The sequence below is a fragment of the Cryptomeria japonica genome, chromosome 4, assembly GCF_030272615.1.
Source record: "Cryptomeria japonica chromosome 4, Sugi_1.0, whole genome shotgun sequence".
Lineage (NCBI taxonomy): Eukaryota > Viridiplantae > Streptophyta > Pinopsida > Cupressales > Cupressaceae > Cryptomeria > Cryptomeria japonica.
In genome coordinates, this window is record NC_081408.1 from 616,254,627 (window position 1) to 616,398,805 (window position 144,179).

The window sequence follows — 144,179 nt, forward strand, 5'->3', positions numbered from 1 at the left end:
TGAATTAGGTCAAATTGATCAGAAGGGATAGAGATTGAGCAATTGAAAAAATCATTTAATCAGATGAACAAGAAGAGTAATTTAGGTCAAAATGATAGAAAATAAATAGGAAATGACCAAATTAGAGGACAAAAAAATGACATAGGATTGATGAATGGTAAAGACCAAATGCACAATAAGAAGACATGTTAAAAAGGGAAATCCCAGGCGTTGACGTTTTTAAGTATTTACATTTTGCCCCTCTTTGAGACAATGCGATTCAAAACGTTGATTCAAAGAAAATCAAGAAAAATCGCATTAAAAGATGCCCTAGACATAACAAGCAACAAGGGTGCCCTCTCAATTGATTGAAAAATTGGAACAAGAGGTCAATTTGTCAAAAAAAATGCCAAGATTCCAAAAACACAAACGGTATCGAAGTTCAAATGAGAAAAATACAAGTCCTGGAAGGCAAAAAAGACCATGACCAACATAAAGAGGAGAGAATGCACGTCCATCTAGGAAATTCAAAGGGTTATAAAAGGGCTTGGGTGGGGTAAAAATGGTCATTCTAACTCTCACTTTTGGAAAATTTGGAGCTCTGGAGCAAGGAAGACTAGGTGAGGATGGTGCAAGTTCCGAGAGAGAATCATTGTTGCGAGCATGTGCAAAGTTACATGCAACTGAAGGAGGAGGGTCTAGAGGTATGTACTCCTATGCCCACTTGTTAATTCATCATTTATGCACATAGTTCTAGGCTATTTTTTTTGTTTTTTTATGATGTTTGGGAGGTCTTGCAGAGTTGACTGTGCACGCCGCATAATTGTAGGTACTGCTACGTAGTTGAGGCATGAAACTGTGCAATTGACTGTTGTTATTGCACAAATTGGTCAAAATACTGTACAATTGGGTCAAAATACTGCATAGTTGACTGAGATTATTGCGCAGTTGTAAGGTATGCTACACATTTTATTGTATTTGAGCCAATTTTTCCTAATATGGACGCTCAGTCACTTGATATGGATGCTTGGTTAGGGTTGATAGCTAGGTTTTCTGCATTTAAATGCTTGTTTGCTTGATAGGACACAATTTAGCAATGATGTAACATTTGCATAATATTAGTGTACTCATAACTTGCAAATAATGCCTTGAGATGTAAACTTTGACACATTTTCCCCATTATATTAGGTTCAATTCCCTACATTACAGATTCTAGAGAGTAGGCCTGCGTCTATGTCATTGCACCACTAGCTGAGGAGATGTGAGAGGGAGTGTCTACTAGCCCTAGGATTACATTACATTACTTACATGCCCGATATAAGGGTGAATAAGGGACTCATCACTGTGTTAGCTGAGTAGTGGCATTCAAATACGTGTCCATTTCATTTTGTAGCATCCTAAAATTGTGACACTTGCAATTTTGACTACATTTGGGTCTTCACGATGGCGGCGCAACGTTGAACCTGAATGGAGACCCCGAAACCTATTTACGACACCAAAAACTGCATTTTTCTGCACCCTGGCCTGATCCCTCCTTGCACCCTGCTGTCCCGGGAGGTGGGACCATGGCGCCTAGTGCCCTGGTCCTTCAGGACTAGGGTGCCCAGCGCCCTGGTCCCCCAGGACCATGGCGCCCAACGCCCTGGTCCCTGGCCCTATTTTGGGCCCGATCTCTTTTGGGCATCGGGTCTTTAAGTTTGCAATTCGGGAAATAATGTTTCCTGGTTGGCCTAAGGTCGGGAAAATCAGTCTATCAACCCTAATTGACAAGTATATAAACTACATTTCCTCTTCCAAAAAAAGAGGAGGGAGGAAGACATATGTGTGCAAAAGGCGGAAGCGATATTCAAACATTCAAGCATTCAAGCATTCCCTCAAACAATTGAGCATACTAAGTCTCCATTCAAGGCTAGGTGTTGCATTAAAGACAAGGATTCAACCATTGAAGAGGAGATCACATACAACATACAACATACTACATACATTACACCTTCGCATGTAAGAATACAAACATTCTTACAACAAGGTATCAATACTTGTTTACATTACAAACATTTACATTTACAACATTCTCATTTCTTGGTTAATTCCAAAACCGGGGTTTGACCTAAAGGAAAACCCCTCATCCCTAACCCCCCAATCATCCTCTCTTTTCTGTGTGAAGGTTGCAGGTACGTGGCTGTAATTGAAGATATGGAATCCTTGTGCAGAGACGAACAGATCCACCTTCGTTTCACGGATTTTTCGGAGGACCGTGTGCACGCCGGGCGCCATCGTCCCATCAACTTTCGCTCAAATTTGTAGAACAGCACCGTCTCGACATTTTACTGCTAATTCCAGGTCCGCAGCTTCATCCCATATCCCTATCTCTGTTTATAAGCGAATCTTTCCTACTTTACATGCATTCCTAGTTCAATCTTTCTATCTACATTCTTTACAAAAGAGGGTATCCTTGATGTCACAACCCTTGAAACTCATTTAGAATCCAATCTTGCATTGTGTGGGATTGGATCTTGTGGGTTTCAACCCCTCTTTTGAATGTAAAGTCTCTCCTAAGTGAAAACCATCAACCCTAGTGACTCTCCCTTCTCTCTCCTTGGAGATTGGGGAGGGGAGAACAACTAGGGTTTGATTTTTCCGCTTTACATTTTGGTGAACCCGACGTGAACATCCTCATTCTGATTATTCATGGTTAGATCTCCAAATTTTGCTTCCTTAATTACATTTCCATGTTTGATCTTTTGCAAATTTTAGAGGTTAATTGCATAAAAACCCTAAAATTTTCTTTTTAAGTAATTAAACTTGTGAAATGTTTAATTGTTAATGCTTGTTTCAGATTTACCCTTCTATTGCAAATTGTCAATTCATATTTGTGCTTTAATTCTGAAAATTAAGTGGTTAAATGTCAAAACCCTAATTTTTAAGACCTTCTTGATTCAACCTTTGACTGATAATTTCACTAATCAAAACACCTCCAAATCGGCTATAACTTTGGATTCCGCAATAAAATCACAATATCTTTCATCCCTGAAAATTTGGAAAAAAATTGCGAGGACCATGTGCACCCCGAGCGCCCTCGTCCCCGACATTTTTTCCAAAATTTCGGGAGCTAGATCTTACTGTATTTTTCTGCTAAAATCCAGAATTTTGGCTGATTTTATCAATTTTAACACTTTCAAAATTAAAGTCAAAGTTGGTTGGATTGAGGCTTCTAATCATTCAAAAATTGTTGAAATTAAAATTCACATCAAAATTGTGTTTCTTACAGTCCTAAATTTGAAAAGTGTGTTGGTATTCATTCGAAATTTCAGTGCTTTATTCAAATTTTTGCAGTTTGTGACTTTTGAAATTAAGTGTTTAATTGCAACAATCTTGATTTCCATTTTCAAAATTGAATTTTGCGTGAAATTGAGTCAATTCTTAAAATTTCAAAACTTGCATTGCTTTTAGTATTCCCTCTAAAATCATAAAATTCAAAATTTCAGTTTCCCCCTCTTTTTCAAAATTCAAATTTTACATTTTTCAACAATCTTGGTAGGGTTCAATTTTGAGATTGCAACTTTAATTTGGCCTATCTACAGATCGCAAAATCACTCAATTTTTTCAGATTAGCTTTAAAATCATCATAACTTTCATCCCTGAAAATTTTGAAAAAAGTTGTGTGGACCGTGTGCACTCCGTTCGCCACGGTCCCTGACATTTTTTCTGAAATTTCGGGAGATTGTCCTGATTGCATTTAACAGCTTAAATCTAGGACATTGGCTGATTTTATTGAAATTTGCTACCTCTAAAATTCAAAATCTTCTCTCTTTCTTTAGTGCATGAGTTTTACAACAATAAGTCCTACTTACACTATTCCCGTTAGATGAAGCCTTAGAATTAAGTCTTTCCAAGGTGTAATTACCGAGGAGATGGAACCTAATTTGAATGGCCTTTTTAACGAGGACATGGGTAATTCCTCTAATCCTCTTAATGATGAAGAAGCTCTCCATGAGGTTTCTGTAGAACAACTTTCTAAATTGGATAACCAATTTGATGATTTTCGACAATGGATGTCTCAAGAATACCCCGATAGCGAAGCTCTTTCATTAATTGAGGGTCTAAAACGTATGGTTCAAAGTGATAAGAATGGAATTGATATTTTGCGTGGTATTGCACACATTGTGGATTCGAATGCGATACCTATGAAGAGTTGTGCCAAAACTTTAGGTTATACACAACCTCCTACTCAAGTTAATCATTCTATTCCTTTGACAACTCCTATTGCTAGTATACCTACTTTTACATCAAACATAATGACTACTTCAATACAAGACATTCCTCCTATGATCACTGGTCATGGGGGTAATCCTTCTTCAATCAACCCTCTTTCTTCATTCAATCCAACTTCTTCATTCATTCCTTCAATGAGTGTTCCTATTATATCTCCACAAATAAACATGACGCAAGGGGGCAATTCATTTAACCATTCCATTCCTCCTTGTAGTATTCCTCCTTTCCAATCATCTCCTATGACTAACTATCATAGTGTCCCGCCACCTTACTCTCAATCAATACCTTCTTTCAATAACATAATACCTCCATCACAATCTAACACGTCTAATATGACCTCTTCGACTGAAGCGACCATTAACAATCTTGCACAAACTGTCTCTTCTTTACAACAACAAATTGCCTCTATGAATCAATCTAAGTTTAGTGTGCCCACATTTGATGTTGCGAGCCCACTTTCTCTTGACATTGTTCAAGCTATCCCCCCTAAACATGTTGAAATTCCGCATTTGGAGCTTTATAATGGTAAGGGTGATCCTTTAACACATGTTAAGACCTTTCAAACAATATGTACTGATTTTGCTTATGACCAAAGGTTGCTTGCAAAACTGTTTACTAGAACATTAAGAGATAAAGCCCTACAATGGTATTGCTCCTTGCCTTCTTATTCTATTACTTCTTTCGAACAACTTGCAAATGCTTTTATTCAACAATTTCAAAACAATATAAGTCCTAAAGTTACTTTGATTGATTTAATGCATTGTAAACAAGGTGTTAAAGAAAAAGTGACTGATTTCATTGGTAGATATAAGCATTTGTATGCTCAAATTTCTTTTCCAGTACTTGACAATGATATTCAAAGAATCTTTATTTCTAATTTACAAAAAGATATTAGAGAAAAACTTTTGTTTTCTGAGTTTACTTCTTTCCAACAGTTGTGTGCAACTCTTCACAATTATCAACTGACTGTGAGTCAAATGGAACAAGCAAATCCTATGGCTCCGAGTGATAAGGGTGATAGTAGTCAACAACCATTTGGGAAGTTTAAACTGAGCAGAGAGTCCATTAAATTCAATGAAAACATCATCAACAACAATGTGAATGTGGCATCAGGTGTGCCTCCTATTTCTAAGTTTTTCAAGAAAGAAAGAAAGTTTACTCCTTTGAATGAATCATTGCATAGTATTATGAATAAGTTATTGGAACAAAATGTGCTTACTCTTCCTCCTATAAAGCAAATAGATCCTGCAAAGATTAAATCACCCTATTTTGATAACAAATCTTTTTGTCAATTTCATCGTCATCCTGGGCATGATACTGAAAAATGATTTGCTTTAAAAGGTAAAATTCAAGATTTGATTGATAATAATACTATCTTTGTTTCTGGTGTGAATGATAAAGGCAATACATCTGTAGCTCCTCCTAACCAAAATCTTCAGATTTTTACTGATCCATTACCTTCTCATACCTCTAATGCGATTGATACTAATGATTCCTCTATCTCACTTGATGATCTTGTGTCTATGACTCCGAATGTGATTAACTTTGTAGAGCAGCAGAAAATCCCTAAGGAACCTTCCATCACCTTTGATTCTAGTGAAACTATCAAGGCACCTGATGGTCCTTTATATATAGTTGCAAAAGTCAAGAATACACCTTGCCGTGGAGTGCTTATTGATCCTTCTTGTATGGTTAATATCATTACTAAAGAATTTCTTTTTACTTTGCAATTGAATCAAGTGATCTATGATGAAACAAATGTGGTTGTGAAACTATTTGATGCATTTTCTTCTCCTGCAATTGGTTCTATTACATTACCTATTGAGGTCCATAACAAATCCCTTGATGTGGACTTTGCTATTATTCCATCATCCGAACAATTTCGTGTGAAGCTAGGCTATCCTTGGCTATCTTCCATGAAAGCTATTGCTTCTCCTATTCACAAGTGTTTGAAATTTCCCCATAATGTTGATGTTGTTACTGTCAATCATAGTCTCTTTAAACCAGCTGAAAGAACTTCTAGCGTTCCTATTGATTATTTTTGGCCTAAACAATTCCAATCTCTTCCTCCGCGAAGTGATCATCTTTTCAAATCTTATCAAAAGTGGAAGAAAGATATGATCCTATCTCTAAGTGAACCTAGAACACCCAAACTTGACATTCCTATCGTTCTTGAGAAGGAAGTTCTTCCTTTGAAAGATAAAACTAATGTCTTTCCTCAAGAAGATTCCCAACCCATTCCTATGAATGTGACTATGCCTATATCTAATAAACTTCCTAAAAGTAGACCTATACCTCCTCGTCATAATGGACTTGGTCTCCTTCCTAAACTGAATATTCCTCCCTTATATGGAGCAGTTCCTCCTCCTTCCTCTTATGGAGAGAAGAGACCTTCCTCTTCTCCTATTGTTCAACCTAAGAGACCACAACCTAAACACCCAAGTGAAAAGGATGAGAACATTCCTCCTCCTCAATCCTCTCAACTTCCTACTAAGACTAGACGGAATCGTTCTGCACGTGAACGCCGACGAAAGCATCGTCTTAGAGCTCAGGCAGCTGCTTCTCAAACTTTGTAATCCCCAAAAACACCTTCAGCCAGTATTATTCCATTTTCTCCTCAGCCGACGATTGAGCCGAAATCTCCTAAACATAAGATGCATGATGGTCTTGATCCTGTGCGAGTTAAAGATCCTATTTTTATAAATCTTGATGATGATATAGATGAAAATGTTATTCATGATGAAAATGTTACTCTTGTTCATTCTGATAGTGAATTTGAATATGTTGATGTTGATAACCATTTATCTAACGAATTTTCTAAAGCACTTATCCTAGCTCCTAGACAAGAACAACGTGGCTCGGAACATGAACATAGCCCTTGTTTGGATCTTGTGATAGCTCCATCTGCTGTGTTGGATGTTCCTCCTCTAGCATGTTTCCTGCCTTCCCGAAATATTGATCAGCAAGATCGGGGGTAGATGACGTGCTAGACTAGTTCATTAGCATAGCAGACTCTCTCCTCCTCTCTTGATCTCTTTTGTTACTTCTTCTATGTGTTATTCTCATTCTTCTATTTGTTGTCCTTAGTGTTGTCTACTTGAGGACGATACAAAACATTGAGATCTCTTTTGGGCTCTCTCATGTTGACTCAAAAGACACATGTGTTTGCTTCTTCTAAGTGAGCTTCCTTGATTAGGGAATGAAGAACAATTATGCATACATACATATGATATACATGAATTATCATACAGCATACTGACCCCGAGGAAAGCGAAGTCACCTTGTGCTTTGTGTTTTGTTTCTATTATCCTTGGGCTTATCTCACACTTGGGGGCTAAATCCTTGTGATAACGTGCTCCTTTCTCATTTCTTATATGTATCACTACCTTAAAGCAATCACCGCCGGTAAGGCATGTGCGATCGCTTTAACGTAGGGGGCCATACATCCCGTTCATATCTTTTCAAGATACTTGGAAATTTCTTGACAAATTTAGCTTTGCCTTGAAAATTTTTGATATCTTTCTTGCATGACTCATAGTGAGGGAACCTTACTACTAACAGTCATGGTTCTCCCTCGTGATCTTCCCTTTTACTTTGTCAATCGAAGTCATAAGATCCTTAGTCCACTGGGGGCTTGGTGTATCTTGCCTCCTTGACGTGGTGAAAGTTTTTCAATGTTGTTTCCTTGTACTTTACCTGAAGTATGAGCGTACGCTTATACTCCTGCTAAAGTGGGGGCTAAATGTAGCGTCCTAAAATTGCGACACTTGCAATTTCGACTGCATTTGGGTCTTCACGATGGCGGCGCAACGTTGAACCTGAATGGAGACCCCGAAACCTGTTTACGACACCAAAAACTGCATTTTTCTGCACCCTGGCCTGATCCCTCCTTGCACCCTGCTGTCCCGGGAGGTGGGACCATGGCACTCAGCGCCCTGGTCCTTCAGGACCAGGGCGCCTGGTCCCTGGCCCTATTTTGGGCCCGGTCTCTTTTGGGCATTGGGTCTTTAAGTTTGCAATTCAGGAAATAATGTTTCCTGGTCAGCCTAAGGTCGGGAAAATCAGTCTATCAACCCTAATTGACAAGTATATAAACTACATTTCCTCTTCCAAAAAAAGAGGAGGGAGGAAGACATATGTGTGCAAAAGGTGGAAGCGATATTCAAACATTCAAACATTCAAGCATTCAAGCATTCATTCAAACAATTGAGCATACTAAGTCTCCATTCAAGGCTAGGTGTTGCATTCAAGACAAGGATTCAACCATTGAAGAGGAGATCACATACAACATACAACATACTACATATATTACACCTTCGCATGTAAGAATACAAACATTCTTACAACAAGGTATCAGTACTTGTTTACATTACAAACATTTACATTTACAACATTCTCATTTCTTGGTTAATTCCAAAACCGGGGTTTGACCTAAAGGCAAACCCCTCATCCCTAACCCCCCAATCGTCCTCTCTTTTCTGTGTGAAGGTTGCAGGTACGTGGCTGTAATTGAAGATCTGGAATCCTTGTGCAGAGACAAACAGATCCACCTTCGTTTCGTGGATTTTTCGGAGGACCGTGTGCACGTCGGGCGCCATCATCCCGTCAACTTTCGCTCAAATTTGCAGAACAGCACCGTCTCGACATTTTACTGCTAATTCCAGGTCCGCAGCTTCATCCCATATCCCTATCTCTGTTTATAAGCGAATCTTTCCTACTTTACATGCATTCCTAGTTCAATCTTTCTATCTACATTCTTTACAAAAGAGGGTATCCTTGATGTCACAACCCTTGAAACTCATTTAGAATCCAATCTTACATTGTGTGGGATTGGATCTTGTGGTTTCAACCCCTCTTTTGAATGTAAAGTCTCTCCTAAGTGAAAACCATCAACCCTAGTGACTCTCCCTTCTCTCTCCTTGGAGATTGGGGAGGGAAGAACAACTAGGGTTCGATTTTTCCGCTTTACACATTTGTTGACTAGAGAGTTGACGATCACACTAGAGGATATGTGGCGCATTTTGAGGATTCCAATTCATGGTGAGCTAGCTATATATGAGTCATCGATAGCGAGGGCAACTCTGAGCAAGATCTTTGAGTGTGATGCAGACGATTTAGGCATTGTGGATTATGATATTCTATGGGAGACGATGGTAGCACAACATTCCCAATTAGTGATCGTTTATTAGCATAGTCATTGCAAGATTAGTGTACTAGATAGATGAGGTCATGGGTTTGCTATTGGATGGGGTTGTGTGTTTGAGAACATGGTGATGTTGAACAACTGAAATACTAAGAGGGGGGTGAATCAGTATTCTCGGAATCTTTAAAACAATCTTATTATTACTTTTGTAGATTCTCTTCAATTAGAAAGGAATGAGTAATTAAATGAATAGCAAAATAGATATATCATCCACATCAACATGCACAAGAGAACACCGATTTTTTGCGTGGAAACTAGGGAAAAAGCATGGAGAGGGTTAACTCTCAATATAATATAACTAGTTATAGAATATTACAAGTGCTCACTGCACGGTTCATTGCCTGAGCTTCATTGCCAAAATGAAGGCTCACTACCAAGAGGGATTACTACCCAAAAGAGAACAAAAATAAAATGAACTACTAAAGTTGCGTCTTACATATGCATGAAATATAATTCCAGTTAAGCTGAGTAGACAAACTCCTCACATTTGATTCACTCTTCAACTATCCTCTTCAATCACATCTAATCACTATGTTGCACTTTTGCCTCTGTATCTCCTCTTTTCTATATATTTTCCATCAAAGGAATACATCACTTATATATATCGATTCATATCTCAAGTCGACCATGCATGCATTACAAAGAAATATACTTCATATGTTTCATTTACATTGGTCAACTAGGATATAATAAAAATTAATGTTATTCACAATGTTTAACCATGTCCCAAAAACCGCAAAATCAGAAACAATCAGTTAAAGAAATGCAGATGTCAAAACACATTGTCCTATTCCGAAGGAATAGAGCAACTGACAGACTAAATTACCGAACCATGTATCTAACCTTTTAGAGATCTAAAACACGCACAATATGGAATATAGGCACTTCTGATATACATGAGTATACTACCCAAACCACAAATCCATATTTGCAATTGCAAAGCTGTTGGAAGCAATAAACATTGAGACGGGGGATGAATCAATGTTCTGTAATTCACAAATTTATTAAACCGATTCTTAAACCACTAGATGCATAAGAATGAAAGTAAAGTGCAAAAACATAAACCAATCAACTACAAAACCATAACACCAGAATTTTTACACGGATACCCAAAAAGGGAAAAACCATGGTGGGATTTGAACCCACAATATTATTATACTTTGACCAGGAGTATGATAATATTACAAAAAGGGGAATGCACTTGCATTCAGGTACACCGCCTAGAGCTCACTACTCAAATACAAAAGAGGGCTGCAACCCTAGAGGACTCACTGTCCTACAAATGATTACAAATGATTACAAGCGTTTGAACTGAAGAATAACATCTACTAATGCCAAATAGAAGTTTCAGTTAAGCTCAATTAGTCTTCAACAACTGTTCTGTCTTCCTGCTCTGTTTGATGCTCTGTCACATACTAGAGCACATAACCTTCAATCACATTCACAAAAATTCGCTCATACAAACTTCTCACACTCACACCATCATCCAAAATGCTCAAATGAATCGGTCTAATATATCTACATCAACAAAACAAATCAATTTCCATGTCAGCTTCCAAAAGCCACATAGCATGCAACATGAAACGTGTAACCAACAAGTCAGCTCAATCCATCCACAAATCTATATACGGACCCAAACAAATTGATAACAAGCTTCACACATGTCGGCCCAATCTCCTTGAACTCAAAACCAATCACCAAAATCATCCCAAAGATTCCGGATCACACGTTATAACAAAATAGCTATGTTCTTCCTGTATTATCGGATAGCGGACCTTCAATCTTGCTCATGAATGAACACCGAATACTATAATTACAAAATAAGCTGCCTCGAACCTTGAATCATCTGCCTCTATTACCGCAACCAAAGTTATGCAATCAAAATCAATATCTATACAATGTACTCATACTCTGTTGGATACTGTATTCCACCTTCCAGACTTATGCCTAATGATAATACAATTTCAATAAATCAAATCTACGTATACTAGATATGATTTTTGAACTGCCATCAATGACAACTCCTAAACATCTCTCATTCATCAATCTCCACTGAAATAGTGTCTCTTGCCAACAAGAGCAACACAGAGCAAAGCACAATAGACAAAATCACCAAAATGCTAGAGCAACAATAGAACAAATTAACCTAAGTATGTTGACATCAATAACAATCGGTAGCCAACACAACATTCTCTTTCACCAGTGACAAAACTCTAATAGGTGATGCATGGTGACACTGAGCATCTCCCCTACTGCAGACATGAGAGATACCTCATTGGATGAACCATAGCCAGATAGAGGATCATAGAGGTACAATTTGTCAAAGCAGGTTTGAAAAATAGTTCATATAGCGACAGGTACAACATATTTTGCTTGATCTTCTAGAGAGGTTGGGGCATGGGGACTAGTTATTAGACCTCATGTTGCATATGCAAAGTTTGATCACCTACAACGTAGACAGTGGGGAGTAGCCCCAGATGTGATAGATGAAGGTACCATAGCAGAGTATGACAGATAGTTTGCAGAGCATGGGCCTATACCATTGATAGATCCAGAGATATCAATTTTGAGGGTAGCACCTTGACAAGGTCATAGGAGAGGGAAAGATGAGGCAGAGGCAGAGGCCGAGGAGGGAGTAGACGAGGATATGGAGGAGATGGATGAGGAGACCAATGAGGATGATGATGAAGATACATATAAGGATGATGATGATGAGGATAGAGGAGACCAAAGTGCCATTCCTATACTGATGGATCAAGCAGATGATGCACAAGCTCCGTAGGATGAGCCTATGTAGCATATAGCTATGGGTGAGGAGGTTGAGGATATCTCAAATGATGCTATGCTGAGGGCCATGGTGAGGACTCAGAGGGAGCATATTACAACACTACAGAGATAGGTAGCAAGTTTAGAGACAACCAAGACAACTTGGGATGTCGAGCGAGCATCTTTGATAGTAGAGGGACAAATTGACAATAGACATGGCTACCCTTATAGCCTCTCGATAGACAACAAATAAGACAACTTGGGAGGCAAAGCGATCATCTTTGATTGCAGAGAGGGATCAATTGAGAATGGACATGCCAGACCGAGATACAAAGAGGGCATCACTATTGGCAAAGAGGGACAAGTTTACAGTAGAGAGGGCTACACTTATAGCCTCTTGAGACACAACTTTGCCTAGGGCATAGAGAGAAGACGAGGCTATCCAAGGGTTCATTGGGAGTATCAAGGATGCCAACATACGAGAGATGTCGTAGACCCTAGCAGAGATAGGGAAGGAGGCCATATGTTGGAGGGACTTATATGAGGGCTATTGCAAATGTGAAGTTGATTGATCTTTTAGTATGGTTGTCATTGATGTCAATGCACTGATTTTGTTTTAGCGTTTGGTTTTGTTTTGGATGTTCTAACTTATTGCAGGATATATTGATGATGTGTTGGAACGCTGTTGGATATTGTCTCGGGAATATTCTTTTGTATTTTGGAGGTTTGGAAAGTGTTCTCTGAAATTTTGTGTTGTGTTGATGATGACTGTCTAGCAGAGTTTGTAGAGCTCCACATTGCTTTGTATCTTCAGTTCTCTTGTTGTGTTTTTGGATTTTTGTTTATCATGCATGGATCTTTGTTATTCTGGTTCTCCACGTGTTGTTGTGCTCTAGGACTATTCTTACCTGGTTTGGCTAACCTCAAATGCTCTATCTTCTTGGTCTAGTGATTGTGGCATTTGGTTAACATGTAGTTGCATTGTGGTGTGGTCCACTTTTCATTCCTTTCCACTGTGGAAATGCTTAGTGAAGACCTATTTTGAATTATGATTTATTATCTCCTTGGCCGATTTGAAAAATCTATCTTGGAGATCAGTATATATAAGAATGGTTATAATGAAACGTGATCTAGAAGGATCTTGAAGAAAGGAGTTGATTGTAAAAGGGAGATCTATCTTTGATGTGAAGTAGTTGATTAGTGTGGTTGTGTGTTGATGTTGTTTGGTATTGGTGGTAGTGAGCCTAAGGTTTCTTCTAGCATTGTAGCAAAGTGGCAGTTGTGTCTTTGTGGTGGATTCTTCTATTCTTCCTCAGGGCAGTGAGCCATCCTTTCTCTGATGGTTTTAGTTGGGCAGTAAGCCTCTCCGAGGTTTTTCCCTTCTTGGGTTTTCCACATCATATATGGTATTCTTTGTGTGTTCTTTCATGCTCATATATGTTGTTGGTTAAGTAATCTATGTTAATTTATATTGGATCTATTTCTATGAGAAAAGTAATATAATCTTTAATTAACAATTGATTCACCCCCCCTCTCTCAGTTATTCGAAACATTCAACAATTGGTATCAAAGCTTTAGTTCTTAGAAAGTGAGACTAACCACTCGAGGAGATTTGATGGCACATAAATTGACTATTCCAAGCTTTGAAAGATGCGACTATAGAATTTGGAAAGTGAAGATGCGAGGATCTGATTTCACAGAGTTGCAAGACCTAGAAAGCTATGGAGACTAACTAATCAACACCGGCAAATGGACCTACTACACCGGATGAGATTGAAGCCTATGAAGAAAATAAGCAAGCAAGGTATGCTATCTTTAGTGCTTTATCTAAAACTGAATTGGCGAATTTTGTTGCATTGGATATTGCTTATGAAGTTTGGGAAAGATTAAAAATTATTTATGAAGGAAATGAAAGAGTCAAGCTATCTAAGATGCAGACTGCGAAGGGCACTTATGAGAATTTGAGAATGGAAGAAGGTGAAGGAGTTGCAAGCTATTTTCAAAAGGTTGGCAGCGCTGTAAATGAGATCATATATCTTGGTGGTGTCTTGGATGAGAAGGATGTAATACAAAAGATTATGAGGACTTTACAAGAGAGTTACAGTGACAAGATTTCACGTATTGAGGAAACCTATGATCCAACAAAATTCACTAGAAAATAGTTATTTGGCACCTTGATTGTATTTGAGATGAAAAAGTTTGGCAGAGAGAAAACAAAATCAGAAACGACCTATAAAGCATCAAAAGTTGTAGATGAAGATTCTGATGATGAGAGTCTGGATGAGATGGAAGCAAACTTTGTGAGAAAGCTGAAGAGAGGGAACAAAAAGTATAAAGGTATGTTACCCCTTAAAATAGCAACAAGAGAGAACTAATTGAAGATCGTACATGAGGGCTTCTATTCAAAGTTGTTGTTATCGTCCTGATAGAAGATCACATATAGGAACATGGAGTACCTGGACATGAAGCAGATGAGACAAAGAATGTTTGGAGTGAAGAATCATGTTCCCTCAACCGTATCAGCTAATATCATGAAGAGTGGAATCTACCAAGCAGTTGGCTTTCCACCATCTATCCAATGCAGTGAGCTTGTTATTGAATGTTCCAAGCATTATGATCTGCAAACCATGATGATCATATCACCCAAGGGGACAATGCTTGCATACTTAGTTGAATAATCAATTGTGGAAGTGTTTGGAATTCCCAGGTGTGCGGATATGCAAGAGAAGACTAAGGATGAAGCCTTAGTAAAATTTGTGAAGAGAGTAGATGCATGTATGATAGTTGTCAACAATGAGTGGGTCATTGAGCCAATGCTCCTATTTTCGAACTTCAAAGATGAATATAGTGACTTGATATTTTTACTCAATCATGTGATGGGAGCACCTCAAGGGCCGCTATTTGAGAATTGGATGTACTATTTTATTGAAGAGATATCAAAGGGAACAATGATCACCTGGAGAAAATAATAAGTGATAACCTCGACTTCCAATTGAGGGGTTTGGAGAAAACGTAGACATTCAACATGACCTCCTACCTTGTATACGCACTAGCCAGATTTATTGTGTACAAAGGACTAATCTGCAAGGGCAAAGTCGAGAATGGGTTAGACAATATAGAGTTTATAAGTGCTATCCACAACTCCATATGCACAAGATTGAACATTATAGAAGGGTGAATGATGCTTTCACCATGTACATAACAAGACTTTTGCAAGGCAAGATCCACAAAAGATTGTTCAAGGAGGCAACAAAGTTTATTGAGAAGTATGGATCGTGGTATATATAGTTTCCTACCTTCACATACCTACAAATTTAGGGATTTTGATTCGAACAATACAAGCTTCCTAGGTATCTGACAGATAAGATGATTTTACTTGAGGTAGTGAGACAACTTTTAGAGAACGATTTTCTCTAATAGGAAAAGCGTAGAATGGGGATAACTCTACCAATTGCACTTGGGAAGAGAATGGAGGTATGCCACATTGCGGTCGCAACAAATTAAGTTTTTAAAGAATTGGAGTTCTATCATCATGGAACCTACAAGAGCAGGGATCGATTTGATCCATTTCAGAATATTGTGAAATTCAAGGGAGGAAGATTTACACAAAATCAACATCGAGGACTATTGGGATAATCTCATGGATGAAAATGTAGTTAGGAAAAGAATGCGGTCTCGTATGAAAGTGGACTTAATTAAGAAGTGCAATCTCTTCTCTATTCTAGATCAAGTTCAGGATGATGGTGTTCATGTCCATTTGCAATACATAAATGGAAAGGACAAGCCTATCTTGTTATCCAAATGGATGCAACTTGAGTTGGTGGATTTGCATGTGTTAATGAGAGAAGTGAATAATTAATCTAGGGAATGGGTGGACAAGTATACCAATGAGTTAAGGAAGTTGAAGGTCACCTTTACCTATGAGAAGATGAGAAATGAGGAGTCCTCCGTCAATAATGACAAAAGGACAATCAGTGATGTAAGACCACATGAGGATGAGGAGAGTCAAGGTCCTAAGAGAAGGAAAGGTATTCTTGGAGAATCACAAGTGAAAGGCAAGGAGACTTTTAGCCAAGAGTCAAGGCAAAAAAAACACAAGTATAACAATCCTTTATCCACCATGAGTTAGAACATGATATGACAGAAAATGACAAAGAGTCAAAATAGGGTTTTGATACGGAAATCCTACCAGAGAATAATCAGGAGTTACATGCTACAACTCAATCGGCACCACAAGATGATGATGAAGAATAGCCGGGATCTCCTACAATCCAATTGGAGGTCAACTTGGGTAACAATGTGGAGGATTTAACTAAGGACAAGGATACAAATGATGATGTCATTTTAGCCTTGAGATGACTTGATCAGGACATGAGCCTCGAGGACGAGATGGAAATTTCTACTATTCCCGATTGGTTGCTGCAAAGTATGGAGAAGAAAAATGATAGGGTACAACCCATAGAAGATATTGTTGATTTATTAGCCAAGACTAGCAAAGAAAAGGAACAAAAGAAGGCTAAGGTTTTCTCTAAGATTACTCGAGACAAGGCAGGTGTGCGTATTGCACAAGTGGTTGTCTTGATGGGTGATAAAACTAGATATGTTGTCACTCCTATGGATTATCACGTTACCACAATTGACCTTGGACAAAATACATAGAAGCAAAGAATGATACTGCCAAGGCAATTAATGCATGATTGAATGGGACTATTTAAAAGGAGATGCTTGAAAATGAGAATAGGAGAATCAAAGAATACATGGAAGGGATGGACTCCCAAAGGCGTGAGGATCCTACTTTTGTCTCCCCTATTGCTATTGATCACGGATTCCCCTTTGATTATGAGGTAGTGAGGAATACACATCAAGAGGTTAGAAAGTGGATTGAAGATATTTCAAAGCAAGTAGATGATTTCCTAACTCAGTTTGTCCAAGCATTTGACAAGACGCCAATGTTCGTATTCAGAATACAATATTTGGAAAGAGTTTAAGATGATTTCCAACCAATGCAGGAGAAGACAATTCCTCGCCTCAGAGTGTTGAAGCGAATATCGATACCTATGTTGATCCAAGAGGGACTTATGCATGCAGGTGATCTTTATGATTTCCAAGGATGGTATTGTTTTTGGCTATGTGGAAGTCCGCTTATGATCATGCAAGATAGGATTGCATAGAGATGGAAGGATCGACCCAAGAGATTCAATCCAAGATCCTTACATGTATAGATGAATTATTGGGAATGGATATTCGTGCTTCCAACAATTTACACTTAGAATAATTGAAAGAAAAGACGAAGTTTGTTTACTTCTATTAGTTAGAATCTTTGAAGAAGAGTCATATAGATGATTTGGTTTCTCTCGTGGTTCACATTCACAATTTACAAAAACTTATGCCGGATTGGGAAAGTGTCTTTAATGGTATCTCCGATGCCTTGAATGTGATTAATGTGCAACAAAAAGCCTTATCCAGTGTCACAATGAAGGAACTCAAATTAGTTTAGCGAGATTAGTGGAGTATGCAGCTAGAGAGAGGGATGCAGGGTAGAATCCTCTAGAAGATTCCTTGCTTGATGACTAGGTGCCATCCTATTGGACCTCCTTTTTTTTTCCACTTTTTGTTGCAAACCCTATTTAGGGTTATTTTAGGGTAGTGTTGGCAAGATCTTGGCCGTTGATTCTAAATGAATCTTGTCCATTCATTTCATTTGAGACTCTATATAAACCCATTTGCCTCTCATTTGTAAGAGAGATTTTTGAGAATTGTCGTCTATATGTTGTAAATTTGAATACAATCATTGAAGTTTAGTGGTTTTGTTTAGATTTTGTATGCATTTGTGGTTCTCATTGCCTCCAAATTTAGATTAGAAAATAGATTAGAATTTGCTTTCAAGTATTTAGATTGGATGAAAGATGTGTGAGATTTTGCCAAGATCAAGAGCTCAATGAAATATACAAAATAGAGACACAATATAGGACAAGAATAAATTGTATTCTCATCAATAGAAAAAGATCAATAATATCAAAAATTACATACAATGTAGATGAGCTTGCTTATATAGGCAAGGCTAGGGATATGTGAGCACACAAACATGACATGTGGCTAAATAAGAAACAAGGGTAGGTAGGAAATAGGTGTAGGTAGGTAGGAGAAATAATATAATAGTCCACATGAGGTGGATCACCCACTGAATGTGGAGTGTAACAACAAGATCAACACCATAAAAGGTGGAATTTATCCTACACACACTATCCCAATGTGGCACAAACACCCAAGTGTCTCATACCCAAACTACTATGAAATGCATTTCCTAAGTAAACTTAAGTAAGTGTAATAATATCCAAGATGAATAATTATTTACACCAACACCCCCCCTTAAGTGCAACTTAGGGGAATGCACTTAAGTCTACAATGCAACTAAGCAATGCAAGATGAGTCTCGGCTACTAGGCCATGTTAGGTACCCATGTATAAATGCAAATGCATGCAAACCAATGCAATGAAATCTCTCACAAAGTGGGGAAAGAGAGAAAAACCCAATGGGAAAAAACCCTCCCCCAAAAGAGAGATGAAAAACATTCAAGAGAACTCTCATAGAAGAATGTGAAGGACAAAACCCCATGTGAGGAAAAAGTCCCCCCCATACGAGAGTAGAAGAGAAGCTAGGAAGCCCCCCCTCAATGTGGAATCTACACCAATGATAGAAGCTTGATGTATGAAGAAATTGCTCCACGAATGTCGAACAACATTCCTCCCCTTGGGAAGAAACAAAACCAAAGGTGTATCCATGAAGTCTCCCCAATCATGAAGGGAAGATGTATGAAGAAAACTCATGATGAAATGAATCTCTGAAAACTGCTCAAGTGTCCCCATGTCGATGCTAAAAGATACCCCCTCCAAAGGTGGTAAACTGTGCCACACTGCTGAAAAAGGCACTCCAAGATCTAGTGGAGATGGATGTAGAACATGTCCCAAAGACTCACATGTCTCCTCAAAAAATAAAGAGACCTCCTCCAACTGCTGTACATAAGTATCCACAATCATGTCAACCTTGAAAGAATGATCATGTAGAGAATGAACAAGAGGGTCAGAGTGTGCCCTCACAACAATCGAAGAAGGATCACCTTCATCAAAGAGAAGATGAATGTCATCAATGATGTCTCCCAAATATGCAATGTAGGATTCCACAAACAAACCTGCAATATCTGTCAAGTAATCATCCCATGAATCTGAAGCTGGAAGACAATGAATATCCTACTGCACTGAATCACATGAAGGAAAAACTGTCGCACTATCTGCATCATCAGGTGCAATAGGTGATGTGATATCAATATGAGGAGATGAAATACAAGGCTCAAGAATGGGGTCACATGTGAGAATCCCCATGTTCAAGTGCCCAAAGTTCTCCTCAAAATCTGAACCATCACAAGAAGTGTGATCATCATGTGTAGAATCATCAAATGTGAAATCATCATCATCAACAAAATCTGAAAAGGAGTATAACCGAGATGCATGATCAACCACCCCAGTCACAATGATAGCTCTAGTCTTCAAGTCTAATGAAAACTGACTCAGGTGTGAACTCCACAACTCTCTTAGTTGCGCCATGTGTGATTTGATAGATAGAAAGGAGATTGTTTGTCAAGTGGGGTACACACAACACATCATTGAAGGAGTTATCCCCAATGTCAATAGATCCTTTCCCAATCACATCCATGTATGTATGATTGCCCATCAAAATCTGTGGCATGGTGCAAGGCTCAAATGTAGAGAACATAGACTGCGAAGATGCCATATGATGAGAAGCCCCTGAATCTAGAAGCCATCTCTCTGAATTATGACTAATAGTAGCACATAGAGCTTTTCCTTTTCTTGTTCCAAAAGAGTGAGTCTTCCCACTTGTAGAAGCCATGAATGCTTGCCCTTTTCCTTTTGAATGTGAGGAAGTGGAAGTTGATGAATCATCCTTCTTGTAGACTTTAGGCAAATCAATGTTATGCTTTTTGATGATATGTGTAAGCTCATCAATCTTCTTAGAATGGGAACGATGCTCCTCATGACCAATCTTTTTACAATAAGCACAAGTAGGTCTCTCCCTCTTTGGTGAATTATCTCTCTTGGAAGAGGATGAATCTCCTTGTTGTGGAGAAGATGGTGCTTTTTCTTTAGGCTTTGATTGCCATTTCTTCTTGTTTGAGTTGTCCTTTCCTTGATTTCCTTTGTTCCCTTGATTTGCCACTAATGCTTGACACTTAGAAGCCTTAAGAATGCCCATGCTTATCAACTTAGTTTGTTCCATCATCAACATTTCATTGAAAGCATCAAATGTAGGCATTGTGTAGCTTGAACCCATTGTCATCCTATGGGTTTGGAAACTAGAAACAAATGTTGCATATTCTTGTGGAAGCTTGCCTATCAAGTTGAATATCAATTGAGTATCCTTCTTATCAATGCCACAATCTTTGAGTTGTGCCCTCAACTCATTTGCCTTAGTGACATAATCTTGTATAGTATCAAAGTTCTTGGGATCTAACATGGTGAGATCACTATCAATTTGATATCCCCTAATCTCATCAACTTGACCATACAAGTCTTGAAACTTTTTCCAAGCATCCTTGATTAGAGTACACTTCTCAATATGAAAAATGAGATCCTTTGATACATACTTTCTTAAGGTACCAATTTCCATAATATTTTTAGTGAGCCGATCCAAGTGACCAACTGGATCAACCTTAGGATCAGTGGGAGCAACAATAGTTCCATCAATGTAATGAGTGAGTCCTTTTTCCATAAGTTTACTCCATGCATCAATTTTCCAAGTAGCATAATTATGAGGAGTTAACAGAGGAAACTTAGAAGAACCCATAGTAGCAAAAAGGAAGGAACACAAGAGCACAAAAGCACAAGAGACACCCCCCCAAATTCACTCAATCAAAGTACCCCCCCAAAAATGATGATTTTGGCACTTTATATGTAGTGCGTGTACAATAGGCCACTTGCAAACAATGGCAAGGTGGACTTCTGATTTTGTTTTACAACTGCCCCAATAGGCTGAGAACTACAAAGTAAAAGATCAAAAGATAGATCTATGCAATACAATTGCCAAATTGGCCAAATAAGACCATATGATGAAAGTACAATTTCTACCCACAATTGCTGCAAAATGATAGCATATTTTGAGAGTAGAAAAAAAAAACGCACTTTCAAAAAAAATGGCACCTGAAAAGGAGTTCGTATGAACCCGAACGGAGACCTGGAAGTTGCAGAAACGGGGATTAGACAGGTACAATCACCAAAAACTGAGAATTCTAAAAAATCAGAAAATCAAAATCAGAAAATAATTCCACCACGTGAAAGTACACGAAATTCTAGCCCATTTCAAAAAAAATTGCACCCAAAAAGGAGCAAAAATGAGCAAGTTATGGCCATTTGAAGTTGAACTACAAAATAAAAAAGCTCAATGAGAGGGGCCTGCAAAATTTTTGGAAAATGATGACGTCAGAAAACTGCGGGGTTAAATTTGATGGCCGTATGACCGTCGCAAAAACTTCGCCTCCCTGCTGACTGGACGTTCGTACTGTACGGACTGCTGACTGGGCAGGTGACTGTGCAAGTCTGTTGACAGGGCGTACGGATTTGACGTGGCACTGTGCAGTGTACGGTTTTGCCCGCGGGCTAGTGGCCGCCTGCCACGTGGCGGACGCGGTTTCTGCTTGGTTTAGGTGGTCGCCGGTGGAGGGAGCGGCCAGAGCCGAGGAAAGCCGGCGGCGGCGTGCAGAGACCGGCGGGTGGCAGGAACCTGCTCGGGCGGCGGCGGGCGAGCGGTTGCTGAGCGGCGGGGAGAACAGGGGCTGAGCGGCGGGGAGACCTGGGCGCCGGTGACGGAGGTTGCCGTGGAAATTGTCGCCGGGGAGTTCGCCACCGGGGAGGCACGGGAGATGGACGACCGGAGCACGGAACCGACGTGGAGGAGGGTACGGGCGTCGGGTTCCTGATTGCAGGGTATGATGCACGAGCCTGCAAACCCTACAAGACTTCGGAGATCACGGGGGTCACGGGGGGGGGGGGGGTTTGCGGACCCCCCTAAAACAATTTTTTGATGATTTTTTTTTTTTGAAAAATTTTCCGAAATATATTTTTTTTAATTTTTTTTGATTTTGATTTTTCGGAAAATATAATTTTTTTTCGAAATTCATACAATAATAGTAAAATTGGCGAAAATTTTTTTCTCACCAAAATAGGCCGACTTTATAACCAAAATTCATGGAAACGGCCACCTGAACGCAATGACGAGGTCGGATCTGGTCTAGGACGCCTCCAAAAGATGCTGCTCCTCAGATCTGCCTTTAGACGTCGCAATAATGCCTCTTCAAGACGAATCAATGAAGCCCCAATGGCTCTGATACCATGTGAGATTTTGCCAAAGATCAAGAGCTCAATGAAATGTACAAAATAGAGACACAATATAGGACAAGAATAAACTGTATCCTCATCAATAGAAAAAGATCAATAATATACAAAATTACATACAATGTATATGAGCTTGCTTATATAGGCAAGGCTAGGGATATGTGAGCACACTAACATGACATGTGGCTCAATAAGAAACAAGGGTAGGTAGGAAATAGGTGTGGGTAGGTAGGAGAAATAATATAATAGTCCACATGAGGTGGATCACCCACTGAATGTGGAGTGTAACAACAAGATCAACACCATAAAAGGTGGAATTTCTCCTACACACACTATCCCAATGTGGTACAAACACCCAAGTGTCTCATACCCAAACTACTATGAAATGCATTTCCTAAGTAAACTTAAATAAGTGTAATAATATCCAAGATGAATAATTATTTACACCAACAAGATGAAATACCCCCATTAGTTTTTTCCATTTCTAGACACAACACTAGCACCTATTAGCGTTAGCAATAAGCAAAGAATACCATCTCGACCACTTGTGCAGTGGGAGGATAAGATATAACATTGAAAGAGAACTACATTTTGGAGGTATGACCAACCACTTCCACTTTTTCGGTGGGGGATGCAAAAATAAATAACTAGAAACTTATTGTATCCACTTTTTCGGTGGGGGATGCAAAAATAAATAACTAGAAACTTATTGTAGCAAAAACTTGGTATAACCAGCCACTTCTACTTATTCAATGGGAAAAAGTTAGTTTCAAAAGTGAAATAAAGGAAGTTGTTTAGTACTACTAAATTAGTTGACACAATAAGCTAACTATGAAAAACTTAGAGATATTATTACAATATCATTGCTAATCGATAGAATGTCTAATCCAAACTCAATGCCAAATGAAATATAGTGAAATAGAGAATTTGGACAGTATTTACCAACTCTGATTCGTGAGAGCAATACTTTGACTTTTTTCAACAACTACCCAGAAAATCACTGTTATGTTCATATCTCTCTTGAATCACCTCCGAATGAGCCCATATTGGAAGCAAATGAAACACAAAGGTTGGAGGACCAGGTAAGGACATCAATTCACCCCGGAGATCAACCCAAATTGATGGAACATGCTCCAATATAGCCCCCAAAATGTGGTATGAACAACAAGCCACAAAAACCAGTTCAATCCTCTAACCAGGGTGAGTAAAAATGTGAAATCAGCAAGAGGGTTTCCACAACCAGAAACTAAGAATTTCTCTATTGAATCCAATGGCAACCTATGAATGAAGTTGATCCAATCAGCTAGGAGTTGTCTTTCAAACTCGAAACTGCAAGAAGCTAGGAAGACACGCAGTCCCGAAGCTAAGACTCTGAAAACATTTCAGCAATGCTTCATTATCTCAATATTCAACATGTCCAAAAGAGCCTCTCAAACTTACTTTAATAGATTTTCTCAAGAATCAACCCTCTTCTCCAAGCCATGTGGGATTAAAAGTTTTAATTTATTTTATTTCCCTTTTTCATGTGCACCAATAAATAAAAATTATTAATAATTCCCAACTTGGGTGTCCACATGAGAACATCTTTTAAAAACAACTTAAGCCAGTGAGCCTAGGTATGGGGGTCAAAAAGAAAATTGAAATTATAAAATCAATTTTGTTATTACCTTCCAGAAACAACCTCCAAGAAACCTAAATAAATCACCCCCCAAACTGAATTGCCAGAAATAGAAACCAAGTTGTTATGCCATGCATACTCGCCCCTCCATTTCATAATTAGAAATGTGGGTCCCCTCCTTTTTTTTTGTCTTGTTTTCCTTTTTCTTTCCCCTTTTGTGTTCTTTGATTTTTCTGTTCGAAGTTTTAGGTTCCTGAAGCCCCGAAGTTGGCCTTTGTTTTCTTTTCTTGCACTTCGGAACCTTGAAATCCCCAGACCTCGAAGTGCCCTTTGTTTTCTTCCTTTTTGGAACTTTGGGATCCCGAGATCCCAAAGAGTCCCATCTGGTTGTTTTCTTGACTTCGGAACTTCGGAACCCCAAAGTTCCAAAGTCCTTTTGTTGTTTAATCATTAGAGCTTCGAGATCCTAGAATCCCGAAATCTCGGGTTTGTTTTGTTTGCCTGCTGCTTCTTCGAAGTTCTGGAACTCCAAAGTCATTCGCCTAAGTGACTCTGGAACCTCAGGATCCCAAAACACCGATGCCTTTTGCGTCTCCGTTCATGCGATCATCAGGGTATAAATAGTCTTTCTTGGGGCTATTTTGCTCATTTGCGCGCTTTGGCTTTCTAGAGTCTTCTTTCTCTAACGATTCGATGATCTTCCACAACACGCTTTGCCTCATCTTCCTCCTCTGTCTTGGTATGATGTTCTTCATTGCCTTGTGTGTTTTCTTTAGTTTTTCCCTTTGTTGTATCTCCATAGTTGATTTTTCGTTCCTTTTTTGGCTTAGGGTTTTATGCTTTCCAATAAGTCGAGTAGTCAATAGTTAGTTAGTCTCTGTTTTTGGCTCCCTGCATCCTCGAGATCTCAAGTTCCCGAGGTCTCGATCCCTATTTGATGTTCTCTTTGGGAGCCCGGGTTCCCAAGTTATCAGAGAGTTGCCTTGGCTCTTAGCTTTCATCTCTCAAAACGATGGGTTTCCAAGATCCCAAAGGTATTACCTTGGGTGTTTTTGTTAACTCCCACACTTCAGAACCTTGAGATATCGAAGCGATCACCCTTGGTTCTATTGATCCCTTCACTTTGGGATCCTAAGACCCCAAAGTGCCTACCTTATCCGAGCCTTTGGGACCCCGAAATCTGAGGATCTCGAGGTGCATTCCTATTTCCACTTCGGAACCCTCAAAATCTCGGGATTCTGGAGTGGGTTCCTTATGAACTCTTCCCAACTTCACGACCCCAGGGTTTCGGGATCTCGAAATCTAGCTGCTAGTTGATAAAGGTGTTTATGTTGAACCCGAAAACCTCAGAACCTAGGGGTTTCAGAGTTCATTGTTTTGATGAAGATTCCTGAGGCATTGAATATGTATCGTCTTGTGCAGTTTGAAGAGTGCTTATGGAAACATCAACCACTCTAAGAAAGAAAACTGGAAGTGAGGTGAAGCTTGAAAAGAACCCCATGACAATAAAGTATCAGTATCAAGGCAAAACATTGGTCTCTAGATTTGAAAATGAAGTCCAATGGATCATTGACACAGAGATTGGGCATGTCGAATTGGAAGCCATTAGGAAAGAAGTGTTGTGACAAAACTTGAATGCTCCATACAAAGGAATACATAGGTCTGGGCTCGTCAGAGCCACAATTTTTCCTCAAGGATCCAAACACTTGAATTGATACTAGCAATAGCACAACACTACAACCCAAACACCAGAAAGTGCCTAGACACAAAAGGGAATGTGGTAGTGGATATTTCACCCGAAATCCTCACCATGACATTTGGTATTCTTGTGTATGATGAGGTACTCCAAACAAATAAGGAAGAAGTTGTTCAGATTTTCAATAAGAATGTGGTAGCTAACAGGAACCACATAAATGAGGTATGGCTTAATGATCCGAGAAAGTTAAGTTTGAAGGCTACAAATAACATTCTCGGGGTTGAAGTTAAGGATGCACCAATGGATTTAATTATCATGCGGAGCCAAGCCTTTGGGAAAGAAGACATCAAACACTACCACTTATAGATGTTTCATTTCATTGACACCATCGTTAAAGGGAAAAGATATTTTGATTGGGCAAATATTATATTAGATAACATCCATCAACAAATGTGCAATGTGATTAAAACTAAGAATTTTTTCATGTCTTCTTATGTGATTTGGGTGGTAGCTAGAAGTGACATCTACCTAAGTTTAAACACCACAGGCAGATTCGAAGGAGGACCCAAAGAACGAAAAGCATGGGAATATTATACTTAGTTACCCATCCAACAAGCTAATTATCACTCTAAAAAGATTAATAATGCCTTTATATATGCAAATATCCAGATTAACAAGTGATGAAAGGTACCGTCTCTCCCCAGAGGCTGTGAAGTTAATACAAGAATGGGGAACTTGGTTCATTCAGAACCAATGGTCCACTTACATCTGTTTGAGCGGATTTACAGGTAAACCTCTCCTTCCTCGCTATTGCAGTAATAGGATCATCATTCTTGAATATGCGAGACAGGTTGCTTGGACTCTAATACCTCATAACCCTGAAGCATAAGACAGGGGTCACATTTTCAATTGCTCTTGACACTAGTACATTTGGGGCTCATTTCCGACGGCCTATCGTCGGAATTTTGACTACTTTTCGTCGAACTGCCGACAAATGAAGCCATTGAAAACTCGTCGTCGGGCCTTCCGATGGTGCCTTCTAATGTCAGAATTTCGACGACATCCTGAACTCTTCCGATGGCGGCCATGATCGTTCATCCAGCCAAAGAATGTCATCGAAATTCAGACGCTTACGAGGAATTTGCATCGACGACGACTACGACGAGCATCTGACAATAAAGTGTCATCAAACATACAACATCCTCGTCAAATGTTTCTTCAATTAGCGTCGAAATTCTGACTCCTGCCAGGAACTATGCACCGACGAGGATGTTGTTGGTTCGACGGTTTGGCTGTCGGTGCAAAGTTGGGTTGATGTCGAAATTCTGACGATGATTTGTTTTAAAAAAAAAAGAATACACATGCCAATTACAATGGTGCTTGTTGGTTCTCTTTTAGCATGTGGGGTATGATTCAGGCCTTGACTTCGGTTTTGACACCTCGGGTATTGGAGGCTATTAAGCCTATTGGATGGGGTATTCAACCTGCCCATTCCCAAACAACTCACCTTATGTTGTTCTTGGTACAAGTTGATAAGCATTGAGGAGTTTCGGGACTCAAATGGGCAAACAATCTTAAATCTCTACAGAACTAGAAACTTAACCAATAATCTAATTAACGACTGGTTTTGATCAAAGTTCTCCAAATTATGATCGAGGATTGAAATACATTGCTTGAGAAAGTGACTCCCAAACCATTACCAATACCATGAAAGAAGATTGAATTAAAGCTTGGAAGAAGGTGAAGGTGGATGTTGAAGAGACTAAGTTGTTTTCATCCAAATTTTAATCAGTTTTAGTCTCACATGAGATCGTAAAGGTATTAGCAGCAAACAAAAAGGTTGATATCTAGTCATTCAGACACCATTCGTAAGACTTGCAAAAAATACAACATTTGCAGAATGATTAGAAATTTAGAACTAATCCCATGTAACATGAATGACAATAACTTCTTAGTTCTTACCTAATGATGAGTGTATTAGTGAAGCTCAAAACATTGGGAAAAAGTTATTATGCAGTTGGATCCAGAAATCCATCCTACAGTGTAATGTTACTTTCCATGGAAATGCAACACTACGAATCACTATGAAGTTAACATAGACAATAGAAGTGTATCATAGATAGAATGTTTATTTTGCATTAAAAATAATTTTAAACTGTAGGATAGGAATTTGGAAACTATCAAAGCAATATAAACATTAGCCTAGCTCAATCACGAAAACTAAATTGCAATGATAACAATCCTAAAACATTCAATAGAGATACTGAAAATAAGACATTTAAACTAAATGCAAACCATTACAAACGTGAATGTCTCCTCCAGAATTCTCCATTGTCCTTCTTTCTCCTTCAAATTGCTTTGTTTGTGGATCTCACCTACAAATGCAAAGGCATAGCAAGATTGACAAGATGAAATCGCAGCGTAAGGATACTAGAAGCGTGATTGATTGATCGGATAAACTCATCCAATTTATAGACAAATTGGAGAGAGGATAAGATTAGCATGAAATTGATATTAGAGGCAATTGATTTCAAAAATGACAAAATTGAGTTGAAGAAAGAAGGTTATGACACCTTCTATGTCATGAATTATGACATATTGCCAATGCAAAGGTTAGAGGACTAAAAGTCTATGACATCTTGCTATGCCAACGGTATGACGCATGAGAAATTCATGCTTCCACCGAAGCACAAAAATAGGGAGAGACTAGAGATGAATTGATTAGGTGGAAATTGAATTTAGCAAATTAGAAAATGAGGTGAATTAATTAATAATTTTTCATTCATTAATTAATTCACAAAAAGAGGGGGAATTAATTAGCCAATTAAATAAATATTTAATTGTGACAAGAAGACTTAGGATAAATAAATAAATTATTTAACCTAGAGGGAAAATGACAAACAAGATTAAATAAATAAATCATAAAACCCTAGAAGATGAATTAGAAATGCAAGGACGACAATTAGGTCTTGACAAAAGATAATTGATGTAGGTTCGATCATGATTCTGATTGACAAAGGACCAGTGCGGACAAATGATTGAGATTGATAAAGAGATCAAATTGATAGGTGCCAATTGACGAGGAACAATAACTAATTGATCCAAATTGACATGATTGAAAAAGGACAACGATTGATGACAAATCGATCGCAAAATTGACGAGATTGACAAGAGGACAAGGATTGATGACAAATCGATCGCAAAATGACAAGATTGAAAAGGACAACAATCGATGACAAATCGATCGCAAAATGACAAGATTGAAGAGGACAACGATCGATGAAAAATCGATCGCAAAATGACAAGATTGACAAGAGGACAAAAACCATAATTCTATCATCGATTAGGATTGACGATGTCCAAAATGAAATCAAATTGACGATGTCAAAATATGCCAAATGAGCATGCACATTGATGCGACAGGATAAGATCGACCAAAATCATGACTGAAGATTATTATCGACAGGACCTAATTCAAAAGCGATAAAAATGAGGAATGCAGAAGAAGGACTCGATGCTCGCAAATGATAAAGACCAAGTGTGCAACATAGAAGAAATGTTAATGCGACACAAGAACCCTAAAATAAGGCAATGCGCAAATGTTAAAGTATGACTCCACAAGCGTTGACCATTTTTAGACGTCTACATAAACATTAAACAAACTTAAAATAGTAAACATTGTATTAAAAATAATTGCCCACCTCGAGAGTGTTTTATTTTTCAAGAGTTGCTCAAGTCCAGCAATTTCAGACTCATTTCTTTGACTTTCCACTGGGTTGACTTCTCCCTCTTTATCAATCAAATTTGTTAGCACAACATTCTACAGACATATAACAAGTAATAAAACCAATTAAGAATGAACTGCAATGAAAAACAAACTCAAAAAATATAATTTCACTGCAAGTCATTCTAGTACTCCAACCAATAGTGTTGTAATTAACAGCTCATCTAATGTTGAAGTGTTGCAGTTGTATGGGATGTTACTCTAAAAGTTGAACATCATAGTTGATTGGATTACAAAATTGAATAAAACCTTCCAGTTGAATAAGATATTACTTCACACAAGCTCCAATATTAGAGTTTATTGCATTACAAAGTTGAATAAGACCCTCTAGCTTCCAAAAGTGCAGATAGTCAACTATACATGCTGTTGTCCAATTAAAGGATTCAATATTTTAAGTGAGTTGGGGAGCTATGCCAACACAATTTGCAAACCAACCTCAACAAATGAAATTTTGGCACCATGCAAATTTAGTCACATTATCAACCACTCTCCCATGGTGACATGATACCTAGCATACCCATGCAAACTCAAATAATTGCATAGCAACATGTGTATGCATTAGGGAGGACCATACATCCATGAAGTAATCATCCTGAAAGTACAACATGAGTCAACTCGTAAAGGATGAAGCATTTACATAAAGTATGAAATATACCTTTGACACATATAGTGCGCAAGACACGTGAATACACATAATATATCGATCAAACGTAAATCTTGGATCATAGAAATAAAAGTACATATAAATACATGAATATATTTAAGGCATGATTTGAATAAGGATCATACATGTGAATATATGTATCTTATAAAGCATGGGATGTTCATTGTAACACGTAGAGTGTCCATGAATTCACTTAAGCACACATGTTGTGCATGAAGCATGAAGAATACACTCGAAACATGAGGAATACAAATGAATACACATGAGTCATAAGGCACACAAATGAATACCTTGAAGCATGAAGCATACAATGAGCACTTAAAGCATGAAGCATACAAACGAATACACTTGAATTATGAAGCATACAATGAATACTTAAATCATGAAGCATACTCGTGAATATACTTAACGCATAAAGCATGAAGCATACATAAAGCATGAGGCATCCGAATGAATCCACTGAAGTCATAAAGCATACACTTGAATATATGTAGAGAATGAATTCTCTTAGTCATGAAACATATATATTGTTACACGCAAGGCAGGAGCATGAAGCATCCATGCAAGATGTAATGCCCCGCCAAGAACCCTAAAGGAAAACAACACAACTAGGCAACTAAAGGGTGAATTTTTTTTTTTTAAATTTCAATTCAACAAAATTGAAATAACAGAGATTTTTAATTCTCTATTCCTCCCCACTCTGAGACAACAGAGTTAAATAAAACACAACAGACAAATTTTTTTTTACAGAGAATATGTTGATTTTTAGCACTTTCAGATTAATATAAACTCAGAAAACAGATTTTAGTTTCTAACTAAATTGGTTAGATGCAAGATTTAGAGTTTTCTAGGTTTATATTAATCTGAAAGTGCTAAAAGTTAACATGGCATCAGAGCTCAAGATTCCATTAAGGTCCATAGTTGATCATTATCTAAATTACATATGCAAAGAACATAACAAGTATTTAGATCATAGTCATATAGATGACAACTGTGGATGATAAGTTCAAGACATTCCTGATTCCAATCAAAACATTATTTAGATATCATCATAATCTTTGATTTGCATAGTCATGAGGAGCTAATGATTGTTTGCCTTGGCATCATTGATATAAGTATACCGACTGAGGTGTAGGAATTTCATGCTCTCTTAATTATGGAGATGAACTCTTAATGAACAGATCGAGATCACTTTGACTTAATATTTTGGCCTATGGGTAATTTTACTAATAGGCGTTCTTGATGGAAAAGTAATAAATAAATAAATTAAAAAGCAAGCCGACATGACTAAAGTCATTGATCACCATGTAAATAAAGAACAACTTCACATTATCATTTCATAAAGTTAACATGGTATCAGAGTCAGGTCCAGGCTAGGAGCCCCAAGCACACGAGAGGTGTGGCTTAAGGGGGGGTGTTGGTGTTGGAAATAAGCCACACCCGGACCGACGATGGACTGGTCCAAGAGGGGCCAATAGCTCAATGGTAGAGGACTCTAGCAGCATATGGAAGGTCCTAGGTTCGAGTCCTAGCTGGTCCATGTCTCAACAAAATATATATAAAAATATCAATTTTTACCGAGATTAAAAAATCAATTTCCACACGGAATAAAAAATAATTTTCACAGAGATTAAAAAAAATCAATGCATCCCCACTCTACTCCATTTTTATTTACACATTTATCTTCCATAATCCAATATTTTCTTAACCCAATTTTTAATAAATTTCTACAACCAGGAAGAACACAAAAATTGCATAACACATAGAGAAACTTTTATGGGACAAAGGAGGGTAAATGTGGCCAAATTTTGCCAGCATGACCCCTTATAATTTCACAATGCCAAAACTAAATAATACAGGAAGAAGTGATAAACATGAGAACCCCTTATAATTTCACAATGCCAAAACTAAATAATACAGGAAGAAGTGATAAACATGAGAATTTCCACACAGAGATTGGAGATTCAAACAAACTAATTTATTTTTATTAAAAGAAAAAAAAAACCAGATAAGGCAACCCAACCTGTGACGCTTCCCTGGAAGATTCACGTGGAAGAGCTTAGTCCTACAATCGGTTTTTCCAAGCTAATCCCTCTTCCAACAATTCTCCGATAATTTCTTCTTCAACAAAATATTGCTTCCAAAATAATTTTTCTTCACCAAATCTGCCTCCTTCCCGTGACTCCCAAAAAGAAAAAAATGCATTCCCTTTTTAACCTAAAATTTTAATTTTTCCCCAAAAACCCTAATATTTAATTTTAGTAATAAAGCAATTTTATTTTCTTTTCTAATTCCTAACAAAGGGATAAATTAACATGCAATAAGCAAAAATCATTTTTCTTTTCTTTTCTTTTCTCATGCAAATTTATTAATTTCCAAAAAAAGAAATTAAAGACAGTAGCACCTGCTACCGTAAGGTAGCACTTACGGTTAGCAGGGGCAACCTAAAAAAAACTACGCCTTCTTTTTATTTGTCCACCAAAATTTTATAATTCGTTTTTTTTAATTTTATGATATATATTTAAAAAAAATTAATAATTATATATATATATATATTTTCTTGAGTTAATATGTTATTTTGGAAATAAAAGTTATTGCAAAATTAAATCTTCATTTGATTATATATTTTTAATGTAATATAATTATATGATATTATATTCGATGAATATACATTTATGTAATTTTATTATATTATTATATATATTTTAAATTTGGAAATTTAATTTAGATTATTGATATAAGCTAATCGGATTTATTTGTAAATCAATAATGAGCATATAATTAGGGGGTTAATTTTAATGTGGTTTTATTTAACCTTATTGGACAAATGACAACATTGATTTCCTTGTATTAATATAGTTGTATCTTCTTACTTTCTGGGAAATCTTTAATTGCAAGTTGTAGACACCTGAAAATGGTCAACGCTTGCGAAGTCATTTGCGCATTGCCTTATTTTAGGTTTTTGCGTCGCATTAACATTTCTCCTATGTCACGCACTTGATTTTTATCATTTGCGAGCATCGAGTCATTCTTCTACATTCTTCAATCATCTCGTCCTCGAATTTGGTCTTGTCGACAACATTATCCAGTCATGATTTTGATCGATTTTATCTTGTTGCATCAATGTGCGTGCTAATTTGTCATCATTTTGGACATTGTCAATCCTAATTAGGGTTTTGTCCTCTTTTCAATCTTGTCATCATGCGATCGATTTGTCATCGGTCATGGTCATTGTTCGATCTTGTCATTTTGCGATCGATTTGTCATCGATCGTGGTCATTATCAATCTTGTCGTCTTGCAATCCATTTTGTCATCAATTCTTGTCTTCTTGTCGATTTTGTCATTTTGCGATCATATTGTCATCAATCGTTATCTGTCTTAATTATGTTAATTTGGATCAATTTGTCATTGTTCCTCGTCGATTGGCGCATTCAATCAAATCATTTATCACATTGGTCATTTATCAATCCAAAATCAAATCGAATCGAGTCAATTATCTTTCAAGACCTAATTCATCTTCCAAGGTTTTATGATTTATTCATTTAATCTTGTTTGACATTTTCTTCCTTTAGGATTAATAAATTACTTATTTATCCTAAGTTTTCTCATTACAATTAAATATTCATTTAATTGGCTAATTATTCCTCTTTGTGAGTGAATTAATTAATAAATGACAAATTATTAATTAATTTACCTAATTTCATTATTTCCTAATTCCTAATTTCCACCTATTTTCTAAATTTCCTAATTCCTAATTTCCACCTATTTTCTAATTTGTCAAATTTAATTTCCACCTAATTAACTTGTCTTTAGTTCTCCCTATTTTTGTGCTTCATGCGTCATACTCTTGACATAGCAAGATGTCATAAGGTTCTAGTCATCTAAGTTTTGCATTGGCAATATGTCATAATTCATGACATAGAAGGTGTCATAACCTTCCTCTTTCCACTCAATTGTGTCATTTTCGAAATCAATTGCCAAAATATCAATGTCATGCTAATTTGATCTTTTTCTCCAATTTGTCTATAAATTGGATGATTTTCTTCAATCAAATCCCTTCGAATCCTTGATCCTTGAATCTTGATCCCTTAATTAATAATCCGAATTCATATCAAACTATCAAACTTACGCTTCTAGTACTCTTGAGCTTTTCATCAATCTTGCTTTCAATTGTATGTGCATTTGTAGGTGAGATCCACAAATCCATTGAAGAGGAAAGAAGAACAATGGAGCCGCATGGAAGGAGCATTCAATTCTGCATTTGGTTTGCATAATCTTTCATTTTGAATGCTTTGTTTTCATATCTCTATTGAGTGTGCTTAGAATTAGGTTCATTTCAATGAGTGTTCTTTTGATTAAGTTATCATGTCTTGTGTTTTGATCTACTTATCTTGTGATGATTCCTAATTTCTACGCTACACAAGTATTTTATGATTTTGGTTGTTTAAAGAAAAGATTGCCTGTATTAGGATCTTGTGTAAATGGTATTTGCAGTCAAGCTTAATTTCGTTGCAATTCTAGTTGAGTTGTCGTTATGTCGTATGTTGTTATACCCCCTTGGTCAAGTGTTGTTGTATAACCCTGTTGATATGAACCATTGTGTGTTTTATTTTATATGGTCAATCCTGGGTTAGTGATTGTGTATCTTTCATATGTGGTTTTTCAGGACTAGATATGGTTGTCAATTTCGCCATAGAGTTCTCGTAGAGAGACCTTTCTTGTTAGTGTCCTATGAGAGAGAGTGGCTTTCGAGCGGGGGTCACGCCTGAAGTGGATGGCAGGATAACCCCTTGAAAGTCAGTTAAGAAGTGATAACCTAATAAATGATTAGGGGGTGGGCAGATTAAATATTAATTAAGATAATATGCCTCGCACATGGTTGAGCGCTTGCATAGGCTTAGGATGTGGTGAGTTGGCCTGGAATGACAAACCTATCACCTTGTCTTCACGAAAGGATTGGTAGGGTCCGCATGAGGCTTAGATGGAGTCGGAGGTTCGGGAGAGGTTACCAGGATAACCCGGGATGTGGGCCAAGACCTATGGAGGTTTACCATGGTAACCACCTTAAGCCATGGGATGACACTCTCTCCTTAAAGTCACTAGTGATTGTGAGTTGAGTCACATGGATGTTTGTGGAGTCATGTAGTTCTGTCGTATTTGTCTTATTTTGCTTGCTTGAGGGTCCTCTACTATCTCCTAGCATGGTGGGGTGGTTCCATTTCAAGATCACATGGTCGATTGGTAGTGCCACTTCCCATCGGATGCTCTATATTGTATCTTAAGGCGAGGAAAGGCTTCACTGGTGTTTCTTGGTTCGTGGTTCATGTACCAGCTCATGTTCGTGATCATTGTTCAGTTGAGACTTTGTGGTTATTCTATCAAACATTTATGTAACCTTGGCATTGTAACTTTTGGAAGCCATGTATTTATGGATATTGTAATATTATATCGGTGGAATGTATGTTAATTCAGTTACTTTGGTCTTATGTATAAATGAAAAACGGATAAATAAATGCATTGCAATAATTTGATTATTTCATTATGGAATTTAGATGTATGTGTAGGTTTAATCTTAAGCATTTAATTTACCTAATTAAATGGGCAATTGGATTAACCATGGTGTTAATATAATCTGTGAATTAGTCTTCGTTGGTAACCCTTAGGAAACCATGTGTTAGACTTCCATTGTGTTATTAAATGTGCAATTGTTATAATTAATGCACTTAATCTTTAAAAAAAAAAAATTCACCCTTTAGATGCCTAGTTGGGTTGTTTTCCTTTAGGCTTCTTGGCGGGGCATTACATTTGGTATCAGAGCCCAAGTTTCAACACTGGGTACTCTCGGTTTGTAGTGAGCCTATTCAGTTTGACCTTTTTACTTAGGTCTTAATGTTTGTATTTCTCTTGTCTTATCCTTGTCCCTAGATCTGAACCGTTTTCTCTTTTGTGGTGCTAGGTCATAACTAGGAAAGCTAGGGGAGGTGGCCATACGGGTGGTCGCAATAGAGGCAGAGGTGGAGGACGGGGCCGTGGTTCTAACTGTCACAGTCCTTCACCACCACCCACTCATGTGAGTGTTGAGCCGGAACAATCAGTTCATCGGGATCTTCAGCATGCAGGAGAGCAGGTTCCCGAAAGGGAAGAGCCGAGATAGATGTTTTAGGAGGTTCTGGCCAGGTTAGGCCCCAGGCCTGAGGTTGATCAACCTATTCATGCTCAGGTTGAGGAGTCGCATTAGCAGGTTCCAGAGGAGAGAGAGAGTGAGAGATCACCCAGGAGGAGGGAGATTCCAGCTGACCAAGATCCACCTTCTTTGGGTCACATAAAGGACTCGATGAGGTCCAACCCTCCTTTCTTTGATGGTATGGGTATTGGTCTCCAGGCAGAGACCTGGCTTATCGATTTGGACTGGTGTTTCGCTATGTTCCCATACAGTAGTAACACCAAGACGAGATATGCCATTATGTGTCTCGATAGTTTTGTTTCGATCTGGTGGAGACTAGAGGACGAGAAGATCGGTGTATGCATTAACACCATAACATGGGAGCCATTTCTGGAGAGATTCAGGGCACGATTTCTCTCACCCTAGTGGAGGCAGACTCAAGCAGATGAGTTCTATGCCTTGCGTCAGTATGGTATGACAGTAGACCAGTATGAGCACAGGTTCTATGAGCTCAAATAGTATGTCGGTATTGGTAATGATGAGGCTATGCTTGTTCAACACTTCTTGAGAGGTTTGAATGACCGCATCAGTGGAGTGAGGGTGTTTGAGCCACCTTCAGTAGAGATAGTCAAGGCGAAATCCAGATTGGTTGAGCTGAACCTTAGCCGTACACTTGGTGGTCTGTCAGGTGTGCAGATAGGGAGTGCACCTTCTAGTGGGAATAGAGCTCGTGGGAATCAGTCCCAGCCAGCTACATCGTTTAGGACTCCTCAGGAACTCGCTAAGGGTGGACAACAGCAGCAACAACCATCAAAACCGAAACAGTTCCAGGGCCAGCAAGGTGGCAACTCTCAGTATAGGAAGAACCGAAACTGGCAGAGGGGCAAATAGGGCCCTTCAAGGCAGTCCTCGCAGAGTGCATCTCACGCCCCTAGCCAGGGAAGTTTCCAGTAGTCTAGTGGGCCGACAGGTAATAGAGGACCAGGTAGAGGAGCTTGCTTCTTTTGTGGGCAGTTTGGTCACATAGTCGCGCAGTGCCCTTAGCGTTTCCACCATACAGGTAATCAGAGGCCAGCAATGTCAGAGCCTACAGTGGGAGATGCAGGGAGATCCCATAGAGTGTTTACAGCGGTGGATGACCGCCAAGCTGATCATCAAGGTACAGTTATTGAGGTAGCAGGTATGTTGCATGGAATCCCTATCTTTGTACTTTTTGACTCTGGTGCTTCAGATTCTTTCATTTCTTCGTCTATTGTGGAGCCGTGCGGACTCGCGTCTGCTAAGCAAGCAGATAGGTAGCAAGTAGAGTTGGCTATAGGTGTCTGTGTTTCCATAGATGCCTTTATTCTCAGTTGTGAGTTGGACCTAGAAACCATAGTTACCTCAGTTGACCTTCGAGTCATTCCTTTGGGATCTTATGGAGTTGTGTTGGGGATGGATTGGCTTTCATCTCACAGTGCTCATGTAGACTGTCGCAAGAAGACAGTGGAGTGTTTAGATGACCTTGGCAGAGAAGTGGAGATTGTTGGAGTTCACATACTGATATCCCTACGTATGATCTCCGCTATGCAACTTAAGCGGTGCATGCGTAGAGGGTGTCAACTTTTTGTAGTTACTCTTGAGGATGTGGATGAGCCAAAGAGTCAAGAAATCACTCTTGATTGTCACCCTATTCTTCGAGAGTATGTTGATGTGTTTCCGTTGGATATTCTTGGTATGCCTCTGAAGTGAGACATAGACTTTCGCATTGATTTAGTTCTTGGTGCAGAACATATTTCGAGAGCTCCATATCGGATGACTACTCAAGAGTTGAGTGAATTGAAGTTGTAGATTGAGGAATTGTTGGCTAAGGGGTTCATTCGTCCTAATGTTTCCCTTTGGGGTGCACCTGTTATCTTCGTTAAGAAGAAAGATAGTTCTCTTCGGTTATGCATTGATTACTGACAGTTGAATAAGGTAACCATCCAGAATCGATATCCATTGCCTCGTATAGATGATCTTTTTGATCAGGTTAAGGGAGCCAAGGTGTTCTCTAAGATTGACCTGAAATCTGGATACCATTAGTTGCGCATTCAGGATGCAGACATTCATAAGACAACGTTTCGTACTTGTTATGGTCACTATGAGTTCACAGTGGTGCCATTTGGGTTTACGAACGCGCCTTCAGTTTTCATGAGCCTCATGAATGGGGTTTTTCGCACCTACCTTGATCGTTTCATCATTGTATTCTTGGATGCCATTCTGATTTTTTCTAGAACTATGGAAGAGCATGAGGGTCACTTATGTCAGGTATTGCAGTGTTTGAGGGAGAATCAACTTTATGCCAATTTGGCAAAGTGTGACTTCTTCCAGTCTGAGGTGAACTATCTTGGTCATGTGGTTTCGGGAGAAGGTATATCCGTGGATCCTTCAAAGATCCAAGCCATTGTTGATTGGCCAACGCCGACCAATGTTTCAGAAGTTAGGAGTTTTATGGGTTTGGCCGGATATTACTGTCGCTTTGTTCAGGGCTTTTCCCAGATAGGTCACCCGATTACTTCTCTTCGAAGGAAAGGGAAGAAGTTTGTTTGGTCAGAGCAGTGTGAGGCAGCTTTACGAACCTTGAAGGAACTCCTTGTCAGTGCTCTGATTTTGGCAGTTCCTGATCCATCTAGAGATTTTACGGTATGCATAGATGCCTCTTTGGAAGGTATAGGTGCAGTGCTTATGCAGGATGGATGTGTGGTTGCTTATGAGTTTCACAAACTCAAAAACCACGAGTTGAACTATCCAGTTCACGATTTAGAGTTGGCAGCTGTAGTTCATGCTTTGGTTAGATGGCGACATTTCCTATTAGGGCGTCGGTGTGAGCTACATAGTGATCATTGCAGTTTGCAGTATATATTCATGCAGCCGAACTTGAATGTTCGACAGCGTAGATGGATGGAATTCCTCTGCGAGTATGATTTTGAGGTTCGTTATATTCAGGGGAAAGAGAATGTAGTGGCAGATGCTTTGAGTTGTAGGCGGCATGAAGTTTCAGCATTGTCCCTTGGAGTAGACTTGAGAGAGAGGATTCTTGGAGTTCTTCCTCGGGATACTTAGTATTAGGATGTTAGAGCTGTGATAGAGTCCGGAAGGCCTTTAGAGGGTAGATTTTCTGGATATAACCTTGAGGCAGATGGACTTCTTCATCACCTTGGATGGATCTATGTACCACCTTTGGAGGGTCTTCACGTTTTGATCATGACTGAGGCCCATCGTGCACCTTATTCGACACATTCAGGTGTTAAGAAGATGCACACAAATCTTAGACAGATTTATCATTGGGCTGGTATGAAACGCAACATTATTGATTTTGTGTCGAAGTGTTTAGAGTGTCAGCAGGTGAAGGCAGAGCTTCAGCACCCAGCAGGGCTTTTACAGCTTAATTTGGTACCAGATTGGAAATGGGATATCATTTTCATGGATTTTATTGTTGGGTTGCTCGTCTCTTCGCGTCGTCACGATGCCATCATGGTCATAGTTGACAGATTGACAAAGGTTGCTCACTTTGTTCCTATTCGAGCTTCTTATACGACAGCAGTGGTGGCACGAGTCTTCTTGGAAGATGTAGTGAGATTGCATGGGATTCCGAGGAGGATCATCTCTGATAGAGATCCCATCTTTACCTCAGCATTGTGGACTCAGTTGAACTTTAGTTCAGCTTATCACCCAGAGACAGATGGTCAGACCGAGTGAGTGAATCAGGTTTTGGAGGACATGCTTCGCATGTATGTTATGGACCAGCAGTCGCGCTGGGAGGATTATATCTATCTGGTGGAGTTTGCTTATAACAATGGATATCATAGCTCCATAGGTATGTCCCCCTTTCAGGCATTGTATGGTCGTCCTTGCCACACTCCTTTGAGTTGAGATCGGCTAGAGGATAGGATGCTTATAGGACCGGATATTCTTCGAGAGATGGAGTACCAGGTAGAGCGGATTCGTGAGTATTTGGTAGCTGCACAAGATAGGCAGAAGAAGTATGCAGATGCTCATAGGGTAGATCGTCAGTTTTCTGTTGGCGACCATGTGTTTTTGAGAGTTTGTCCGCAGAAGAGTCTGATTCGTTATGGAAAGGGTTCTAAGTTGGTTCCTTGGTTTGTTGGCCCTTTTGAGATCCTTGAGAGGATAGGACTTGTTGCCTACCGTCTTGCCTTGCCACCGAGTCTATCTCGAATCCACGATGTCTTTCATGTTTTAGTTCTTCGACCTTATCATCCTGATGTGACACATGTTCTTGATTGGAACTCTTTGTAGGTCGAAGACAAGCAGCTTTCCATGGAGCCCGTGCGCATTCTTTAGCGTCAGGATTTGATCCTTAGGGGTCGCACCATCGACTAGGTAAGGGTCCTATAGGACCCAAATGATGAGACCTCGGCTACTTGGGAGGATGCAGCGAAGATGAGAGAGTTGTATTCTTATTTGTTTTAGGTTTCCTGGAGTAAGCCTAGGTTTGGGGGGGAGAATGTAGTACCCCTCCTCATTTGAACTTATTAGACTCATATTTTATTATTGTTTACTTTCAGTTCAAACAAGGAGGGGTACTATATTCTCCCCCCCAAAACTAGGCTTACTCTAGGAAACCTAAAACAAATAAGAATATAACTCTCTCATCTTTGTTGCATCCTCCCAAGTAGTCGAGGTCTGATCATTTGGGTCCCATAGGACCCTTACCTGGTCAATGGTGCAACCCCTGAGGATCAAATCTCGATGCTGAAGAATGTGCATGGGCTCCATGGAAAGCTGCCCGTCCTCAACCTACAAAGAGTTCCAATCAAGAACATGTGTCACATAAGGATGATAAGGTCGAAGAATTGAAACATGAAAGACATCGTGGATGTCCGATAGACTCGGTGGCAAGGCAAGATGGTAGGCAACATGTCCTATCCTCTTAAGGATCTCAAAAGGGCCAACCAACCGAGGTGCCAACTTAGAACCCTTTCCATAACGGATCAGACTCTTCCGCAGACGCACTCTCAAAAACACATGGTCGCCAACAGAAAACTGACAATCTACCCTATGAGCATTTGTATACTTCTTCTGCCTATCCTGTGCAGCTACCAAATGCTCACGAATCCGCTCTACCTGTTGCTCCATCTCTCGAAGAATATCTGGTCCTATAAGCACCCTGTCCTCTAGTCGATCGTGACTCAAAGGAGTGCAGCAAGGATGACCATACAATGCCTGAAAGGGGGACATACCTATGAAGCTATGACATCCATTGTTATAAGCAAACTCCACTCGATAGATATAATCCTCCCAGCGCGACTGCTGGTCCATAACATACATGCGAAGCATGTCCTCCAAAACCTGATTCACTCGCTCGGTCTGACCATCTGTCTCTGGGTGATAAGCTGAACTAAAATTCAACTGAGTCACCAAAGCATGCTGATGTGAGGTCCACAATGCTGAGGTAAAGATGGGATCTCTATCAGAGATGATCCACCTCGGAATCCCATGCAATCTCACTACATCTTCCAAGAAGACTCGTGCCACCACTGCTGCGGTATGGGAAGCTCGAATAGGAACAAAGTGAACAACCTTTGTCAATCTGTCAACTATGACCATGATGGCATCATGACGACGCGAAGAGACAGGCAACCCAACAATGAAATCCATGGAAATGATATCCCATTTCCAATCCGGTACGAAATTAGGTTGTAAAAGCCCTGCTGGGTGTTGATGCTCTGCCTTCACCCATTGACACTCTAAACACTTCGACACAAAATCAGCAATGTCACGTTTCATACCAGCCCAATGATAAATCTGTCTAAAATCTGCGTGCATCTTCTTGACACCTGGATGTGCCGAATAAGGTGCACAATGAGCCTCAGTCATGATCAAAACGCGAAGACCCTCCAAAGGAGGTACATAGATCCATCCAAGGTGACAAAGAAGTCCCTCTGCCTCAAGGTTATATCCAGAAAATCTACCCTCTAAAGGCCTTTCGGACTCTATCACGGCTCTAACATCTTGATACCAAGTATCCTAAGGAAGAACTCCAAGAATCCTCTCTCTCAAGTCTACTCCAAGGGACAATGCTGAAACTTCATGCCGCCTACAACTCAAAGCATCTGCCACTACGTTCTCTTTCCCTTGAATATAACGAACCTCAATCAAGTCTACTCCAAGGGACAATGCTGAAACTTCATGCCGCCTACAACTCAAAGCATCTACCACTACGTTCTCTTTCCCTTGAATATAACGAACCTCAAAATCATACTCGCAGAGGAATTCCATCCATCTACGTTGTCGAGCATTCAAGTTCGGCTACGTGAATATATACTGCAGACTGCGGTGATCACTATGTAGCTCAAACCGACACTGTAACAGGAAATGCCGCCATCTAACCAAAGCATGAACTACAGCTACCAACTCTAAATCATGAATTAGATATTTCAACTCGTGGTTCTTGAGTTTGCAAGACTCATAAGCAACCACACGTCCATCGTGCATAAGCACTGCACCTATACCTTCCAAATAGGAATCTGTGCATACCATAAAATCTCTAGATGGATCAGGAACTGCCAAAATCGGAGCACTGACAAGGAGTTCCTTCAGGGTTCGAAAAGCTACCTCACACTGCTCTGACCAAACAAACTTCTTCCCTTTCCTTCGAAGAGAAGTAATCGAGTGTCCTATCCGGGAAAAGCCCTAAACAAAGCGACGGTAATATCCGACCAAACCCATAAAACTCCTAACTTCTGAAACATTGGTCGGTGCTGGCCAATCAACAATGGCTTGGATCTTTGAAGGATCCACGGATATACCTTCTCCTGAAACCACATGACCAAGATAGTTCACCTCAGACTAGAAGAAGTCACACTTCACCAAATTGGCATAAAGTTGATTCTCCCTCAAGCACTACAATACCTGACGTAAGTGACCCTCATGCTCTTCCATAGTTCTAGAATAAATCAAAATGTCATCCAAGAATACAATGACGAAATGATCAAGGTAGGTGCGAAAAACCCCATTCATGAGGCTCATGAAAATTGAAGGCATGTTCGTTAACCCAAATGGCACCATTGTGAACTCATAGTGACCATAACGAGTATGAAACGTTGTCTTATGAATGTTTGCATCCTGAATGTGCAACTGATGGTATCCAGATTTCAGGTCAATCTTAGAGAACACCTTGGCTCCCTTAACTTGATCAAAAAGATCATCTATATGAGGCAATGGATATCGATTCCAGATGGTTATCTTATTCAGCTGTCGAAAATCAATGCATAACCGAAGAGAACCATCTTTCTTCTTAACGAAGATAACAGACTCACCCCAAGGGGAAACACTAGGACAAATGAACCCCTTGGCCAACAATTCCTCAATCTGCAACTTCAACTCACTCAACTCCTGAGCAGTCATCTGATATGGAGCTCTCGAAATAGGTTCTGCACCAAGAACCAAATCAATGCGAAGTCTATGTCTCACTTCAGAGGCATACTAGGTATATCCAATAGAAACACATCAACATACTCTTGAAGAATAGGGTGACAATCAAGAGTGATTTCTCGACTCTTTGACTCATCCACATCCTCAAGAGTAACTGTAAAAAGATGACACCCTCTACGCATGCACCGCTTAAGTTTCATAGCGGAGATCATACGTAGGGATATCGGTCTCTGAACTCCAACAATCTCCACTTCTCTGCCAAGGTCATCTAAACACTCCACTGTCTTCTTGTGACAGTCTACATGAGCACTGTGAGATGAAAGTCAATCCATCCCCAACACAACTCCATAAGAACTCAAAGGAATGACTCGAAAGTCAACTAGAGTAACTATGGTTCTTAGGTCCAGCTCACAACTGGGAATAAAGGCATCTACAGAAACACAAACACTTATAGCCAACTCTACTTACCACCTATCCGGCTGCTTAGCAGACGTGAGTCCACTCCGCTCCACAATGGACGAAGAAATAAAAGAATCTGAAGCACCGGAGTCAAAAAGTATAGAGATAGGGATTCCATGCAACATACCTACTGCCTCAATAACTGTACCCTGATGATCAGCTTGACGGTCATCCACCGCTGCAAACACTCTATGGGATCTCCCTGCATCTCCCACTATAGGCTCTGATGCTACTGGCCTCTGACTACCTGTATGGTGGAAATGCTGAGGGCACTGCATGGCTATGTGACCAAGCTGCCCACAAGAGAAGCAAGCTCCTCTACCTGGTCCTCTATTACCTGTCGGCCCACTAGACTGCTGGAAACTTCTCCAGCTAGGGGCATGAGATGCACTCTATGAAGACTGCCCTGAAGGGCCCTATTTGCCCCTCTGCCAGTTCTTGTTCTTCCTATATTGAGAGTTGCCACCTTGCTGGCCCTGGAACTGTTTTGATTTTCATGGTTGTTGCTGTTGTTGTCTACCCTTAGCGGGTGCCTGAGGAGTCCTAAATGGTGCAGCTGACTGGGACTGATTCCCACAAGTTCTATTCCCATTGGAAGGTGCACTCCCTATCTGCACACTTGATAGACCACCAAGTGCATGGCTAAGGTTCAACTCAACCAATCTGGCTTTCACCACGACTATCTCAACTAAAGGTGGTTCAAACACCCTCACTCCTCCACTAATGCAGTAATTCAAACCTCTCAAGAAGTGCTGAACAAGCATAGCCTTATCATTACCAATCCTGACATACTGTTTGAGCTCATAGAACCTGTGCTCATACTGGTCTACTATCTTCCATAATCCAATATTTTCTTAACCCAATTTTTAATAAATTTCTACAACCACGAAGAACACAAAAATTGCACAGAGAAACTTTAATGGGACAAAGGAGGGTAAATGTGGCCAAATTTTGCCAACATAACCCCTTATAATTTCACAATGTCAAAACTAAATAATACAGGAAGAAGTAATAAACATGAGAATTTCCACAAAGAGATTGGAGATTCAAACAAACTAATTTATTTTTATTTTAAAAAAAAAAAAAAGACAAGGCAACCCAACCTGTGACGCTTCCCTGGAAGCGTCACGTGGAAGAGCTTAGTTCTACAACTGGTTTTTCCAAGCTAATCCCTCTTCCAACAATCCTTCGATAATTTCTTCTTTAACAAAAGATTGCTTGCAAAATAATTTTTCTTCACCAAATCTCTGCCTCCTTCCCGTGACTCCTAAAAATAAAAAGATTTATTCCCTTTTTAACCTAAAATTTTAGGTTGTACATATTTTTCCCAAAAAAACTTCATATTTAATTTTAGTAATAAAAGCAATTTTATTTTATTTTCTAATTCCTAACAAAGGGATAAATTAACATGCAATAAGCAAAAATCATTTTTTTTCTTTTCTTTTCTCATGCAAATTTATTAATTTCCAAAAAAAGAAATTAAAGCAGTACTTTAATTCTAATTTATTCTTTTATTTATTTATTTATTAAATTCCAGGAAACAATAAATGAAATTAATCTAATTTATTTTTCACTAAAATTTAAATAAGATACATTTCTAATATAATGCAACTTGCAATCTAATTTAATAATTTCTTTTAATTAATTAAATTTAAAATCTCAATGCATAAAATACATAATTCCAAAATACCAACTATGAGATAACTGCATAAATTTAATTAATTAATTAAATCCACTAAACACACAAACTGAGCAAACCCCAAGCAAAGACTCATAAAAAGGTCAAACGACAAAATACGAAGGCCGAACAAATTGACAAGGATGACCAACTGACGACACTCACAAGAGTGTAACTGGGTAAAATAGGGTCAACTACTACCTCCTCCACTTCCATCGAACAAATATAAGGCACATTCAAACCTATGAAGTCGGGTGGAGACGATACCCTGCACCTATCCGATACTTGTACCTGCAATATCCTGCATCACCGAACCACACATGCATGTATACAATATAGAAAACACGACATACACACCGATGAAGGAGAATCACGACGTTCCCTGTCTCACCGAAGTGAGTGAAGGAAAATCGTCTCCTTGCATCCAATACACTCGTAGACACAACATATAATTTCACATTGCATAGATAAAATAAAGTGTCAATACATAGCAATAATCCATAAAATGTCATAAATCACAAGTACTGAAATATTGCAAATAAATTATGCATCTCATATCCAGATAAAGCATGAAATAATGTCATATAAGTCTGAATAACACATCATGGTAATATATCCACTGAAAGTAAACAATAATAAAATATGAGTCTAAAAAGTTCAAACGAGGAGGGGTACTACACAAGACATGAAGTAATACACACAAATACCCCCTAAGGTACAATGCATATATGAAAAGTACACGTATAAATCATACAATGAGGAAATCATGTTGAAGACACAACAGAGACATTAATATCCACAATTTATCAGGTATATATACATAAAACATGCATTTAAGAGAAATATACATGAGACACATGGATGCACTTAAAGCATGAAGTATGCACATAAAACATAAAAAATACACATAGAGCATACACATGAATATACTTGGGGCAAGAAGCATTCATGCAAAACATAGAGTGTACACATAAGGCATGAATTTACTTTATGTAGACTATGCAAGATCCTCAACTAAAGGGTTGACGATGTTTGTAGTCAATGAACTATTCCCACCAAGGGTGACAACATCACACAAAATATATACATGAAATCAGCATCATCAATTGAGCATCATAAGCATTACATTTGTAAGTTCACCATCCATCACATAGGTAATAAACAATCCACATTTTATAAATAAACACAAAGTTCAAAAAATGTCACATGCATCATCATAAACATGTAATCCATCACATATGTATTTTAAATCAACATCCATCACATAGCTAATAAACAATCCAAATTCCATAAATAAACACAAAGTTTAAAAAATGTCACATAAATAGTCACACTCCCTATCTCCATCTCCTCGGGGTGGCATAGTTCTACTATTAGGACCTACTAGAGGTGGAACATGAATTTTATGTAACCATATAAGTCAAATAAATTTCTATCAAGAAATCAATATTAAATAAATAATATACTAATCGTGTACCTCATACATTTCATTCACCACCACCACCACCACCACCACCATCATCGTCTCCGTCATCGTCATCACCATCATCACCATCACCATGACCATGACCATCACCATCACCATCACCATCATCAGCTTCTTTTTCTTCATCATCATTGAGTAACTGTCGATCATGATCATCATCTACATCATCTTCTACTTCTTCGGTATCTTCTTCTTCCATCACATTATACTTTATCGACTTTTCTCTTGGATCATGTCTAACAACAAATGACCAACCAGGTTTATGTGGAACCTCTGAGTAAAATACCTGCTCACATTGGTTTGGAAGAACATAGGGCTCATCCCCAACTGGTTCAAACAACCTTGTATTAACCATTGTAAAACCATTATCATGTTCAACAACAGTTCTATCGGGATCATTTTTATTCAATCGCAGCCTGTACCATTTGACGACGAACAAAACTAATTTGAAGGAATTAAAGTCACACTCAAGTATATCATCCAAGATGCCATAATATCGATTTTGAGACTCTTGAGGATGTATGTCGTTTCTCGATGAAATATTTGTCACCTCAAAGACTGTAGTTATCCCAGAATCACAAGTTTTCTTCGTGTCATCCAACTTTTTGATGTGAAACTTATGAACATTGTAGCACATAGCGTTGTGGCATTTGACCTGCGATGTAAAAATTATTGCATCGTGAGTTGATAAACATATGGGTGATTAATAAATTTATACGTACCTGTTTATCCCTTAAACCATATGCTAAATCAATTTCCGTTTGCGTAACATTGGAATCTCCATTACGATGAGCTTCTTTAACCAATGAAGTCACACCTTCCCATGTTAATGTGTGACCAAAATGTTGACAACATTCAATCCATACCGTCATTTGCAATATACGAATGTAGTGCATCCCACTCTCGACCAACTGTACAAAAAATAAATAGACGTCTTACAACCGATTTATTTTGAAGATTAAGAATTAATTAACTACAATAACATCTTATAATTACCTCACTTTCCTCAATCTACCTTTCCCCGTTAAGTACTCCCCTTCGAATTTGTTAATGGGGTTGGGATCTCAAATGCGATCCACGTGGATCTTTGTTGCAAACTTAGGAAGATATTCAGAAATGTACACCATAGTCTGGTATACCATATATCCCTCCACCATAGAACCCTCAGGATGTGCTCTTTGTCGAACCAAAGCCTTCAAAAATTTCAAGTGCCTCTCAACCGTCCACATTTACCTAGTGTGTACAGGTCCACACAATTCAATCTCCTAAACTTGGTGTATGAGGTAGTGTTTTTGTGCATTGAAAAAAGCTGAAGGTAGACACTTTTGCATTTCACACATTAGATGAAATTTTTTTCTCTTCCAATATTTTATATCTTCTTTATGGATTTCTTTACATAACAACCACCTACAAGATATTCAAGACGCAAAAATATATATTACATAACAAGTAAAACAAATTGCAAATATAATATCTATACAACGAACTGAACAAATATCACTACTCACCTCATGTATTTTCCAAGATCATATGACTTGCTTGACATTATTGTCGAAGTCGTCTGGGAGAGATAAAGGTAGAATGTACTACAACAATTATAAAATTATCTTTCCATTTTTTTCTAACATAATACAATGAAAAGTACGTGCGCAATATACAAATATATAGTAAAAACACATGAACATGAATAACCTTAATGAAGGTATGTCAATCACACGTTTTCTTCCCTGACCCAGATTCACTTTTCGTTAATATGAGATTGTTTATGTTCACAACAAATCATGTGGGAAATAGAATTTTTCGTATGACTTCTTCTATAGCAGTGCTTTGTTGGTCCGTTAATAACCAAAGAAGGTCACTTATATTAATCTGGTCTTCATGGCTATTTGATTGAATGACATTTTTCATTGCATGATTGGATTCTTGAATGTCACTACAAATTTTGACAATTTTTTTTTTGTCACGCCTTCCATCCAATATTTTCCATAATGTCTCTATTATATTCTTTCCAATATGCATAGTATCAAACAAATGCACTATTTGTAATTGCTCATAGTAGGGCAACCTACTAAATTGTCGGGGATAACTTTTTAGTCCCTTAGGAAGGTGGTCATTAATGCCTTGACGACCTTCATGATCATCAATAAACAAAACACAATAGAAAAGATGTTTTATGACAAACCATTAGATGGAATGACATTACCTTGACGATTAATTTTATTATATTCCAACTTCCACAGGTGAGGTGCCATTCTTCGTGATTTTGATGTATTCTCTTCTTTTCCATTGAAAAGATGTTTTTCAGTATTTCGATACTTATGATTTTTGTGGAGAAAGTGCCTATACTCATCAAACACCTGCTTTCCTAAACTTTTTGAATGACGAGATTTCATCTTTGGACCACAACTGGACATGCAAATTTTTCCTTTGTTTGCAGACTTACAAGATAATGTATAATTGAATTAAATATGTTAATTTCTTTAATTATAATTATCATGTGCAACTTGAACACTATAACATACCACAAAAATGTGTTAGCCTTGGGGCATCATGTATAGTCCATACAAGCATCGCATGGAATTGAAATTGTCTTTGTCCTATTGGTCTAGAGACGTCATACATAGTGACACCATTCCATAACTCCAACAACTCGTCAATAAGAGGCTCAATATATACATTCATATCTTTAACTTGGTACTTACCTAATCGAATGAACAAAAACATTACATAATCATTATGACCATTTTACTGCAATATTTATAATTAAATGTAGACGACTATTAAATGATAAAATACCTGAAACAATCATTGCCAACATTACGTGCTCCCTCTTTATTGACATCCATGGAGGAATGTTATTGTTGATAACAAAAACAGGTCACATTGAGTAAACATATCTCAGCTCTCCAAATGGTTTGACACCGTCCACTGCCAATGAAAGCTTGAGATTACGAGGTTCTTTAAAGTGTGGCCACTTTTCCTCCATGTCCATAAATGTTGAACCATCCGCGGGCATTTGAATAATGTCATCTCGACTTCTATTGCGCGCATGGTAATCCATAAATTGTGCCAAACTAGTGCATTTGAATAATCATTGCATACGTGAAATAATGGGAATATAACGAAGAACCTTGCATATATCAATGGAAGGGTGTCTCTATGCGAGGATGAAGAGGTTTTAGATGGGCTAACACATGTCATTGATAAGATGTATCTAGAGGTGGAGGCTTCTACGCTTCGCACACGATTCCTTGAATTTACAAAAAATCATGTTCCTACATTAAGTAAACCACAAGCGAGGTTGGATAGAGTTATATTAGCCTAAAGAGACCCTTTGGATGGTGGTCATGGCATCTAAGAGATACACCACGATTGAAGTTGTCTGCCACTTACTTCTTTTCACGGGTTGCTAGTTCCTCTGTTGCAAAGAGGAATTGGTCCACATATGGCTTTATCCACTGCAACAAGAGGAATAGAATTACCTCTAGACAAACAGAGAAGCTAGTGGTCAAACACAATGTTCTTCGACTTCATTACGACAAGATTGTAGAGTATCAACAAACTCCAGATTTATGGTGGGATGTTGATCCCGAAGACATGGCCCAAGTTGATAAGGAGACACCAAAGGGATTGGTTGGGGTTCCCTTGGATGAGGTGGACATGGACCATGACAGTGGCAGAGACTCGGAGGAGGATTTTGATTTTGATCCAACGTTGGGAGATGCGGATTAGGGACAGCAGTGCACTTTGTTTTTTTTTGTATTTTCATATTGTAATTCACAATGAAACTATATGGTAGCAGTGTAGACTTGGGCATTTTGTATGTCTTTTTTTAAATTGCATGCATATTGACAATAAATTCTGAATTATAAATGCATATTGATTATTGACAATGAATTTTGAACACAAATGTTGTATGTTAAAACTTAAGGTTCTAAAGTGTTTTCATATGCATGCTATATCCATGTTTTCATATGAATATAATGTATGTATGTATGATTTATCCATGTTTTCATATGAACATTTAAAAATTCCCTATATTTCATATAGCCATCCCCCAAAATCGGCAAAAAAATTTGCCGTCCCCATCCCGAAAATTGGGTTAACATAGGTAAAATCCAAATAACTGAAACACTGCTCTATATATTGAAGATAAATTATTCACTAAAAAATGAGCTGAAACTCAACTAGAGATTGACAATTAATGGCTGCAAGCAAACTATAAGGCCCCATTTGGTGTAAATGAACTGATTAGGGAAGGTATGACCTACTAAAGGAAGTATTGGTAGCCAAAATATTGGCACAGCCAGCAAAAAAATTCATCAAGAACCAAATCAATCGTTGTTGTTCACCATTCCAGATTATAGTACAAACCTTGCAAGGATTGGTATAGCCACAAAAAGATACCCCAAAAGGGCTGCAATTAAATATCGATGTTATACAACCAACAAGTATTTAATATGGTCCCTTCAACATATTCGCATATGTCCCTCTAACAATACAGACCTTTCAGAAAACAAATCATCTAGTTTATTGGAGAGTAAGCTCAACAAACAAGTGCCAAACTTCACAACATTATAGTCGGCATTCATAAACCCAGATGGTACAGCCAAGCTTCAAACATAAAGAACTGCAATTTCTCTACAATGGCATGACTTGCAAGTGATATCAGACTTGCCAAAATACTGATAAATAAGCAATGATATTACTATATCACCAAAATAACTAAAAATTTCACACCAAAATCAAACAATTGAAAACTCGAAATCATCAACAGCTAAAGCACAATAGCAATCTTTGTGTAGAATTGCATTGAAAAGTTGGGAGGGTTTTCATCCTTGAAAGTATCATGCTAGAGAGTTTTTGTCCTCAAGTTCAAAAAGAAGAATTCATGTTCATTCTTGGAAATTGAAATTGATAGAATAACCAAGAAAACCTTTTTTCAAGAGCAATCCTCCTTCAAAACATTTTTTGAGAGAAAATAATGTAATATTATCTTTTACTCTATATCATTCCTCTAGTGTCCATCTTATCACTCAACTTCTAGGACCTTGGGCCTAGCAACACTCTGTAATTCACTTATAACGACCTTTTTAAAATTATATATCAGACATCTTTTTAAAATTGTAACATAAGGTTATTTTTAGACAACTTAAAATGAGTCACACAAACATTAAATGAAGTCAAAACCAATGAAGTTGGAAAAACATGCACTAGATTTGCATAAAAACCAAATCGCAATAAGAGAAATCCCTAGAGAAGATTCAAGATAAGCTAGCAAAGGTTACCTCGAAAGAGCATTCATAAGGAGAAATTAATATTGCTTTCAATTCAAAGCCAACTTCCTTCAAACAAGCAAAAGAGCTTGATGTGTGAAGAAGAGCAATGAAAGTTGAATTATGATGCCTTGATCAAGAATGACACTTGGGAGTTGGTTGTTACTCCACTCAATTCTAAACTCATTGGTTGCAAGGTCTTTCAAACAAATAAAAAGTAGATGGCTCACTTGACAAGCATGAAGCAAGGCTTGTCGCAAAGGAATGTGCTCAAAAAGAAGGAATAAGCTATGAGGAGATCATTGCACCTACAATGAGATGGGCCACCGTTCAATTTTTGTTGGCTTGGCAGCACAAAATGGATGAAATTATAAACAGTGATCTCGAAGAAACAAATTGCATGACTCAAATATAAGGTTCACTGTTAAAGGTCAAGAACACATAATGTGTAAGTTGATAAAATTGTTGTATGGTTTGAAACAAGCCCCATGGGCCTGGTATGGAAAGCTCATCGAACACCAATTGAGAACAAACTTCAAGAATTGTGAATTTGAAGATGCAACTGTTTTTGTCAAGACAATCAGCAAAACAATTGTATATCTAATTGTATACGTGGCTGATCTATTAGTAAGAAAATAACAAAAAACATACTACAAATATCAAAGCAAAACTAATAAAAGGTTTTGAAATGACAGATTTAGGTCATCTTCATTACTATTTGAACATTGATGTGATTCAAAAATCCAAGTACACTTTCATCACAAAACAAAAGTATATTGGTGAAAGTTTGAGCAAATTTGGAATGGCAAACTAAAAACCACTCAACACATCCGTGGAACAAAATCTAAAATTGACATCAATAGACATTGAAAAGTTGGAAGATGTGACTAAGTAGGGACAACTCATTGGAAGCCTGATCTATGCAACCACAATAAGACCAGACGTTTCATTTGTTTTTGGTGTTTTGAGTTTTCTCTATATTTGTGCAAAAGCCAAGAGAAAGTTGCTTGCAGAAAAGACAATTCTTAGATATCTAAAGGGAACTAATAATTTTGGGTTTCATTATACCAAGGTAGCAGATTTAAAACTAGTTTTATATTTAGATTCAAACTATGTGGGGGTTTTTGTAGATGGGAAATCTACTTCAGGTTTCTTCATGAATTTAGGATCAACGGTCATCAATTGGAAGTCAAAGAAACAAATGCCAACCAAAATATATGGCAGTTTCGAAAGCAATCAGAGAAATATTGTGACTCAGAAGGGTTCTTGATAATTTGCAAGAAAAACAAGTTACATCAATACAACTCATGGTCAACAACACTTCTATCATCGAGATGGCAAGGAATCCAAGTGTTCATGACCAAACTAAGCACATCAACACCCAATTCCATTTGATTCGCCATTATGTGAAAAATGTCAGTGTCAAATTGATCCACTGTCCAACTTCAGATCAATCAATGGATATCCTAACAAAAGCGCTTTGAAGAGAGAAATTTGAAAAATTTAGAGGCCTGCTTGGTCTCATTATAACCCCTATGGATTAAAAGGTGGATGCAATATTATGTAAATATTTAATAAATAATCCTTGGGTTATTGTAAAATTTGAACAGTCAATGAAGCTGAACTGAAAGGTCATTTTGTTGATTTGTTAGTATATTATTTCAATTCATTTTTACTTTTTCATTGTCAGTCCATTCCTGACCTGACAGAGTTGTCACCTGCTCGAGTGAGTTTTAATCATAGAGAAAATAATTCAGTACAAAGTTGAGTCTCTTGCCTCAAATTATATGCAGATCCATTCACTAATTTACCATCTAACTGCATCTCTGTAGATAGACTATATCTTCAGCTGCATGAGAAGCCACTGCAAGGAACTGAACTTATCATATCATTTAATCTTCTCAAGCCAAAGGGAAATTTTTATTCTTGACCCAACCATATTCCTTCTAATTGGGAAGTTGTCATTGGTATTTAACTTACTTGCTTTAAGTATCCTCCATAAGGACAAAACCTTTGCGTTTGTCTCTGCATCAGTCCAGAATAAAATATAAGGAAATATGCCTTGCTCCAGATTATGGACAGATCTATCCACTACCCACAATCCAACCAATTCTCTATAGATGCACTAAATCTTCCACTGTGTAAGAAAGCAAACCAAAGAGAGAAAACATATCACCCAATCTAATCTTTTCAAACTAAACAAAGAACTTTATTCTCATGGCAATCATATTCCTTCTCATTGGACAATCCTCATTGTTTTTTCACAGTATAACTTACATGCCTTAAGCGCCCTCCATAAGGAGAAAACATTCATCTATGTCTCTGTACATAAATCCAGAAGAAACTATCAAGGGTATATATTCTTGTAATAAATAGCTCCACAATCAACAACTCTTCAAAGATTGTGCTTTCTTCTAAGATAGAAGATTTGATCCAATAGATGGCTTCCGTCTGAACAATTGTATCAAAAGTTACAAATTCAAGTCTGTTATATTCTACAAAACTCAAGGACATACTGAGACTCCCAACAGAATAAAATTCTATGAAATGGGAAACCATAACTTAATTTCTTTTACATTTAAAAAATTAAAGATGTGGAGGAAGTATAAATAAACAATGTGCACACAGACCATAGACATGGGACTCCCTGAGTCATGAGCCAAGCAGGACTCCACCAGAACTGACTTGCAGACTTGAGAAAAACACCAATAAAAGCAAGTTCTCATATGTTAGTAATTTTCTAAATTGCTGAGTTTGTGCCAAGCTTTTTTCTGAATCAAAGACCAAGTTCAAAATTAGCCTGTCAAGTCTTATTACTATGATGGAGACATTTCATTCAAAGCTTTCTCACTCTAGGAAATAGGGATATGAGAAGAAAAACATTTTGGTATTTAAACAATGTATCAAAAAAATTTACATGCCTGTCTGCTGGTACATTAATGGGACCAAAGGTGCCTCATTCCTCCCTAAAAGTTGTTATTGATCTGCTGCTTATAAATGATATGTTGTGAATCAACGAAAATGCAGATAGATGGTGTCGAGATGCTGAAAGCAATGCCATTATATGAATATTAGATCACCTACATCAATGATAATACATGGGGTTATTTCAAATCAATTTGATAAGTAAAAGATTAAATTATTAGCAGTTGAACGATGTTTAAGTGTTGTAGGAAAACAAACCTCCACAGTCATCAGATGTAACTCCATAATGTGTTTGCCCAATTTCTTTTAACAATAATTTTAGCTACCCTCTAGAAAGATATCAGAGGCAGTTGGCAATACTTCTGAACCATACGCTGTGATGAAGTTTGACCTATAAACTATGCCATAGAAGGATGTACGTTCTATCACTTCTGCGATAAGAGATCAAAGACAAAATTCTTTGGTAGATAGTGTAACATCTCTAAAATAATTCCAGAAAGAAAAAATAGATAAATGAAGATCCAACTTGAATGTTTTCAAAAAAAATCTTTAAAATGTTTTGACAAGTAGAAGCTACATTCTATCAGTCTCCAGGATATGTGATCTAGTGACAATGAACTTATTAAAACACTCTCCAGGTGGGTATAGATCAGGCTGGGAACAAGTTTTGGGTAAAATGGATTGAACTGTGTGCCTGGATGAAGGATAGCCATGTGCAGCATTAAAAATACAATTAAAAACTAACCTTCTGTAATGATGGTCAGACAATCTTTCTCACTAGGGCAGTTGTGGGCTTGATGGAGTGGTAAGTTGGGGTCAGCACTTAGTGCGAAGAGATTCAAGCCCACTTTAAAATTTCAATATTTCTAGTTCTAAGAATGATTGTTGCAATTCCAATGTTTCAAATAGGAATCTGAAGCATTATGCCATTTGTTGCTGTTGAATGTAATGTAATACCCACGTAGAAATTTCAGTAGAAAAAATATAAAGATAATAAATAATTAAATGAAAAAAAAAAAAAATCGATTATTCAAATCATTTTCTTCATTGCATTAAATTGTGATTTTCTAGGGTTAAAGGGGTTGAGAGTATTCACATTTATTACTTGACTGAGTATTACCACCGCTAGAAGGTTCCTCTAAGGGAAGTTCCATGATAAGTAGAGATGTGGCTTAAACTACACAGAACTCAATGTGCCCAAGGTAGACCCTAGGCAAACCTAGGCCAAACGCTGCCTGGCCAAAAAAAGCTAAGATATCGGATTCTTCTGTTTTAGCCTGGAGCCTAGTATGGGTACGATTCGGGTTCAGATACGGTTAAGGTACGACCTTGGGTATGGCTTGGGTTCTTTTTGGGTGCTTGGGTTCTTTTGTGAAAAACCCAAGCATCCAAGAAGTACCAAGGGCCATACCCAAGCTTAATTTCATAAATAGAAAACCTTAGTTTCACTCTCATAACTTCACCCGTGGAGTCGCCAGATGTTGTGACCTAATCACACATCACCCCATCCCAAACGGGGACCCCCTACTTTTTAGGCCCTTCCAGTCTTTTGGCTTTGTTTTTTGGGTCCTTTCACAACAGTCTTGTCAGTCTCTCTGCTTTGCGAGTGTTTGGGGGTCATATTGATTAAATCTGCCTTTTGTTTGAGCAAATTTGGTGAAGTCTAGGGCATGTTTTGTCCTTTTTTAAGGGTTTTTGCTTTTTGTCCTAGATTTTAGGGGTTTATGTTGGGGTTTTGGAAAAACTGAACATACGACTAGAATCAAGACCCTTCAAGGAACCTCCCAGTGAAATTTGAGTCAAAATGGAACAACTTTATATTTTTAGAAAGTTCCTATTTTTTAGGGATTTTACTGAGCCCCAAAATGTCGTCATTTTGCCAAAAATCAAACTTACTATTTTTAGTAAGTCATCCCTGTATCCTGTCTAGGGGTCTAATGCTGACACTTTGAAGGTTTCTATTTTTGGAAAGTTTGTTTTGATAGGACCATTCGGGCAAGGTGACATAGATCAGGCATTGGCGAATATTTCTAATTCCGAAAAGTCAGAAAGCAGATAGAGAAAGCCAGAAGATGGTTGACTATTTGAAGCCCACTCCTGAAATAGAAAGCTCGGAAAAATTCTCTAAGTCGGGAAAAATGAAGAAGGCATGGAGGATTCACAAATTCACTGAATCCTCTACCAAGTCAAAATTCCGCCCCAGGCTAGAGATAGGCGCCAAAATGGAGGTCCTGTGGAGGATTCACAAATTCATTGAATCCTCCACCAGTGAAGAACGTCGCCCTGCTACCCATGAAGGCGCCAAAGTTGATGCATCATGGAATTCACTCCGCAGTCTGTGAATCCTTCGCCAAGGCAAAAATCCGCCCTAGGAGTTGAAAGGGCGCTCAAGGAGAAGTGTCATGGAAAAGCACAAAACAAAGAAATTCCACGCCCAAGTCCAAATAGCGCCCAAGTTTGGCCAATGGCACCAAACAAAGGAGTCCATGGAGAATGTGGAGAATGTGAAATTCCTTGCCTAGGTGGTTTTAGTGCCCATACTTCACCAAGGGCGCCAAAATGGCATGCTCAAGGAAAATGGACAAAATAATGAATTCCTTCCTTAGGGTGAAATAGCGCCCAAGAGAGGGAAAGAGCGCCAAATTGGGAGATGCAAGGAATCCATGGAAGTGAAGGAATTCCCCACCAAGTGCAAAATGCCGCCTAGGAACACAGGAGGGTGCTAAAAGAGTCTTCTCATGGATAGTGCACTAGATGATGAATTCCTTCCTCAGGTGAAAATTCCGCCCAGAAACATACAAAATGATTGATTCCTCCTTTAGGAAGGAATAGTGCCCAAGTCCTAGGTGAGGGCGCCAAACAATGATGTTCATGGAGAGTATGCAATGAATGAATATCATCCACCAAGTCAAAATTCTGCCCTACTCTCCAACTGGGCGCCAAAATCAAACATCCATGGAAGATTCACGAAATTGATGGAATTCCCCTTCCAGTGAAAATCCACGCTCAAGCTTGAAAATTGAAAAATTTGTCTAAGGCATGAAAGTCAAAGGTCAAGGAGGAATCGAAAGTAAAAATTCCCTTGGGCAAATTTTTGAAATTTCTATTTTTAGACATTAAATCTTATTGGAACATGGAAAGTTTTATAGATTCGGAATCGTGGTGAAATTCTCTATCCAATGAACCTGGCTCCTAAATTTTAGGGAAATCCCTAAAAAATAGGGGATGTTGAAAAGGGGCGTGAAAATTCCTTCAAAAGCAGAAGACAACAAGTTAGAATGAAATCAAGCAAATCTTGAAAAAATCATTCAATTTCCCTCCAAAGTTGGAAAGAATGGAAATTAATGAGGTGGCGAGGAGAATCTTCCAAGAATGACGCATGACTTAGTGCTTTTAATGAAACTTCTAAATTCAAACTCACTCACATGGGAAGTTTCTTTTGCACAGCGCAATGATTGGGAAAGTATGACACATCATGAATGCAATTGCTAATTTAATGCCTGCTAACTTAGCAAGACGTTTTGAAGAATTCTATATAAGCGTGGAGAGGCATTTCATTTCTCACGTGCAAGATTCAAGAAAGAAGAGTTGGAGAAGTGAAGGGTGGTCATACTTAGTCTCTATTTTCATCATTTCCAAAGTGCTTCCCGGATGGCAAAATCAAGCAAGGCAGCTACCCTCTCTAGGTAGGCATTGATCAAGGTAGAAATGAAAGGTTTCCTTCCCCATTCCCGGCTGATCTCAAGGTGGGAAGAAATCAGCGATACTAATTTAGGCACATTCAATTTGGCTACATTCAAGATCAAAATGTTCGAGACAACAAGGCACAATCCATCACCAACAGTTGTCAAAATTGTCAAAAACAGAATTGTTGCGGCAGCTGGTTATCCTACTGCTATTCAGTGCCCAGACTTGGTCCAGGAATGTGCAGCACATTATAATTTGGAGCGAAAGACAATCTCAACGCCAGATGGCAAGCTGCTGGCAACATTGACTCCGGAGTCAATTGGTGAGGCTTTCAAAATTCCTTCGCACTATTCCAAGGTCACGCCAGTTGTGTTGATATGAGGCAGTATATGAGGCAGGTCCCGCCAGGTGTGCTGATTTGATTAATAAGCAGTGGTTGTTGAAGCCTAGGGTGCATGACTCCAAGATGCCAAACTATCTTTGAGTTCAAGCAGGAGTATGTGGACCTGATAAAGATGTTGAGCAGAGTAATGGGGTGTTCACATTCGATGAACTTTGAGGCCTGGATGTTCTTCTACATAGGCGAGATCATGAATTCAAATGGGCTAATAGACTGGGCTAGATTGATCAGTCACTACTTGCACGAGCAGTTGAAAAAGTTAAAAGAAAAAAGGTCCCAATCTTTTTTCATGAGCTCCTACCTGTTCTATATGCTTGTGCGAAGGGGAGGATTTGATGGTCTGCCAGCAAGAGGAATTATGGGTTGCGGACCAACTCAGCTGAAAGTACATAAGTGTTATCCCCAGTTGCATCTTCACAATGTTAATTCTTACAGGTTGGCAAATGACACCTTCACTATGTACTTGACACGACTTATGCAAAAGAAGTTGCACGTAAGGGTGTCACTGCAAGCAAGTGCCTTGGTCCAGAAGTATGGAGCTGCATTCTTGCAATTTCCTAAATTTACCTACATCAAGACTCAAGGATTCTCATTCCACTCATACGAATTGCCAAGATATCCATCAGACAAGCTCATATTGCTAGAGCTCATGAGACAGTTAACTGCCTATGATCAATTGCAGAAGAAGAAGAAAAAGCAATCAATTGAATTCCCAGTTGTCTTTAGGTGACTTCATGGAAATATGCCCAGGTTTGGAAGTCGCTGAAAGTGCAGCAGGGGAATTGGCATTCTATCGCCTGTCGTTTTATACATCCAAGGCCCAGTATGATCCTTACCGCCAAATCAGAAAGGTTGCTGGCGTCAAATTCATACACAAGTTTCACTTGGAATATTATTGGGCAGGTTCCGAGGATGACCTTGAGGTTCGGAAGAGAATGCATTCCAGATTGCCCCTCGACATCATCAGGTTAAGTGAAAATTATCAAGTACCAGATCAAGTAAAGGAGGATTCAGATTTGGTACAACCTGAATTTGAGAAAGTGAAAGATCAGCCTATTCAATTGCCAGATTGGTCAAAGCTCGAAATGGATGATTTGAGTGTCTTAGCTAGACCAGTGCTGAAATTCACTAAGCACTAGATTGACAGGCAGATAAGGAAGTTGGCGGAAGGGAATGTTCATCTAACATATCAGCTAATGGAAAGTCTAGATTCCCACAATGAGGCAACCGAGGGCTCTTCACAGGTTCAGGCAGGAGGGGAAGTTCAGATGGATAAAGGTAAAAATGCCCAAAGAGACCAAGGACAACAAAGAAGAAGGATATCCAACAGGAAGTTCAACAAGAAGTCCAGCAGGAAGAACCTCCACAAAAGAAAGAAAGGACGGAGAGGGAGCATTCACCAAAAAGTTCCTCAAGTGTGCAAGAGGTAGAGATGTTTCCACATCGAGCAGGTCCACTCCCAGAGAGCGTTCCAGCACCGGATATACTCAGCATTGATGCTTCACAGGGACACCATCAGCCAAGAAGTCAAAGACAAGAAAGTCCCCCACATCAGGAAGAGGCTCGCCAGGATAGCTTCATGGAAGCTATCCTTGGTGAAATGGAGGAAGAGTCACAGGAGCAGGAGCACGTAGAGGTTCATAGTCACTCCATCCCCACTCTAGATTGGTTGGTGGGAAGGCTGAGAAAGGAATCAGAAAGGGAAACTGATCCAACTCAGGAGTTGGAAGAATTGTTGAAAAGGATGGATCAATCAGCAGAAAGAGGAAGGCTCCCAGAAAATTTTCCAAGGTTGTCAGGGAAGAATCTGGATCCCGAACCCTGCACATTGTTGAGCCTGCAATAGATAAAGACAGAAATGAAATCAGGCAAGAAGATTATGTTATTAGACAGATTGATCTTGGCCATGCTTCCACAGGTCAAGTAATGGGAGAGCTTCTTTTCCAAGAGCGAGGAAGAAAATGCCTTGATGGAATTCGACATTGAAAATGTGCCAAGTGTCTCCATCAAAGAGCTGGAAGCCGTCGTCAACAGATTCATTGCATACGCCATAAATGAGCGGGATAATGGTCGTCCATTTTTGGCCGAGAATCTTTTAGTTGAATTGTGGTGGCGTATTTACTGCTGGGGTATTTTGACTAAGTGTGGGACCGATCAATGCATGTCGTCATCACAAGAGGAATCTTCTTGCATGCAGCCGCCTTATTTATGATTTTATAATAGATTCTTTGTGCATGTCGTCGCATGCATAATGATGGGCATTTATTCCTTGCATGGAGATGTTTATTATATTCTAGGTGTGATCGATATAGTGGGGTGCATTTAATGCACTAGTGGGCGCTATTTTAGGCTCATGGAATAATTGTATATGGGCTTCATGGGGTATTAATTGCCGATTTCCACCTTGTTGCATCTTGAGTGGAGAATCTTCTAGGGTGAAACCCTAATTAGGGTTTGCATGGCCTGAGGCCTATATAAAGGGGTGACCCCCCTCATTTGTAAAGAGAGGAGAGATTATTATCTGAGATTGTTGCATTAGGATTGTGAAGTAGCCAACTTAATACATTATTCGATTTTGATGGTGTACTCTTGTTCTATTTTGGCAATCTGCATGGTCTTGCTCTCTTCAAATTAGATTAGGTTTGCTTATATGTTGTTAGGAGAACTGGATTTGATAGGATTACTTGTTGCAAAATCCGAGCTCATACTTTTGGTGTGCAGTTGATTGTTGTATACCGTGCAAAGTTAGCTTGAGCCTTTTGATGTGTATACGCTTAACTTCGATCATCAATTAAGATTGTTCGATCCGATGGTCCATATTGATGATCTGAAAAACCTCCACGCACCCTTTGAAGATTGCACCACCTTCGTGTAGTTGTCCTCTGCTAGCGAAACGAAGCGTGGTTTGATTTTGCATGAGTTATCTCGTCTCCTTCTCTTAGGATTAGATTAGCTTTAGCATAGTTCTCTCTACCCCCATTCTCATTTACTTTCCGCATAATTCGAAAAATCGAAAAGATCTAAAACTAGAGCTTTCATTGCAAATCATCCGTGCAAAAATCCTCGAACTTGCATGAGTTTTTCTTCAATTGAACACACGTAAGGCCCCTTGGGTTAACAACAAACCCATCAAACAACTGAGTCACATCCACGCACTGAAGGAACCTTGCAATTAGTCATTTGAACTTTAAGCAATCCTAGCATACAGACTGATCTTGATCAAGAGAGGATAAGGTGACCATTGGTGACTTTATTCTGTGTTAGACGCAGTCATAAAAAACACATCAACAACTTCCAAGACTTAGATGAATTTTGCTTCCTGTTTTTGACTTTTTCCTTTCCTTGTTTTAATCCACCTTGCAACTCTTTCCTTCAATTAGGCGAATTCATCTTGGATTTCAGCCTTTGCTTTTCATACTTTAATTCATCTCAGTCTTCCTTCCTCCATTTGGGTGAATTCTTTTCTTTCTTTTACCATCAATAAAACTTTGTCCACCAAGGGCGGACTTCATCAAGGCTTGGGAATTTTCCATCAAGATAGGGTAGACTTGGTAGCTCCACAAGGAACTTTACCTACTCCTTGAGCGGAGTTGGGCATGAAACAAGGAACATTCCTATGTGTCTAGGCAGACTTTGCCTTGAGTTAGGGAACTTTGGGCAGACTTTGCATGTTGACAAGGAAGATTTTATCATGCCAAGGGCGGACTTGCCATGAGGTTGAGGAATTTTGTCATGAGGTAGGGAGGAGTTGGTATGTGCTTTGGAAATCTGCCACACTTAAAACCAAAATTTCAAACTTTTCCTTCTTCCTGCTGTGACCTTTTTCACACATCACCCCATTGCAAATGGGGACCCTCTGATTTTCTTGCTTTCTAGGGTTTTGTTAGTGTCCCGTGACCTTTTGCTGCAGTTTCACCAAGCCTTGTCCAGTTCAGAGCATTTCAGGCCCTGATGATTGAAAGTTAGTTTTTGCAAGTTATGTGATTCCGAAGTGTGAACACCACCAGAGTGCTTAGAAAGGCCAAAGGATGAAGATCGCAATCGATTTGGACGAATTTGGACAACTTTCTATTTTTAGAAAGTTTGCTTTTTTGCTTTTTCCTATTTTTTAGGAAGTTTTGTTTTTGGCATTTTTAGCCCAATCCCTGGTATGGCTATTTTTAGAAAGTTTTTCCTATTTTTTAGGGATGTCTACTTTTTGCTTTTTCGGGATGCAAACCTAGGGTTTACACTTGCACCACTGACCAGCTTCGACCGGAACTCAAAAACTCCAAGTTTTGACCTAAAAAAGCTAAATCCCTAGATTTTAGGCTTTTTGCTTTTTCGGGATGCAAACCTAGGGTTTACACTTGTACCACTAACCAGCTTCGACTGGAACTCAAAAATTCCAAGTTTTGACCTAAAAAAGCTAAATCCCCAGATTTTAGGCTTTTTGCTTTTTCGGGATGCAAACCTAGGGTTTACACTTGCACCACTAACCAGCTTCTACTGGAACTTGAAAATTCCAAGTTTTGACCTAAAAAAGCTAAATCCCTAGATTTTAGGCTTTTTGCTTTTTCGGGATGCAAACCTAGGGTTTACACTTGCACCACTGACTAGCTTCGACCGAAACTCGAAAATTCCAAGTTTGACCTAAAAAAGCTAAATCCCTAGATTTTAGGGTTTTTGCTGCTTCAGACAATCCACCTAAGCATGGATTTCAAATTTCAAGTTAATCCAATTAAATTTGATTAAGCTGTGAAAATTTGAAAATTTTCTAAAAATCTTCTAAGTCTAGCTAACGAAGGGTTTTTGCAGGTACAAATGAGGCTATCCAGAAGTCCGCCATGTGTTGAAGAGGCCATGATGGCCAACACTCTAAAGTCCGACCATGAGGGGTTGTGTTGAAGACCGCCTTGCATGGAGCAACCGTCAAAGTCCGCCATGTATGCATTGGAGGTCATGTAGGAGGCACCACCAAAGTCCGCCCAAGGTTGAGAGGCCATGTGGGAGCACTCTCCAAAGTCCGCCCAAGGTTGAGAGGCCATGTGGGAGCACTCTCCAAAGTCCGCCCAAGGTTGAGAGGCCAAGGTGGAGCGAGCACTCACCAAAGTCCGCCATGCCTTAGGAGAGTCATGAGGAGGGACCTCCAAAGTCCGCCCCATGCCTTAGCCAAATTTTCGCCAAGAAAGACGTCATGTAGGAGCAAAGATTACTGGAGAAAGGCAACTAGTACGAGGAAGAATCATCCAAACTTTTCTAAATTTTCTGAATATTTCAGAGAAAATTCTAGCCTTACTTCTATCCAAGTCAGAGGTAAAATTAAAATTATGAATTTTTTGAATATTTTCCAGAATTTAATAAATGATTTTTTCGAAAATTTTGGAGAAAGAAAATCATTTCTTTTGGCTAAGTATGAAATTTTTTTGAAGTTTTGACACTCGGTGGCAACCGCGACCAGCCTTAAGACTGAGGGTTTTAAGGTGAAAATTTGATTTTTGTGGCTAAGTATGAGAATAAAAAGGGAGAATTTTCCAACACTTAGCCATTTCGCAGCCCCGTTACTTTCAAAACTTTGCAAATTATTTTCTAACTTTAAAATTTCATTGTTTGCCTGCAGGCCCTATGTAAATGTTATTGCAATTTCCAATTTAAAGAACAAGTTATATGCAGGATGGTGTATTTAAACTTTTTATATTATAACTATGACAATAATATTGTTATCTTTCTTTTGCTGCAGGTAAGGAGGATGAACATGTATCGATTTCAATGTCATCTCCTTTCTTTTGAATGAGGTATATATAGTAAGGTTGCCACGATCAAGTGGCACCTTGATTGGATATGTCTTTTGGACATGTCCGACCAAGATGTCACTTGGTCGTGACTCTTACCAACAACAACCGATCCACTCGGTGATAACTAATCGGTGCTAGTGTAAATGATAACAAGTTTGTAAACATACCCGATAATGAATCGGTATCATTGCAAATGATAACAGATCAATAATCACACCCGGTAATGAATCGGTATCATTGTTAATGGTAACAGATCTATAAACATACCCGATAATGAATCAGTATCATTGTTAATGGTAACAGATCTATAAACATACCCGATAATGAATCGGTATCATTGTTAATGGTAACAGATCTATAAACATACCCGATAATGAATCGGTGTCAAAGCAAATGATAATGGATCAATATAAACACATCGATAATGAATCGGTTTAAAGTAAACAATAACAATAACTGTTAGCATTATATGCTATTGGGTTAATACCTTGATAGTATATTAATGTCGATTCATATTAATGTCGATTCATATATGAATCGACATTAATATGCTATCTGGTTACTAGCCCGATAGCATTTAGATTGACGCTTAACATAGTTAAGTAGGTCGTCAATCTAATCCATCATTATCCAATATCAATATCATAATTATGATCAATGTTATAGTTTGATAAACATAAAGCATGAATGAGTAAGCTAATAACAGAATAGAGGAGATTAATGAGTTAGGAGAGTCTTATCTTGCAAAAGCTACTAATGCATTAACACCCTAGACGTTATGAAATTCCAGGTAGACAAAGATGCTCCTCCAAAGTCGAGAATGACTTCAAAGTGGAAGAACATCAACGACACCAACCTCGGACACATCAACCTGAGGGAATTTAAGAAGCGAATGTTTGGTCTGGACAACCTCGTGCCTACCACCATTGCGCGAAAGATGATGAAGAGTGGTATCGTGCATGCTGCTGGCTTCCTCCCTACCATGCAGTGCAACGAACCAGTAGTCGAATGTGCCAAACACTACAACCCCATCAGTAAGGACATTGTTGCACCTGATGGAAGAGTGTTGGCGAATGTCAGCGATGAGGCCATCAGAGAGGCCTTTAGGATCCCCGAGTACCACAACACAGTATATATGACGAAGGACAAAGCTGACAGTCTGTACCACGACCACCTAGAAGAATATGATGCCATAGTTAACCACTGCTGGCTAGACAAGCCGAGGAAGGGCACCTCCAAACTCCAGAGAAAGAGCCTAGTGCGAGCATACTTCAAGGAGGACATTGGGGACATGATTGTACTGCTCAATAGAATAATAGGGAATCCTCAGGGAGCTACATTTGAACCCTGGATGTATTATTAATGAAATAATCAATGGAGTAAAAATGATAGCCTGGGCCCGGATGATCAACGACAACCTAGACAGCCAGCTAAGGAACCTGGAGACGAATAGGACTTTCTTCATGAGTTCTTACTTGTTTTATTCTTTGGCCAGGACCTACAGGTACAGAGGTCTCACTTGTAGAGGAGAAGTTGGGAACAAAGAGAACCAATTTCCACTATATGATTGCTATCCCCAGCTCCACATGGAGGAGAAGTTCCATTTCAAAAGGGTGAATGATACCTTCCTGATGCACATTACCCAAACACTTCAAGGTGGCCTGCACTAGAGGCTCTCTCAGGAGTCTATGGACTTCATTGGTCGGTTCGGATGTTGGTACATACAATATCCAAAATTTACTTACCTCCGAATTCAGGGATTCTCCGAGCCTCCATACAAGCTTCCAGCTTACCCTACCAACCGAGTGGTGTTGCTCGAGGTTGTGAGACAATTGGAAGAGTATATAGTGATTCAAAGGGATAAACAGAAGAAGGCCCCTAGGGACGTCCTCACTTACAATTGGCAATGGGCTGGAAACATGTCCATCATCACAAGCTGCAGCCACTGCTGAGAAGGAACTAGCCTAGTATCCCTTCTATCAATACAAGGCAAGAAAAGATTTCGATCCATTCCATAGGATAAAGAAGATTGAAGGAACAACATTTGAGCACAGATTGGATCTAGAAGACTACTGGGCTAATGTAGTTGATAGTTTCGAGATCCGGAAGAGGTTCTGGTCAGGAATTCCTTTGAGTATGTGAGAGCAACAGAAGTATCCAGAGTTGCCGATCAGGTAGAAGAAAGCCTAGAACTTTAGCAACCGAGCTTTGAAAAGATGAAGAATGAACCCTTAGTCTTAATAGATTGGACAGAGGGAGAGAAATCAGATCTAGCAGACCTCATGAGGTCGGTGGTTGAGTATTCAAGGTGGTGGGCATCTGAAAAGAAAAAATAGTTGAAGGCCAAAGGTGTGACTTTGACTTATGAATTAATGGGAGTAGATGATACTCTGTCCGTCAATCCTTGTACCTCCGCCGGTGATGCTCGAAATCCAGAAAGTGTTGGGTCTCGAAAGAGGAAGGAGTTGGGTGGAAGCTCCACAAAGGTCACAGGGAAAAGGGCTGTAGGTGAGAGAAGAGAATCCAGCGAAAGTCACTCCATCCTAAGTGTTGCTTCCATTGCGCCTGATTAGAGTGCAATTGGGGAGCAAGAGATGAACATTTGTGTGATTGATGATGAAGTAAGAGTGCTTTCCCAGCCAGTTGAGGAAGTAGTGGAAAAGGTCTTCCAAAGTCCAGACAGGGGGCAAATAGAAGCACCTACAATCTTCTTGGATGGCATACCAGCGAACCCAGGAGAGGCAGATGATGAGTTTCATCAGAACATTGTAGAACAATCAGCCATTCCGGATTGGCTGAGAGCAAGAATAAAGGCCAAGGTTCCCAAGGAGGCCCACTCAACCGACGAGGTCACCGCAGCATTCCTGGAGAATGTGAATGAACTCGCTATAGCTAAACTGGCCAAACCTGCCAGGAAGTTTTCCTTGATTCAGAGAGACACTGCCGGATTCAGGACAGTCCAGATAGCGGTGCCCAAAGAAGGGAAGACTAGGGACAATGTCACCGCAGATGATTACAAGGTTACCACCATAGAGATGGGTAAGCCTACCCAAGACCAAGAGATCCAATACTTTGATGACTCCTGCAACGTTCTAAAGGCAAGGCTAGCTCATGAAAAGGAAAAGAGGAAGAAGGTTGAAGAAGAGAACCAGCAGTGGAAGAAGTATGTCCTCCATCTTACCAACCCACTCAACCGTGAAGTCCCGGCTACTCCACCATAGCCTCTTCTGCAGGGATCAATTAAGGACTATGATGATATGAAGGGATCGTACACTCAAGAAAAGGAATGGATTTCAGACGCTTCGGTGCGTGCTGACATCCTGGTGGAAAACTTAGTATCGGCACATAAGGCAACTTCTTTGTTGATTGATCGTATCCAGGATCTATCATCCAATTTTGAAGAAGTGGATGAAATTCAGAATGAAATACTCCCTCATCTGAAGGTTATCCGAGGCATGTCAAAGAGGAGCTTAGTGGATGCAGGCATCATACAGACAGGAGACAGGTACGACTTCGGCATGTGGTACTATACTTTGGTCACTCGGATTGAGGTTCTGAAGAAATCCGAGACCATGTGTTTTGAGACAGAGGCAAGTGTTAGAGAGATCTTGGGCAAGGTATTCCGTGTGGCGTCAGAGATCTGGAAGAAGGAAAGCCTAAGGGAGAAGCATTTACAAGAAGAGAACCTGAGAGCCAGGATTCAGGCAAGCTTCTTCCGAGATTTAGGGATGATTGACAAAGGCGATCTTTCAAAGATTGCAAACTTCCTCTCCATTGATGACAACTTCCTCACCCAAGCAGTGGAGCGGGAAGGCATCCTTGCCACATGCGCCGACGATGTGGACCTCATCGACTTCCAAATTGGCGGTTTGCCAAGTGTCACCATGGAGGAGGTCAAGCTCATTGTGTCCAGATACGTTGAATCTCTGAAAGAAGAAAGTGGCCACTCACCCCAGTGAAATTAGCAGCTACGCCATGTGTCACTCTTCCATTTGTTTGAACTGAGAGTATTTCGGGAAACCCTAATTAGGGTTTAGGACTTTCAATCTTGGCCCTTGATCACTGTTTGATCTCGGCCATTCATTTATTTTTGAGAAACTATATAAGGTTGCCTCCTCTCATTTGAAAAGGGTGAGGTTTTTGATGTACTGTTGCTTAAGGTCATTTCCAAATAATATATTGCATGTGCGCTGCTTTGTAATCTCTATTATTTGAATGATTTGCATGGTTTCAATTGCCTCAACACTTAGTTAGAATTAATCTAGATTTTCTTTCATTGTTGTTAATTTGAATGAAGGATTTGATAAGTGTCAATCAATGATGTATCTCCGCTCATACTTTTGGTAAATGGATGATTTCCATTCTACCGTGCAAAGTTAGTCTGAGCCCATCCCTTGTGCATCCCAACATCTCGATCATAAGCACAACCCATTGAAGATTGCACCGGCCTTGCATAGTTGTCCTTAGTGTGGCGAAGCATGGTTTGGTTTCTCAAGAGCACCCAGTTGATACCGTCTCCGAAATTCGTAGGATTAGATTAGCCTTCCTAAACCCTATCCCTTTTTCCCTTTCTTTTGAAAGTCTAAATCCCAAAAAATTCCCCAAAAAAGAAGAGCCTAAAATTGCTAAATCCATCTAAGTCCAGCAGTTCAAGATACTTGTTAAACGTAAGTCCCCCTTGAAATTTCAGCATACACTACCCAAGAAGCTATTCCACTAAAGTCGCTTGTTCGCACATATAGACCTTGGAATCAGTAGTGATTTTTCAGGAGAGGATAGAATACCTTCGAGTATCCTATTCTAATGTTTGGTAGATGATAAAACAGACACCAACATAAAATGGTGCTAGAAGGAGGGCTTGTTGACGTGTATTTTATACACAATCATACACAAAATAAAATACCCAAAGGCATCTTATCCTCTCTTGAATAAAGTCGCTAACTGCTGAAGATTTCGCAAGAAGGATTAGTTAGGATGACTCCAATGTTCTTGTAAGTAGGGTCTCTACGTGTGGATAAGCACCAGTGGTCGTTGTGATTTGCTGTGTCCTCAAGGGGCCTTACGTTTGATGATTGAACTTCTGATCTGCTTTGCTGGAACACAGGCTCTTACTAGCTTAGATTTGAAAAAATGGAAAAAGGATGAGGGCGAAGAGAGGATCTAATCCTAATACTAAGAATGTAGGAGCAATGATTGATCTTTGATGAAACTCTAACTAGGTCTTGTTTTGACATCGCAGGACCATCTCCACAAGGCTAGTGCGATCTTCGAAGGGAAGCTTTATGATGTTCAAATCATCACTGCAGGCATAGACACCATCAGGTTGATGCATATCAATGAAGAAGCGACAATTGAAGTTACGCTTAAGCTGAATGATTCCAGTTGACTACACAAGGCAAGTCTGCAATCAACAAACTGCTAGTAGTATGGATATGCGAATTTCACCATCAATCAAGCATATTTCTTCCACTCATCTAATAACATGAAATCAAATATGAGAAGTATAAAGACCATGCAAATTGTCGAATCGACCCATAAATTTCACCATTTCTTTAATGAAGTTACAAGTCTTTTACAACAACATCTTGGCAACAATCTTTGCCTTCTCTCTCTACTCTAAACTAATTGCTATTCTATCAACTATATTCTAACTCTTCCAACTATTTACATACTATCTCTAACTTATTGCTAATTAGCCTTTACAAATGAAATGCCAGGGCTTATATAGTGCCCACAATACAATTCGATGGCTTAGATCAATTCGAGATCAATGGCCAAGATTTTACAATGAAAACCCTAATTAGGGTTTGTTACAACCATTACATAACATTTAATGCTTGACCAATGAAATAATTGCATTGCTTGGACACATGTCCTCTCTGGAAAATTCCACCAATGAATAGCCGAGGTAGGTACATCGAAGTTTGTGCCACCTTCCATGAGTTAGGTACATTGAATCTTGGACATGCTGAGGTGGACCACACTGACTGGAGGAGTGATGACTGGGATGCCACCTCATCTGACACTTGGAGCTTGCTAGATATTCAATTTGATGTCGTTGAGAGGCTATCTTTAATCAACTCTTGTTCTAACTCTTTTTGTCCTTGATGTGCAGGATGATGATGTACCTCGCCTTGGAACGCTGGATTGGAAGAGGTCGCCCTTGATGACGTTAGTCCAAAGAAGGTCGTCCTTGCCGATGCTAAACTGGATGAGGTCGCCCCTGTCTTTGCTTGATCGTCCCGGTGGAGACCGCCCTTGATCTGGCTTGATTTTCCTTGATGAGATCTCCATTTGATGCCTACACAACATTTCAAAATTAGTAACATGATTTTTCAATGAATAACTAGATTAGATTAATTTTAGGAAACTTCATGATAAGTCTTGGAGTTATCATTTCCTAAAAAAAAACGATTGAGCTTATTGAAATTCAAAATTTCAAAAATTCAAAATTTAAGGCTATGACGATCAAAATTCGAAATTAAAACAAGGGATCTTGCCATACCTTACTTGAGATCTTAACTCTAAAATGCAAAACAAAGGAATTCGCTTAGGTAAAAATCGAAATTTGGTGACTTCAACGTGATCTCTCTCAAGTTAGCAACTTTGCCACCTTTGGGGGAGGGTCTTCAACGTCTTGATGGCAAATTCGCTCCACTTCAAACTAAGTTCGCACTCCCCTTGAATGGAAATTTCGCACCTTTCCTCAATGAAATTCGCACTTCCTCCTTGTCTTCTCCAAATCGCATGCAAAGGAAGTTTGAATGATGATTTGAAAATGAAATAACTCACCCCTCCTTTATAGGCGCTCACCCTCTCATTTACCTCTAGGCCGACTTTGTAAAAATAAGGCAATTAAAACAAATAAAAATAAAAATCAAGGCCGACTTTTATAAAATATAATCCAAGCGCACCAATTTTATTAATTTAAAACGCCTTCGTGATTAATTTTTTTTGAAAAGGCAAAATTAATTAATAAATGTTTCATGCGCTATTTTTAAATGCTAATTTTAATTGAATATTTCAAACTTTATCGATTTTAGCATTTAATATAATTTGAAAATGATGTTGGCGCCAAACATGGAAGATGTAAGGGGTACAAACCACATCGCTCTGGTCCCTGGGAGAGGGACAGGAGCGAACTATCCTTCTAGTCTTGATTCTTTTGCTTTTTACGTTCAAAACCTCCATCTTCACGTTGAAACTGGCATTTTCGACAAGGATCTTGAGCTTGATTGACTTAATTTTGTAAATGAATGCCTCTTGTGACCATCATCGCCCTGGTCCCTTGGTGAGGGACAGGAGTGATCTTGGTGTTTTCTCCTTGATCTTAGCTTCTATGATCACCAAATTTCATCATGAGGAAGAAACAACGTTATCCTTTCGTTCCATGCTTGTTCTACTTGTCGTTAACAAGGCACTTTGATGCTTAAATGGTTTTCGCCCTGGTCCCTTGGTGAGGGACAGGAGCGATCTTTATGCTCTAGCCAACATTTGCTATCTTTCAACCTTTGCTTCTTGTTCATTGCCTTCCAAATGATATCTTCGACCTTGTGTAACCTAGCTTTGTCATGATTTTGAAGGAAAACGAGTGATTTAATGAAAATCGCCCTGGTCCTTGCCTGAAGGACAGGAGCGATTTTGTCTCCTTGGTTGAATTTGATCATCTTTTGACGTTTGATTTTCTCGCATATCATCTTCTTAAGATACCTTTGATACTTTGTAACCTCGCACAACCTTGACTTAGTGTGATTTTTGGATGAACTGGCCAATATGGTAAATATCGCCCTGGTCCCTGACTGAGGGACAGGAGCGAATTTGGGCATCTTGGGCTCAACCTTGTTTGTATCAACTTGCAATCGCTTTCACCATGTAGAATGAGGTCCTTTGATCCCTCTTGGACACTTGAAACTTGATAAACCTTCAAAACCCAAGCCTTCATAGAAATTTCGCTCTGGTCCCTGACTGAGGGACAGGAGCGAATTTGGGCATTTGGTGCAAATTGTTCAACTTTGGCGGTCTTTGTAACTTTGTTCTTCGTCGAGACACCTCCAAATGTCCTTGCCACCTTACTTCTTGACTTGGAGTGATCTTAAACTTTGAAGAAAGGCAAATTAACTAACATTTCGCCCTGGTCCCTGACTGAGGGACAAGAGCGAATTTGTAATTGTAGGCTCCATCACACTTTGCTAACTTCAAAATTTATCTTCAACGGTCTTGTTGTGCACCCTTTCATCCATCCTTGGCCTGGAGTTTGTTCTAACTTGGTGAGAAATTGGCCTAAGGGAGAAATCACTCTGGTCCCTGACTGAGGGACAGGAGCGCCTAGGCAAATATGGGGTTCATCAAGCATCTTGCAATCTCCAATTTGTCTTCAATAGGTTCATTACACTTGCCTTGTTTGACTCAAACTCAAAACTTGCTTGCCTTTTGTCCAAATTTTACCCTATGAAGAAGTTCGCTCTGGTCCCTGGGAGAGGGACGGGAGCTACCACTGAATTTCGCCCTGGTCCCTGACTGAGGGACAGGAGCGAATTAGCTTCTAGGTCCAATTTTCTTCACGAAGGCACTTCCTAATTATATTCAATTGATGAAACATATCCCCTTTGATCTCCTCAAATCGTCAAATTGTTCAAAGCCAGCAAGGACAAGGCAATGCTTGATTTTGAGCTCCGGTCCTTCACCAAGGGACAGGAGCGATTTTTGCTCCTGGCACATTTCCGTGTTTGTAAAATTCTTCAAATTATATTCAACGGAAAGAACATGCGTCCCTTTATCATTTCCAATCCGAAATTCATCTTGATCCTGCAGAGACAGTAAAATTTTGAGAAACAAGCTCCGGTCCTTCACTGAGGGACAGGAGCGATTTTGCTTCCACAGGCCAAAATATCAAGATTTTGGGATTTTAATCACTTCACAAGGTGAAAACAAGTCATTTCCAATGCCCGGGATCAATTATCAAAATTTTCAAAATTTGGCCAAAATTACTCAATCGGACAAAAATCAAAAAATCTCATCATTCACACTTAGACAAATTTGGACTTTGCATTCAAAATTCCAATTGAAACTAGACCAACTCACTTAGCCTCTGGCGAATTTACTTTATTCCAAATTGCATCCTACGAGAGGAAGCTCAAAAAAGCTCTCAAGATTGACTGGACTCTGGCTTGAAAACAGAGAAACAAAAACCCTAAGGCTTGACCCTAGTCCAGACAACCGGCATACTAAACCAAAATCCTAAAAAGCAGAGAGAAAGGCGAGCACAAACGAGCAAAAAGAGGGGGTCCCCATTTGTAATGGGGCGATGTGTGAAAACGTCACAACAGGGCTTTACCAACATAACAACTTTCTAAACAGTTGGACTTGAGATCATACCAATTTATACTTATGAGCAATTACCCAGAGCTTTTTAACCCTCCTCTCAAGCGCAACATAAAATGGCGCTAGAAGGAGGGCAGAACAATTGACATCTAGTTTCTATCAATTTATGCTTGAGGGAGTAAATTTAAGGACTTTTTTTTTTAACCCTCCTAGCAAGCGCAACATAAAATGGCGCTAGAAGGAGGGCTTGATCATCGTCAAGTTTGGACCAGCTAAAGTAACCTATTTTGGATAGTAGATATGAGGCAGCATGGTATTGCCGCATGAATTCCCATTCAATTTGCCTCTTGAACAACCTGAACAAGGACTAAATCAGTCCTACACTACAGATTAATTGCAAGCACTTGCTTGGAAATCAAAAGTAAATTACTCTCAGTTCAGGCAAGTAAGTCACGTTATTGCCAAAGAAGAAGAAAAGGGTAGACGAATAGAAACTACGATCAAAGACATTCTAGAGAGACAAAAGATTTCTACCCTTCACAAGCAAGTTTTGAAAGAAATCCTACAATTTTCTTTCCAGTCCACTAACATGGTAAGAGCTGGGTCTGCCCATCAATCCTCCTGAACCAGGAAGAGACCTCGAACCAGTGATACAACCAGATTTGAGCTTCAACGACGAACAAGAAGACGTCATCATTGAGTTAGATAGGTTAGCCTGGTCTGTGAAAAGAAATTATCCTGACTGGTGTCGAATGTGCTTCATCCTAGAAGAAGAGATTGCTAACCGCATCAACGCACAAAATCAGAGAGAACAAGAGGAAGTTAATCCAGCCCCTGAACCTGCTCCTGCACTGCCTCAACAAGAATAAATGCTATGCTGGATCGCATAAGTTCTTTCTCCCCAGATCATCTTCAGAGGATCCTCAGATGAGCACAAGGTTCATCCAAAGAATTCGTAGACTTGGAACGACCCACCAGATCTAGACAAAAAAGAGAAGTTTCACCAGAGAAAGGAGAGAATCAAGCAGAAGAAGATAGACCAGAGGTGGAAGACATTTCCAATTTATTCCAAACCCCCTCCCCTCAAGTCCCAAGTACTTCACCTTCAATCTCCTTTACACCAATTGTCCAACAAGTTCAGCCGGTGATTTCCCCAGCAAACATCCCAATCGCGTGGCATCCGGCCAATGCATCCCCTATGGTCTTCACAACCTATAATGCAATGCCAAAGAGCCCTGAGCACTTTTGTTCTAGGTTTCATAGTTGTGACCTAAGTCGCTCAATTGATGAACATATCAAGATTTTCGAAGATCTCCTGCATGATAGAGATATCCAGCATGAAGACGTGGCTTGTAGGTTGTTTCCTTACACCTTTGATGAAGAAGCCTCTCACTGGTATATCCACCTGCCAGCTGACTCGATTCATAATTGGCAAGAGATGAAAAATATCTTCTTAGAAAAATTCAGATCGCCAATCTCTCCATCTGAATTATATCGACAGTTTGTGGAAATAAGAAGACAAGAACATGAACCTATTAGCACTTTCAATAATAGGTTTCACAAAGCATATACAAGACTAAGAGATCCCTACAATCTGAATAATGTTGTTGCATTGCCTGTTTACTAGGCAACATTGGACCGCCTCACTTCCATGTTTGTAAAAACAAAAGGGACCCCACCAACCAATTTGAAAGAAGCTTATGCTTCAGCTATTTCAGTCATCAATGATCTGGAAGTAGGTGTCACTACAGGACCCTTGAACTATCTAGGAAAATCCGCTGCACAAGGACAGGTCCAAAATATCAATAGAGCATTGTCTCAGAATACTCCGGTGATGAACCGAATTCCTATAACTAGTAATCAGTTGGTTCTTCACCCTGGAAATCCTGTCTCGGAAGTACCTCCGCCACAGCCGGTATATCTCCAAAACGCAACAACTTTAAGTCGGACCTCAAAGGAGAAAGAAGAAATGAGGGAATTAATCAATCAAGTAAAGAAACTGTCGGCAAAGGTAAATTATTTGAAAGGACAGAACAACCAAATGCAGAGAAATTATCAAGGAAATCATCCAGGACAAGGTTCTTCCGGATATACAAGAGATGGTCAAAATTTCAAAAGAGACAATCAGAACTACCAAGGGAATAATCAGAATTTCCGAAACAATAATCAGGTTCCCCAGAAGAGAACATGGAATACTGGGCCCAACAATGGTACTGTACCATCCCCTTTGGATAGCCAACCTGTTGTAGATAGTCGTCCCGCAGACAAAGTATTCCTAGCAGAAGCTGCACTATCAGGATGGTGTAGGTTTCACAGTACTGATCAGCATTCCGAGTTACAATGCCATGAATTCCAGGTAGCAGCAGACATTTTCCAAAGCGAGAGAAGGAATTCAGGAGTAGAAGAAGTTCCACCAACTGGGTATGAGATTGTTCTTGTAACAAGATATGATCAAGCTTTGGTCATAGAAAATGTCAGGTCCCCATTCCAGAACGGCCCATCATACCAGCCTAGGCAAAGATTCCCACCTGCATCTGCTAATAGCCCCGTGGAATTGCCACAAGGTCAAGCTCAGCCTGAAGTCCAATTAGTATCAAACCAACCAACCACAATCAATGGCTATAACTTCCCCCCATTATATGATAGTGTTTTGGTTGAAGGCACTAGGGAAGTACAAGCATTCCAACAAACGTCCGGAAATCAACCCCGCGTATACCAAAGGAATACTCGATACAATGAGCCTTTAACCACATCTATTCCTCCCAACAACTTTCAGACCCCACCAAATCCCAATGCTACCAATGCACCAACACCTCCTAGGGATTCTCCTAAATATCACCAACAAAATGACCAACCCAGTGGATCAAAACCTGTCAGTCCCCATCAAGTTGACCAAAGGCGACTAACGGTTCCCCAGCTAGGGCCCCGTCCACACCCAGACAAAAGACAGTCCTAAGGAGGAACTAAAGAGGCTAAGTTCATTTGTGTTAGAAGAATTCAAAAGGATAAAAGTCAATGTGCCATTGATTGAATTAATGAAAATCCACGAAATTAGAGAAACAATCTTTGGTAGTATTGATGAAGTTGTGGAACCAAGAATCCCTCAACCAAATGCAGTAAACATAGGAACGGTTAATGTTCCTGCTAATACCAATGTTGTATCGTTCGATGTCCCACAACAATCTCCAAATTTCGTAGGCATGATGCAAAGGTTAGTTGAAAACCAAGAAAGCATCACACCAGAAGAAGTCCTCATGGACACAAACATATTCCAGGAAGAAATTCTGGCAAAAGAATTATCACAGGGTTCACACAGTAGAGTTTCTACCTTCAAAGATAAAGAAGAGGAACCAGGAAAGAACCATGTAGTTTTCTACCAAGGAAAAGATGAACCTGCTCCATTCCTGTTGTCGGTAAGAATATTTGGGAAAATGTTACATAATTGCCTAGTAGACTTCGGGGCCTCCAACAATGTAATGCCACTGGCCGTCTGTCAAAAATTAGGACTTGTTCCGGCAAGGACTAATAAGAAAGTCACACAGCTAGATAAGACTGAGGTACGTGTGATGGGAGAGCTCAACAATATTCACATGCAATTGGCAGTAGATCCGAGAGTGCAAAGTTGCATTGATATCTCGGTCGTTGACATTCTAGATGGATATGTCATGTTGCTGAGTAGGGATTGGTCAAGAAGACTGAATGGATACATTTCCACTGACTTCTCCCACATGTGGTTGCCATGGAAAGGGGTTCCAAATCAAATCAAAATTGATAGTACCCCAAGGCTCAGACTAATGATTACAAAATATGGAGAAAATAACGAGATACTGTTCCTTGAAACAGACCTAGGGTCCTATACACCTAGGGCGAATGAAATTCTGACACTACAAGCCTCCTCCATAGGGGAAGCCAATGGAAACAGAGCCGACTTCATAGTGATTGACGATCCAGATAAAGAGAAAAGATTGTTCGAGAGTTTCAAAGAATTCATATGGACGAACGTGTGTCAAAGAGCTGAGATGAGGGGTAAGATTCATGAGCTATTGCTGACCAATTGGTGTCGGGTTCACGACACATCTCATTCAGAATTCACTTGTAAAGAATGTCACAAAGCAATCACAGAGGTTCGTCGAATGCTACAACAATTTGCAGATCCCGGAAGTGACACTGAGAGTAGACAAGTCCATCAGGGATTCTCCGAGCCTCAGCGGAATATAGAGGTAAATATGGAAGAAGATCAACTGCAAGATCGTCAGAGACGCACCTTTGAAATACAAGCTTCACCATCCTATCGTATAGTCGAACAAGAGGTTGAAGGTGAGATTAGCCAAATATTAGAAGAATTTAACGGAAATACCATGGAAACCCAAACTCTACCACCCCCACAGGAGGAAATGGAAGAGTAAGCTTCAGTATGGTCTCAATATGAAGAGGTAGCATGGATCCTGAGGTTTGACGGATCCTATTCCAAGAAAGGGGCAGGAATTGGTTTTAAGTTAACCAGTCCTGAGGGGGAGATGTTTCTCATAGCTCGTCGATTCCAATTCCCCTGCACAAACAATGTAGCTGAGTATGAGTCGCTAGTTCATGGATTATTGTTCGCCATAAGTAAGGGAGTTAAAACGGTACAAGCCTACGGTGACTCAGAGATAGTAGTAAAGCAAGTGAGAAAGCAATATGTTTTGCCATGATAAGAGGTTGTCCCATTACCGTAACAGAGTCTGGGATCTTCTGGAAAGCTTTGACGCCTTCAACATCTGGTCAGTATGGCGAGCAGATAACCAAATTGCGAACACGTTAGCTCAAGCAGCCAGTTCATTGGAACCTCTTGCCATAGGAAACATGGATCATCTGTCCATAGAATTGTCACTGAATCCCTCAATCCCAGATAACATCACAAATTTTCAAGTATTCGAAGATGATGGTCAAATCCAAGAATTTCTAACATGCTCAGACATATTTACGACCCAAATGATTGATAATGAGGAAACGGAAGAAGAAGCAGAATTGGATGATGACAACATTTTGAACTTGAAAACAAATTTTATCCCTAAAGGAATGATACAATTGGAAAGGATGTATGATCAAGACCAAATTAATGAGATGAAAGGTCAAAAGACTAATGGTGACCAATTCGAAAAGGTCAATATGGGGACTAAGGACAATGCCAAAAATGTGTACGTAGGTAAAATCTGTACACCAGAAGAAAGGGTCGGAATAATTCAAGCTTTATAAGGATACTCCGACATCATAGCATGGAGTTACGAGGACCTAAGGACCTATGATACTTCTATCATTACCCACACGATTCCTCTCAAACAAGACAGTAAACCTTTCTGGCAACGCCAGAGACTAGTCAACCCATTACTAGAACCTCTTATACACCGAGAAGTTAAAAAGTTGCTAACAGCAGGGATCATATTTCCAGTACGCCATTCGACATGGGTCGCCAACTTGGTCCTAGTCAGGAAGAAGAGTGGAGAAATTAGACTGTATATTGATTTCCAAAATTTGAACAAAACCTCTGAAAAAGAAAATTACCCCCTGCCGTCCCTCGACGAAGTATTACAAATTGTGAATGTTTCACAGATGATGTCCTTTCTGGACAGATACTCAAGTTATAATCAAGTACTTGTGGAATATGAAGATAGACTGAAAACCGCGCTCACCACAAAATGGGGAACATTTGCTTACAAAAGAATGCCTTTTGGGCTAATCAACGCTGGAGCTACATTCCAGAGAGCTATGGATATCGCCTTCAGAGATCTGATTGGGAGGAGTATAATCATCTACATGGATGATCTTACTATATTCTCAAAGGAAAGAGAGAGTCACGTTAGAGACCTAAGGAAGATATTCCAGAGATGCCGAAGGTATGGGATTTCCTTAAACCCAAAGAAATGCATATTTGGGGTCACCGAAGGCAAGCTGTTAGGACACCTGATCACAGAGAAAGACATATTGTGTAGGATTTTGCCAAGATCAAGGGCACAATGAAGAGCATAAAAAGAGACAATAGAATGACAAGAACAAACTGTATTCTCATCAATATGCAAATGATCAACTGGATTAACCAATACAATGAATATAGGCTTGCTTATATAGGCAAGGCCATATGGATGTATGAGCACACAAATATGACATGTGGCTCAATGAGAAACAAGGGTAGGTAAGAAATACTAGGGGTAGGTAGGAGAAATAATATAATATTCCACAAGAGGTGGATGACCCACCGAATGTGGAGTGTAACAGCAAAATAAGACCACACAAGGTGGAATTTCTCCTACAAGCTCTATCCCTATGTGCACACTTCCCTAAGTGTCTCAGATCCAAACTACGAAGAGATGCATTATCCTAAGTTAACTTAAGTAAAGTGTAATAATATCCAAAATGAATATTTATTTACACCAACACCCCCCCTTAAGTGCAACTTAGGGGAATGAAGACTCAAGTCAACAATGCAAGATGGGTCTCGGCTACTAGGCCATGATAGGTACCCATGTACAATATGCAAATGCAAGCAAAACTATGCAATGCAATCTCTCACAAACGGAGAAAGGGAGAAAACCCCGTGGGAAAAAAACTTCCCCCCAAAAGAGAGATGAATGTACAAAAGACTCTCAAAGAAGAAGGACAAAACCTCAAAGAGGAAAAAGTCCCCCCCCATAAGAGAGGAAGGAGAAGTCAGTTGACGCCCCCTAATGACACATCCCGCACCCCCAAGAGAGCTCGCAATTGCTGGAACTTACTCTCGGTGAAAGGTTTGGTGAATATGTCAGCAACCTACTCTGCTGTAGGACAATACTGCAAATCAATGACCTGCTCCTGAATGAGCTCTCGGATATAGTGCATATGAATCTCGATGTGTTTGGTCCGCTGGTGCTGGACCGGGTTCTTCGAGATTGCAATAGCACTCTAATTGTCGCAATGTAGAACTGTCGGCCGTGGAGTGGTGAAACCAAACTCTGTGAGAATCTGCTGGAGCCAAATGGTTTGAGTTGTTGCGTTAACAGCGCCTCGATACTCAGCCTCAGTCGAAGAGAGAGCAATAGCATGTTGCTTCTTGCTCTGCCAACAAATGGGGCCCGAACCAAGGTGAAAACTATAACTAGAAGTAGACTTACGATCATCAAGATCGCCAGCCCAATCGGAGTTTGTGTAACCAACCAAGCGAAGTCCTGTGCCTGCTGCATAGTGAATCCCATAGTGATGTGTATCTATTGTGACGTTTTCACACATCGCCCCATTGCAAATGGGGACCCCTGCTTTTTGCTTTCTAGGGTTTGTTTTCTAGGTCTTTTAGGGTTTTGTCCGTTAGCCTTTGCATTTTGAGTGTCGCCAAGGGGATCACCTAGATAGCAAGTCTGGCTTGAGTGATGTCCTGATCCTGAAATTTGGCTAAGTCTGGAATGTCCTGATCCTGAAATTTGACTAAGTCTGGAAACTGAAAAACCTCCAAAAACTAGATTTTGCAATATAACTCCTGGAGGTCTGAAACCACTCTCAAACATCCTGAAAGTATATATGGAATATAACTTAAAGTATAAGTCACTTATACTTAAATGTTATATTCCATAAAAATTATCCTGATAGAGAGTTCAAAAAGTCAAATTTCGCTCCTGTCCTTCACTGAGGATCCAGAGCGAATTTCGCTCCTGACCCTCTCAGGAGGTCCAAGGCGAATCGCTCCCGTCCCTTACCAATGTCAACTCCAAGAGTTAACATATCCTCCAAGGAAGGGAAATAAAGAAGCTCATAAAGATGGGCTGCCCATGCAACTTCATTATGTCCACACATAACCACAGCCTCCAATTCCTTCATCACTATCATTTGTGATGCATCATCCACCAAAATTCAACACCATTTGTTTACATCGATCATGTGATTGCATCTGCTCAACTCCCAAAGCAATGCTAGCCCCACCAAACTCAAACACGTAGGAGCCTCTAATGCTGATGTAATCATGCAACTCCTCAAGGCTGTTGGAACAGAAGATGTTAGCTATATAAGGTCTGAAAATCTGATTTACAATTATCTCAAGAATGCCCCTACTATAATGAAGTGGTAAGTTCGGATCAAAATCTGATTCCCAATGGCTATAGTGTCCATTCAGTGAACACAATTTAACACAATCAGCTGCTGTCATCATTGCATAAATCAGAAATTCCATGATCTGCATCATAGAACAACTTTTAAACACTAAGGTGTAAGATGGAGGCCAAAGAAATAAGACTGAAATCTCATTCCCAATTAGCTGTATACTGTTGAAAAGAAGTGACTCATGCAACAATTTTGGAACATGTAATATTCTTCTATTGGTTAGTGAGGGAAGGAGTTCATCTGCTAACCAACTAGAAGAAGTGTTACCTTTAGCAACCCATGCAATTTCAAATTGCATTATCTTCTTCTTAGATTTCACAATCAACTCCTTAGCACCATAACTCCCATGCTCATTTAAACTTTTAGGTATATCCATACAAAAAAGAACTTTGTATTCCTCATACTCATTCTTTATGCTAATCCTCAAATAATAAGGGAAATTCATACCTTATGAGGAAGTTGAAACAATGAAGACATCTTCATGCTTAGAATTGAAATCTTGATCATTAACAAGCTGATTTTTCTAACCTATGTTGACTTGAAAGTTCATACCTGATTTCTTATGACAAACAAGAGCATAAGGTTTGTTGTTCACTGACACCAAATCAGCATTTGTTTCAGATCCTCTCATGGAATCTTCATAGTGTTCAATCAATTCATCTTCAAATGTTGGTTGCTCATCACTAGTATCAGAAAGAACTCTATCCTCCAACTCGGATAGTGGATTATCAAATATCCAATCAGCACCCATCTCAAAGAGTGGGTTATCAATCAGTTGAGGTTCAACAATATCCCTATGCTACATCCAATCACATTGATGATCCGGGCTCCTAATTTCAGATTTTAGGGGACAATGTGCAAGGTCATACTCTTCCTGAATGTAGTTAAGCTCATCCATTACCTGTTTGATCTCCTTAGCCCTTTCCTTGCTCTCTTGTTCTCTGTTCAATTTGATGATGTTAATCTGATTTTCAGCTTCTAGTAATGAAGTACGAGCATCCTCCAAAGTTACTTTGGCTGTTCTAAGCTCTAAGGTAAGTTCATCCACCTTATCTTAAGTCTCCTTATATAATTTAAGAGCTTCATCTACAACCTTAGTAGCTACATCCCTGTCATGAGTCATGTGCAGATAAGCTGCTTTGATTTCTTCCATACCTTTCTTCATTGTTTGCAAATCAGCAAGGGAGATATTAGGTTCATTTTGTTTTCTTGATGCCCTACGAATCAAGTTTCCAACTTGCCTATGAATGCTATCCAATCTTAATAAAACATGCACTTCATTTTCAACAGATACCAAGAAATGTCTTGTCGAGTCATGATCAAACAAAGGTGACAAATTGCTTATATGTTGCATGTTAATATCAGAATTAGTCCCATACCTATCCATTGTGTCTTCATTGCTGTCCCAAAACTTATGTGCATCCTCCAAGTCATCAGGCTCACTAGGATTTCGCTTATGAACAACTTCTTCTTCATACGATGAGGTAGCTAATGGACCTTGAAGGTTTTGACTCTCATCAAAGTCTTATTTTGTGATGTCTTCCTTGCACTCTTGCTGATTTAGAAGTAGAGCAGCGTTAGATTCAATCATAGAATCAACATCATCATTTGGATCAAACTTTTTACATGGAGAAAGTGGGGCAGCAGTAGCATAACTCATGGAGTCATCAAAAGAAACCATTACCTTCCTAGAATTGTCGAGCATAATCTCCAAATTACCCACAAAGAGGCTCATTCAAACTATTACCTGAAGCAATAGCTGATTATGTTGGAATCTATCCTCTTCTTTGCCAGATACAACTTCTCTGGCTGACTTATCTTCAAAAAAAAATCTTCATCGGTAGATGTACATGGAAAGCCAAATTCATGCTTAGAATCAACTTCCTCATTCAAATGATCTTTTTGAAGCAAACTTGTATTGAGCTCAAGTATCTCTTCTTGAAATGATGGCAAGAGAGACCTAGAAGTAGATGGGATGTCTTCCGATAACCTTTCACCCATGCATTGATGATTAGGCTTCCAATCTTTATTGCACGAGAAGCATAGGTTTTGCCTTCTTAATTCATTCCTGCTAACCTTCTGAATTTTGTCACTAAAAAAGTCCTTTTTGATTTCTTTTTGAAGATGAATCTAAACCAAGAATGATGCTCACGCAAGTACTGGAGATCTTCTAGTAGCACTTCATAAGTCTTCATCTTTCTGATTAACCCTTCAGGATGGCAGGATACACCTGCTCTGATACCACTGTAATGGCCTAACCATGTTTGTCACTTCATTTTTCTCTCTTCTTTCACCCACTTAGCTATGTAGGTATTTTGTCAAACAGATTGCAAACATGTCCTGAATAATATTCTCATTATTTGTCTACAATGTCTCATCTATCTTATTGCAAGTTTTGGTATTACCCGGATTAAATGAACATACATTCAATCAAATATAAATGTGAATTTGCAATAAGACTGATTTTTCGCTATGAATCCAGATAAATATTATTTCAGGCTAGTGAAATAAATAAGAGCATTCAATCCTGACTTAAAATTACATTTGCGCTGCTATATTGAATTTACAGTACTAAGGAAACTCCAACAGAAAATTCACTTTTAAAATATAAGTCAAAAATGGTAAATATTATCTTCAAATATTCTGATTAGCAACAAAGATATTCATAAAAACAAGCTGACCTCATAAGCTGATCTGCAGTCCCTTATTTCAAATGATACTGATTTTTAATTTGCAAAATGATGATGAGGCCGTAGAAAGAGATAATGGAGAGGACCTTAAAAACACAAATAAAATTTATTGATCCCTCACAGCTGGCTGAAGACACGGGACTTCTATTTAACCTTTCTTTCCTTTGAAGAGCTCATGATAACTAGCAGATGAGATTATGGAGGGAGCTAAAAAACACAAATAATTTTGTGTAGCTCCCTTTTGACCAGCAACCACCTTGATAGTGGAAGAGAAATAAAAAAACACAATCAAATATTTCCTTATGAGCTGTGTTGAAGTTCCTTGACCATATTTCCATCACCAAGGATACCAAACTTGGAAAAATGACAGCTGGATGCTTTGTATCGCAGTTTCAAGGTAGCCTGATAGAGGTAATTTTATTTTATTTTATTTGTTTGTCTTCTAATGAGCAAGTGCTAACCTCCATACTGACCATTTTTTTACGCAATGTGGAGCCTTCCAATAAGTTTAATCCTCCTCCTTGTTGTTTCTAGCAATTGGGCTGACTTGTTAAGGCCACGATTCCTCTGTTGGTCTTAATTTTCTATTATTTCCAATGCCACATCTGATTCCCACAATTAATCCCCTTTATTTTGTTGACTTCCAACTTTCATATCAACTTGGACTAGCTTCAGATTTTTCTATTAGACTTGCTTCAAGGTAGTGCTTGGACCTTCCCTCCTCCACGTAGCTACAGCTCCACGTTACCCCTTATATCTTTATTTTTAGTGCTGACACTTAAAAAAACAAACAGATCTTTCCTTTTTCTGTTATTTCCAATGCCACATCTGATTTCCACAATTAACCCCCTTTATTTTGTTGACTTCCAACTTTCATAACAACTTGGACTAGCTTCAGATTTTTCTATTAGACTTGCTTCAAGGTAGTGCTTGGACCTTCCCTCCTCCACGTAACAACAGCTCCACGTTACCCCTTATATCTTTATTTTTAGTGTTGACACTTAGAAAAACAAACAGATCTTTGCTTTTTCTTAAAAATCCCCTTTATGGAATTCCCTTTGAAAGAGCCTTCAATACAAAATATTTAAAAACTTGACAGCTGCGATCAAATTAAATATCCTATCTCTTTCAATACCATGCCCCAACCCTTTTGAAGATGTTACTTAGGCTCAAATATAACCCAAACAATTTTACCCCATCAAAATATAATTTCATTCTATGCCGTGATTCCAATATTAAACCCACAATTTGATGAAACCAAGAAAACGATGCTGCTAAACAAATATTTAATCATTCCAAAACATTCGCCTCTGTTTGCAAATGAACTCACCCTTTACAACATGCGTTTGATTATTTTTAACGATCTCCAAACAGAAAACAGAAATTTGTCTTCTAACGCAGACTTAACAAATTGGCTTAGCTGTGAACTCCATTGCAAATCCGCCAGAGAAATGAATTGGGTTTCCATCCAATCCACCGGAAATCCTGAAGGTTTCCATTCTCAGGTTTCAAAACTGAAAGCTAGAAGCTCCTAAATTCTCCAAGAGAAAATAATAAACCAAGCATAACCAAAATGAAGCCCAAAACATCCTTTTATAACTCTCCAATGAAGATTCTAGAAAACCTCTTTGAATTCCATTAGCTTGTCTTTTCAATTTTCCCTCTTTTAATTTTAAATTTGAACTTGGGGAATAAATTAATAAAGTGACTTTACTAAGATTTTATTTAATTGTCCACTAAAGTCACTTTAATTGCCTTATTTAATAAATAAACTAAATTGTCATTAATTTTATTATTTTTCGACAACTTAAATTTAATTATTTAATTAATTTCTAATATCCAAATATTGGTTACATTACATTTGTGAAGTCTTCTCTCAAAGACAAATTTGCAGTAATAAAGTTGTTTGCAATCCTGAAGTAAATTGTATCTGTCTAGAAAGTAATGATATTTTATTTTCAATATTATATTTGCCGCTATTGAATATTGGCATAATTTTCTTCGGGTCTCGATTATTATTATTTTGGTTTCACTATAACTCTGGCATGATAAATTAGTGAACTACATCAAGGGCTATAAAGGGTAAATCGAAGGCTTCAATATTGTTAATGTTGGCGTGAGTTTTAATACTCTGTGCGAGCCCATGGTATTGGCCGATATGTCTCCATGTTGAAAATAATATAATCATTGTTTAATGTCTTTTGGCAATATTAATGTTTGCATTTAAAAATTCATCGAGGGGCGCCTTATTCACTGATTGTGTTGTGAGAAAACATCTATTCCTGTCTGTGACTTCTACACTTTTCTCACACATTCATTGCTGGTATTCCTTGGTTCTCACTTCTGATCGAAGGTTATTGTGGCCAGAGTTTTATATGGGGCGGACTATTCTACATGGCTCAAACTAGTATAGAGTTGCATATTTCAGGTGTTTTCTAAGCAGTGAACATTTGTAAAGCCTTTTGTACTCTTGTGCTGATGTTGGAAAAAATCATCTAGGCACTAGCTTTCATGCTAGTGCACTACCCTGGAGCTCTGCGATAACTAAAATACAATCTTATTTGGAAACTTCCATCACCAAATATATGTCTCTGTATTCATTCGTGGCTAAAGGGTAATGCAATCTATTTTGGTGGAAGGTCAGGCTCTGCTCCTTTATGATCTAATTTTCAATATTGGTTGATTCTGTAAATGGTTTTCAAATTTAAGATTTATCCAAACATTTATTTTTGTTGTCTTTGTCAAATATTCCTCTGCTTGAAGCCACAATCAGACAATCTAACTGTTGTCACAAAAGTTTGCTCCCTTGTTGAGCTATCAACTCAGCAACCTCGTGAAACATGGAAACAACCCTAAAGTGTGGGAACTTGCACAAAGGGGTTGAATCTCCAAAGAAAGTCGATTTCCTTCTCAATCCAAGTGCAGGTGTTGAACCAACTCAACACTCCAAATTCTACTTCTAAACCTATCCTAACAGCTTGTAGAGGAAAAGGGTAGAAGGAAATGCTAAAATGAAAGGAGGTGATGCACCTAGGTCCTCTCCCCACCCCGAATGACAAAAAGAATCAATTAAAATACCCTAGAGATGCACAAACTTCTGTTGCATGAATGATCCCTAACGCATGTATAGAGGTTAGAATTTGTTGAATGTAAAAGGGGAGAAGGTTTCCCACAAGTCACACTCAGAAACAAGTTAACATAGCATATACGTGAGAGAAAGCCACATAAGGAAACATACACAACATGCATAAGTTGAAGAGAGGCAAGAATGATGATTTCAATTCATTCTCAAGCCAATGGCCAAACTTACAGTTGCAGAAATGCAAGAAAATATACAAATCTTCAGGAGGAGTGAAAGAGCATAAGGTAGCTCAAGGTAGCAGGGAAAGAACCTTTTACAATGAGGCTTAGCAGCCTATATATAGCAAACTAGTCACAGAGAAGAGACCAATGGTCAAAGCAAGGAAGCCTTGACCCTAGCATACACAGAGGAATGTCATTCCGAAAAGATAGGGAAGTGCACAGATCTAACATGGTTGTGCGTGCAAGAAACCCACCCATGCCCCAACAAGGCAATCCCAAGAAGAAAAGACTTCTAGAAGGTAGATTGTCTGACATTTCAAAGTCAACGCGTACAGACTTGACATGAAGACCATCAAGTAACCATAAATAAGCATATGGCCTTGGACTCCACTTGATGACAATCCTGCAAAAACATTAAATACGCCCCTGTAGCTCCATAAATGAGAGTAGACAAGTCGTTGGAGTTGGTGAAGCATTAAGAGCCTTGAGTGTTGATCACAGCATCTGGAAGTGTTGATGTCACTGGAGGTCAAACATCAAGCCTTCAGGAAAACCCTGCAAGGGAGAGGAGGCAGGAACCCCGGAGTCCGAAGGGAAGAGAGGGAGGAGATAGGAGGACCTCAGGTTTCTAGGTTCGAGGAGATGGGATACCTCTTCCCAAAAGGGAAGGGGTAGACCAGTTCCCTGAATCCCGAAATCCGGAAAAGAAGGGAAAGGTCGGGTTTTGGGGTTTGGGGAGATAGGATACTAGACCGATTCCTCGAATCTCAAAATCCATAAAGTAAGGGAAAGGTCAGGTTTCGGGATTCGAGGAGACGGGAAACATCTTCCCAAAAGGGAAGTGGTAGACCGGTTCCTCGAATCCTGAAATTTGTAAAGGAAGGGAAAGGTTGGGTTTCAGGGTTCAAGGAGACGAGATACCTCTTTCCAAAAGGGAAGGGGTAGATTGGTTCCCCGCATCCCAAAATCAGGAATTCCTAAGAAGGAAAAGGGAAGGAGAAAGGACCAACGGACTCCAAGGTGCGAAGGCAAGATGCAAGGGGAAAGGGGAAGGCCTGAAGCCCGTCTCATGATGAAAGAACACTTGAGCATTTCATGATTCCATCGGTTTTGTGCTTGATCAACTGGGGTAGTGCTAGTCCATGGAACGTATCTTTGATCAGTTCCCACTCATGGACCAAGAGTGTCATAAAATGACAACACTAACATAATGAATTAAAGTTGGGATGGAGCTTAGTGTTGTTAAATTAAAGGAAGATATTGTTATCCCTATTTTGGGATCTTTCACTAAACTTAGACGCTACAATTGCATAGGTTGCTGAAATTTCTATAGATGAGGTAGAGTCTGCATATAACATGGCTAAGAGGAGTGGCACTGCAGCTAATTCTGGTTAAACTGAAATTGAACAAAACGCTAGCTTTGATGCTTTCAATGAAGAGCAGTATGTAAATTATTGAATATTGATTGTAATTTTCATTTTATATTGATATTTGGAATCACTGGAATTATCATATTGTGAATTTATAACTACTTTCTTTCTTGCAAATTATGGAGTATTTAAACATTTTGTTTATTAGCAATCATGATTATTACTGTTTTTATAGTTTTTCAGTTTTCATATATATGAACCCGTACCCAGGGGGAAAAATGCCATACTGGCATACCTGAACCTGTACCTGTCCCCATACTAGGACCCGCAACTTAACATATTGATGTTGTGACATGAATATTGAAAAAATGGAGATCATTCAACCTTTTATTGCATGGCAATAAATACAGAACCAGAATGGAACGTGTCATCCGATATGAAGGCAGCAAATTTTCAAGACCCCTTGATAAGGGTACAGCTAGATATAGCAGTTATAAACACACATACACATGAATATTGTACATCAATAGGCATAGAACATGACAAATATATATATATATACACGGGTAGATAAAAAATATATATTGACTGTCTTTCATATTTTATTTCTAAATTTTTTATGTCATTTGTATTTTTGTGATTCAAATATAAATAATATTTATTTAATGTTTCCTTTTGCCTTGGCAGTTTATGAATTTTTTAAATAACCCACAGCTATGAGTAGTTATCTTACCAGCAGCCTTCTAAGAAATATTTTCCATATGACAAAGGTTACACAAATTCCAGTAGAGAATGACGGAAAAAGATGGGGAAACATTTCAGAGATAGTGTCTGTACCACTACAATCCTCACAAAGCTGCTTCCAGCAAGAGCATATAAGAGATTGCACCAGTAATAGCAATGATATTATTAGCCTCTTCTCAACCAGTCTAGTCCCTATATAGGTAAGCTACAGATATTCCACCCTACACATAGATGCACATTGCTTCTCTCAGGCATATTGTCCCCTTATTCCTCGTAGAATGTTTGCTCATACCTTGGGGAAAATGTAACCCAATGATGACACCTTATATACCATATATGCTTGTAACACTAACATCCAGGAGTTTAACCCAATAGACTTAGTGGGAACATCCTCCTGGTGGACCCAATATTGCTCTCCACCACTCCTTAGGCATGTCCAATACGGCATCATCACACTTCTACAATTTTTCCTCTGGGCCTTTTAAGGGTTATTAACATTTAGCATATTCCAGATCTTCCATTACTGTCGTATTTTGTCTCATGTTGATTGCATCCAAGGCTTCTTTCAAATTCTAAATTTGCATCTATAATGTGATCATTTAGGAATTAGGAAATCTAAAAAAGTTCATTCTTTAACCTAAATCTGTCACTTTTCTGAAAAGGGAAGTATTAGCTTAGGCCATTATTTCTAGATCAAATTAGTGTTTTTCTATTTGTCGTATATCACATGAGACTTCAATTATTGCAAATAGAATGGGTAGCCTGTGCTTGCATAGTTGTGATCCTTCATCTGTCTACATCCTTGATACCCCAAAACATTCCCAGGACGATGTTTTTGATTTTATCTTGTGTCAAGTTGTTATCCTTAGGACCCATCCATGATTACTGTTTCAATGAGAATCTTGTTTAAGCTTGTATCATCATCTAGATTTTCACTATAACAGCCAGTTCATTGTTAAACTCATCTCAAAGGACAATACCGGATGTGCTTGGCCAAGTTATATTTCTTCCACAAATTAGCCATGCTTTAAAAAATGGCATAATAATGTTGTACAGAACAAGACAGCAGGGAAGTCGTTTAAAACTTTGATAAAAAGGAACATCAAACAGACCTCAACAGTAAATTAAAGAAATGAAACTAAATATAGGCCAAACACAACAATGTTCTTAGTAGATGCAACCAGTAAAACTTCTGCATCAGTTAGCCAGTTTCAGAAATATGTTTCAAGGACACAAACGAATTATAATAAGCACCAAGACAAACTCCATTACCTGGGGTGCAAACACATAGCCAAGAGTTCAAAAAATAGCCCCTCCTAAAAACAAACCAGCAAGAAAATCACCTGTGACCTGTCCTCTCCCACTGGCACCACAACATTAACAAACAGGGCATGAGCAACAAATCAATGGACTTATATCTACCAACTATGGAAATAAATTGCAATTTAAGGGACAAAGGAGCACATTAATAGTATAACAAACTCAAAATGAAGACATTTCAACCAAGTTGAATTCTACTGAAAACGCACACACTGAAATTAAATGAGTTAAAAGTTAGCTAATAAACTCTAGACATGAACATATTTTGGTTGAGTCATTAAAACAATAAACAATTCTACCCAGCTTATACTCCAGAAAACTTCACAAAGATATGAAACCATGAAAACAACCTCAACATTCTAATTAGTGCAGCGAGTTAAGCAAGTCTAATACAAAAAATCAGATCTGCATATTGCTTTCTAGGATTTTATAGGCAGCTACTGTAACCTGATTGCCTTTTTTAAAATAGCATAAACTTACTTTTCAAAATGAACGAAAGAATGAATTGAAAACAGCATTCCATGGAGTCCCCAGGACACGTGGGCACAGGAATGAAGGGATGAGATTTGGTGACAGCAATATTTATTTCAAATTTTTGATAGAGTGGGAATGGTTATTAAAATAATATCTTAAAATTAGTATTTGAAAAATTTATTATAAATAGTAGTAAAATAAGTTATAATTTATCATTTATGTAATCAATACAAGTAAGAGAAGTTGAAATTCATAAAAATTTGTACTGAATCAGAGACAACAAATTCACAATGTCTTCAACCCTATCTTGAGTGGAAATCATACCATCAACCAAGACTCCACTATTAGACACTCAGACTTTCTAAGATTATCTCAATGTCTCAATGTCAGCCATGCTATAGATAATCTGAGCAAATTCTAGCACTGTTATGCAATTTCTGTTTTCAAAGACAGTAAAACCTGTTGCCAATTCATTATTTGAAAAAAGAGTACCAAGCTCCAGCAATATTCAATATTCATCAAATGAATAAAAATAGATGCACCAATGCCAGCCCAATCTTGAATGGGTTATTTTATGATATCAGCCAAGAGCTTCAACATGCTCCCAAGTAAGGGATTCACTAGAGCATAGAACTGGACAAAGAGGTCTACAATAAGTTGCACTGCTAATGTATATGTAGAATCCAAGCTTTTTCACTAAGATTATTATATACAATTTAAATCATTTGACTGTAACCATAGTAGCATTACTCAAAATTGAGATCGCCTTGGCAAACTAAAAGTATGAATGAAATTCAACTACTCAAGATTTAATCTCGCACAAGACCAAAACAGATTTCTTTTATCCTTTTAAAATCAATGTTGAGATTTAGGGGCAGCAACCCCCAGCAGTGTCAAGGACCAAAACCCTCATGAAGTTTGTGGGCAGCATGCCTGGCATGGGGCCCCATCACAAAGCCCAAATCAAAGCCTTTGAGACCATAAGGACCTTAATAGTAGATTCAACTTTTTTTTGGTTCTCCCTCTTCCTCTTCCTCTCTCTTTCTCTTTCTTCTCCTCCCCCAACATACTGTCGGTGATTTGAAATTGTAACTCATCTTCTACACCTATGGAATCAAGCTTAAGTAGTTAACATCCAATGATTCATCCCCAGTCAATTAATCACCCGACGAATAGTTGGCAGGTAGCTTGATATATCTTACAAATACTAGACCGGATCTCTGATTAGCTATTAGCTATCTCTCTTTCAAACTTTCGATTTCAATGGCCACAAAATGAGTTTTGTGATATGTCAAAAGTTCCCTTGACTTTGGCATACTCTTTCAAAGGGCAGTATATCTTGGTTTGATTGGATATAGAGACTTTGACCGGGCAAGATCAATTGATAGTCAATATTCTAATACCAACTATATTTTCTCTTTAGGTTTAGGAGTGACTGCATGGCAAAGAAAGCTTCAATAAACCATAGCTCTATCTTTCCACTGAAGCTGAATACAAATTAGTTGTATTTGCTGGTTCTGAAGCAATTGGCTACATGGAATTTTGGCATATTTTTATCTTCCTCGTTTTTTTCCAACCCTACTTATTTTTCTTATAATCAAGGGTACTAAAGTTGGTGAAAAAGCTAATGTATCATGCTCACACCAAACACATTGAGTTTCATCATCAATATATTTGGCAGCTAGTAGAGTGTGAAAATATTGCTTTCCATTTATACACTTCTCACAAACGGCTTGATGATTTATTACTAAACCTCTTAGTCATGTTCATTTTCTCAAATTTCAAGACAAACTTGGTGTTATTTCTGGTTTAGTTATTAAGGTGGTATTAAAATATTAGTATAATAAGTTAACTATTAGTGGTAGTTCGTAGTTTTTAATAAAGTTATTGTAATAGCAGTCCTTTGTAACTGCCCTCTATTTTTAGTATGTAACTACTTTTCCAGTTTAAGACAATATGTTCAATAATATAATACAGCACTATCTTCATGAGAGAGAAGCCAATTTCTCTCAATCTCATTTCTATGCTATATACCAACATTAACAACCCTGTGAACTAAAAAATGTCCACCTGACCCACATGCAGCAATACCATATTACCGTGTCATCTAGCAACAATCTTGTGTACAAAGCACAGCAAATATCACGTCTAGCCATGTTGGAATGTCAATTCCCTCATAGGAAAAAACCACAAGAGCCTCTAAAGTCATATCAGGTACACTTGTTGAAGAAGCACAACAAATATCACATCTAGCCATGCTGGAATGTCAATTCCCTCATAGGAAAAAACCACAATAGCCTCTAAAGTCACATCACGACGTCACGTACACTTGTTGAAGAATGTCTCTAAAGCAGCAATGTCCTTCCATATAACAGTACTAACATGGGTCTCAAAAAACAACAAGACCACTGCATGATTCGTTTTTAGTAAATAATAGCATAAGCCATGTGCCAAAAAAAACAGATGCTGTGTATTTCACTGCGGTTTGCCGAATGATCAAAACCATTGTTCACAAAATTCTTCGGCTTTTTTGATGGCTTCAGAAAAATGATAAGAAAATTAATCATAGAGTGCTGGAATAGAGAGAACATACCCGGAATTCCATCTGTAGGTTTGGTTGGATCCCTTCACAATCCTCTGTTGCCACCTTGGATCAGAATTCTGCTTTATTCAAATAACGAATAGTTTGTTGCCAGTAACCTCGGGCTAGTTTACTCAGGCTCCCTTGGTTAACCCCGATTCAAGTTTGTTGAAATTTCAAATGTACGTTCGCAAAACCCTAGAAGGGTACCAAAAATACACTTTTACAAAAAAAATGTTTTAAATATGTAGACAGATTTTAAAGTTATTTTATTTTATTTTATTTTATTTTAAAATACATTTTAATTTTGATGTATTGAAGTTTTTATTTTAAAGAATTATTTTTAATTTATTAAAGAATAGTTTTTATTTTTATTTAAAAAATTATTTTAAAATATATTTTAATTTGATATTCGAATTTTTTAATTTTAGAAAATTATTTTTTATTTATTATGTATTTTTTTTTTTCATATTATTTTAGAATTATATGTATGAATCTCTAGTATGTTTTCAATTTATAACTTTCTTTTCTCTAAAATAATTTTAAAATAAAATAATATTAATTCTTAAGTAAACAAAAATAGTAATTCTTCAAATAAAATTAAATAATGTAAATAAAATAATTCTTAAATAATAATGTAAATGAAATGAATAAATTTAAATAATTATAAAATAAAATAAAATAATTATTAATTTTAAGTTGTTTTTTTAATAATACGTTGATAGATATAAATATGGTTTTAAATAAATTTACATTAATTTGTCTAAGATGAATATGTTAGTATATAAGTTTCATATAGATTAGCATATTTTAGAATTCTAATTCTATATAGCATACATTTAAAAAATACAAAAATAAATGTTAATTTAGGAATTTAAATGTAGAAATAATATATTTAATTTGTGAAAATATAATGAAGAATAAATTTTGATAGTGTTTAATTTCACTTAGAAATTTTCTTGGGATCATAGTGATCTTTAAAATCTCAACAAATCATATGCCAACTTGCAATATCAACCATACTCGTGAAAGTGAACTATAACCTATGCAAATGAACTTGTTGACAAAGGATATATGTGACTTGTTTCGTTGTAATATTTGCTCTTCATTGATTGTCAATAGCTAGCAATATTCAAATTTCCTTTGGAAAATTATTAGATTGTAAGGCCCAATATCACCCACATCAACTCCCTTGATTGGATTAACTTAATCTTCAAGAAAATAATTGAAGTCGCCACTCTCTACTCATGTAAATCTCATAGAATGATTTGATACATAATTAAGTTTTGTTTAGTGGTCCTAGAATGATTCTCCTTGGAGTGCTTAGGATATGTGAATGATAATTGTTTGGTTGATTAGCATATATTGAATGTCTTTGAATATACATGGCAATAAATTGCACAAACATATATCAAGCAAGCTCACAATGATCAATGGAATAAGTTGGAGTTGACAAAGATTTAAAATATGAATGAATGAATTATGTATCAATTATGGCTCGCGTGGGATTGATCCCATATTTTGTAAAATTGGCCAAGGTCAAGAAAGTATGAATATTTATATGCAAAGAAAGAATATTTAGGTATGGGGGCAATATTAGAGTAAATGGTAAATGTATAGAAATATGTGTGACCAAGGTTGAATATATGGGAAGATGTATAAATGGGGATGACTGAAGCATCAAGGAATGAGCCCAAGTTTCCACAAGAGTCGGTCATTTGTTGATATATAATTCTATTTTAACATTCCAACAAAATGACCCTAAACATAAATACAAATTGACATGGGTATGCAAATTTTATCATTACATTTTCTCCCTACTTTGAAGCCTGTGTGGATCATAAAATTGATAATTATCATATGTGTACCCTAAGTAAACTTAAGCAACAAGTGCAATTAGGATCTAGGTGATGAACTAGATAGGTAAAACACCTCTTTCACACCAACACCCCCCACCCCCTTAAGTGCAACTTAGGGAGAATATACACAAGGAAAGTGATGCAAAGATCAGTTTTCAATTTTAGGCCATGTTAGTTAGCCATGTACAAATACAATGCAAATTTACAATTTCTCACAATTAGAGAAAACAAGAAAATCCCAAAAGAGAGATGAAAACAAAATGCTCTTAATGAAGAATGAGAAGGGGAAAACCCCATGCAAGGAAAAAATCTCCCCATAAGAGAGAAGAATAAGAGAGACCATGCAATCCCCCTCAAAGTAGAGTCTCCTACAATGATGGTAGATGTCTAACATTGAATGTTGAACATGATCCATTGTTGTTGAACAACATTCCTCCCCTTAGGAAGAAACAAAACCAAGATGGTATGCAAGGTGTCTTCCCAATCTTGAAATAAATATGAGGGAAGAATTCCATCAAGTGTGATGTCTTTGAATATTTCTCAAGTATCGCCATGTTAATTTTGAAAGCTACCACAATCAAATCGCGCATTTTAGGTCACACTGGTGAAGATGTCAATCTAAAATATAGTAGAGACAATTGTAAAACACAATCTAAAGACAATGATATCTCCTTTAAAGATAACTAGACCTCTTTATGCTACTCAAAAGTATCCACGCTCATGTCAAACTATAAGTAATAGTAATGTAGAGAATGAACAAGAGGGTCAGAGTGTTCCCTCACAACAATTGAAGAAGGATCATGTCCATCAAAGATAAGATGAATGCAATTAATGATGTCTCCCAAATCTAAAATGTGGGACTCTATGAGCAAACCTCCAATGTATGTTATGTGATCATCCCATGTAGGCATGTCTAGAAGATAATATATGCAATGTTGCATAGAATCACAAGAAGCCAAAATTACGTTAACACAAGAATCACTAAATGCAATAGTCGATGAAGGAGACAAAATATCAGCACACATCTCTAGAATCTTAGAAGATGAAATAATTCTAAGATTCAAATGACCATATTGAATATCCTTGAAAGTGTCCACGATATATGTTATAGTGTGTGCATTAACCGAAGGAACAATAGGAGAAAAATGTGAGAAGGTGTAGACTTGAGATTGGTGATCAAATTCCCCAACTACAACTATATCTATGTTATGTAAATCCTAGCAGATGACAAAATATGGTGTGAACTCAACACTCTTTCCTACTCTGTCATGTGTGATCCAATGAAGGCACACAACAAAAATCATTAAAAGTTCTATCATCTATGTCAATGGATTCCTTCGTACCAACATGCATATATGTGTTATTAATCATGAGGATATGTGATGATGAACAATACTCAAATGAAGAGAACATACTTAATGATGAATCCATATGATGTGAGGCTCCAAAATCAAGTATCCACCTCTCTAAATCAATATCTAAAACTATAAAAAGTGCTTTCCCCTTATATCTCTCTATATTTTATGAAGAAGAAGAAGACATGAAGCCCCTGACATTGTTGAAAGCAAACTAATTTGATTCTTCTTAAGAAGATGTTTCAACTCATCAATCTATTTTGAATAACATTGATGCTCATTTTACCTTATTTTCTTGCAATGTGCACACTTAGGCTTCTCCTTCTTATATGATTCCCCTTGAGAGGGAGAGAAAGAGGATTTAGAATATTTGTGTAGCTTATTCTTTTTCTTCTTATCATAGTTCCTTGATTCTTGTTCCACCTTAGGATCACTATCCACCAATTCTTACGACTTAGAAGACTTGGTTAGACCCATTTGAATTAAATTTGCTTCCTCTTACATTAGGATATTTGCAAAGTCATCAAAATTAGATGATGCTCCCATAGAAAGTGAATGGGTATGAAAGCCACAAACAAACATGAAATACTCCTTCAATAATATTACAATATTTTAGTTGTGTTTTTAGTTGATTGATTTTGAAGATGTGGTCAAAACCTTTTGGATCAAGATTTATTAAATCATTGTTAATCTGATAAAAAGTGATAAATAGATACAGTGAAATGGTTATGCAAATATGATAGGACGACATGGCAGAAGGGATAGGTATGATGGTATAGATCTTGCCCCTAGTGCAAGGTTCACATAGACAAATGATTTGCATGTGATTCTTGTGAATGGGTTTTCATAATGGTACTTACCCAAGGCATCATGAGAATGGTATTCACCATTAAAAAATTTCTCTTTATTTTTTTTGATATTTTTTAATTTTTGGATTACTTATAGTTTCTATTTCTTTAGGTGTCAACTCAATGTCTATCTAATGTAGAAAACGTAGATTCTTTTTATCGTGATGTACTAATAGTATCCTACCTTATATAAGTTTTTTGCTAGGATTACCCCATTGATATATAATCTATAGGCATCATGATGCTCTTTGATCACTGGGTTAGGTTTATCTAAATATGAGCATCTTGATAGGGTGTCAACATAGCACTCATGGTAAAGTTTAATTGCCAAGATATGGTGAGTTTAGGATTTAGGATTTTTAGATTTTGGATTAAGGTGTTTGGATTTAGATTTTGGATGTAGGTGGTTGGATTCAAGAGTTTTGGATTTAGATTTAGAAGTAATATTCAAATGCTTTTATTGGGATGCGGGGTTTGAATGCAGTATTAGAGTTAGAGATGTATATTTATATTTGTGATTATGATTATGATTAAGAATCTCATTGAATCATGAAGCTTTGCATGCATGATCATTAATAATTGTGAATTTTTTGAACACCTATTGTATACAAAGCATGGATTTAAATTGATTACCTTATTTAAATGATATTTTAATTTTATTGGATTTATTGCTTCACTTTGTTTCGAGATCCATATCACTTTTTGATTTCTCTTTTTATTAATGGAGCCATGCCACCTTAAATATATTTATTTTATTTTCTTGCTTGAAATTAATTACGTACTTTTTTTTGTTTTCAATCCTTTGCTTCATTTAGATTCTTTGACTTTTATGAGGTATGATATTATTTTTCCTAGTCAAGGGTTTTAGGATGGTGGGAGATAAGTTTATATATTATAGAGAGGTGCAGGTGAAACAACTAGTGGAAGCAAGGTTATTAAAAGGGTAACATTTTAAATGATCTCTATTTCAATGTTTGCATTAGATGAAGCTATTCCAAGAATCATCAATGTATTATTAACATTGCTAGATTTCTTGTTGGTAGGTTTATAGTCAATGTGTTGACATTCATGCTTTGCATACACTAGTAAGGGTTCTAGTATGCGTTTCTTATGAATACCTAATCATTTTCCTTTATAACTCATGAGTTTACATAATATTTGTTATCATGAGATGCTTGTTTATCTTGAAACATAATGAGCTAGCCCAATAGTATATCATCAGGAAACATTAGAACTTGTCACTTTCTCATTTGCAAGGAAGCCTACTTTGATAAATATAATTGGACTAAGGTTAATTTAATTTTTGATATTTATCCCCATTCACAATTGTGGTACCTTGATCAAACATATTCTTAGTGTGATCTATTTTGAATTTCTTATTCTCGTGCATTTATTGAGGTGAGTGTAGAGCTCTGGGGATCTCAAAGGTCATCTACCATTGGTGCCCCTAGAGAGATGCTATCACTATTGTGAGCTCAAATTAGTGTTCTTCATCGCGATTGGGATCCTTCTCCCTCTTTTTCCAATTGTTCTAGTTTCGATATTGATTTTGTGTCTTCACGTTGGTTTCTTTGTGGTATTTATTTGGCTTTCCATGTGTTTAGGTGATCATTTTATAGGTGTTATTATTTTTTTATTTTGAAATAATATTCTTGACCATTGTGCTTCAACTAAGTCTATAATTATTTCACTTAATGAAAGACTCTTCTCTTCAAAAAAATGGAGAAGGGAGCCTGCGACAAGCCGAGCATTTTGCAGGAGGACGTCTTCAACAGGAAGAACAATAGAACAAAGGTTGGGAGACTAAGAAGGCCTGTCAAATGGCGTACTGTGGAGGTAGACTGGGATGAATTTGGTATCAAACAAACCTGGTCAGACGGAAGCGATGGAAGCATCGACCAGGAGATGAATAGCCGCACAAAAGTAGGAAGGGGCTCTACGGAGGACATTCAGGAAATCGATCTTTCGGACTGTATTGAGGATGAGAAGGAGATTTTTGACAGACATGCCATCATAGCAAAAATTTTAGGGCCTAAATTGCCAAGAAGAGATATTCAAACATGGGTTTTGGAAAATTGGGGGAGTAACGTGAGGGTGAAATTTCTTCCAAAGGGTTTCTTTGTGGCGGTTTTTTCTTGTGAAGAAGACAGAAACCACACCATTACACTCAAAAATTGGTTCGGAAAAGAACATCCCCTATACATTCAACCTTGGGTTTCGAATTTTGACCCTACTGAAAATGCAACATATGACAAACCAATGTGGATTTGTTTATACAATTTGTCGATTGAATATTGGAGTGAGGGTTGCCTAGAGATGATTGGAAGATCCCTTGGCACGCTGTTAGAAATTGATGGAGAAATTGTGGAAGGAGACTTGTATACTTATGCCCGACTAAAAGTTGCAGCCACAAGAACAATTCCTTCTGAAGTTTTGCTCCACATTGCAGACAGGAATTGGAAGCAACAGATTGAAATTGAAAAGGAAATTGAGGTTTGTCACCGGTGTGGAAGCAAACTACATACCATGGTCAATTGTAGGATGTTCGTTAGGAAGGCCTTTAAAGGCTCTGGGAAAAAGACAAAGCAAGTTTGGAGGGCGAAAGAAGAATCACAAGGGTAGGAAATTCCTCTTTTGGAAGGTCTTGGAAGTTGTAATGGCAAGGAGGAACAAAATTATTGTTCGAATACTCCTACCAAAAATACCCCAATAGGATATGAACAAATCTTGGGTAATGATACTGTGGTGTATCCAAATGAGGTACCGACGGTGGAGGAAGTTTTGCAGTTCTCAGAATCGAACACTGCTGATCAAGGGAATGATGATGATGACCTGAGCATCGTAGAACCAAGGCACATTAGTCAATCTGCAAATATCATACTCGGAAGAGAAAAAGCCACAAAGGAAGGAAGAGTCACAAAACAGTTCGGGAGAAGAGGTCAAAAGAAAAGGGCATAGTTAGCATGATGAAATTCCTAAATTCTAACAAGGGAGGCAAGGCCTCCTTTGGGGGGAGATGAAGATGACCTCGTGGAATGTCAGGGGTCTCTCAGCCCCTGACAAAAAACACCTGGTCAAGAGAACCATGACCAGGTTAGACTCAGATATTTTTATACTATAGGAGACCAAATTGAACAAGGATAAGGCGTGTGAATTCATTAAATACTGCTATAAATGGGAAGGTTTATTTCAGGAGGCAAAGGGCTTGGCTGGGGGTTTGGGAATCTTTTGGAATGCTGCCAAAGTGGAAATACAACCCATGGCTTCTTGTGATCACTGGATGGCGTGTATTATTACCTGCAAGCAGTCCAATATATCATTTCCATTGTTTAACATATACGGCCCCTGCAAAATGGAGGAAAAGTTAAGAGTCTGGAATGAGGTTTTTAATCAGACAAGCTAAATGAATAGTGGTAAGGTCATTGCTGTGGGGGATTTCAACGCCATTTTAGACATTGATGAAAAGAAGGGTGGCCTCCAGAAGCCCACTAAAGTGATGGAAGATTTTTGGGATTTTATAGCGAATTGTAAATTGGTGGATATCCATCCAAAAAATGGTAGATTCACTTGGACAAACAGGAGATTGAACTTTGCTAATATATCAGAAAGGTTGGATAGGTTCTTGGTTGGGGAGTGGTGGATCAATGGAGACTATTCCCTAGAAACTGAGATTGTGCCTCAAATTGGATCATACCATTTACCCTTAACTTTATCTATTGCACAAGATGTGCGTAATCAGAAGAAAAAATATTTTAAGTTCCAAAGCATGTGGTGGAGAGATGAAACATTCCTGGAAAACTTAAAAACTTGGTGGCTGGAAGGTAACATATACTCTGGCTCCCCCAGTTTTAAGTTTATCAAGAGATTACAACATTTAAAAAATCGGATTAAGGAGTGGAATAAGAACACATTTAAAAACATTTTTGTGGAGAAAGGGAGAATCGAGGAAAAATTGGAAGAAATTGGCAAAATTGTAATGCAATTTGGCATGACAAATGAAGAGTATGAAATGGAGAAGGGCCTAAAAAAGCAGTACATGGAAATTTTAAACAGGGAAAAAATCTATTGGAAGGACAAGTCTAGGGAGTTATGGATTTCTGAAGGGGATCTCAATACAAAATTTTTCCATGCATCATGGAAAGCACGAAGAATTAATAACAAAATTTGTTCAATCAAGGATAAGAATGGGACACTACAAACCTCGGACACATATATGGAAAGAATCGCCACTGAATACTTTGAAGGCATGTTGGGCAGCGTAGAGGAGGGAAACATGGGCACACAAACAGTCATAGAAGAAGTCATAGATCCTTTAATTTCCAGCTTTGACAGCGACATGCTCATGGATCCCTATTCTTTGGAGGAGATCAAAATGGCCACTTTCGCACTTCACCCACACAAAGCACCTAGATTGGACGGATGCTCGGCGGAGCTTTTTCAAAAAGGTTGGGAATTTATGGGAAAAGATATATGGGTGGTGGTGGAAGAATTTTGGAAAAAAACACAAGTTTGTTAAGGAAATGAACCATACCATTATTTGCCTCATTCCCAAAAAGGTAGACTGCATTTCCATGTTTGATTATAGACCAATATCCTTGTGCAACACCATTTACAAGATAATCTCTAAGGCTATGGCTGAAAGATTGAAGAAAGTACTCCCTAAGCTGATCTCTGAAAACCAGAATGGGTTTACCTCGAATAGAGAAATCGCGGACAACATAATATTAGTGTCGGAAGTCATTCACTCAATGCATAAAAGAAGAATAAGAGGTATGAGCGTTAAACTTGATGTAGCTAAAGCTTATGATAAAGTAATATGGAGCTTTTTGTGCCAAGTTCTTATCAAATTTGGGTTCCCTGATAAATGGATTGAATGCATAAAATTCTACATTAGTACTGTTAAATTCTCAATACTAATCAATGGGAATGTAAGTGGGTTCTTTGATGCCATGAATGGTCTACATCAAGGAGATCCATTGTCTCCTTCACTATTTGTGCTTATGGCTGAGGTATTGGGGAGATTAATTAAAAGGAGACACTACGATGGCATCTGGAAAGGAATTAAAGTCCATGATCAGTTTGAGGCAATCACACATTCACAGTTTGCAGATGACACAATCATTTTCGGTGAGGCCACTGTACTCGAAGCTTTGGGCATTAGGAACACATTGGAGGAATATACTCTAGCTTCAGGACAAGTTATGAACATAGGGAAATCACAGTTGTTCTTTTTTAATACCAATAAACAAATGCAGGGTAGAATAGCACAACTTCTAGACATAAACATAGCGAAGCTTCCAATAAAGTACTTGGGGGTGCAGATTAACAAAGGGAGCAGGCAAACACAAATTTGGGAAGATGTAATCAAATCTTGTCAAGCCAAAGTGGAAAATTGGAAAAATAGGTGGCTGACCCAAGCTAGCCAAATCACCATGATCAAGTCAGTTCTATCCACAATACCCATATATAGCATGTCATGTTTCAAAATTTTATTTGCGGCGGGCAAAAGCCTGAATAACTTACTAAAGAAATTTGTGTGGGTTGGAGCAAAAGACAACAAAAAAATTCCATTGATCAATTGGGGCACTTTTTGCCTTGTCAAGGAAGAGCGGGGTGCTGGTCTTAGAAAAATGGAAGTGCAGAATTGTGCCCTTGGGGCGAAGCTTGCTTGGAAAATGTGCAAGGAACCTCTGAAGTTGTGGTGCAGATTACTCCAAAAGAAGTATCTGGATTCAGACAACACCAATAGAATCCTCACAATGGCAAATTCGGAGAGGGGGTCGACAACTTGGAATTTTATATGGGATAATAGACACATAATCACAGATCATATCTCATGGAAAATAGGGAATAACACCACCGCGTTGTTTTGGAGAGACTCGTGGGATGGGTTTCCTGCATTAGCAGATGCTTTTGAAGACAAGGGATGGGTGGACATGGTGGAGAATTGTATAGGACAACATGTTTGTGATTACTTGGAAAGACAAGCTGATAAGAATGGAATAAGAATATGGAGGAAGGTAGACATTGGGAGTCTCCCATTATGTGAACAACTATGGAATGCAATTAAAGATAGGAAAATTTTGGAAACTATGGAAGAAGATATCATAATGTGGTGTGTAGCAAAATCAGGAAGGTTCAGCATCAAACTTGGGTATGAAATTCAGAGACAAAGAGGATCCATCAATAGTTGGCCACATCAAGTATGCTGGAATCGTAAAGTGCTCCCAAAAGTCGGGGCTTTCTTGTGGATTGCACTGCATAACAAAATTCTAACTAGGGACATACTCAAAAACATAGGCATCTCAAGCCCTAGTCGTTGTGTGATGTGTTGTGTAGAGGAAGAGACAGCAAATCATCTTCTTTTTTGGTGTCCGGTAGCAAAATTTTGTTGGAATTGGTTCCTTGAAAGTATCAATTGGGTGGCGGTCAAAAATGAAAGATTATTTGAATTCATTCTTTCATGGCCAGACAATCAGAAGACAAAATGGGGAGATACATGGTTAATAGGACCTTCCTTAATTACATGGCACATTTGGAAAGAAAGGAACGGGAGGATTTTTAAGGAGACATCATTATCATAGGGCTTGTTGGTGGAGAAGATCAAAACAACAATAGAAGAAGTAATGAATGGGAAGAAAACAATAGGAAGGGCCAAGATATATGCTAATTGGGATACACAGATGGAGAAAAAATGGTTCCTCAAAGAGCCACAAATAAAGGCGACCCCTGCAGTGTACCATGATAGAAGTACCATCAGATGGACAACTCCTCCGAGGAGCTGGGCAAAATTAAATTTTGACGGTGCCGGTAAGGGGAATCTGAGGGTTTCGGGTATAGGAGCCATAATCCGGGATGAATAGGGTAAAATCCTTCAAGGGTTTTTTGGTGGCGTTGGAGTTGCCACAAACAATGAAGCTGAGATACGTGCATTAGAGGTAGGATTGCGTCTCTGTGTCAGGCAGGGAATTTCTAGAGTCATGATTGAGGGTGACTCACAAATTATTATAAACGGGATCAGTTGACCAAGTTTTCATAATTGGAAGCTGAATAAATGGGTTCCTTTGATAAAAGAACATCTAAGGAAAATTGGGAGCTATGAGATTGGGCATGTCTACAAAGAAGGCAATCAGGTGGCTGACTACCTTGCGAACCTCGGGGTGGGAGACTATGATGTTCCGGCTTACTTTTGCTAGACTTCAGCATCAGAGGATATCAAAGGAAAATGCTTGAAGGACTACAAAAGATATCTGTGATAGGGGATCAGATAGCATGTACTTGACTTTTGGGTCCCTATCGGCTGTTAGGGTATCGTGGGGGCAATTTGATAAACAATGGCAAAGTACGAATTGGAGGCTGCAAACAAGAATTGACTCTTTGGCAATAGGAACATATGACACTCGAGTTGTTCATCATGATACCTAGAAATTGCTACTCTTTGAAAATGATATGTTTGTAGAATGAAAGATTCTAACAGGGTATGGATAGAAAACACTTGAGTGATATCACAGATCATAACTTTATATGGAGAATTCGATGGGCAGAGGCAAAAAAGGGAAGTGTGTGGGCTGTTTCAGGAGAGTTGCAGAGAAAATTTGTGGCAATGGCTTACTTTGGAAGGGTCAGTTGTGTAAACTGTGAGAACACATTAAATGTGTAGTTGAGAAACTTGTTTGAGTATGTATATGACTCTGTGAGGGGGCTCGTGGGCATCACTTTAAACTATGACAGACACTAGTGTGATGCTATGCTATTGGAAGTCGTTCTCCTGCCACTGGTGGATATCATTGAAATGAAGGAACATGTGGCTGAATTGTTAGCAGGATTCATAAAACCATTCATCGCTGACACGGTTGCTGAGGCCATTTTGAGTATAGAGGAAGAAGTCAAAGTGAGCATTCTGAAGATATACTTCCAATTTGACAACTACTTACCCTCGGACTCGGAGGATGATGGAGAGGGCGATGAAGATGGCAATGAGGATGGGGAAGGCTGCGAGGAATATGCAGATGAGGAGGATTTTGTGGATAGTGACACCATTCGGGAGATGGCCCGCAGAGAAGTATGGAAGGAGGAACGGGCAAGATTGAAGACTTTTGGGGATGAGGCGTGGGAGATTTTTAGGTGCGCGGTTTTTAATGGAAACTTGGAACCCTTTCAAAGGGTAATCGAGTCGAACAATTGGTGGCTCCTGGAGAACTTCACCTGCAACGCAATTGGTATTGGTGAATTTGCTGCAGTAATCTATCAAGCCATCGAGGGGCAGGTGTAATCTATGGATAGTGTCGATATAGGTGTGTGGTATATATGAGTAAAAGTGGGCTGATAACTTTTTGGGTTCTTTTATGTAATGTTGGATATATGTGCACAGAGGGATTGATATGTTTATGTGTCTACAACCGTATGTAATTTCCATGATTTCAAGCAATATAGGGAGCTATCCCCATAAATGATAGCACTTATCTTTAAAAAAAAAAACTAAGTCTATAATTAATTCTATGATAAACCTCGACTATAGTGTTGATAGGAGAATTTAATAACTAAGTACTTTTTGGTAAGCCAATTGGCTCATGGGAGATGAAGAATCAAAGGAAAATGGTGTGGCAATTAATGAAGCAAGTATTATGCCCCCATAAAATAATAATGTTTAGGATTGTTCTTCTAGAAAGGTTTCTCAAAATTGGACATTCAGAGAAGTTTTGACAACTGACACTAATAAAGACCTTTTCCCTCCCTCAACAACCTTACATGGAGGAGTACACATGGTTGTGGATTCCCTACTAGGAGGCATCATATTTTTGGAGCTTGGCTTAGTAGGAGATAAAGATGGTAGAGTTTTCAAAGGAGGAATCAACGAAGGAAGATAAAATGGTAAGGGCTTTTCCTCACCTTAAATACTCTCTATTTCTCCTAATCAGGATATTTTTAAGATTTGAAAGCAAAAGAAACTAGAATAAACAATGTGGTTGTGTTTTTTATTTGTTTAGATTCATCCTCTTTACCTTCCAATACATTCTTTGAGGACTGGATAACCTTTGTCTAAGGTAAGAAAATGGAAATCCATGTCAGTTTTTGTAGAATGATTCAAAAGGGCTTTTTTGTTGTGTTCTTTAGGAACCACGAGATGTACAAGAAAGAGTGGTTAAAAAGGAATTCTGGAATATTAGACTGACCATGTTTAGAGCTATGCCTTGGACTTCAAAATAAAATCTTGAGGAGGTTGTAGCTAGGTTTGACCCTAGCTGTTTAGAAGCCAAAAATGGGCCTACCTATTTATGGAAATTTATTCCTCAAATTTTGAAATTGATTGGTAATGTTTTGTAGATTGAGGATTCAAGGGTTACCCTCACTCACCTTAATGTTAGTTTTTTTATTTCTTTAGTTTTGGACACAAAAATTTTGGACCCGGTTTCTATTTGAGATGATAATAAGACTATTACTTATCAAATTGAAGTGTTGGGGTCATTAAATGCATGCTTGTACTGCAAAAGAAATGGGCATCTTAGAAAATATTTCCCTAGTGTGAAACTCACACCCATTGGGGCTTTCAAACTAAACAAAGGTAAGCATGAGACTGATAAATCTCAAAAAAAAAAAAAAACTCAAGAAAAAGATTGAATAAATGTTAGTGGCCATGAAAATGGTAACTATTGCCCTAATAATTAGAAAATTAATGATATAGTGATGACAAAAAAAGAGACAATATTCAAGAGGAAGAATTGATTTTTGGATCTCAAAATTGAAACAAGCTCCAATTGTCTTTAGAGAATCCTCTCTTTGAAGGCGAATTAAAGGTAATTCAAGCTCTAGGTTTACATGCTCCCTTGTGCAAGTCTCCTACCAAACTGAAAAAATAATACCCCTCATGGCCCCAAGAATTCTCAATAGCTTTCTCTAGATTCCATTTAACCCAAAGTAGACAAAATAGACAAATCATGATGCCCCATTTTCATGAGAGTTTATAAGATTTCCCAGTCATGAACTCTATTCTCAAACCTAGAGATGAAGCATATGGAAAGGAATTTGTGATGGCAAGTATGAGCTCAATGCCATCTAATTCAAGAATATTGAATCCCTCTATGATGTAGAAGAATCCCTCTATGATGTAGAATACTACCTCTAATAAAGAGGATAATTAGAAAATCAAATATAAAGAAAAGCCTACTACCTCTGGCTTTGGGTCTAAAAGGAAAGTTAATAAAATGGGGAAAGAAAATAAGATCCCAAAGTGTTTTAATGGACTTTATAAGAACCTAAAGAATACTCCTTCCCCTAACCGCTAATGAATTTTAATATATGTGGTTGGAATGTTAAGGGGTTGGAGTCAAGGATTAGAAAGTATGTTGTGAGAGCCTTTTGCAAAAAACAAGCCCAATATGGACTTCTTATGTTTGCAAGAGGTTAAATAATGGGATTCCAAGCAGAAACCGTCTTGAATTTCATTTGGAAAAATGAAAAAGTTATCATTTTGATCATAATAAAGGCAAAGGGAAACTGTTAGTTTGACCCATCCAAAATGGATAAAAAATATTTAGTAGATTGGTACCTCTCCATGAAATAGACTTGTGTGGGTTTCTATGGTTGTTGGCTCAAAGAAGTTTGTCCTTTGTTTTCTTTATGCTTCAAATGACTATAGGGAAATGTCAAACCTTTGGAATTCGATGGCTATTAGCCTCCAAAAAAACCTATGGATTTGTACTGGAGATTTCAATATGGTTGAAAGCAAGGAAGATAAAAAAGGAGGTAAATATTCCTTGTGAAAAAGGGATGAGCTATTCTTTTGGTCAAAAATGTAATGAAGAATATATTTGACCCCTTGGAGAGGAACAAGGAATCCTCCTGCCCCCATATGGTTCATCGGATGCAATAATCAGTATGTAAACAAGAGGATTTATCCCAGGCTTGATAGATTTTATGGAAATAGCAAATTTCTCTCCTTCAATGGCCCACAAGGGGAAAATATTTTCTTAGTTGTCCCTACTACTATGTCCGATCATTCCCCCATCAGTACCAATGTCACACGTGGTATGTCATTTCCTCCCCCTAAGGCCCACTAATCTTTTCCCTTCAAGTTGAATGCTTATTTTCTCAATGATAAAGATTGCCTTGATGGTATCAAAACTACGATTGTTCTTTCAAAAGCTCTTAACAAGAGCAAGGATCCCTTGCACATCTAGGACTCTCTTTGTGGAGGTTTGGATGAATCTATTTCAAATTGTTGGAAAAAAGAAAGCACTCAACATAAATAAAATTGGCAACCTCCTACATCAAAATCTTTTGATGCTAGAAGGTCAGATGCAAGGCAATAGTTGTGATAGACAACTTAAGGCCAAGCTCATTAGAACCAAGATCAATCTAAAAAAAATCCAGAATTATAAATTTCAAGTTCAAAAGGTCAAGGCCAAGATGAGTTGGCTATAGGAAGGAGATAGAGGCTCCAAGTACTTTTTTGAGTTTCTAAAAAAGGCTTTTCATGACTTTTTCCAAACTCTCTACCTTAGAACAAAATAGTAAAAATTAAGAGGCTAACGAATTTTGTTTAAAAATTATTCTAAATAGAGTACGTGATGAAGATTCTAAAACTCTGGAATAATATGATCTCAATCTAAGAAATAGAGAATACAATTGTCAATGGGAAATGTCCTAGAGCAGATGGTCTCATTATTGAGTTCTATGAAGAAAATATAGATTGGAGAGGGTTTTAACTTATTGAGCTATACAATGCTACATTCATCAATAACTCCATGGGGGTGAACATCAATGGGGGCATTATTAAGTTGATACCAAAGGAGGGAGACAAAAAACTAGTAAGGAATTGGAGACCTTTTACATTAAATGCCTCTTAGAAAACTCTTGAAAAACCATTGATAGGAGGTTGACAAAGGTGCTTGGTAAATTAGTCTTAGCTACTCAAACATTTTTTATCAAAGGGAGGTATATCCTTGAAAATCTTATTACAAGATGGGAGGGTATGCACTTGGAAAAGTGGGATGGTCAGAATGTAGCAATGATTCTACTAGAATTTGAGAAAGCCTATGATAGAATAGAATGGTCCTTTGTCCTAGATATGATTAGAGCATTTAGCTTTCCTTCAAAATTTTGTAAATAGATCAATATCTTATTCAAAGATTCCTCCATGGCTATTGATGTCAATGGTGGATTCTCTAAGCCCATAATCCTTCAAAGATCTACAAGGCAAGGGTGTCCAATTTCCCCCACCTTGTTTGTTATAGTTGTAGACGCACTACACTATATCCTTAAATCATATTAATTTCTCCTCAAATCAAAGGTATAAGATTCCTTAATGAGGAAAAAAAATTGAATGCATGGTTTGCAGATGACACAAAAATTTCCACAGAACTTGTTGGGGCTAATTTCAATAACACTATAAAAAGGTTGGAGATCTTTTGTGAAGCTTCAAGGTCTAAGATTGCTCCCCATAAATCTACTAGAATTAGGTAGAAAATAGAACCACCTAGATGGTTGTTAAATAAAGGTCGGGGTTGATCTAATCCATACAAAGTGGTAAGATACCTTGCAATCCCCTTCTATGTCTATCCTTCCCTCAAAAATATGTGGGAATGGGTGTTTAAGAAAATTGAGGAAAAACATGTGAAATGGAAGATGCATCTTCTTTCATTGGCTGTAGGGTTCAAGTGGTTCAAAAAGTCATTGCATCTCATGTCATTTGTTACTTTTCAGCATGGCTCTTTTCTAGCATCCAATTTAACAAACTGCGGAAGATATTAAGGGAGTTCCTATGGTTGGATGGTATGGGAAACATGAAGAGATATAATGTATCTTGGGCTTCTTGTTGCTTTCCTAAAAGCTAGGGTGGGTTGGGTTTAAAGGATCTAAAAATACAAGGCATTTCCCTAGCATCTAAGTGTATATTCAATTCCATGCAAGGGAATGAACCATGGAAAGTTTTAGTAAAAAATAACTCGAAATTGTCTTAACCAGAAAGGGGAAAATAGTGGTATCCTTTGCATATTGAGGATATTCTTTTTGGCCAGTTTAAGGTTAGAGCTTATGGTTTAGTTGTCTTTGCCACCTTATTGAAAGCATGGGATCAAGTCAAGCACTTGGTTTTTAATGGGGTAGTTGTGAATAACTCCCCTCTACATTGTGTAACTAATAGGTCAATCTAGCAGAACATTGCACCAAATGGAAAACCTTTGGCTTTGACTCAGGGTTGTTCCACTAAGGCTTGGAACTCTTTGGGTGTTAAGGTTCTTCAAGATATCTTGGTTAATGGCAAGTTAGGATTGTGGGAGTAGCTGAGCACTAAGTATGGGTTACCTTTAACCCATAAAAAAAACTTACTCCATGATAAATAATGCACTGGGTGAATGGTTCCCAAGTAGAATGATTAGTAAATCTGAACGGATGGACAATATTAAATGGCAAGATGGATCTAAACTTTTCTCTGTTACAATTAACAAGATATATAACATGTTTGTTCTCTTGGGAGAGATATGCAGTTCACTTAATACTACTTGGAATTTAAATTGGTTAGACTCTAAATGGCTTAAAATCGTGAACTACCTTTCGCATTAAATAGTGGAACCAAAAAAAATTTATTTTTATTGGTTATTTGTCCTTAAAAGGCTTGTTGTAGATCATGTTTTGCACTCCTATGGATTGTCAACTAAAACTTGTGATTATTGTGATTTACCTGAAACTTTTGAAAAACTCTTTTTTATACTACAAATATGCACGTGCTCTTTGGTTTTTGATGTTTGGTTAGCTTGTGAATTGGAATGATAATAATGGTTTTACTTGGTTTGAAATCCTTGTTGTGTATGTTGAGGTTTTTTATGTGAATTTAAATAGATTTTGGCTTGTTCTTACCAATGAGATTTTTTTGTTTTTATGGAAAAAGAGGAATGAATAACTTTTTTAGTGCAAGAAAAGACATTATACTGAGTTCAACAATGAGCTCACGTATCTAATGATTATGGTATAGGTCTCAACTGCTGTGGAGATTCCCAAGGATTGATTTATGATCTTGCTGAGAGGAGTCATGCTAATATACAAAACAGACATCACATCTACTCATTTCTTCCCTCATGGAAGGAATAACCTGAATAAAGAAGAGTTAGAGTTTCTTAACAAATACATGGAAGAAAGAAAGATCACCAAACAGGGCATTGAAGACAACAAAAAGAAAAAGAAATAGAGTGTTAAATGGGATATTACAATTGATCCTAATACTATTGTGCCTCCCTTAGGTGTGCTTATGAGTGTGACAAGGATAAGTGAAGTAATAGTGCTATAGGTTGTTGGGACTAGATGCTTTTATTACTTGTTATATGATGTACTAAGTTGTACAAACCTGATTCATATTTTTTGTTATTTTGGCTACTTGGTGATCTACATTGACACAATTTGGAGTTGATTCTCCTCATAATGTATTGTTGTTTTTTTATACTATATTTAATAGAAATAAATTATTATTCTCATGCTAGATGTGATCAAAATTAATATGAGCTTACATGTTTATTATCTATGTTTGAGGAGGACACCATTCTGGTCATGGGAAGGGAGAGTTGTGAGATGAGGAATATAGTTGATTTGGTTGTCTTGGTCATATAAGTTTTGTATAGGATGAATGGAATTGTCATGTCCCATTTTATTCTTCCATGGGATAATTGAGTGAGCATAGGAAGAATGATTTATTTAATATTTATCATTGTCCATCCAATTCTAATAAAAAGAGAAAAATTAAATAACAAATTATATTTTCATGAGTCCCAAATTGAACATCGGAAATTGTGCCCTTTGGGTTTAATAGTTAGAAGCTCAAGAAATAAGTGATCGTTGAAAATGGAAGGGTCTTTTGGGCAACTCAACAGTAAAAAATTCAATAGCCACTGTGGACATCCAACTCTTGTTTAATGGTTATAAGTATGATTTTGTAAGTCATTTGAAGGCATGTTTATTATTATATCTTCTCCCATATTTGCATATTTGCAGACAACTTCTTCAATGGATGAAAACTTGTTGAATGAGAAGGCTTGTGGATGAAAACTAGTGAGCTTTAGGTGATCAAAGGATGAAAATACTTTTATTTTAGAGGGAATTCTCATCTATAAATTTCACTTGGACTAGATTTTTTTGTAATATTGACTAGTTTCTTCTTTTCAATGTGTCATTATTCATTTGGTGATTTGGGAATTCTTCGAGCATAATTGTGTAATTGGTTGTTAGTTTTGAGTCTTGTGCAGGTATCACAATAGTACGCTTTTGTAATTGAGTTTGTAATCAGATCTACATGCTGGTATTACCATTTGGAATGCAAACTATTTTAGTTTGTGGTGTTTGGAGTTAATCAAGTGTACTAGATTTGTCATATTTTCTGAATTTTGTGTTGAATTTAGGTGTTGAAAGACAAATCAACTTCTGTTGTTGTAGATAAGATCTCAGATTTGATTATTTTCTTTTGTGTATTAAAAAATTCATTTCTTTGGTGTTCCATGAAGTTTCATTTGATTTGATGTTCTTTTGGTGAAGACTAGCTAGCTAGTTTATTGGGCAAAATTGGGTATTCTTGATAGATGAATCTACATTGTGTTGCTATTATAATAAATCAATTTTAGACCTATTAATATGTTATTTGATATCAAAAAATCTATTTTAGTAATTTTCTTTGAGGTTTCCTTAACTGGGTACCATTTCTATGCAAGACTAGCTAAATCATTTTGGTGTTTTCGATGAAATTGACAATAATATTTGCAAATCTTATTTTCAAATATTATTACTCAATTTTTGGTTGAGGATATTATAGTGGTATTGGAGAATAATCTTGATAGTCTATGGAGTGAATTAAGTTGATAATATGAGTGGAATCTTTAATCTAGATATACAAATTTGTTAACTAACATGAATCAAATTCAAGAGATACAAAATGACCTACAATGGAAGTAAAAAAAATATCATTTGGATGAATATCTTGAAAAAAATTGTAGATGGTGGGAATATTACAACTTTGTTCTCAATTAGATTAAAGAAGGAATATATTGTAGAGGATATGTAGAACTTGCAAGGAAAAGTCAAGGGCACTAAAGAATCAAGGTAAGGTAGAGATGAAAGGGAGAATCTCAGATGAAGCTATATCTTACAACAATACCAACACAAGAGAAGATAAAATAAAAGGAAAAATATAAGGTTGTTCAGGAGAAAAATACAAAAAAATCTCTACTATGGTAAGTCATAGATGCTCAAAATGGTTGTTGGATGCCTCAAATGGAAGGTTTTTTAGGGCAACTCAACAATCGAAATATTAACTTGGGAAAAAAAGGATTTGTTTTACATGCAAGGAATATTGGGAGCCAAGTCGTAGATGTGGGAGCAATGAAGGAGTAAAATGAAAATCATGTAAAAATGAGAAGATGAAAGCAAAAGGGGTAATGGATACATCATTGCAAGTTCAAGATAATAAACAAGAATCAAAATCACATATTGAAGGTAAAGACATTTTAATAGGTGTAACTAGGAAAATGGGAAAACACACCAAAGCCTAGAGTTATGCAACCACAAAACACAACAAGCTATGAAATTGATCCTAATTCAATCAATAGAGCTATGAAGACAAGATACTAAACTAAATGCAAACATTACAAAACGCGGATATCTCCTTGACAATTCTCCATTGGCTTTCTTTCTCCTTCAAGTGGGACTTGTGTGGATATCACCTATAAGGTTGCAAGTGTGATGGAAGCAAGATTGCAAAGTGAAAACAACAACGTAATGATACTTGAAAAATGTGGATACCAATTGATTGAAAAGAGAGGTCAATTAATAGGACAAAAACCTCCAAAATTGACAAGCATTCGAAAAGGGCAACAAATTTAAAATTTAGCATGATTGAATGACATGATTATGACAAATTGATTAAAAAGTTATGACAAATTGCTATGCAAAATCAATGACAAATTGAGAGAAAATTAAGCCTCCAAGTTATGACAAATTGGCCACAAATTTAGCTTCATAAATTATGACAAAGGGAAGCATAAAAAGAGGAGAAATTTGTGGGAAAAGTTAGGAGGGAATAATTAGTGAGATTTTGAAATTCAAAAATTCAAAAATTGGGTGGAAAAGAGGAATTAGAAAATTAGGAAAATAGAAATGAGGAAAAAAATAAAATTTATTAATAAATTCTCATTTATTAATTAATTCACAAAAAGGGACACAATTAGCCAATTAAACAAAGTATTTAATTGTGACATGAAGGACTTAGGAAAAATGAATAAATTCACTTAACCTAAAAGAGAAATGTTAATAGGATTACATGAATAAATCATTAAACCCTAGGAGAAAATAGGTTATGACAAAATTGAAGCCAATAAATGATAAACATTGCAATCAAAAGGACAAAATGACAAGAATTAGATAATGACAAGAAATCGACATTGATTGACTGATGAAGATCAATGACAAATTGATCAAAATTGACAAAAGGAATCAAATTGACAAACAACAAATGATAAAGGATCAATGACTAATCGATCCAAAATTGACAAGATATGATGATTGATTGAGTTTGATGACAAATCGATTGAATATTGATAAAAAACCGACTTGATGAAGGTTGACATGATACTGAGATTGACAAAGACCGATGACAAATCAATCACAATTAACAAGGCTGACTGATAATTGATGATTGAAAGAGGATCCAAAAGTGATCGAAATTGATTGACAACTGATCAAAGATAATTTAAGCTTGATTGAAAATAATTGAGGTCAAGGACAAAACCCTAATTCAATATAAAATAGGATTGATGATGTCCAATTGACATGATAGATTGACCACGACCAAAGATTGCAAGTCGAAGATGATATCGACAAGACCTAATTGAAAAATGCTAGAAACATAATCAAAGGGGAGAGAAGTGCATAAGAATGACAAGATGTCAACAAATGATAAAGATCAAGTGTGCGACATAAAATAAGTGTTAATAAGATGTGAAAACCCTAGAATAAGGTCACGCAGACATGTTAAAGTATGACGCCACAAGCATTAACCATTTTTAGATGCCTAAATTTTTCCCCTCTTTGAGACAATGCGATTATGAGTGTTATTTCAAATAATAATCAAGACATATACCCCAAACGACGACAAGGATATATGTATGCCCCCTCAAGGAAATGGCTGGAAAAATCCAGAAAAGAGGCCAATTGATCGACAACGATGACAGAAAACCAGGGGTTCGAACGGACTGAAAATCAGAGATTGGATGCACAAGATACAAGCGTTATAAGGCACAAAATACCACGACCAATACAACATGGGAAGGATGCATGTCCATCTAGGCACTTGGAAAAGCTATAAAGGGGGTGGGAAGTGTGAAAAGGACTCATTTGCACTTACTAGCTTGGGAGACTTTGAGCTCTGGACAAAGGACCTTGTAGAGAGATGGTGAACATTCCATTGGCGAACCACCTTAGGGAACATGTATGTAGCTTCATATGACCGACCGACACGGGAGCAACGGTAAGTGCCTCAAAAACCCATGTTTCAATTTTGGTCAATTTTGCATGCTTTTTAGACATTGCGAGGCATGTTTGGGGGGGGGGGGGGGAGAAGAGAAATTGCACTTGTGTGGGGAGAACTTGCACATGTGTGAGATTTTTCTGCACTTGTGAGTTATCTCATAGGCACAAGAACTTACAACACAAGTGTACGTTAGGAAATAGGAAATCATCACAAGCAAGTCAAAACATAATAGCTCAATCAGAAATGCATTCATTGCAATGAATCTATCCTAAGACACACTCAATAGAGACATGAAAACAAAGCATACAAAACTAGAAATTATGCAAACCATAGACACGATTTGAATGCTCCTTCATGCGGCTCCATTGTTCTTCTTTCCTCTCCAAATAGTTGTGGATCTCACCTACAAGTGCACACACAATTGAAAGCAAGTAGACGGGATTTTTGATCAAGAGTACTAGAAGCTTAGATTCGATAGCCTGATTATCAATTACCAATTATTCTCATTATTAGCCAAGATTGAAGAAATTCATCCAATTTATAGAAGAATTGGAGAGATGACAAGATTAGCATGATAGTGATTCGAATGGAAATTCAAATCAAGAATAGCAAAATTATGACATGTCTATGACAAATTGCTATGCAAAGATTTATGACAAATTCTATGTCAAGAATTTATGACAATTTATGACAAATTTCTATGTCAAGAATTGATTGATTGTCAATTATGACAAATTATGACAAATTTCTATGTCATTTACATGAATTTAGGAGAGAAATAGGAGGAATTTGAAATTAGGAATTAAGAAAATTAGAAAATTGAAATTGATGAAAATTAGGAATTTGAAATTAGGTAAATTAATCAATAATCTTTCATTTATTAATTAATTCACAAAGAGGAATAATTAGCCAATTAAATGAAGATTTAATTGTAATGAGAAGACTTGGGATAAATAAGTAATTTATTAATCCTAAAGGAAGAAAATGATAGCAAGGTTAAATGACTAAATCACAAAACCCTAGAAGGTGAATTAGCAATGCGAGGATGACAATTAGGTCTTGATTGAAGATAATTAATGTCGATCATGATTTTGATTTAACAAAGGACCAATGTGATAAATGATTTGATTGATAAATGCGCCAATTGACGAGGAACAATGACAAATTGATCCAAATTGACATAATTGTGACAGACAATGATCGATAGCGAAATGATCGCAAAATGACAAAATTGACAAGAGGACAAGGATTGATGATAAATAGATTGCAAGATGACAAGATTAAAAATGACCACGATCGATGACAAATCAATCGCAAAATGACAAGATCGAACATGACAACGACCGATGACAAATCGATCGCAAAATGACAAGATTGAAAATGATAAAGATTAATGACAAATCGATAAGAGGACAAAACCCTAATTAGGATTGACGATGTCCAAAATGATAAGATTAATGATAAGATTAATAAGAGGAAAAAACCCTAATTAGGATTGACGATGTCCAAAATGATAACAAATTAGCACGCACATTGATGCGATAGGATAAAATCGATCAAAATCATGATTGGATAGTGTTGTCGACAAGACCAAATTTGAAAGCGCGACAGAATGAAGAATGTAGAAGAATGCCTCGATGCTCGCAAATGATAAAAACCAAGTGCGTGACATAGGAGAAATGGTAATGCGACGCAAAAACCTAAAATGAGGCAATGCGCAAATGTTAAAGTATGACTCCGCAACCGTTGACCATTTTTAGGTGTCTACAACAAGCACAAGAACTTGCAGCACAAGTGCAACATTGCATGGGATGCAATAATGTGACTTGTTTTGCACACTAATAACTTTGAAAAGGGGTCTTAGGGTCTGGGAGACCAAAATGGGGTAGGATAGGATATGAAAGCATCTAATTGACATGCAAAATAGGGAAAATGCAACCCCTAGGATAAAACCCTAAACATGACAATTAATGCCCTAATGGTGATGCAGATTCGCCACTATCACAGCCAGGACTAGGGACAAGATAAACGTCATGCTTGAGATAGGACAAGGAGTAGGAGGATAGAGGGAGAACCCAGTGACAAAGGCACATGCTAACTATACTTTAGACATCTTTTTCTCTTATGTAGTTAGCTTGCGAGCCATACTTGGGACAGACAGTTCGATTTTGTACTCCAACACCTTTGATATATATATGATATGATATGCAACTATGTTATCATATGCATTTGTGTTTCTTTTTATATGATGCCATGTATGGATGCTTTATACACATTTCATGTGATGCAATGAATGAAATATGCGCTTATGTTCTTTTTCTATTTGCTAACGCTTAATAGAATGCAATGAATAATGATGTGATGCAAATGCTTCATTTTTTTGGGTTTTTATGCAAATTAATGAATGATAATGATGTGCACATGATTCATTTTTGTTATTTTTAGGATACACTGAATGAATATGATGCGCAAATGTACTAATGAGTGAATGTAGGATGCAACTTATTTTTTGTGTATCGGAGCACTAGACCGAACTGACTGTGAGGACTGACAAAAGAAATGTTAGTAAGAAGAAATGAGACAAAGGAGAATTAGTGGTGAAGAAAAACTTGCTTTCACAAATGCACAATAGTAGGTGAAAACCTTTATTTTATATGGCAAAATAGATGCGATGCACCATGGCAATGAAGGCCACGACGATAATGCAAACCCTTTGCATAAAACAAACATTTTGAAGACAAGGAATGAATCAAAATATCCTAAGACATACATGCCCTAGAATGCTATGAAACACTTTGCAAACAAAATACAAAAACAAAAAATGGACCATGAGCCATCTCGGTCACTCTAAATCACTCAGTGACATCATCGAGCAACATAGGAACATGGTCAAAGCCAAAGATAAATCAAAGAAAGATAAGACTCACAAACTCAAACAAGTCAAAAAAACATTCTGATCTTCATTGTCAAAAGTGATAATCTTTGTGTTGAAAGGACAATCATGTTGTCTGGTTTCAGGGAATGCATTACCCCGTATAAGACAGGATACAATCTGGTTTTGAGTATACTACACCTTGTATAAGACCCATGATAATGCTAACAAAAGGACTGATAATGTTGATGTTGTTTGATTGATATGACAACTTGATTAGTTTTAATGCTTGATTGGTCAAACAATTCATCTGTTAATGCATGATTTCATTTAAGCACAATGTTTTATCATGTTTTTGTTGGATGTCTACTCAAATGTCTATCTATGTACAAAAGGGACAATTTATTAGCAAAAATGAAAGTGATTGTTTTTGGATTTTTGATGTTTTCCAATTTTTAGGGTTTTCGAACTTTTTTGATTTTTTTTGTTTTTTTCAGGTCATTTTATAATTTTTTATTATTATTTCAGGACATTTTTTCAATTTTTTTGTGTTATTTCAGGATAATTTACAATTTTTTTGGATTTTTTCAAGAGCTTATGCAATGTTTAAGGATTTTTTCATGATTTTCCCCCACTATCTAGCAAGGAAAGGAATATGGTAAATGGATAAAGAAGCTTGTTGAAATGTTGGTGGATAGAGGCAAGACAAAGAATAAGCAAGACCCATAGGAATCAATACCATTTCCATCTCCTAAGTCAAAAGGAAAGGCTCCAAAATATAATTCACTGTGAAAGGCCCTAAGAGAGGAGAATCTTCCTCTACATCTCAAGTATCACAACAACCCGCCATTGAAGAACTTACATAAGAAGAACCAAAAAGAGAGTAGGAGGAAGGATAAATCCAATTAGAAGAAGAGATGCATGACGTGGAGGAGTCAATACCACAACTAGTAAGTGCTTCTTTAGTAACACCATAGGTTACTGTTTCTTGCTCTCAAGTTCCAGTCTCATCAGCACATGTCACCATTCATTCTATAGACTCTAATTCAGATGAAGATGATAATGATGAACAAGATGCCGAGGAATTGGCATATGCAGTCTCTCAAGGAGAAGGTGAAACTGAATTTGTATCACTATCCAGTCTTCCAAGCTTTGATCATGTTCTAGCATCCATATTTGAATCCTCCATCTTGGATTTCAATGAAGCGATGGTACAAATGTCTCAGGCCAAAAAATCAATTTTGATTCCTACCACTACTATCACCACAGAGATCCCACCCTTGGTTACAATTGCTATTATAACAACATCTATTGCTCAGATTTCATAAGTTGATGTGCCTACATTAACTAGTCAAGATACATCGCAGACTCCTGCCTCTACTCAACCAGGGATCACAACTCTACCACCATGATCAAATCTTCCACCGTGGCTGGATATTGTGGCTCTAAAGAGAAAGAAACAAGTAATTTCTCCTAATGAGTTTTAATCTGGTCAGTTGGCTCCCGTTAAACCCAAGACATCCAAAAAGGCCAAGACTATTTCCAGAGTATTAGTTGATTCCATTAGTAAGAGGAAATATGTCGAGGTATTAGTGCCGCCTTCAGATAAAAATAAGGATGAAGTTTAACCTTCGAACTATGTGATGCAAACTCTGGAGCAAGGAACAAAGACATATGAGAGTGTTAAGTGGGATACTCAGGCTTCATTAGATTCTCTCATGCGAAGGTTTGACAAAGAGAGGGTCGAGAAAACAACATGGAAACAAAAGTGTGAGGAGCTAACCAGTGTTCTCCTCAAAGTTACTCAATCATCAAAAGAAGTAGAACCCTTGACTTCTTATGTGGATGAAGCAACTCTCAAGAAGGCAAAATATGTAGGTATCAAAGGCAGAGTGGTTGATGAGTGGATTGATTGTTTGAGGTCATAAGGTTCACATCTTTTGAATTTTGCAGTCAAACTCATGCTTGATTTTGATCTTGCACAAACTCAGGTATAGGATGTACAATCATTATTATCCAAAGAAGTAAAAGAACTTGAAAAAGATTTAGCACCATGGGATAAGATGAGGGAATACAAGGTGGACATCCTTGTGGAAAATAGTGTTATGTTGACTCAAGGAGAGTACATCCAGTCTCGAGCAATGTTGAAGCACAAGGAAGAATTGATAAAACTACTGGTTAAGGATCTAGATCAAGACAAAGAAGCATTCAACGATGTAATCTCTAATATTTCATCAAGGATAGCTAAAATGCCTTGCCAGTTGTACGATGAAGATCAAAAGTTTTTATCCCTTGATACTATTACACAGGAATTATTTTCAATGGTAGATCAGATAGTGGATGATGAGTTCTCTTTGACTTCATTTGATAAGTTGATTGAAATTCAAGTCAACTTGGATGATCTTGCATCTGTGTTGAAGAAGGTAAAGAAAGGATATGTGAAAGTCAGAGACTCAATTTCCCGTGTTCACACAATCGCCAGCTCAACATCAACACCAAACAAGTTTGAGATGCAATCTACACTAGCCAGATTTGAAGAATTCCAAAAGACATGATGAGGAGAATGAAGAATAAAGTGTCCTCTTGATAGTAATTAGTTTAGATCCATGTAGTTTCATTTTCTTTTGTTGTAAGTTTTTATGTAGCTACACTTTTATTTTATGCACAAGTTGCAAGCATCTTGGACTCTACAGTTGAATTAGTCAATTGTGCCCACATTTTTCTCAACTCCTTTCCTATAAAAGGAGGAGCCTCATTTGTAATATTGGATATTTTACAAGCTTAGCAAAAACTCTGCCAAACTTTTATCTCAAGTGAAACTTTGTGTTCTCTTGTGTTAAATTTGATCAAGCAAATAAAGGAAGTAATTTTGTGATTCCAAACTTTGTATTGGACAAGAATTTTATTTATAAGTGGATGTTCTTATGTCATTTACTTATATGTGTTCTTAATTTACTTGATGGTATTTGCATATGTTATGTGAGTGAAGGACCTTTCTAGATGTGAACGTAAACTTTGAGTTATATTGCACGTTTGGAGTTTATTGTAATACAATAATTACATGGGAGACTTTACTGTTGGTTGCTTTCCATGGATAGAGATTATTTATCTTGAAGACTTTGGGTTGCAAGATATCTTTAGTTGTTAGATTGGAAATAGTATCTTTGTTCACATAAGACTTTGTGCCTATGTTAGTATGGAATAAAGTGAATTATTGTATGCAAGTGTAGTTGGATATTGTAAGAAGATTGTATCAAGAAAAGGGATTAATGTTAATTTTGAAAAAAGAGGATTATACACCCTAAGCTTACCCCTAGGTTTAATTTTTAGTTGTTGAAATATCAAGTTCTATCAAGGAACCTCCCCTTGCTAAGAGGAGAGACTTTGTCTCATCATAGCTATGTGTGAAATATATATTTTGTCTTTAGTATGCTGGTGACAAAATATTCACCCAACAATAACCAAGATTTGACAAAGCATATCCGGACCAATATCCATTCGGATAACAAGGTTTGACACCAATGACAACCATACAAGCTCATGCTAACAAAAATCTCCAACATAAGGTAGGTAGGGGATATGATTGTATTATTGATTGGGTGATTGATAAAATTGTTGATTGGATTGATAGGATTTTTAATGTATTGATGGTGAGCAATTTACATAGGAGGTGGAGGCTACAACCTGTTCTCATATGAGGTTGGGAGTTTAGACATAGATCAACTACATGGACCGTGTCTTAGAATGGTGTTTTCCTTTCAAAGTTATCGTGGTGATGATTGATAGTTATGCATTTGGGCTTAGGGGATAACTAGTGGTAGGGGTTCATGTTTTAAGAGATTTTGGTTGTTCATGATTGGACATTTACAACCTTTGGAGAAATTTATTATAATGACATTATAGAGAGTTTCAACACCAAGACTAATATCATCATCATGTTCAAGGGATCAAAATTATCATTAAAAAATGTGTCATCTATAAGTCTTCAATCATTATTATCATTTGTAAATATACTATTGGATTGGCCATGTCTAGGGGATTCATAAAAATGAATTGGATGTGTTGTGGTGGCCATGATGTTTTCAAGGGGATATTCATCTTATTCTATAACACTATCATAATCATCATTATTTAAATAGGGTTCTATCTTGGTTAATGAACTATTCAAACTATGGGTCCATGGTTGTTGTTGTGGTTATGTGTGGGATGCTATTTGGTTAAATATTTTATTTTTTCATAGGTTTAGCACAAGAGAATTTTTTTTTGTTTAAATGAATTGAATTTTCCCTAAAATCTAAAACCTAAACCCTAATTTTTAACCCTAAAATCCCTTCACTCTAAACCATACATTTGAACCTATAAACTTATAGTTTTAGGGTTTAGGGAAAATACAAAGTTGACTTATTCTTTTAAGAATATTTTAATACTAAAACCACGAATAGTTATATTTTCCCTAATCTCTAAACCCTAATTTTTTACTCTATAATCCCCAATCCATACAAACCAAATTTCAACCATAAAACATACAAGAAAACTAAAAAATAAGTAAAAAATGCAATTGAAAACTATTGCCTAACCCAAAATATCATCAAGTAGAGTTGCTGAGGGAGGACACAAATTTTCGGTGATGTTTTTGGACTAAAATGCAAGTATCCATTCATTGCTACTCAATCATCATCATATAGTAGTGTAAAAATAGTCATAGCCATGCAGAGAAAAAAAAAGCTATATTTTTTTCATAATGAACATTTATTAATAAGTGGGTGTTTGTTTGTTTGTTTTTCATACCCATTACTAAATGTATCTGTAGACACCTAAAAATGTCTCATTAATTCTACACTAGTTATTCATCTATTTAATTAAATAATTCTTTAATTATTTGATTAAATTAAATATTTTTTCTGATCAAAACATTTAACATTTCCAATTATCAAATTTCTATCATTTAATCATTTAATCAATTAACCCTATCTCAATTATTAATTAAATATCAATTGTTTAATTAATTGCGATATTTTCCTTAGTTAAATAATCTTTATTATTTAATTAATTCAATTTCCTATGATTAAATAATTTCATTTAAATTAATTAATTAATTAATTAAATTCTTCCAATCCCCAAATTCCAATTCCAATTAATTCCATCTAATTTCATGTCATTTTCCCCAAATTTGAATTTCACTTAATTCCAAATAATTTCATTTCTTCCAAATTCATATTTCACCAAATCTGAATTTCAGTTAATTTCATGTGCATTTCAACATTTGAAAGTTCAAATTCAATTTCAAAATCCTACAACACATGCTAAAATCAGAACTGATTGATCAAATCAGTTATCTAATTAGTTAACTCCCTCAACTCATCAATCTCCCATTTTCACTCAAAATCAACTTTTTATGACTAATCAATCATTTCAGTCTTCTAATCCATCAATTCAATCATCTGATTAATCAATTCACTCAACTGACTAGTCTATTTAGTCTACTGGTTAATCAATTGAGTTCACTCTCCAATCAATTCAGTTGACTCCTCAATCTATTGAGTTAATAGATCAATCAATTTCAGTTGTCTATCAATCAACACTTGAGTTCAAATTCTCACCTCTTTTGTGTTGAAAATCTATAAATTCAACCTCATTTTCTCATTTCAAGCTAGAATCACAGTCTTAAAAAGTTATTGTCCATCTTATGCAGGAAATCAGTGCAATACCTAGGAGCCACCTACACCAACAATAATGGAGAAGAAAAATAGAAGCACAAGTGGAGGATAGGGAGTTTTAATTTAGTTTAATCTTTCTATTTCTATCATTTATTTCATTGTATTGTGTTTAAAATCAGTTTAATTAGTTAAGGATTTTGTGATTCGTTCTTTCAGTCTAATTAGCTTGGATTGAATGATTTCAAACATGAGAACAATTGGTGAACCCAACATGAAACAAATCTAACCTTCATTTGTTGTTTTGGTTGATTTTGCAGATCCGTATGTGCCCAAAAAATAAGAATATGCAATTGACTAGAGAGAAATTTGCAATTGTGAATATTTATCCGCACTTGCTATCAAAATCCATTGCAATTGATAGTAAAATCCACCACAATTGCTAAAATGATCCGCAATTGCTAAAATGATCCGCAATTGCTCAAAAAAGGAAAAAAATAAATTTTTTATTTGTCATTTCTTAATTAGTTGATCTTGCGCACCTAACCCATAAAAATCTTTCAATTCTGAAAATTTTCATTTTTTGCATAAAATGTGTCTAATCCAATGGCAGGAAAGGTAACCTTCAAAATCTCAAGTGCAAGGAGGGCAATACAACATAGGAGAGAACAAAGAGCATACCAAAGACTCCTAAAAGCAGAAAGAGAGCTTTGCAAAATTGAAGAAAAAGAAGAAATAGCCCAATACCATAGAAGCATCCGATTCATTGCCAAATACAAACTTTATGATGACATTGATGTGATGGCTCATGTGATTTGGGATAACATCATTGGAGAATAAAATCTTTATCTTCTATCTTTTGTTGTTGTTTATTTAAAAATAAAAAATAAATTCTTTTTGCATTTAACTAATGAGCAATTGACTTGAATTGCTCAGACATCAATTTGCAATTGCTATCACAATAATTCACAATTGATAGCATATCAGTTCACAATTGATCATATATTAGTTCGCAATAGCTCACTAGTTAGTTCGCAATTGCCAGTTTAGGTTTTTTGCATTCTATCTTTATTAGTTTTGGTTTTTATCAAGATTGCTCTCTATTTGTGAAAAGACAGAGCTCTGTAACTGAGAAAATTAGGCTAGATAGCCCACCATATGTCTACTAATGTTATTTTCTTTGCATGATTAGAGTAGAAAATTTCTTTTGGTGTTGTTAAAAAGAACAATACAACTTCCATCATTGCTATGATGGTTAAAATGAACCCCATGCCTTTTTGGAGCAACATCTCCAATAGTTTAGAAACCATTGCAATGAAGGTTTAAAATGAATCATTGTTCTTCATGTCTTCAAGGTGATAGGTATATGCTCTCCCCTTATTTGGGTGATCAAAAAGCTAGACCCACCTTTTTCATTCTTTCTTTCATTTTCTATATTAGGATAACACCTTTAGAAGGCCTGCCTCCCAAGTAGCCCATAAGGCCAAGTGAGAGGGAACAATCTAAGTGGCAATATCTAAAGCCAAGTAATCCAAGCCACTCTAAATAAATGTGTATGTGATGAAAATCATATTAAATGAGTGTTACATGCTATCACAATGACAGTATGCCTCCCTCAATGCCTATACAGTGCGTTAAAATCTGTAGAGCGTAACCTCTACAGACTGGGAGACCTCCCTCAATGGAGTGCAAAACACTGTTGATTGTGACCACTTGAACGAAACCCTTTCTAAACACCTTAGAAATTAGAAGCTCATCTGAGTCAGTAACCAGACACTTGGATTATCACAGTGCAAGGGTAGGGAAGAATCTGCCCCCAAGACACTCACAATATATCTCCCAGGATAACGGACCAATTGAGGAGCAATCTTCTTTGGTCTAATTTTTGGAAAAAGGAAAAAAAATGGGCGTACCCTACGATGTGACAGGGTTGTTTGAGCTGAAGGAGTATCAATATGTGGTTTGTGGTAATACTTGTGACCTTTTGACCGTTAGGAGAGTCTGCTTTATGTCTTATCGATTGACCAATTACAACAAAAACAAAATGGGGTTTTGAAGAAGACTCCAACATTCATGAGAATTTGAAAAAGTTCTTTAAACAATTATTCTTTCTATGTTATTATTCTTTTTGATGTGTTTGTTGTGTCCTTTACTATATTTCACCAAATTCAAATATTTTAGAAAATACCCAAAGCAAAGTGGAACCTCAACCAGGTTTAGTCAAAAACATCAACAAGGTCAAGTCCCTCAACAAAGTCAAGTGTCAATGTCAACGTCAACATCAAACCAAAACTTTTGTAAAATTTAAAGATGAAAAACATGGTATTCTCAAGTGATCTTAAGTCCTAGATATCTAGTTCATGCGTAAGTCCTTTAGTGTCATCATAGTGCACAAATTTTTTGCACAAGTCCTCACATCACAAAAAAAAGTAGTCTTCAATCAAGTTGCATCCACTCATATAGAATTCAGTATTGCATCAAAGTCTAAGAAACATACCTCGATACATGGGTCTGAAAGGAGATGATGAATTTCTATTTGAGCAACCCAATCTTGGACCAAACAATGACCAATTAGAAATAATTGATAGTTTGGACAACCTTGCTTGGAAACTAAAAGTGGATTGTGCTCAGTATGATATAGTTGAAACCGTCATAGATAATGAGATCCGAAAATCTGTTTGTCTTGATGAAAAATTGAGGAAAAAGAACAAAAAGGTAGCTCAAAAGGAAGTCATCAGACAATTGGTTGAAAAGACCGTAGTAGATTTTCTAAATCCTCGTTAGAGTCCTTAAAGAAAAGTATCAATCATTCCTAGGTTCCATATAGTCTGCATGGTAATCTTTAGCATATGGGTCTAAAAGGAAATGACAAATTCCCATTCGAGCAACCCAATCTTGGGTCAAACAATGTTCAATTAAAAATAATTGATGGGTTAAACATACTTGCTGAGGAATTGATAGTTGATCAAGACCAATTCGACATAGTCCAAGCTATCAAAGATGAGGAAGTTCGGAAGGCAGTACAAATTGACATAGACCTTGAAAATCAAATCAAAGAAGAGGCAGAATTTGAAGCATTTCAGCAATACGTTGAAGATCTTGTGTTTGAATTCCGAAATACTTGATAGCAAGTCTTCACTCATAGATTGTATTGTCTGTATTTTAGTCTTTAGAAAGTCTTAGAAGCATACCTAGCTACATTTAGTTGAGTCTCACATTTGGATTTTACAGAGTCTTAAAGAGTCAAGATCGCGTTGGAATAACATTCATGCCATTAACCCGTGCTCAAAAGGAGAAACATCAAATGGAACCTAACAACGACCCTTCGGTTAACCCAACATGGAATGTGAACTTGTCCACAAATCAACAAACACTAAGTCAGAGACCCACAACCTTATCAACAAACACAAACAAGATGCCTTCCATTGATGAAATACAACATAATCTGACAAAAGAAGAATTGGAAGCAGCCCAACAAGATCCTGCAATGCTTATGATTCTCAACGCTCTCATCAATAATGATAGAGACAGATATCTCACACTATTAGTCCAAAATGGGGCCAAATTACCTTCAGGGGTGGACATTTCGGCTATATTGCTGCTAGGTTTGACATTAAATCAAAATGTTCCTCAAGTACCTACTATTACATAGACTCAAGCAACACTTGCTACATCAGCCCAGGGTGTATCTCAAAATACTCAAGCAACTACAACTTCAGCACTGTCAACAGTTGCATCAGCAAGTACTAATGTTACATCTCAGACAATGTCCAGTGTAACAATTCAAGCTACAATAGCTCAAAACCCTGCTTCAACAAGTATAACTCAACCTTCAATTTCAGATGGATCCACCTACAATGGCCAAAATGTGAATCAAGGGATAACTAGCTCAACTCAACCGAATGTCAATGCACAATTTGCATACTTTACACCACCTAGTGGGACTTATGGTACACAACTACATGGTTAGTCTACATTTCAACAAGCTCAAAGATACTCCAATACTATCCCTTTTGTGGGAAACACTCATCAATTCAGTACACCATTAATGCAAACAAAGATCCTGACTCAATAAATGACTATTCTTAAAAAATAGATGACCAGTATGCAAACAATGAATGATAAAAAGAGCTATACAATGGAGGACCTTTGTCCATATCCTTTTTATAAGAAGTTATACATGCCACCTTTTCCCACACATTTTGAAACTCCAAGGTTCAAAAAATATAGAGGGAAAGGTGATCCTCGAGATCATGTCAGAGAATTCTTCACATAATGTATCGAGGTAGCCCACGATGATACATACTTAATGAGGCTATTTTCCAAAAGTCTTGGAGGGACAACATTAGAATGGTTTTCACACCTCCCACCTAAGATTGCTTCATGGGGTGAACTAGCTGAGTTATTCATATCAAACTTTGCATTCAATATAGATAATCCAGTTATCTTGATGGATTTGTGTGCAACAAAGCAAAAGGAAGGAGAAACCTTCACTACATTCTTGTAAAGATGGAGAGGTTTATACCACAAATGTCTTAGTCACATCCTTGAAGTTGAGCAAGTACACATTTTCAATGAAAATCTTGTACCTCCAATTAAGTATCCATTACAAATGCAATGCCTAAACAATTTTAAACACATCACTGAAAAAGGCATCAAATGTGAAAGAGGCCTATTAGAGCAAGGGATACTGAAACACCACAAAGATAATGGGCCAAACACAAGTACAAACAATGAAAGGCCAAAATTTTGGCCTAGGAATAAGAATGTCACAAATGATGGAGTTATTGATGCCCGTGTTGTAAACATATCTCAACCAATAGAATCTCTACAAGGACCAGTTGATCTTGCCAGTAAGAATCAAACTTAGATAAACAACACCAATGCACTACAGTCAAGAAATCCAAGACCACCAAGGGCATGCACACCTAGAAGAAGCTTTACACCCCTTGGTGAACCTATTGAATCAACACTCAAAAAATAGATACAAAGTAATGCCATAACTTTACCAAAAGTCAAGCCCTCTGAACCAGGTCCATTTAATCTCGCTTGGTGGAATGACAATGATTTATATGAATACCACCGCAATAAAAGTCACAAGACAACAAGTTGCTACAAACTGAAGAACCTCATACAAGATCTCATTGATCAAGGTGACACTACTGTGGATGCTAGTAAGACACCAAACACAGATCATACCATCTTCAAGGATCCCTTTGTCAAGCATGACAAAGGAAAGGCTTCTAGTTCCAATGCACAAAATAATACTGCCAATTATACTAATGTCGCATTTGATTATGCCATAAACGCACCCAGTTCGGGAGATGACATAGTGGCTACAATCACAATAAATCCCACAAGAAGAGACTGTGTTGTCATCACTAGAAGATCAAAGGTCACATTGCAAGGGGTACCTTCAAATCCCCCTTCAACAACTAGCAATTACAATATGGTGGATCAGTTGAAGCAAACTCCAACTCAAATTTCATTATTTGAGTTACTGCGCATCTCGCTAGCTCATAAGGCAGTCCTTGACAAAGCATTGCAAGATTCAGTTGTTGCCAGAGATATTGATGAGAACACATTCCAGTCCATGGTTGAAAACTTGGCAGCTTCAAAGGTCGCATTCACTAAGCAGGATGTACCTATAGACCAACCCATGCATAATGATCCCTTACACTTGGAAGCTTTGATAGACTAAAAAAAAGTTTGAAGAGTACTTATAAATGGTGGAGTTGGCCTTAACATATGCACATTACATTTGATCAAAGCTTTAGGATATTCTGAATATTATATTGATTATACCAAGAGAATCAATATCAAAGCTTATGATGATGAGGAACACCCTTATAAGGGTGTAGTGACTTTGCCAGTACAAATAGGACCAGTTACAAGAGACATCAACTTTCAAGTCCTAGATAGAGAATTGGGGTATAATATGCTATTAGGTCACCCATGGATACATACCATGAAGGCAGTACCATCAAATTTTCACAAATGTGTGGAGTTCCCATACAATGGCATCAAGATCACTATTCATGGTGATCCAAACCCTTTTCAACACTGTAATTATTTAAGGGCAAGCACAGAAAATCAAGTAGCAAACAATCAAGCAACTCCACTTCACCTACAAATGGAATCGTTGACAGTCACAAAAATAGAAAAAAATACACCTACCACATCTTCTTTACAAATTAAGGAAGTTGGTTGTGGGGAATATTCCATTTCAAGTACCTTGAATGGAAGACAATCATCCCTTTCACCTAGGTCTTTTGGGAAGCCACAGAACACAGTAATATAGCAAGATAAAGGAAAAGAGATAGTGAAGTACTCAGATTCATGATCTTTCGTTAGATGGGGAGACTTACAAGAAGAATCTCTAAATGAAGATGTCAATCACTGGATATATAGAGAAGAAGATGACATGATAATACCCAGGTTACCTCTAGACCAATATGGCAACAACTTCAAGATGCTACAAAAACATGGGTATGATGGTACCACATGATTGGGATTACAAAAGAAAGGCAGATTAGAACCTGTTCCACCTCATAAAAACCCAAAGAATCAAGTGCTAGGATATAAACATGTAACATACACTAGATATACTAAACAAGCCTACGTTACCCTCATAATATGTTATCAACACAAGTATATCATCTCACTGAAGCAGGAGAGCACCAACATCTCCTAGTATGGAATTAGATGGTGAAGATATGAGGAAACTTCTACAAGAAACTAACACAAAATCATCTAGCAATACAATACCGAAAACATCTGAACAAGCAAATATGGTAACAAATATAGGCTTAGCACCAACAAATGAGCCTAATCCTTGGTTACTATCAATACTTTTACCAAGGGAAAGAACTCAGGCTGCTCCATTTGAGTCAGATGAAGAGAGACTGCAGTGAATGATACCAGGCTTAAGAAGGGTATCCACCATACAAAGGAGGGCCACTAATCAAACTCAGTTACAAGAACAAGAGGAGATGAGTGACATAGTCTCAGAAAGTGAAACATACATAGAAAGTGTGATAGATTATCATGACTATGAATTCCTATCTGATCATGATGACAACCCACAAGCAACTAATGATGAGGATCTATCAGGTCATCCAAATAACCAAGTATGGATGTTATCAGGATCTTCTACAATAGAAGGGATCAATGGCTTACCCCTTATACACCCACATTTGATTGACAGAGGGCAAAAAGAAAAGCCACAATTAGATTGGTTTCAAAATGATGAAGCCATAGCTGAATTCTTGGGTGTAAGGGACAAACTCCCTTATGATGATCACAAAGTTGGGTTTGCAATATATTTGGATAGGACTACATATTTTGGAGAAGCAAGCTTGGTGCAGGGGCACTTAGCAATTTTTGTTGAGTTTGTTTCTAGGATGTTGGAATCATGTTTTTATTTTTATAATAAGGCCAAGAGGCCATTGAGTGTGTGCTCAAATGATTGTAAGGGCCCTAAGAGTCTTTGTTTGGCCAATGTTGGCATATGAGCTCTTAAGGGTGCCAGGTAGAGCACTTAATAGGATAAGTTGTTTTTGGGTTAATGTAGGTTGATTTGATGTTGTTTTTAAGTTGTTAAGGTCATATGAGTCATTTGAAAGTGACCAAGTTTGGGTTTGAGAAAAGTTGCTCACCTATGCAACAAATTACAAAAGTTGCAAAAGTTGCTCACAACAACTTTCAAACATTTTCAGACACCAACAGTTAGTTGGTTGACACAATCAGTTGTGAGAATTTGTAACTACTCCAAGGCTATTATAAGGCTTGGAAAGACTGATGATAATCGATTGTTGAAGGTTGTTGAAGGTTGTAGAATATTTGAAGCAAATAAACTAATTTGGTTTCCCATTTGGTGTGTTTTTCTGAGTTACCGCCTGTTCTTTGCAATTTTGTATGGCTTGTACGAATTGACATGTCCAAGACATGGTCATGGATTGTTAGACTGGTGTCTTACCTTCATTTTTTTTTTGATTTTGAGTCTTGAAGTGTTGTAGGTTGTGAATAAAATTCATTTTGTTGCAGGAGGGTCCAAGAGCCCTAAAAACTAGGGTTTTGAGAGCAAAATGTCTCCAACCTAATGTTCAATGGTGGATTTCCTCTCCGAAACCTTGTGGAATGTTAGGTTGTATTGTATACTATGTTTTCTTTTTGGTTTTGAGGCAAAGGAATCCAAATCAAAGATTATCCACCATACCCTAAGCTTGGCACATTGAGTTGGCAAGCATTAGGATTCATGGATAACAGGCCCTAATTGGGTGAATCCAGTGGGTGGAGATGAAGAATTATTGGAGCAGAATTCCATATGGAAGAAAAAACCCCAAACATCATCAATTCACTCAGGCAATCAGACCGGTGAAGGAGTTTTGATCAATCCCTATTTTTAAGGCCTAGAAAGGGGCAATTAGGCCTAGTTAATCGGTAAAGGTTAGATATGTTAGTTAGATATATTAATGACAAAACCCACCTCTAGTTTTGAGATATTGTATGTAAACCCCAAAAGGGTGTCTGGAATGCAAAAGAGTTCATAGGGTTGTTCAAGAAGTTTAACCGGTAAATGCAGAATACCCCGCTGACAGGGCTATTGGAATTAGGTCTCCGGTTAGGCCTAAAAGTGCAGTTGCTTTGTAAAACACCAAACTAGTAAGTGTCAAAGCTCTTGAGTAAGGAATAGGGTTGGAAATACTTCCAAAATAATCCATCCTAATGTGTGTAGTGTGGGGAATGAAGATCCCGTGGTAGAGGGGTTGAACTCTCTAGTTGAGTGTGAAAGGGAGTGGGAAAACAAGGTCTCCTAGCCAAGAAAATGGAACTCACAAAAAAATAAGTGCTTATCCCAGCCTAAGGAACTTGGGAAGTTCAGAGAGGGTAAGACTTGCAAACCCTTGGAGGGTATGAGGTGTAGAATCATTGGATGGTTCTTGTGTAGCTCGGAGGAGATACCTAGACAAGATAGCACAAACCGGTGAGAGACAATTTAGTCTACATCGGATTGGTATCAAAGCCAATTAATTGAACAAAGTGGTGTATGTCAGACCCAGAGGTAGAGTCAAAAGCCAACAACATGCCACCAAAGGCAATGAGCCAAGAGGCCATCACGAAGTTGGTCCAAGATATGCTTAGTGAATCCCGGGAGTAAGAAACCAAGAAAGGCAAGGGCAAGGTCACTGAATGAGGTGATGATACTGGTGATGAAGATGCAGATATGATAGGAGTCATAACAGAAAAGAAGGAGTTGGACAAAGATCAATAGATCTACTTGGATGCCCTCAAGTCATTCAATAAAGACAACATAGAAGGTTTACCTATCTACAATGGAAGCCTAAATGTAGAAGAGTTATTTGATTGGATAGAAGCCTTGAACAATAATTTTGAATACAAGGAAGTTGCAGAAGAAAAGAGGGTCAATTTGGTGAAGTCAAGATTGAAGGGATTATCCCTAGTGTGGTGTAACATGATGCAAGAAGAAAGAGAACAAACTGGGAGGAAGAAGATCATCTCTTGGGAGAGAATGAAGATCAAGATTAAAACTCAATTCTTACTTGTAGATTATGAGGTGTAGATGCACAAGATGTTGCAGAATTTGAAACAAAGAGAAATGGATGTGAGTACCTATACAAAGGAGTTCAACAAACCTACCCTAAGAGATAGGAAGCAAGAGGAAGACATGGAGAAGGCTGCAAGGTACTTAAATGGCCTTAGACAAAATATTCAAGATGAGATCAACATGATAGCACCTAACACAGTCTGTAAATTATTTCAGTTAGCCTTGAGAGCACAAGATAAGATGAAAAGGAAAGGTGAAGATAATCAAAGGGGTAGAGGTGGAAGAGGTTACAAAGGAAGAGGCACCTTTGGAAGGGGTTATAATTCCAGTAAGAATGATGAAGGCAATCAATCAGAGAACAGTGGTGATAATCCTAACAAAGGAGGACAATTTAGAGGCAACTCTAGAGGGAGAAATAACTATAGAGGCAGATTTGGCAATTCGGGAAGAGGAACCACAATCTTCACTAGAAAATGCTACCATTGTCATCAAGTGGGGCATACCATGAGCCGGTGTCCTGAAAAGACTTCAAGATCTCACATGGGAGACATGAGAACTCAGTTGGTGCAAAAGGAGGATTGTCAAAGTGTTACCTCACCAATTAGCAAGGCAGGACCAGTCCCCTAGAAGGAGAGAATTTGATGCTGAGAAGGACCTTGTTGAAGATACCACAGTCCAAAGAACTTACACAAAGGAAGACACTTTTCAAAACCACTCGTAGATCTCATGGTAAGATTTGTAAAGTTATAGTGGATTTAGGGTCTATTGAGAACATTGTAGTAGTTGAGATGGTAAACAAACTAAAATTGAAAAGGTTGCCACATACCACCCCCTATAAGGTATCTTGGTTGAGTAAGGGTCAACATGTGCTTGCAGATAAGCAAAATTGGGTAGATTTTGAAATAGGAGATTACAAGGATAGAGTGTTATGTGACATATTACCCATAGATTCATGTCACTTGCTGTTGGGATGCCCTTGGCAGTATGATGTCAAAGTCATTCATGATAGAGAGACAAATTCTTATGTTATCACCAAGGAGGGTAGAAAGTTTCAAATGGATCCCTTGATTGATGAGGGTGAAGAAAGACATGTTGGATCAACTGCTATGTTTCTTAGAGGGAAAGAGTTATTGAAGTTGTTGAAGCATGAAGGGAACCAAGGATGTGCTCTCATAGTGAAACCCAAAGAAGAGACAAAGACTGAAACCAAACTGGTGATACCTCAAGAGGTGAAAACCTTACTAGATCGGTACAATGACACAATTGTCAATGAGATTCTGGATGCCTTATCCCCTATGAGAGATGTTAACCATCAGATAGACCTCATACCTGGTTCAACTTTTCCAAACAAAGATGCTTACAAAATGACACCTACTCAAAATGAGGAAATATCAAAGCAAGTGCAGGAATTGCTAGATAAGGGGTTGATCAAGAAGACTTTAAGTCCATGTGCAATGCCTATAGTTTTGGCACCTAAGAAAGATGGTAAGTGGAGGATGTGCACTGATTCAAGGGGCATCAACAAAAATCAAAATTAGATACCGGTTTCCAATGCCAAGGATTGAGGATCTAATGGACTACCTAGGTGGAGCTTGCTATTTTCTAAGGTGGATTTGAAATTAGGCTATCATCAAATTAGGATCAGACCTAGTGATGAATGGAAGACAACCTTTAAAACAAATGAGGGGCTTTATGAATGGTTGGTGATTCCCTTTGGGCTTAGAAATGCACCTAGCACCTTCATGAGACTCATGAATGAGGTTATTGCAGAGTTCATTGGTAAGTTTGTCATTGTTTATCTTGATGACATTCTAATTTTTAGCAGGTCAAAGGAGGAGGATATCAAACATCTTAATCAAGTTTTGAGGAAGCTATATCAAGAAAAAATGATGATTAACTTGGATAAATGTGAGTTTTTCAAAAATGAATTGGTGTATCTTGGTTTTGTAGTTTCTCAAGGTTGTTTAAAAATGGATCCATCAAAAGTAGAAGCAATAGTGAATTGGCCTACTCCTTAGTCAATAGGAGATGTAAGAATTTTCCATGGTTCAACTTATTTTTATAGGAAATTCATTAGAGGTTTTAGCCATGTGTGTGCACCTATCTTGAACACCATCAAAGGTGGGATAAAATGTCAGTTTAAGTGGACTAGTGCAACAGACAAGGGGTTTGAGTTGTTAAAACAAAAGGTAGCAAAACTCACTTACCTTAGGCTCCCTAATTTTAATCATCTCTTCACTATGGAGTGTGATGCTAGAAGGTTGGCTATACAGGCCGTTTTGAGCCAAGAAGGTCACTCGGTTGCATTCTTCTCTCATAAGCTCAATGAGGTAAAATAAAAGTATGTTACCTATGAACTAGAGCTATATGCCATGGTGCAAGCACTCAAGAAGTGGCAACATTATTTGATACCTAAAGAGTTCATAGTCTACACTGATAATCATACACTTAGTTTTTTGAATGGGCAGGAGAAATTGAATCAAAGACACCTCAAGTGGGTTGAGTATTTGTAGGCCTACACCTTTTCTATCAAGCACAAGAAAGGAGTCACCAATAAGGTAGCAGATGCCTTAAGTAGAAGGGTTCTAACCATTCAATGTTGGCATTACAGTAAGAAAGATTGTTTGCATTTCAATATCAGGAGATTGTTGATATTCAGTAAGGATATTGAGAAGGTTGTTGAAGGTTATTGATATAACTGAAGAAGGATGATAACTATCTTTATAGCATTATTTTGTCATTGATGTCAAGAGATTGATTATCTGATTCAGTATGATGTTGCCATATCTTGAGAAGATTGATTAGAAGAGAATTAAGATGTCGGTAAAAGACACAGAAAGAATGTGATGAATAAGGGGAGAAATAAGTTATTCAATGGGCAACTATTACCGAGTTAGACAATGATGAGATCATGATGTTTAGATTGTTTTGATGTCCTACATATGTTGTTGATTGTAAGGTTTATACTATACTATGTCACCGAGCAAAGAACCTAGTCGGTAAACCCTAAGGAACTTAGTCAGTAAACCCTAAGGAACCTAGTCGGTAAACCCTAAGGTTACCGATATCGGTTAATGAAGGCGAAATGTCTACCGAGTAAAGTTTAGTATTTACCGGGTTGAAACCGAGTTATGACAGTGTGCATGGGATGGATAAAAGCATTATTGAATGAAGGACAATGATTAGCTGGAGATGTATAAATGATTGGTATGTTGTGCATGAAGTTTGTTAAGGATCTATGGCAAAGGAAAATAGATTGAACCGCAATAACCTTGTGCAAGTTCCAAGAAAGGACTGCAAGTCCCAAGGTAAGGTAAAATGTTTTTAGATCAAAGGATACATTGAACTTGGTCAAGTTTGAAGATCTGATGGCTAAGATTGATCATGGGAAATGTGATCAAGGAGATTGAGCGGTTAGCAATTGTTTATAAATAAGAAATTGTTGATAAACAATGTATGCGGGCAAGTGTATGCATAGGGATGCTACATAGTGATTACCGAGCACAAAAGCTTGAAGACCTGTTTGAATAACAGAGTAGAGAGCCCAGCAGAGGGATAAGACAAGTCTTATGACTAGATTGTTTTGAGCAAATAAGAATCTGCTTTAGCATTTTAGATATGAAGTTGCAGATAGATTTTTATTACTGTTATTTTGTAAGTGACAGAAAATCTCTTAATTGAGTGGACTTAACAGTATTATATGTAAACCCTCTAGCAAGGTAACATTCTAGATGAGTGTTTGAAATCCTTTAACAAGGTCACTTCTAACAAAGTGAAGATCCTAACAGATCTGAGGGAAATCCCTTAACCGGGTCACATCTAGCAATGTGTTTGTAATCTTTAATAGGATTTGCCTTTAACCAAGCATACTCTAGAAGAGTATATTTCTTAGTGGGTCCAAAATCCCACAGTGGTTTTTCCCTATTTGGGTTTCCACGTTAAATCTGGTGTTATGAGTGTTATGATGATTATATGCTTATGAGTTTGCATGTTTAGCAGTTTTGGTTATATTGATGTAGTATAAGTTACCGAGGTTGAAATTGTTATTTTTATGGAAGATTAAGTTTGTATGATTCACCCCCCCCCTCTCATCTTGTTAGCTATTGGCATATGTACTTACATTAAGTATCAGAACTATCATTCAAGAAGTACAACTACAAAGTGTGGGGTTAAATGACCTCAAAGACCTCTACCAAGGTGACAAAGATTTTAGTGAAGCATATGATGTTTGCTCAAAGTTTTCTAATGCTTGTCATGTTGCCTATTTTGATTTTATGTTGCAGGAAGATTTATTGTTTAAAGGACACCTACTTTGCATACCACAGTGCTGTATGAGAGACAATATCATCAAGGAGAAGCATCAAGGCAGTGTAAGTGGACATTTTGGTCTTGACAAGACCTTAGAGCAGGTTGGTAGGTTCTACTATTAGCCTAGACTACAGTTAGATGTTAGAAGATTTGTGGAGAAATATGCTATGTTTCAAAGGGATAATGGTACCTCCAACAATGCAGATTTATATCAGCTTCTATCCATACCAACAAGGCCATGAGAGTGTGTGAGTATGGACTTTGTTCTTGGTTTACCTAGAACTCCAAGAGGATATGACAGTGTCTATTTCATAGTGGATAGATTCAGCAAGATGGAACACTCTGTGCCTTGCAAATGCACTAATGATGCCTCCTACATAGCAGGGTTGTTCTTCAAAGAGATTGTGAGGATCCATACTAATGATGCATCCTACATAGCAGGGTTGTTCTTCAAAGAGATTGTGAGGATCCATGGTTTGCCTCTTATCATTGCGAGTGATAGGGATACAAAATTTGTGAGCCATTTTTAGCGAACCTTGTGGAAGAAACTTGGTACTAACCTTTCTTTTTCATCTACATACCATCCACAATCTGGTGGTCAAACTAAAGTAGTTAATAGGTCCTTGGGTATTTTACTGAGATGTCTCACCAAACAATATGGTCAAGTTTGGGATCTAGTATTGGGACAAGTAGAGTATGCCTATAATGACTCTGTCAATAGGAGCACATGATGAAGTCCATTTGAGATTGTATATGGATGTCATCCAAGGGGTATTTTAGAACTCAAAGATCTTAGTTCCATGGACCATAGGAGTGCTCAAGGTGAAAACTTTGCAGAGAATATGAAGGAGATCCATGAACAAGTCAAGAAAACATTACAACAGGACAATGATAAATACAAGATGCAAACAAACAAAACAAGAAGAGAAGTACACTGCAAGGTAGGTGATCTGGTTATGGACTATCTGAGAAAGGAAAGACTTCCTAAGGGGCAGCCTAGCAAATTATGCATGAAGAAGCTTGGACCTCTTAAGGTTGTGCATAAGTATGACAACAACGCCTATGAGGTGGCACTGCCACCAAACTTGGGTATATCACCAATTTTTAATGTATGTGATTTGTTCCAGTATAAAGGAACTTAGTTAGCTACAAACCAAGAAGATTCTATTGCTACTGAAGATGTAGATTGGATACAAGACCTACCTACAAGCCAACCAGTGACATTGGACTGCACTTTGGATTCCAAGATTGTCAAAAGGACTAGGAAAGGAGTCTATAAGGACTACTTTGTTAAATGGATAGGTCTCCTTGAATCTGAAGCTACATGGATGTCTGAAGGAAATATACTACAACATGGAACCAGTGTTCAAGCCCTATCCACTCAAGGGACTTGAGTTCTTCCTACCCCAAGAGTATGGTGTAGAGGCACTTAGCAATTTTTGTTGAGTTTGTTTCTAGGATGTTGGAATCATGTTTTTAGTTTTGTAATAAGGCCAAGAGGCCATTGAGTGTGTTCTCAAATGATTGTAAGGGCCCTAAGAGTCTTTGTTTGGCCAATGTTGGCATATGAGCTCTTAAGGGTGCCAGGTAGAGCACTTAATAGGATAGGTTGTTTTTGGGTTAATGTAGGTTGATTTGATGCTATTTTGAAGTTGTTAAGGTCATATGAGTCATTTGAAACTAAACAAGTTTGGGTTTGAGCAAAGTTTCTCACCTATGGAACAAATTGCAAAAGTTGCAAAAGTTGCTCACAACAACTTTGCAACATTTTTCAGACACCAACGGTTAGTTGGTTGACACAATCAGTTGTGAGCATTTGTAACTACTCCAAGGCCAGTATAAGGCTTGGAAAGACCGAAGATAATTGGTTGTTGAAGTTTTTTGAAGGTTGTAAAAGATCTGAAGCAAATAAACTAATTTGGTTTTCCATTTGGTGTGTTTTTTTGAGTTACCATCTATTCTTTGCAAGTTTGTACGACCTCTACGGATTGACACGTCCAAGACATGGTCATGGATTGTTAGACCGGTATCTTACCTTCATTTTTTATTTATTTGGAGTCTTGAAGTGTTGTAGGTTGTGAATAAAATTCATTTTGTTGCAGGCGGGTCTGAGAGCCCTAAAAAACAAGGTTTTGAGAGCAAAATGGCTCCAACTTAACGTTCCATGGTGGATTTCCTCTCTAAAACCTTGTGGAATATTAGGTTGCATTTTATACTATGTTTTCATTTTGGTTTTGAGACAGGGGAAGCCAAATCAAATATTTGCCACCATATCCCAAGCTTGGCACGTTAAGTTGGCAAGCGTTAGGAATCATGGATAACAAACCCTAATTGGGTGAATCCGGTGGGTGGAGATGAAGAATGATTGGAGTGGAATTCAATATGGAAGCACAGACCCCAAAATATCATCAATTCACTCAGGCAATCAGATTGGTGAAGGAGTTTTGATCAATCCCTATTTTTAAGGCCTAGAAAGGGGCAATTAGGCCTAGTTAACTGGTAAGGGTTAGTTATATTAATGACAAAAACCACCTCCGATTTTGAAATATTGTATGTAAACCCCAAAAGGGTGTCTGGAATGTAAAAGATTTCATAGGTTTGTTCAATAATTTTAACCGATAAATGCAGAATACCCCACTGACACGACTATTGGAATTAGGTCTCCGGTTAGGCCTAAAAGTGCAGTTTCTTTGTAAAAACCCAAACTGGTAAGTGTCAAATCTCTTGAGTAAGGAATAGGGTTGGAAATCCTTCCAAAATCATCCATCCTAATGTGTGTAGTGTGGGGAATTAAGATCTTGTGGTAGAGGGGTTGAACTCTCCCGTTGAGTGTGAAAGGGAGTGGGAAAACAAGGTCTCCTAGCCAAGAAAATGGAACTCACAAAACAACAAGTTTTTATCCTAGCCTAAGGACCTTAGGAAGGTCAGAGAGGGTAAGTCTTTTAGACCCTTGGAGGGTGTGAGGTTTAAAATCATTGGATGGTTCTTATGTAGCTTGGAGGAGATACCTAGACAAGGTAGCACAAACCAGTGAGAGACAACTCACTTTACATCAAAGCTCCTCTTCCAATCTGGAAAATTATAATGAAGTAGAACACATTTCTCATAACAAAATAGACAATCTTCCTATTGATAAAGAACAATCAGCATTATTAGTAGAAGAAACCAAAGAAATCAACATCGGTGATGCTGAAAAAGTTTGTAATATAAACCTAGCAAAGTCCCTAAATCCAACAGAAAAAAGTGAAGTTTATCCAATTCTTTAAGCAAAGATTCATCAATTTTGCATGGTCCTATGAAGATATGCTAAGGTTAGATCCTAAATTGGTATTACATTATTTATCATTACTACTAGGATTCAAACCATATAAACAGAAACTCAGAAAGATGCACCCTCACATAACTTTATTAGTCAAGATTGAGCTACAAAAAATGTTGAAAGTGGGTTTCATTAGACCCATAGACTATGCTAAGTGGATTTCAAATCTAGTCCCAGTAACCAAGAATACTGGAGGTATCAGGATCTGCACCGATTTTAGAGATCTCAACAAGGCTTGCCCAAAAGATGACTTTCCACTCCCTAACATAGACATGATAGTGGACTTGACAACTAGAAATGAAATGCTATCACTCATGGATGGTTTTTCTGGTTATAAT

At 37.8% G+C, this 144,179-nt stretch overlaps 1 long non-coding RNA gene across 2 annotated transcripts; it reads right to left on the reverse strand.

Moving 5' to 3' along the window:
- Positions 1 to 54,294: 54,294 nt before the first annotated feature.
- Positions 54,295 to 95,736, reverse strand: LOC131875498 (uncharacterized). Of its 2 annotated transcripts, none has more exons than XR_009372363.1 (4): positions 95,569 to 95,736; positions 92,454 to 92,544; positions 55,145 to 55,947; positions 54,295 to 54,892 (listed from the first exon to the last, which is right to left on the reverse strand). It is a non-coding gene; the product is annotated as an uncharacterized LOC131875498 (long non-coding RNA). The 2 variants fall into 2 exon arrangements; XR_009372364.1 differs by lacking the exon at positions 54,295 to 54,892 and having other exon boundaries at positions 54,901 to 55,318; positions 55,498 to 55,947.
- Between the last annotated feature and the right edge of the window lie 48,443 nt (positions 95,737 to 144,179).